The following is a 144,179-nucleotide window of genomic DNA, read 5'->3' as shown; positions in this document are numbered from 1 at the left end:
ATAAGGTCCCACAGGAAGTCTAAAAGATAAAAGCCCATGCGATCCGAAGCTCGTTGGCAACCTGTATCCAAAATTGGCTTACAAGGAGGCAAAGGGTAGTGGTGGAGAGTTATTTTTGTAATTGAAAGCCTGTGACCAGAGGTGAACCACAGGGGTCAGTGCTGAGACCCTTACTGTTTGTTAAGCACATGTTTGACATGGAGGTGAATGTACAAGTTTATAATTAGTACGTTTGCAGCTGAGATGAAAATTGGTTTTGTTGATCGTGAGGAGAATGGTCTCAGACTAGAGTCTAATATTAGCAGAAAGTGAGGGGCCCCTGGTCCTCACCTTCCACCCCACCAACCGCCGCATACATCACATTATTCTTCGCCACTGCAACAACCTACAAGTGGACCCCCCCACCACAGATATATTTCCCTCCCCACCCCTATCAGCATTCTAATAAGACCATTCCCTTCACAACTCCCCCGACAGGTTCACATACCCCCCACCAGCCCACACCCACACCCCATTCCCTTCTCCAGGAAGTGCAAAGCCTGCTCTCACACCACTCCCCTCACCTCTGTCAAAGGCCCCAAAGGATTCTTCCACATCCATCAGAAATGTACCTGTATCTCCACCAATGTCATGTACTATATCTTTTGCAACCGATGTGGTCTCCTCTACATCGGGAAGACAGGACCCCCCTCCAAGCGGACCTTTTCAGAGCATATCTCTGGGACACCCACACCAACCAACCCCCCCCCCCCCCCCCCCCCCCCCCACCCCGTCCCATGGTCGAACAGTTCAACTCCCCCTCCCACTCTGTCAAGGACATTAAGGTCCTGGGCCTCCTTCACTGCCAAACCGTTACCACCCAAGACCTGGAGGAAGAATGCTTCATATTCCGCCTTGGGACCCTGAGCCACATGAGATCCATGTGGATTTCAACAGTTTCCTCATTTCCCCTCCCCCCACAGCATCCCAGTCCCAAGCCTCCAACTCAGCACTGGCCTCCTGACCTGTCCATCACCTTTCCCGTCTATCCGCTCCACCCTCCCCTCTGGCCTACCACCTCCGCCCTCACCTTCATCCACCTATTGCATTCTCAGCTACCTTTCCCCCAGCCCCACGACCCTCCCATTTATCTCTCAGTTCCCTGGCCCACAAGCTTCATTTCTGATGAAGGGCTTATGCCTGAAATGTTGATTCTCCTGTTCCTCGGATGCTGTCTGACTGGCTATGCTTTTCCAGCACCACACTCTAGAGTCTAATATTGACCAGATGGTACATTGGGAAAATGGTAAAAGAGATAGATGGCAGATGAAAGTAATCTCAATAAGTGTGAGGTGATGCATTTTAACAGGTCTAATGAGGGAAGGATATACACAATAAATAGGAGGTCCCGAGGGAACACTGAGGAACAAAGGGACCTCGATGCCCAAATCCATAGATCGCTGACGGTGTCAGCACAAGTACACAAGACAGTGAAGATGCCATTCGCTATGCTGGGCTTCATTAATTGAGGCATTGAACACAGGAGTAAGGAAGCCTTTTTCCAAATTAAAAAATAAATTGGTTAGACCACAGATGGAACACTGTGTGCAGTTCTGGTTAATATATTATAAGAAGGCATGTTCGCACTGAAAAGAGTGCAGAGGAGATTCACCAGTACGTTAGCTGGGATGAAACTTCTCAATTATGAGGAGAGACTGTTTAGAATGGATTTGTTTTCCTTGGAGCAGAGGAGGGTGAGGGGGAATCAGATCGAGGTATACAAAATTACAAGAGGCATAAACAGGATAGATTGTGAGAATCTCTTCCCCAGTGCAGACATGCCTAAGACCAGACGGCATAAGTTTAACGTGAGAGCAATTAGTTTGGAGGAGCTGTGAGAAATTGTTTTTTCACCCAGAAGGTGGTAGATATATGGAATGTACTGTGTGAGAGGGTTATGGAGACTCTTGCACGACTTAGGAAGTAAACCACACAAAATGGGGGAGATACTAAATGAATATTTTGCATCAATATTTACTGTGGAAAAGGATATGGAAGATAAAGACTGGAAGGAAATAGATGGTGACATCTTACAGATTACAAAGGAGGAAGTGCTGGATGTCTTGAAATGGTTTAAGGCAGATAAATCCCCAGGACCTGATCAGATGTACCCAAGAACTCTGTGGGAAGCTAGAGAAGTGATTGCTGGGCCTCTTGCTGAGATATTTGAATCATTGATAGTCACAGGTGAGGTGCCGGAAGACTGGAGGCTGGCAAATGTGGTGCCACTGTTTAAGAAGGGCAGTAAAGACAAGCCAGGGAACTATAGACCAGTGAGCCTGACCTCGGTGGTGGGGAAGTTGGAGGGAATCCTGAGGGACAGGATGTACATGTATTTGGAAAGGCAAGGACTGATTAGGGATAGTCAACAATGGTTTGTGCGTGGGAAATCATATCTCACAAATTTGATTGAGTTTTTTGAAGAAGTAACAAAGAAGATTGATGAGGGCAGAGCAGTAGATGTGATCTATATGGCCTTCAGTAAGGCGTTTGACAAGGTTCCCCATGGGAGACTGATTAGCAAGGTTGGATCTCACGGAATACAGGGAGAACTAGCCATTTGGATACAGAACTGGCTCAAAGATAGAAGACAGAGGGTGGTGATGGAGGGTTGTTTTTCAGACTGGAGACCTATGACCAGTGGAGTACCACAAGGATCGGTGCTGGGCACTCTACTTTTTGTCATTTACATAAATGATTTGTATACGAGCATAAGAGGTACAGTTAGTAAGTTTGCAGATGACACCAAAATTGGAGGTGTAGTGGACAGCGAAGAGGGTTACCTCAGATTACAACAGGATCTGGACCAGATGGGCCAATGGGCTGAGAAGTGGCAGATGGAGTTTAATTCAGATAAATGTGAGGTGCTGCATTTTAGGAAAGCAAATCTTAGCAGGACTTATACACTTAATGGTAAGGTCCTAGGGAGTGTTGCTGAACAAAGAGACTTTGGAGTGCAGGTTCATAGCTCCTTCAAAGTGGAGTCGCAGGTAGATAGGATAGTGAAGAAGGCGTTTGGTATGCTTTCATTTATTGGTCAGAGTATTGATTACAGGAGTTGGGAGGTCATGTTGCGGCTGTACAGGACATTGGTTAGGCCACTTGTGGAATATTGCGTACAATTCTGGTCTCCTTCCTATCGGAAAGATGTTGTGAAACTTGAAATGATTCAGAAAAGATTTACAAGGATGTTGCCAGGGTTGGAGGATTTGTGCTATAGGGAGAGGCTGAACAGGCTGGGGCTGTTTTCCCTGGAGCGTCGGAGGCTGAGGGGTGACCTTATAGAGGTTTACAAAATTATAAGGGACATGGATAGGATAAATAGACAAAGTCTTTTCCCTGAGGTCGCGGAGTCCAGAACTAGAGGGCATAGGTTTAGGGTGAGAGGGGAAAAATATAAAAGAAACCTAAGGAGCAACTTTTTCATGCAGAGGGTGGTACATGTATGGAATGAGCTGCCAGAGGAAGTGGTGGAGGCTGGTACAATTGCAACATTTAAGAGGCATTTGGATGGGTATATGAATAGGAAGGGTTTGGAGGGGTATGGGCCGGGTGCTGGCAGGTTGGACTAGATTGGGTTGGGATATCTAGTTGGCGTGGATGGGTTGGACCGAAGGGTCTGTTTCCATGCTGTACATCTCTATGATTCTAAGTATCTGGATGAGTTCTCAAAAGGCATCTTAGGCTATGGACAAAGTGCATGTAAATAGAATGAGCATAGTTTTGTGTTTTTTGGACGGTGTAGACATGATAGGCCGAAAGGACTTTTTTCTGCTGGATGACTGTATGAGATAGTTAAGAAATTAATTAAAGGTAACTTAATCATTGGTAACTTAAATCTTCATGAAGATTGGGAAAATTAAATTAGCTAAGGTCGCCATGAGCAAGCATTCATTGAATTCGGGGGAAAGAACAGTATGTTGTGGATCTCACCATGGATCATAGTTTTTTTGGGTCTGGTAGGGTGAAATGAGGCAGGTTTAATAAATAATCGCTGGGTAAAAGAACCTTTGGGGAACAGTGATGATTACATGATGGAACATGGCATTCAGTTTGAGAGTGTGAGATTTGGACCAGAAAACAACTATCCTTAACTTAAATAAGACTAATTACTTTAAGGTGAGGGCAGCGTTAGCTGGAGTGGACTGGAAAGGTGTTTAGCAGAAAAATGTAGTTGAGGAACACTGGCGGGTGCTTAAGAAAATTGTTCATGACTCAAAGTAAATATATATCCTAGTGAGTCATAAAGATTCTAGAAAGGGTATAAACCAACCAATGTTTACCTAATAAGTTCAAATTGGATGAAAAAGCACACAAAGATTATTGGTAAACCAGAGAATTGGGAAAGTTTTAAAGGCCAAGAAATGATGGTCAAAAAAAGAGGAGGGAGTAAATAACCTGTGAGGGCAAACTGGTGAGTAGTATAAAAACACACACAGAGCTTCTTTAAATGTACAAAAAAGAGCCAAAGTTTAAATAGGCCCCTTAGAGAATGAGGCTGGTAAAATCATCATAGAGAACCAGGAAATGGAAGAGGTGTTGAATACAGGTCGTTCTTCTCTAGTGCGATGGGTGCAATTATGGAAAAATTGTGGTTTAGAAAGAGTGTTCAAAGTGTTGGTGATGTAATCGCACTGCAGCCAATGCACATTTTAAAATTTTACCTTTTAGAAACAGTGTCCCCAACTTGTCAATCGTGTTAAAGTGAATTTCCATTAACGTAATTCAGGCTACAGCAGAACGACCCGTAAATACTTTGCATCTGGCTTCACAGTGAACAACATTCATCACATTCCAAAATTATTAAATATTTGAGTCGTTTATGTGGGAAGAAAATAAACACAGTCAATATCACAAGAGAATGAAGCATGTGAGAAACTAATGGGGTTAAAACTGATAGGTTCCCAGCATCAAATAGGATTTTAATAGAAGTAGCTTCGAAATAATAGATGTACTGGTAATCTTCGAAGAATTTAAAGAGGGCTGGAAAACACCTTATTCAAAAGGTGAGGGAGCCGTGGGCGGCACAGTGGCACAGTGGTTAGCACTGCTGCCTCACAGCGCCTGAGACCCGGGTTCATTTCCCGCCTCAGGCGACTGACTGTGTGGAGTTTGCACGTTCTCCCCGTGTCTGCGTGGGTTTCCTCCGGGTGCTCCGGTTTCCTCCCACAGTCCAAAGATGTGCGGGTCAGGTGAATTGGCCATGCTAAATTCCTGTAGTGTTAGGTAAGGGGTAATTGTAGGGGTACGGGTGGGTTGCGCTTCAGTGGGTCGGTGTGGACTTGTTGGGCCGAAGGGCCTGTTTCCACACTGTAAGTAATCTAATCTAATAACTTTAGGCCAGTGAGCTTATCTCCTGACATGCGGAATATGTTTGAATCTGTTATAAAAAATGTAATGGTGGATCATTTGGAAACACATAGTATAAAGGATGTACTGGCACTGGAGGGGTGCAGAGGAGGTTTGTTAGGTTGATTCCAAAGTTGAGGGGGTGGGTTTATGAGGAGTGGCTGAGTAGATTAGGGCGGCACGGTGGCACAGTGTGAGACACAGTCTCTGCCTCACAGCCCACAGTCCAAACATGTGCAGGTTAGGCGAATTGACCAAGCTAAGTTGCCTGTAGTGTAGGTGTAGGGATAAATGTAGGGGAATGGGTCTGGGTGGGTTCGGCGGGTCGGTGTGGACTTGTTGGGCCGAAGGGCCTGCTTCCACATTGTAAGTAATCTAATCAATATTAATTGGAATTCAGAAGAATGAGGGGGGATTTTATAGAAACATATAAAATTATGAAGGGAATTGATAAAACAGAAGTAGAAAGGATGCTTCCACTGATAAGTAATGGTAGGATAAATGGGCATAGCCTCAAGATTAGAGGAAGCAGGTTTAGGGCTGAATTAAGAAGGGTTGTTAATCGATGGAGTTCCTTGCCCAGGAAAATAGTTGATGCTGCTTCAGTTAACACTTTTAAAGCTAAGGTAGATATATTTTTGAAAAATAAAGGCATTAAGGGATATGGTGAGAGTGTGGGTAAGTGGAGTTGAGTCCATTAAAGCATTAACCATGATCTTATTGAATGGTGGAGCAGGTTCAAAGGTCCGGACGGGCTACTCCTGCTCCTAGTTTCTATGTCCTTATGAACTACAGGCCCTACTGCTGTAACTCTTCATCAGAATGAAAGGTTCTGCCCACTGCCCCTTTATCTAAACCATTCATTGTACGTACCTCTGCCAGCTCTACCCTATATGCCCTCACATTTCAGGTAAAAAGAAACCCAGTCTATCAATGTTCTTATTGATGTGTATACCCTGATCTTTCTGGTATTGCTCTTATAAGTCTTGTCTGCATCCTCTTCACTGTGTACTTATCATTTCTTATAATATAGAAACCAGAATCACACTAAGTAGTGCTCTATCCAATTAAGTTCAATACAGAAACAAAAACAGAAATTGCTGGAAAAGCTCAGCAGGTCTGGCAGCATCTGTGGAGAGAAATCAAAGTTTACATTTCAGGTTGAGTGACCCTTTCTCAGAACTGTTCAATACAGATTTAGCTTTAATTCCATAATTCTCAATTTTATCGCTCCAAGAAGTAAGCTTAATGTATCTTTTTATGGCCTTGGTAATCGTTAACATAGCTTTTTGAAATGGATGCATTTGCATTCAGAGATTCCTTTGTTGTTCTAACTCACCTCGACTTGTGTCTTGTGTATAGTATGCAATCTCCTTGTTTTTCCTCCCAATATGTACTGCCTCATATTCATCCATTTTGAATTTTGAAAATATTTGCTCACTTTGCTTATGTCTCCTACTAAGTTGCTGCACTGTTTCTCAATCTTGATTATCACCCAGCCATTCCAACTTCCGGCTTTGCTGTTTTCAGTGAATTTACAAACTGCTCCTTTTATTCCAAAGTCCAAATCATTCATGTAAGTTGGGACCAGCAGTGACCCATGTGGAATGCCACTTTCCAGCTTCTGCAGTGCTCTCTCCTTGCTGTTTTCAACTCATCTCTTCAGAGCTTTAACCTGAAGCTCTACATTAATTTGTTGACATTACCATTAAACTATTAGTGCTTTGTTACAGATTGTAAATGGACTACCCAACCTGGTTCAACAACAAGTCAATCTCGGAGTACAGTGTCAATCACATACTCGTATATCATTATCCCTGTTGTTGGCTGTTTCCTCATTGTTCTTATCTTTTTCATCTTGGTAACAAAGAAATACAAAGGTATGTTGCTATTCTTGATGATCAGAGTTTACACCAGTGAATGAGCAATTGCAATAGGGAAGGTGAAAAAGCCTGATAATGACTCTAACTAATGTGATGGACTATCATTTTATCTACTAGTGATGGGCTAAGATGTGGAAATTCAAATTGTCTAGCTGCCCAATCTTTACTCCTGTTGAGTTGAACATCAAGGAAAATTGGGGGAGACATATACTGTGTAGCTTAAGTTGATATCACTAGTTTTATACAAGTTACCACAATTAAAAGTGCAGTCTACAGTCAAGTGACAGTCAAGTCACGCTGCTACTGTTGGAAATTTACTCCACCCCTGGATTGGGCAATGAAGGGCACTCTATTCTTATACTGCCCTCAATCTCCTGACTTTCATTTCCAACTGAATTATCTACCACATATCATTCTGCATACTCCCCCCCATTTAGCTCACTGAGAGTCTTGGGGCTGAATCAAAGTCTCCTTTTCTGAAAGGGGCACAGGTTGGGATGATGATCTGAAAGCAGATTAATGTTGAATCATAAATAACCAGACATAATACACATATTCATCACCGTGACACTTTAACTGCCATTACAGTTTGTAGTTTGTTTCATTTTACTGGGTAATACAGTTCAGTATGAGCTGGGCCTTGGGGAGTCCAGAACTAGAGGGCATATGTTTAGGGTGAAAGGGGAAAGATAGGGGCAACTTTTTCACACAGTGGGTGGTACGTTCATGGAATGAGCTGCCAGAGGAAGTGGTGGAGGCTGGTACAATTGCAACATTTAAGAGGCATTTGGATGGGTATGTGAATAGGAAGGGTTTGGAGGGATATGGGCCGGGTGCTGGCAGGTGGGACTAGATTGGGTTGGGATATCTGGTTGGCATGGATGGGTTGGACCGAAGGGTCTGTTTCCATTCTGTACAGCTTTAAGACTCTATGGCTCTATGGTGATCAAATGAAGATTTTGCTATGGGTAATCAGAATCTCACTATTTTCAAAATGTTTAAATAATTCATGCACAATGGATAAGGAAAATGGTTAAGAGTTTATTCTAAATTTATTTCTTGACCTTGTCAAAAATCTGATCATTTGGCTGGACCTTGCATTGTCTTTACATTGGACAGATTTTTAATCATTAACTATGTGCATTTGGTGAGAGATTTTGATTAATATTTCAGGCAATGGTCCCCATAAGTGAAAAAAATAAAATAGGTCAAGTGACCAAACACAAAATCGGAGCTTGCGTTGACCAACTGAAAAGCAGTGGCAAGCTTCCTTCTTTATACAGTGGTGATTTTATCAAAGTTTAAGTTGTTTTGCATCTTATCATTCACACACAACGCAAGTGATTTTGTACATCTGAATATTTTAATTCAGGTTCTTGTCCGCAACATGATTCAGTTGCCATGGAAACACATGATCAGCCAATTGAAGGAATGAGGCAAGACTTTGCTGAGGTAAGAGTGAAGTTGGTTATTATGAGCCTGACTCCTTCTCAATGACAGACAGACCATTGGGAAAATGATGGGGATTAGGAGCAACATTACTTTTACAGACCAGTGATTTTAATTTCTATTGGTTTGATTTGATTTATTATTGTCACACGTACTGAGATAATGTGAAAAGTTTGCTTTGCATGTTAGTACCATGTAAAGTGCATTAGGGTAGCACAACAGAGTGCAGAATACAGCTGCAGAGAAGGTGCAGAGAGAGAGAGAGATTGGAGTTAACTTTGAGCGATCCATTCAGAAGTCTGATAACAGTAGGAAGAAGCTGTTTTTGAATCTATTCATAAAAGTATTCAAACTTTTATGTCTTCTGCCCAATGGAAGCTGATGGTAGAGAGAGTATAACTGGGGTGGGATGGGGCTTTGATTATGTGGGTAGCTTTTCCAAGCCATCAGGAAGTATAGATGGAGTCAGAGTCATAGAGATACACAGCATGGAAACAGACCGTTGGTCCATCTCGTCCATGCCGAACAGATATCCCAACTTAATCTAGTCCCACCTGCCAGCACCCGGCCCATATCCATCCAAACCCTTCCTATTCATATACCCATCCAAATGCTTTTTAAATGTTGAATTGTACCAGCCTCCACCACTTCCTTTGGCAGCTCATTCCATACACATACCACTCTCTGTGTGAAAATGTTACCCCTTAGGTCCCTTTTATATCTTTCCCCTCTCACCCTAAACCTATGTTCTCAAGTTTTGGATTCCCCCACCCTGGGGAAAAGACTTTGTCTACTTATCCTATTCATGCCCCTCATGATTTTATAAACCTCTATAAGGTCACCCCTCAGCCTCCGATGCTCCAGGGAAAACAGCCCCAGCCTGTTCAGCCTCTCCCTGTAGCTCAAATCCTCCAACCCTGGCAACATCCTTGTAACTCTTTCTGAATCCTTTCAAGTTTCACAACATCTTTCCAATAGGAAGGAGACCAGGATTGCACGCAATATTCCAACAGCGGCCTAACCAATGTCCTGTACAGCCGCAACATGACCTCCCAACTCCTGTACTCAATACTCTGACCAATAAATGAAAGCATGCCAAACACCTTCTTCACTATCCTATCTACCTGCAACTCCACTTTCAAGGAGCTATGAACCTGCACTCCAAGGTCTCTTTGTTCAGCAACACTCCCTAGGACCTTACCATTAAGTGTATAAGTCTTCAGGATATATTACACAGGGCCTTGGTGAGACCACACCTGCAGTATTGCGTGCCATTTTAGTTTCCCAACCTTACTGAAGATAGACTTGCGAAAGAGAGGTGCAACAAAGGTTTGCAAGGCTAATACCGGGGATGGCAATACTGTCATATAAGGAGATTTGTTCAAATGTATTCACTTGGGATCAGAACTGTGAGAGCAGATCTAATTGAAATGTATAAAACTGTAAGGGTTTGAAAGACTAGATGCAGGGAGGATGTTTTCTCTGGTTGTGGTGCTGAGAATCAGTGGGTCACCCCCATCTCAGGATTCTGAGCGGTGATTAAGATGAGGAATCTTTTACTCTCCCAGACGATGGCCAACATGAGGAATGCTCTCCCACAGAAGGCCGTGAAGGCCGGAGCACTGAGCGTACTCAAGAAAGAGCCTGATATATTTTCAGTTATTATCAGTGTCAAGGTGTTTGGAGAGAGAGTGGGAATAAGGCATTGTGGTAGATGATCAGTTGTGACCATATTGGATGGTGGAGCAGTCTCAATGGGCTGAATGGCCTACTCCTGCTCTTCATTTCAATGTTTCCACCTCGAACATGGGTGGATGAACAGAGTGGAACTGCAGATCAATCATGGTCTTATTGAATGGTGAATCAGGACAAGGGGGTGAGTGGCCTGTTCAAATGTTCCTCCCAGGTAGGAAATCGAAAGGTGACTTATCCTGCACCTACTAGTTGGATAGATTTCCATGTCAGGAAAGCTTGGGCAGTGGGTCCTCTCCTCCTGTTGCTGACAGAACTGTCCGTGCCATTTCATCTATTTTCCTCCCCAGCTTTTACTGTTTCGCACATCTTGTAGGCTGTGTCTTTTTCTGTTGTGTGCAGGGCCAGGATTCGGTACTGAACAGTGACCTCACCTACTCCCTTCTCCAGTGGCACAGGATCCCAGCGGCTTCAGGAGGTGACCCACAAGATAGCGGTCTGGAGACGATATATGCTTTTCCACAGAAAGTGAACCGCAGGTGAAGTGCCTGGGCTCGAGGCAGGGAGATATGGATAATGGGCTGTGGGGAAATGTGACAATCAGGTCGAGACAGTTTCACAGGTCTTCGTGTAGATGCAGTGAGAAGCTTTCCTTGGGACTCATCGATGTGCGATCAAGTACCAATCAGGTCCAGTGTCTAGGGTTCCTGCTATGCATGGAAAGTGTTGATGTGTTAACAGCACTGAGTGAAATCTGGGGCTCAGAGTCTCCTCAGAATGTGCTGTCAGTGCTGTTTGGATAGAAGCTCCTGCCCTCAACCTTCTAAAACATGGGAAGGAAGGGAGCTCTCTACTCTGTGCAGTGACCTGCTCATAGCAAGTCAGCAGGTCACATTCCCTATTCATAGGTCAGACCCTATTAATTCCAATGGAAACAAAAATCAGTGAGAACTGCAGTTAGGACTGTCAACTCGGTTATGTCCCCTTTACATTATCTTGGGAAATGATTGCAGTGCAGTGACAGAGGGAGCAGGGGTTCTGACATTCTCTGTTCCTAAGCTCGAGTGCGATGATGCTGAGGACAAATATGCAAAAATACATGAGCTGTTTCTTCTCTGCACTTCTGAAGCAGCTATCGATAACTGGTAAACAGTCTTCAAATGTGCTCTTATTTATTCAAATGATGTATACTCATTAAAGCAAAACGAAAGGTGGTTTTCATTTGTCTTTTGTATTAAACTGTCTGGATGCGTGTCTCATTTTCTGTCTGTCTGTCTGTCTGTATCTGTGGCTGATGCAGGCCATTTCTTGTTTTTGGTTCATCAGTTTAATTAGCAGACACAGTCAATTTTACACAAAGTTTCCAGTCACAGCAGGCCTGTTCTTTTGTTCAGCCTTTCTGTTGCCTGGAATTGTAACAAATCTTGTTAGAACTCTACTCCATCTTGTTGGAGGAAATTGTAAAACAGGGTGGTTATGTTTGGTAGCAGTAGGTCGGTTAGCTTAGATGGCTGGCTTGCAATGCAGACTGATGCCCAGAGTGTGGGGTTCAATTCCTGCACTTGCTGAGGTTACCTTCTTTTCTTGATGTTTTCTACGAGGAGAATGCGGGTAAGTGGAGTTGAAATGCCCATCAGCCATGATTGAATGGCGGAGTGGACTCGATGGGCCGAATGGCCTTACTTCCACTCCTATGTCTTATGGTCTTATGGTCTTACTGGGAAGGATTCTCTTTCCTAATTTCTCCCTTTGACTGAGTTGTGTTGCCCGTCAGATTGAACCACCAGTCCTGGAGTGTGTGCCGAACAAAGAGACCTAGGGGTGCAGGTTCATTGTTTCTTTAAGGTGGAGCTGCAAGTACACAGGATATTGAAGAAGGCATTCGGTATATTTGCTTTTATTGGTCAGAACATTGAGTGTAGGAGTTGGGGCTCTCATGTTGTGGTTGTACAGGACATTGGTGAGACCACCTTTGGAATACTGCCCTCAATTCTGGACATCCCTGCTAAAGGAAATATGTTGTGAAACTTGAAATAGTGCAAAAAAAAAATTACCTGTACATGGATTGGAGGGTTTAAGCTATAGGGAGAGACTGAATAGGCTGGGGCTATTTTCCCTGATGCATTAGAGGTTGAGGGGTGATCTTATCGAGGTTTATAAAATTATGAGGGTGATTAGACAAGGGCTTTTTTCCAGTGTAGGGGAGTTCAAAACCAGATGGCATAAGTTTAAGGTGAGAGGGAAATGGCCCGAAGGGGCAACGTTTTCACACAGAGGGTGGTGCGTGTATGGAATGAGCTGCCAGAGGAAGTGGTGGAGGCTGGTACAACATTTAAAAAACATCTGGATGGGTACATGAATAGGAGGGGTTTAGAGAGATATGGGCCAAGGGCTGGCAAACGGGACTAGATTAATTTATGATACTTGGTTAGCATGGACAAGTTGGACCAAAGGATCTGATTCTGTACTGTACATCTCTATGACTCCATGATACTCATTCTCTAGTGAGCAAGCAAGATGATGGTGACAATGCCATTCCCTTCAACATGGGACCTTTGTGGGTGACAATGCCAATTGGGAAATATTGCATCTACTGCTGTTCATAGTCTGCATGATTTTCTATTCAACGGTGACATGACATGTGTATAATGGGAAATTTGTCCAACATCAGTGGAATTAAAGCCTCCCCAATGGATCCTGGAGCAACAGTTGATCCTCTGAGCAACTGATATGGAGCAAATGGCCTTTTATTTGTTTCACTATTATGCAAATACAAAGTCATGCCTGTCAGTATTAACTACGTAGATATTAAATCTGAAAACAGTTGGATCAACCTTAGTGCAATCAGGATTATTTAACAAATACTATAACACAATTAGGCTGACCACCAATTTAAGGTTGTTAGTTGGGCTCTTACATGTCCTGAAAACTACCCATATTAATACCTAGAGTTCTATTCCTTGCAGACTGAAAATGTACACTCTGTACCTGTTTTCACTAAAAGCAAAAGAAGTGAAATGTGACTAGATTAGGTGAGGATATCTGGTCGGCATGGATGAGTTAGACCGAAGGGTCTGTTTCCATGTTGTATATCTCTATGACTCTCTGACAGACACTCTCTCTGGTCGATTCCTCAAGGCAATGTGTAAACCAAACAGAGTCAACCTGCCTAGTTTAAAATTTAAGCAAAGCCTGGCACTTAACTGTCAGTCGTTATCTAACCAGTGCATTCTCCATGACAACATCTCTAACAATCAGCAACCAATCAGCACAAGCAGGATGCAAGTATGTTTTCTTTTATTTGTGCATTGTCCAATTGGATACTAGTTTGAATGAACTATGTATTTTTTTTCCCAGCAATAATCGAATTCTGTATTCACAATATGTAAAATCCAGCAAGGGATTCAAAGATACGTGCCTTTATCAGACAGTGGTGGATGAGAAACCAGAACGTGCTGTCACGTGGACTGGCTAAGACAGGTAGCGGAGATGTATCTCTGAAAACGTTGGGTAAACAGGCATGATTGAAGAGAAAAGAAGGAGGAAGATGGAGTTGAGGTTGGAGGAAACTCAACTGCGGCAAAAAGAACAGCATAGGTCGCTCTGGTGCAGTGACCTACCATGAAAGATAGCTCAGCCAGCTCCATGAAGATCTTTCCACCCTGTTTCCTCTCTCTCTCGTCCTCCCACACTGCACCATCTAGGTAACATTCAGAGAGAGAAATTGATAGAAGGTTTCAAGATGACTACACGACGTGGAGCCTGCTGATTCATTTTTTGAAAATGAGAGACGGCAAGCACTACCAGTCATGCATGGCTGGGGGCATACTTTTCAAATTTGAGAACAAGCACTTCTGTTGAAAAGTAATCTGCAGGGGAGGCAGGATGGGTGGAAGGACAGAGCTAACAGAGTGGTGTCTGCAGAGAGCTAGGACAGAGACAATAGGCTGATTGACCTCCTGTAACCATCCCATGGATCCCTACACCCAGCCCTTCCCCATCCCGGCATGTCTTGATCACTTTGTTCATCACGGACCCGTTTTTCCTCAGTACATCCATATGTCCTGCCACCCGAAATTGCCATTTACCATCTTTCATGTCACGACCGTGGACTTGCCAGATTGGAAGAAACACCTCAGTTCAGTGCAATTCCAAAGGACTAAATCTGTTTTATGAATCTGCCCGAAGAAACAATGGATCCAAAGTCAAAGGGACTGATTTTTCAGGGACAGCGCCCCCTCCCTGTGGGTCAGAATCTCTGCAGGTCCAACAGCACCACCAGGAGCAATGGTCATGACTGGACCTGCACCCAATCCCACCAGTGTAAGAGCAGGTACTTCAGGGTCTCAAGGTGCAGGAAAGAGGGGAGTCCAGGGGGCAAGAGACATTGCAAAAGAATTGGGGAGAAGAAAAGGGGACAAGTATTGAGGCTCACCATCAGACAAAACAATTCTTGAGGGAGACTGCCCCTATTTCTCAGCTAAGACTTATTCAGAATAATCAGCCTTGCAGACCCCACTCCTGAGATCTTTCTGCTGGTCTCAAATCAGGAATCAGGACTCAGCAACACAGTTGATGCATGGATTCTAAGCCTTGTCAGCACTCTCTAACCAGAATATTCCACACCAACCCCCCCAGCCCCCCCCAACCACCCCCCACCCCTGCTGCAAAAGCTCAGACATGTTGGGAATGGGTGTGGCTAGACCAGGAACCTAGGGAATTTTACAGACTCCCCTGGCTGTAGAATGGGGCCTAGGAAGTGTGATACCTTTCCCTGTGTGTCATCTGCAAGGTTCCATGCTGGTCATTCATTATGGCAAATACTCCTCCATTTCAAGCTGGTCATACATTTTACACAGTAGATGGCAGAACCCTTGCAAGCATGAACATACACTGGGCTCGAGGTACGCAGGTCCACAGTTCCTTGAAAGTTGAAACACAACAAGTGGATAAGATGGTCAAGAAAGCATATGTTGTGCTTCCATCATCAGTTGGGGCACAGATAAATATGGATTAGGGTGGTGCTGGAAAAGCACAGCAGTTCAGGCAGCATCTGAGGAGCAGGAAAATCGATGTTTCGGGCAAAAGGACACTGTCCTATCCCCCCTAGTCTAGAACTTCCCACATACATTCAAGACACTACCCATGCCCTCCACCTCCTCCAAGATGTCCGTTTCCCTGGCCCCTAATGCCTCATCTTCACCATGGATATCCTATCCCTCTACACCTCCATCCGCCATGACCAGGGCCTCCAAGCCCTCCTTTTTGTCCTCTCCCGACGTCCCCAACAGTACCCTTCCACCGACACTCTCATTCGTTTGGCCGAACTGGTCCTCACCCTTAACAATTTCTCCTTCGAATCCTCCCACTTCCTCCAGACCAAAATGGTAGCCATGGGCATCCATTTGGGCCCCAGCTATGCCTGTCTCTGTGTTGGCTATGTAGAACAGTCCATCTTCTGTAGTTACGCCAGCACCACTCCCACCTCTTCCTCCGCTACATTGATGACTGAATTGGTGCCACCTCGTGCTCCCACGAGGAGGTTGAGCAATTCATCAACTTCACCAACACATTCCACCCTGACCTTAAATTTACCTGGACCATCTCTGACACCTCCCTCCCCTTCCTGGACCTCTCCATCTCCATTAATGATGACCGACTTGATACCGACATTTCTTACAAACCCACCGACTCCCACAGCTACCTGGATTACACCTCTTCCTACCCTACCTCTTGCAAAAATGCCATCCCGTATTTCCAAATCCTCTGCCTCCACCGTATCTGCTCCCAGGAGGACCAGTTCCACCACAGAACACACTAGATGGCCTCCTTCTTTAAAGACCGCAATTTCCCTTCCCACATGGTTAAAGATGCCCTCCAACGCATCTCGTCCACAATCCACACCTCCACCCCTCCAACTGTAACAAGGACAGAATCCGCTGGTGCTCACCTTCCACCCTACAAACCTTCGCATAAACCAAATCATCCACCGACATTTCCGCCACCTCCAAAAAAGACCCGACCACCAGGGATATATTTACCTCCCCACCCCTTTCTGCCTTCCGTAAAGACCGTTCCCTCCGTGACTACCTGGTCAGGTCCACGCCCCCCTACAACCCACCCTCCCATCCTGGCAATTTGCCCTGCCACCGCAGGAACTGTAAAACCTGCGCCCACACCTCCTCCCTCACCTCCATCCAAGGCCCCAAAGGAGCCTTCCACATCCATCAAAGTTTTATCTGCACATCCACCAACATCATTTATTGTATCCTTTGCTCCCGATGTGGTCTCCTCTACATTGGGGAGACCGGATGCCTCTTAGCAGAGCGCTTTAGGGAACATCTCTGGGATACCCGCACCAATTAACCACACTGCCCTGTGGCCCAACATTTCAACTCCCCCTCCCACTCAGCCGAGGACATGGAGGTCCTGGGCCTCCTTCACCACTGCTCCCTCACCACCCGACGCTTGGAGGAAGAACACCTCATCTTCCACCCTGGAGTACTTCAACCCCAGGGCATCAATGTGGACTTCACCTGTTTCCTCATTTCCCCTTCCCCCACCTCACCCCAGTTGCAAACTTCCAGCTCAGCACTGTCCCCATGCCTATCTTCCTTTCCACCTATCCACTCCATCCTCCCCTCTGACCTACCACCTTCATCCCCACCTCCACTCACCCATTGTACTCTTTACAAACTTCCCCCACTCTCCTCCCTGACCTATCACCTTCATCCCACCTGTGAGAAACAAAGCTCACTCACTGCAATAATTTCCGTCCGAGACAAGATCTGAATCAGCAGAGCTCTTTATTTCACATTTGCAAGTGGGTGTGATGTCCACAAGGCAGGGACAAAACACACACCGAATTCAACAAATACTCGATATTTATATAATTTGGTTACCACATATTTTTTCCTTATTTCATTGTTTCCCCCCTCCTGTTTCCATCCTCCACTTCCCTGAGACCCTCCTGCTTATCTCGTGTCTTATCCGGTCTTGTCTGTGAAAAACATGCTCATTCCTATTCTCAGGGCTGTTTGCCCTTTGCCTGCTTCCCTAACCATGATTTACTCCTTCCATCGGTGCTGCTCCTCTCAGCATCTTATTATTAAGACTCATTTAATTGTGGTTTTGTTCCTCTTTCTGTAAAAGTGGGAAACAGATGTTTATACAGGCATATTGAGTTTAACTGTCTGTTTTCAAAACATCTTATCACGAAGCCCTACTAAATGGCTTTACCATTTGTTACATCCTTAGCAAACCAATTAGCATTTCCTCCACAGAGTTCACATTCTTGTTGACTCAGCTCCTGGCTGAAACAATTGCACACTGATGGAGTTCAGTTATTTTTTATATAATGAATTTTAGAATTGCAGAAGAAACATAAATTTCCTATATCCCACCCCCCCCCCCCCCCACCCCCCACTCACCTATTGTATTCTATGCTACTTTCTCCCTACCCCCACCCTCCTCTCATTTATCTCTCCACCCTTCAGGCACTCTGCCTGTATTCCTGATGAAGGATGTGGAGGTTTTGGAATAGTTTGGGGCAGAAATAGTTTATCAGGACGTTGCCTGCTTAGGAGAGTACTAGCTATGTGGAGAAATTGGACACATTTAGCTTGTTTTTGGTTGGATGTTGGAAGCTGAGGGGAACTTGATGGAAGTTTACAAAATTATGAGAGACGTGGCTACAGTGGATAGTTGGACTCTTTTTCCCAGGGTAGAATTGCCTGTTGCTAGGGGGCATATGTTTAAAATCAACGAGGTAAAAACAATGACTGCGGATGCTGGAAACCAGATTCCGGAACAGAGTGGTGCTGGAAAAGCACAGCAGTTCAGGCAGCATCTGAGGAGCATTCCAGCACATGTTTAAGTTGAAAAGGCGAAAGTATGAAGGTGATGTGAGAGGCAGTGTTTTTATACAGAGGGTGGTAAGTACCTGGAGTGAGTTGCCAGAGGAAATGAGGAGGTGGATATGATTGCAACATTTAAGGGGATCTTGACAGATACATGAATAGGCAGGGAATAGAGGGATACAGACTACATAGAGATAAGGGATTTTTACTTTAGAAAGACATCATGTGTCAGCACAGGTGGGCCGAAGGGCCTGTTCCTGTGCTGTACTGCTTGTTGTGCTTTATAAGCATTTACTGGCACTGAAAATACACTGTGAAGCAACAGGATTGTTAGCAACAGGAAGAAAATGCTGGAACAGGAAACGCTGTAGTTAATGATTCGGAAAATGTTGGGGAAAATAAACGTGAATGCCCATTTTGCATGCCATTATTAAGGCGATAATCAAATCGAGAAACTGGTGACAAAAAAGCAGGGCAACTTAATCGGGCAGGAGGCAAAACGTTTAGTTTCCCAACAAAGGGTTACAATTCTTCACTGAGCTCCCAGAAACTTTCAGATGGATCAGATTTCCTGACTTCCATGGTGTGCATTCATTGGCCTGTTACAAATCGTCAGCTGCACCCTAGCCCACTGGAATGTGACCTTGTCAGCAACGTCCACACCCTAACACTTGAGCTAAAAATAAACCTAATGACTCTGAGGATTGACCTTTCTCAGTCAACACTGAAGAATGGTGGTCACTGTTAATTGCATCCAGGCCCAGAAATGTTTTTTTAAATAAGGTTTCACAATACCATTTGCAGCAGACCAGAATCTATTTTATGCTGTTCTTTATCACAGGGCCAAGCCAACTCCTTAAGTATTCAGCTTGACAAAGCCACATTGTACCAACAGAGGCTGAACAAAGAAGTGCCTGTAAGAGGACTGAGTTCAGCAGATCACATGAGATAGGCCATTCAGTCCATCGATCTCGCACTGCTATCCAATGGGAATATTGCTGTGGCCTTAATTACCACTTTCCTGCCTGCACCCCATGGACCCTGGAATATCTTGTAAGTCTAAATCTGCAAAACTTAGCCTTGAAAACATTCAATGAGCCAATTCCCTCTAGTATCAAAAGGGTGGGAGAAGTCCAAATGACCCTCTGTGAGAAAAGGAATCCCTCTTATCTCCATTGCAAATGGGAGACCCTTTACTGGAGTTGTTGGGGGGCATGGTGGCTCAGTGGTTAGCACTACTGCCTCACAGCACCAAGGTCGCAGGTTCGATTCTATCCTTGGGCTACTGTCTGTGTGGAGTTTGCACATTCTCCCTGTGTCTGTGTGGGTTTGCTCTGATTTCCTCCCACAGTCCAAAGATGTGTAGGCCAGGTGAAGTGTAAGGTGCATCAGTCAGAGGGAAATGGGTCTGGGTGGGTTACTGGTCGGTGTGAACTGGTTGGGCCGAAGGGCTTCTTCCCATGCTGTAGGGAATCAAATCTACTTTTCAACTGTGCACCTTGTTTCTAGAGTCCCTTAACAGGGGGAGTATGTTCTCAGCATCTAACCTGTCAAGTGCGCCCTCAGAATCTTTTATGTTTCATTAAGATTGCCCCCCCCCTCCCTTATTCTTGTAAAGTCCAGTGAGTGTAGACCCAACCTGCAGAATCGTTGGTCAAAAGGCAACCCCTTCATCCCAGCATCTGCTGAGTGAACCTTCCCTGACCTCCTTCCAAAACAAATACATCACTTTGTAACCAGGGTGACAAGAAATGTACATAGTACGCCAGGTGTCATCATATCAATGTCCCATATAGATTTAGCAAGTCTACACCTTTCTATCTACTATATCACCCTCGCAATAAAGCTTAAATTCTACTAATCTTCCTAACTATTTGCTGGCATTGTATGGTAATCTGTTGTGATTCAGGTACAAAGCCACCCAGATCTCTCAAAAGCTTTCTGCAGTTTCACTGGATATCTATTCTTCCAAGGTGGAGAACTTTACATTTTCCCACACTATTCCATTGCTGAATCTAAGTAGTAGCAGTGCTGGCTATCTACAAGGTGCACTGCAGAAATACACCAAGACTCCTTAGACAGTACCTTTCAAACCCACTTCCATCCAGAAGGACAAGGGCAGAAGATACATAGGTTCACAACCATCTTCAATTCCCCCTCCAAACCATTCACAATCCTGGCTTGGAAGGTTGTTGTGTTTCTTCACTACTGCTGCGTCAAAATCCTGTAGATCCCCTCGTCAGGGCGTGGCACATCTACCTGCACCAAATAGACAGCAGCAGTTCAAGAAGGCAGATCACCATCAGCTTCTCAAGGGCAATAAAGGACTTTCAGTAAATGCTGATCCGGCAAGCTACACCCACAGCTCATGAGTGAACTTTTAAAAAAAGCCATATGCCTAATTTTGAAATACATTACATAAAACAAAAAGTGGAAATGGGAGATGGTATTAGAAAAAGAGAAAGAAGCAAAAAAAAAGTACTTTAATTTAAACAAATAAACGCTGGCATTGCAGAAGTTCATTTCCAGTGCTACAGGATTGTTTTGCAGTAATTAAGACTTAGCACGCAAGTGAAACCGATTTACACTTGAATAGACCTTACTTGAAAGAAGATAGAGAACTGTAGGTGCTGGAGATATGAAACTAAAAACAGAAAGTGCTGGAGAAACTCAGCAGCTCTTTCAGCCTCTATGCAGAAAAAAAAGTTAACATTTCAAGTTTAGTTATCATTCTGGACTTGAAACTTTAACTCCGTTTTCCTCTCCACTGTTGTCAAGTTTCTCCGGCTTTTCCTGTTTTGGTTTCAGACTGTGCCTGCTTTGTTTTTGGTTTGTTGTTGGCGAGACCAAGCAGAGGCCACGGTAACAATCAGATGAATGGGCACCGCTCAACAATCAACAGACAGGAGTGTTCCCTCCCAGTTGGGGGAACACTTCCGCGGTCCAGGACATTTGACCTCAGACCTTCGGGTGACCATCCTCCAAGGCAGACTTCAGGACAGGCAACAATGAAAAGTGGCCAAGCAGAGGCTGATAATCAAGTTTGGTACCCAGAGGGATGGCCTTAACTGGGACCTGGGTTCATGTCATAGTACAGGTGACCCATTGCACTATGCAATACACACACACACACACACACACACACACACACACACACACACACACACACACACACACACACACACACACACACACACCCTTTCTCATATGCTCACACGTGCACTCCCTCACACCTTAAATGCATTACCTGGGCCGGCATGACACCAATTGTTAATGGTCACTTGAGAATGTAACTTTTAAAAAAAGTTCTGGGATTTACATATGAAAGAACTGAAACCAAAATGGTCATTCTAAAAGATGAGGGACTTAACAAACAATCCAGGTCTTTTTCAATATATAATTTCAGTTACATCACATCGTAAACTTTTGCTATAAATTCTGCATCTTACATCTTATACTCCACAACCACCTGATGAAGGAGCAGCACTCCGAAAGCTAGTGCTTCCAAATAAACCTGTTGGACTGTTGTGGTTCTGTTCGCCGAGCTGGGAAATTGTGTTGCAGACGTTTCGTCCCCTGTCTCAGTGACATCCTCAGTGCTTGGGAGCCTCCTGTGAAGCGCTTCTGTGATGTTTCCTCCGGCATTTATAGTGATTTGTACTTGCCGCTTTCGGTTGTCAGTTCCAGCGGTCTGTTGCAGTGGCCGATATATTGGGTTCAGGTTGATGTGTTAATTGATTGAATCTGTGGATGAATGCCATTCCTCTAGGAATTCCCTGGCTGTTCTCTGTTTGGCTTGTCCTATAAACTTCTCCCAACCTTTGAACACCTGTTGGATTATAACCTGGTGTGTGATTTTTAACTTTGTACACCCTAGGCATCTCCAAATCATGGGTTTGTTTTGTGAAACACACTTGGGTAGGAACTGTCGTGTCACAGCAATGCTGTAATTCTGAGCTACTACACAAGGTGGCAGTGTAGCAAAGCTTGGAAAAGAACTGGCAAATTCTGGATCAGTGGTGCTGGAAGAGCACAGCAGTTCAGGCAGCATCCAACAAGCAGCGAAATCGATGTTTCGGGCAAAAGCCCTTCATCAGGAATAAAGGCAGTGAGCCTGAAGCGTGGAGAGATAAGCTAGAGGAGGGTGGGGGTGGGGAGAAAGTAGCATAGTGTACAATACGTGAGTGTGGGAGGGGATGAAGGTGATAGGTCAGGGAGGAGAGGGTGGAGTGAATAGGTGGAAAAGGAGATAGTCCGGACAAGTCATGGGGACAGTGCTGAGCTGGAAGTTTGGGACTGGGGTGAGGTGGAGGAAGGGGAAATGAGGAAACTGTTGAAGTCCACATTGATGCCCTGGGGTTGAAGTGTTCCGAGGCGGAAGATGAGGCGTTCTTCCTCCAGGCATCTGGTGGTGAGGGAGCAGCGGTGAAGGAGGCCCAGGACCTCCATGTCCTCGGCAGAGTGGGAGAGGGAGTTGAAATGTTGGGCCACAGGGCGGTATGGTTGATTGGTGCGGGTGTCCCGGAGATGTTCCCAAAAGCGCTCTGCTAGGAGGCGCCCAGTCTCCCCAATGTAGAGGAGACCGCATCGGGAGCAACGGATACAATAAATGATATTAGTAACTCCAGTGGGTGACCACTTTGCAAAATACCTCCAGTCTGTGTCAAGTGTAACCCTGACCCTTCCTAGCCTGTTATTTTAACATAGCATCCTGCTTGCATGCCCACTTGTCTGTCCTCGGCATGCTGCAGTGTTCCAGTGAATCATAGCTCAAACTGGAGGACCAACATTTCATCTTCAGCCAAGGCACTTCACAGTCTTCTGGACTTAATACTGAGTTCAACACCTTCAGGTCGTGAATCAACTCCCATTCCTTCCCTTTTCCTCAAGCTTAATCGTTACATTCTCTGTCCCTTCTTCCCTACCTCCAACCCCAACTCCAGTGGGTCCATCTGTTCATTCAGGTCTGGCAGGAGACACGCTATTCTCACATTCCCATCACATAATCTCTCTGAGCTACTAACATTTGTGGGTGGCACAGTGGCTAGCATTGCTTCCTCACAAGGCCTGGGTTTGATTCCTGTCTCGGGTGACTGTGTACCTGGAGTTTGCGCATTCTCCTCGTGTCTGCGCGGGTTTCCTCTGGGTGCTGTGGTTTCCTCCAGGTGCTCTGGTTTCCTCCCACTGTCCAAATATGTGCAGGTTCGATGAATTGATCATGCTAAGTTGCCCCATAGTGTTAGGTGCATTAGTCAGGGGCAATTGTAGGAGAATGGGTCTGGGTAGGTTCATCTTTGGAGGGTCAGTGCGGAGTTTTTGGGCCAAATGGCCTGTTTCCACACTGGAGAGAATCTAATCTAATCTTTTCTCTACATCCTCCAAACCACCCCCACCCACCCTTCCCACCCTCCCCGCGCAACCATAGCATAAGTGTCCCCTCTGCACTTCAATTCAGCTCTGATGAAGAGTCATCCAGACTTGAAATGTTGCGAGGAGCTCTCTCCATGGATGCTGCCTGACCTGTTGTGATCTCCAGCATTTGAGGTTCTCAATACAGACTCCAGTATCTGCAGTAATTTACTCCTTCAGTTGCAATCTTTTGTTTTCCGCATTGTTGTCCAATTTGCTCTGGATGCCAGTTGAAGGACAGCACTATTCTCAGTATGAAATCTGCTCCCACCACATTATTTATTGAGCATCCATCTGAATTTCAGATGAGAGAACTACTGAATCATTAAAGGAACATTTTTTGGATGAAATCTGATAAGGATCTGAGGACTGTTTTATTCATTGAGAGGATGAGGACATCACTAATTAAGCCAGCATTCATTGCCCATTCCTAATTGCCCAGAGGGCAGTTGAGTGACAAAGCACGTTGTAGTAGGTCTGGAGTCACATGCAGGCCAGGCCACGCAAGGAGGGCAGTATCCTTCCCGAAAGAACATTAATGAACCAGATGAGATTTTTTGATAACAATCGACTCAGGTTCATCATTAGACTCTTAATTCCAGGTTTTATAAAAATCAAATTCAGACTCTACTATCAGTCATGGTGGGCTCTGGACCCAGTTCTGCAGAATCTTACCCGGGTCTTTGGGGAAATAGGGCTGAAAATGTGTTGCTGGAAAAGCGCAGCAGGTCAGGCAGCATCCAAGGAACAGGAGATTCAACGTTTCGGGCATAAGCAAGGGGCTTGTTGATTTCCTCATTCCGTCACACGTCGAACCATTGTCCACATCCACCCAAAGTAGAAGTGATGGCCCAGTGGATACATTCAGTAGACTATTTCCCCAAAGAAGAGTAAGTGAGGACTGCAGATGCTGGAGATCAGAGCTGAAAATGTGTTGCTGGAAAAGCACAGCAGGTCAGGCAGCATCCAAGGAGCAGGAGAGTCGACGTTTCGGGCATAAGCCCTTCATCAGAAATGTGGGGGGAAGAGGATTGAAAGATAAATGGGATGGGGGCCGGGCTGGGGGAAGGTAGCTGGGAAAATGATAGATGCAGGTGGGGGGTGATGGTGATGGCGAGGGTGGACGGATAGATGGGAAGGAAGACAGGTAGGTAGGACAGATCAAGAGGGTGGTGCTGAGTTGGAGAGTTGGATCTGGGATGAGGTGGGGGGGAAGGGGAGATTTGGAAACTAGTGAAGTCAGTGGCGATGCCATGTGGTTGAAGAGGCCCAAGGCAAAAGATGAGGTGTTCTTCCTCCAGTCGTTGGGTGGCTTGGATTTGGCGGTGGAGGAGGACCAGGACTTGCATGTCCTCGGCGGAGTGGGAGGGGGAGTTGAAGTGGTTGGCCACAGGGCGGTGGGGTTTTTCGGTCCATGTGTCCCAGAGATGTGTGCCCCAGGGCAGCCTCCCATACCAATCCAGGGGCTTTGAGCACTCTCAGGCATCAGGGCGGGGCACCATCGTAGGGGGGTTCTCATGTCTCTATGCTGCAGGGAGCTGGTCAAGGTCAGCCTTTGAGGAGCCTGCCACCTCAAGCCTGCCACCTGTGTGAACAGCTCTGAGTGGCCTCTGGCAGGTCAGCTCAGTCAAGGGAGAAGACCAGAGGCAACAAGGCCTCTCTGCCCTTAGAAATTGCAGGGGATTTGGGAGTTATGGGGGAGCAGGACAGGGAGGACGTGTCGTTGTCCTGGGTGATGAGTTGTGGAATCCTGTGGGGCTCACAAAGCAGGCAGCTAGGAAGGAGTGGACAGTGTTGTCCAGGGTTATGGGGGAGTGGTTTCTCAAAGGCACGTGAAGGCTGAGACTGAAAGCCAGTGGGCAGCTGACCACCCAGTCTAATTCCAGTCATGAAGCACATGGATAGCGAGCAATGTTCAGTGGGGAGTGGTGGAGGGGGGCACACTTATAGAATCATAGAGACGAACAGCACAGAAACAGACCCTTCATTCCAACTCGTCCATGCCGACCAGATATCCCAAATTAATCTTGTCCCATTTGCCAGCACTTGGCCCACATCCCTCTGAACCCTCCCTATTCATGTCTTTCAAATGTTTAGAATTGCAATCCAATGGGCGCAGGGATGAGAAGGGGGAGCCAAAGTGTGAGGGTGGTGGCAACATCCACAGCCTCTCACTGGGCATTCACGATGGGGGAAGAACATAGTGAAACATGATATGTTGGCACATGACCCGCAGGATATCTTGGCCATCCTGCACCACTGACCTTCTCTGTGGGTTACAGTCGCTGGCACCATCACTGTCCAGAAACACCCACTCCTGCCCATACAGACCCAACAGTAGGTAGTGTTGAAAGGAGTGGAAAGGCAAGTCTAATATGTCAGAGTAAGTATGTTGCTAACCCTGCTCCTATATACAATACTTGGAGCTCACCATAAATCCCTTATGATTGCGACCAGACAAGGAGTGATACCACAGGGCGCAATGAAGCATTTACACCCGACACAGAGACATGGACAAGGTAAACAAACAATTTATTGAAAGTTTCACACAATGATTAGCTGTGGGCGCCACATGATCTCAGTATGATTTCCATCGCCTCTCCCTCCCCTGCTGAGCTTGACAGCTTTACTCTCGCTTTCTCTTGCTGTTACGATCACAAGATTTCCAGCTTTGCCACTTCTATTTCCTAAAAACCCATTACATTTTCAACCTCACCCAGTCCTGCTGAATGAACTGTTCTCTGTTCCTCTCTCCACACATGCTACCTCATTTGCTATTTCCAGAATTTGTTTTAGTTTACTCCAGAAGAGGCATCAATGTATTTAACTCTTTATTTCTAGGCAATATTAAACACACAGTGGTAATTTTGATTTATTGTGAGAATGTAAATTGAATAATGATGACTCGAGAGCCCATTTTACATCACTTTCCATTGGCATCAATCAGATGACACAGAAAAAGTCTGGTATTGCACTAACTGTTGTCAAATGATGCCCAATTCTCATTACATTAGAGTATTTTTCAGTTTGTGAGAAGCAATTTAGTATTAATTGTTCATAACTCACATTCAAGATTTCAAAAGTTTCTGATGACGCAAAAATTAGAAGTAATGTGAAATGTGAGGTGGATAAGGATAGACATTAAGAAACCATAGACAGTCTGGTGGAATGGGTGAACAAGTGAGAGACAAAACTTAATCTAGAGGAGTCGGAAGTGGTCTACATTGGTAGGAAGAATGAGGAGAGGCATTATCATATGAAGGATACATTTGTAAACGGGCAAAGTTAAAAATCACACAGTGCCAGGTTATTGTCCAACAGGTTTATTTGGAGGAACTAGCTTTCAAAATGCTGCTTCTTCATCATGTGATTGTGGTGTAGAATCACATGATACAGAATTTATAGCAACAGGATTGCAGTGTCATTGGAATATAATATTAAACAAATTTAGCTTGAGTCTTTAATCTTTCAGAGTGATCCTTTTAGTTTCGGCTCCTTCATTTGTAAATCTCAGAACTTTTTTAAAGTTACATTCTCAAGACAGCTTTCAACTCAGCTCAGATAATGCATTGTAGGTACGAAGATAAAGTCTGTCTGTGTCCCTATATTCAGTCAAACTGATTCTATTTCTAAAGTGGCTTTCCAGAATCTTACATGGATTTATGCAGTTTTTGAGCAAAATAAAATATAATTCTGCAAGTATAAATTCACCCAACAAACTTATATGTGTGTTTCCAAGGGGGACGGAGTGAATATGTGTATGTGGGTGTGTATGTGGGGGTGTGAGTATGTGTAAGAGAGTATGTGTATGTGTGTGAGTGTAATAGGGTATACGCCTGTGAGAGTGTGTGTGTGTGTGTGTGTGTGTGTGTGTGTGTGTGTGTGTGTGTGTGTGTGGTGCAGTGGGGTCACCTGTAGTGCAGTATGAACACCAAGGTCCCAGTTGAGGCCAACTCCATTGGTACCAAACTTGGCTATTAGCCTCTGCTCGGCCACTCTGTTGTTGCCTGTCCCGATGTCCACCTTGGAGGATGATCACCTGAAGGTCCGAAGTCGAATGTTGCTGACCGCTGAAGTATTCTCCGACCTGGCAGGGAACGTTCCTAGCTGGTGATTGTTGTGCACTGTCCATTCATCCATTGCCGCAGCCACTGCTTGGTCTCACCAAAGTACCGTGCCTCCAAATAAACCTGTTGAACTATAACCATAAGTTGTGATCGTGGAAGAAGGAGGACATCTGAGGTGGAATTGATCATCCAAAGAATAGATATGGGGAGGCCGGGGAATTGGGACAAAGGGATGGCATTTTTACAGTAGGTAGGGTGGGAGGAGGTGTAATCCAGGTAACTGTGAAAGTTGGTGGGCTTGTATCCACCTATCGCTTTCTCAGCTACCTTCCCTCCAACCCAACCCCCCTCCCATTTATACCTCAGCCCCGGCCCACAGCCTCATGCCTGATGATGGGCTTATGCCTGAAACATCGATTCTCCTGCTCTTTGGTTGCTGCCTGACCTGCTGTGCTTTCCCAGCAATCACCCTCAACTCTGATCTCCAGCATCTTCAGTCCTCACGTTTCCCACAACCTGGTGTTGAGTGATTTTTAACTTTGTCCACCCCAGTCCAACACTGACACCTCCACATCATTCGTAAAGGGGATGCATTAACTGAGGGACCTCCATACAAATAGAGTCCCCTAGTGGTGAAGTTTTAGTCTTCTTACTCCTGGACCAGGAGGCCTGGCTTCAAGTTCCATTTGCTCCAGGGGGTTATAATAGCATCTCTGAACAGGTTGATAAGAAAAGTAGGTATAAATTCAATTGAAAGGGCCCTTGTGGTTCAATGGTAGTGTCCCTACATCAGGGTTGGGAGGTCTAGGTTCAAGAGGTCCACCTGCTGAGCAGACTGATTAGAAAAAATAAATTAAAGAAAAGAAATGCACAGATGGACAAATTGTTGAGGACTGGATACATGAGTAATTGATTAACCAGCCAGAGAGTGGTGTGCCTGTGGAATTCATTGCCACAGAGTGCAGTGGAGGCCGGGACGCTAAATGTCTTCAAGGCAGAGATTGATAAATTCTTGATGTCACAAGGAATTAAGGGCTACGGGGAGAATGCTGGTAAGTTGAGTTGAAATGCCCATCAGCCATGATTGAATGGCGGAGTGGACTCGATGGTCTAAATGGCCTTACTTCCACTCCTATGTCTTAGGGTCTTAGGGTCAAACGGCAACTGAATTTCTAGGAGAAAGTGAGGACTACGGATGCTGGAGATCAGAATCAAGAGTGTAGCACTGGAAAAGCACAGCAGGTCAGGCAGCATCTGAGGAACAGGAGAGTCGACGTTTCAAGTAACATTTCATTCCTTATGAAGGGCTCTTGCCCTGAAACGTCGATTCTCCTGCTCCTCGGATGCTGCCTGACCTGCTGTGTTTTTCTAGCAACAGACTCACGATCAACTGAATTATTGCTCACCATGTTGCAACAGTAACTGGTTCTGAGCGTTTATTGTAAACTGATCACTCCAAAGTTCCTCCAGTTTCTCTTTTCTTGCATTTCCTATGGTTTCAGAGTCAGGCAGCTGCTGTGATGTATTCTGCGCTGACTTGGCCTCAGATCACTCACAATGCTTCCAGCAGAGCATCGGATCTTAAAACAGTAACAGTAGAGAAAGAGATTATTCAGTCCATTGTGTCTATACTGGCCCTTTGCAAGAGCATTTGCTGCTCCCTCTCTTTCTGCAATTCTTGTCCAATTTCCTTTTGAAAAACACATTGAGTCTCTCTCTCTCTCTGTGTTCTTCACCTGTTTCGATAAGCTCATTGCAAATCCTAACCACTCACAGTCAAAAAAAAAGGTTTGCATCTTGCACTTAAAGGAGGTGATGGCCTTACGGAATTATCACTGGACAGTTAATCCAGAGACCCAGGTAATGTTCTGAGGTCCCAGGTTTGAATGACACCACGGCAGGCGGTGGAATTCAAATTCAATAAAAGTCTGGAATTAAGAGGCCAAAATCATGAGGGGGTCAACGCTTTCTCCTAGAAATTCAATTGGTGTTTGGGTGGGCAATAAAATCACACTTAACTGAATGAACTGTCAAGTTTGTTGACATCTGCCACATCCACCTACTTCGGACGGCCCGCTGTATTTTATTCAGCGAAGCACTTTTTTAATGAAGTGGATTTGCTGCTCCATTGCCAGGGGTGTGGTCACAAATTCGTGCACAGCGGGTTTCGCCAAAGACGAAAGCAAAATCGACCAGATAATCAATTTTATTTTCTGATGATGTTGAGAAACAAAAGTTGCACACAAAGGGCAACCACCCTGCTCTTCCTCAAATGGTGCAGTTGGAACTTGTACTTTGGTTTGTGTCTCAATGAAAGACTGTACATCTGCCAGCATAGACCTCCCTCAGTGCTACACTGAGGGATTCAGCCTGAAGGAGCCCACACCTTACTAACCCAGAGTAGAGGCGTTGCCTATATTTCCATGACTGATATAATGTTAGCACACAGTGGAAAAAGAGTCATAGAGTCATAGAGGTATACAGCACAGAAACAGACCCTTCAGTCCAACTCATCTGTGCCGACCAGATATCCCAACTAAATCTAGTCCCACTTGTCAGCACCCGGCCCATATCCCTCTAAACCTATTCATATACCCATCCAGATGCTTTTTAAATGTTGCAATTGTACCAGCCTCCACCATTTTCTCTGGCAGCTCATGCCATACATGTACCACCCTCTGCGTGAAAAGTTGCCCTTAGGTCCCTTTTATATCTTTCCTCTCTTACCCTAAACCTATGTCTTTTAGTTCTGGACTCTCCCACCACAGGGAAAACACTTTGTCTATGTATCCTATCCATGCCCCTCATGATTACATAAACCTCTGTAAGGTCATTCCTCAGCCTCTGATCTCCAGGGAAAACAGCCCCAGCCTATTCAGCCTCTCTCTGTAGCTCAAATCCTTGTGTGGCTAAAAATCACACAAAACCAGGTTATAGTCCAACAGGTTTAATTGGAAGCACACTAGCTTTCAGAGCGACGTTCCTTCATCAGGTGGTAGTGGAGGGCTCGATCCTAACACACAGAATTTATAGCAAAAATTTACAGTGTGATGTAACTAAAATTATACATTGAAAAATTGATTGTCTGTTAAGCCTTTCATCTGTTAGAATACAGTGTTAGTTTCACTTCTTTCATGTGTAAAATTCAAACCTGGCAACATCATTGTAAATCATTTCTGAACCCTTTCAAATTTCACAACATCCTTCCGATAGGAAGGTAACCAGAACTGCTCGCAATATTCCAAAAGCGACCTAACCAATGTCCTGTACAGCTGCAACATGACCCTCCAACTCCTCTACTCCTTTCAGTGATCACAACCTCTTCTCAATTCTCCTGTTATGGAGCCAGAACCAAGTGTCTACCCTTCACAGAAGCTACTGGGGATTGGACAGTGATGCTGATCATGTGCAATATTTAAGAGCATCACTTTCTTGGACAACTCTCCCAGCCACTCCATTTTGTTCCTTTAGTGACATGTGGGCAGTCCCATCTATGTTAACTGCCCCTGAGTTTTAGAGGCAGCCACATTGTCATAGGTCGGGAGGCACGTGTAGGCCTGACCAGGTAAGGATGACAGATTTCCTTCCCTGAAGGATAGGAAGGATATTATCAAGTTGGAGAGGGTTCAGAAGAGATTTACCAGGATGATGCTGGGTATGAAAGGTTTGAATTATACAGAAAGACTAGATAGGCTCGGACCTCCTTCCACTGGAGGATAGGAGTTTAAGAGGCGACCTGGTAGAAGTTTGTAAAATAACGAGAGATTATAGATAAGAATTAATGGGAGTTGCCTTTTCCCTAGGATAGGAAATTTCAAGACTGGGGGGCACATCTTTAAGGTGCGAGAGAGTTAAAAAAAGCCAAGAGAGGTAATTTTATCACACAGAGGGTGGTTCAAGTGTGAAATGAACTTCCTGAACAAGTGGTGGGTGTGGGTACAATTACAACATTTAAAAGACATTTGGATAGATACATAATAGGAGAGGTTTGCAGGTGGGTGGGGCTAGTTCAGTTTGGGATTATGTTCGGCATGGACTGGTTGGACTGAAGGATCTGTTTCCATGCTGCATGACTCTATGCCATGAGTGATCCACATGGGATCTTGACAGCAATCCGAGATAGTGGTCATGTTCACCATCACTGAGGTTGGCTTTATTTTTCAGGTTTACTCAATGAATTTAAATTTCACAGGCTGCTGTGGTGAACCTTAAACCGGTGCTCCCTGTAATATTCACGTGCGCATCTGGTTTATACATCAAGCCAGCATTTCTAAAACCGTGGTTGATGACACCTTCTCGAAACATAGATAATCAGAGCAGCACTCGGCCATTTGGCTTTTGGAGTGTTCGAGTCATAGGGCAACCCCCCAGTGAAACCTTCAATTTCTCGGGAAATTCCTTCAGGATCTGCTACAATGGGGATTTTGCAGGATCCTCACGTGCCTCTACGCTTCAGAATCGATGATGTGGCCATCACAAAATCCTGACTGAGACTTTTGCAAAGCATCTGAAAGGTTCTTGTTTAAATGACGTGTTGCTGTATGTTGTTCTATAACATGCAAACAGGAATAATTATGTCTTGAATGTTGCCAAGCTGTTTTATTGCTGTTTTGGTTTTGCTGGCATCTGGGCTCCGAGTTAATTTTCGAGCGATAAAATGGGGTCACATTGGAAAAACGACCTGTGAAGATTGTTTCTCTTAGATGATTTGGAGAAGCCAGTGTTGGATTGGGGTGTACACATGAGAATGTAACTTTTAAAAACAGTTTTGCAATTTACATATGAAAGAACTGAAACCAACATGGTCATTCTAAAAGATGTTAGACTTAACAAAAAATCCAGTTTTTTTCAATATATAATTTCAGTTACATCACCTTTGGTATAAATTCTGTGTCTTACAATCTTACACTCCACAACCACCTGATGAAGGAGCAGCGCTCCAAATGCTAGTGCTTCCAATTAAACCTGTTGGACTATAACCTGGTGTTGTGTGACTTTCAGATTCTCATAAAATTTGTCTGTTTGCCTCTGCTTTGACTGCAGCCCAGATGGGACCTTTGTTGTTTCAGTCATAGTGATCTCATGAAAGGCAGAACTCACTGGCTGAGACCATTGTGTACTGCAGCTGACAAGCCAACTGTCATTAAATATTTGTGCGTTTGTGGTTGCCAGCTCTAACAGGTGGATGCAAATGAAGGGACAATGCTGGTGCTCTACCTTATGTATATAATACACAATGTGGTGTGATCAGTCATACAGCCATTGTCTCTTTGTCCATGCAGTGTGGAATAATCATCGAATTAATTGTGCTGCTTTTCCCTGTGGCTATGTGATGATAGACCAGGAAGCGCGTTTCAGGATGTGACATTAGACACTCGTACACTGCCTAACTTGGGCAGATGCTCTGTTTCTCTGTAAAGTTCAAAGTAATTATCCACCCTTTTGATAATTTCTAGTCTTTGAAGAGGAAACGCGTTTTAAAATAATAATTTCCCAAGCTTTCTGTCAGCTCACTGACAAATGTTGGCTGATTGAATCAGCTTTTCCCAGAAATCAGCAGCTTTCCATAAACATCACATGCTGGGGAAATTCCAGGAAACTCAACAGTTTGATTTTGATTAGTTTTTGCAGCATCTCTATTGAACACAATTGAAATGCGTCTCCCAACCCCAAGTACTGTACCAGCAGAGCCACAGGCACAGAGGCCTACTGAGAATAGTGTACCCACTTGTTGACCCATCAATCCCAAACACATCAGAGCTGCATGCAACCACTTCGTAACCACAAGCATACCCACTAATCATGCCTCCACTGAGACAGCAGGAAATGAAAGTCATGGGATGGCCACAATCCAAGCAGGCTTCTGGGAGTGGTCAGCAGAAGGGATGTGGAAGTGATACCCATGTTACAAACAATCGATATTCATTTCCATTACAGAGAACATAATGGTCGACTGGGTGAGCTGAATGTAATGTGGTGTGATGTGACAGGGAATGTGGAATTCTGTGCAGAGCATGAGAAACGCCTGCAGAGTGCTGCCGGGCCGAATGGCCTGTTTCAGTGCTGTCAGTTTTATCTGTAACAGTAATAACCTGAAACAATTCTGCGCAATTTGTGTCCCTGATCAAATGATGACTCTGAAATAGATCTGAGGAAGTGTAACTTCCAGAAAGGATAACTGTTTTTCCGTATAATCACAGATGTTTGCTCTGAACAGCTGAGTACTTACTTTCAGATTTCCAGTATCCCCTGGATAATCGAGATACATTGTTTTTTTCAGGGGTGAGGCTGTTTCTTAAGGTTTGTTTTAAAATGATGTACTTTGAATAAGCAGACAACTGCTTGGTCTTCCCACTTCCCATTTAACCCAGTGAAGAGCACTCCCCCTGAATCACGTACATGGGATGTGATCTCAAACGTTGGAAATACAATGGAGGAGGCAGGCTCAGTTGAGGTAAAAACAATGACTGCAGATGCTGGAAACCAGATTCTGGATCAGTGGTGCTGGAAGAGCACAGCAGTTCAGGCAGCAAGTTGAGGCATTCCAGAGAGCACAGAGTGACTATTGAAATAGAAGTGGCACACAGGGAAATAGAGAAAAGTAACAGAAGCAAAACAGCCCACTATTGGCCAAATGGCCTACTGTGCCTGCATGATTCTGCGATTCTCCGAAACATACAGTCAGGTAATTTCAGACTGAGATCAAGGGGCACTTCTTTATCTAGAGCTGTTGTGCGATAATTGGGGGTCAAACAAAGTTCACAAAACTGAAATAAATAGATTTGTGCTTGGGGTATAGTTAGGTGGTATGGAGTTACAGAGGATGGCATGACCTAACTGAATGGGAGATCAACTAGAAAGGGGCTGAATGGCCCTATCCTGTTTCCATGCACTGATAATATCAATTCAATCCCCATTAATGTTGCTGGGTTTTTCAGGCGCCAGCAATGATCACAAAGTACACTGAGCACCATGTCCTGGTCCTTGACATTAAATGGAAGCAAATAATTGATTTTTTTCAGTGAATATAGCACTGGGTTTTGACTTGCCCTTCATTCTTCGCTTCTGCTGTCCATTTCCCTTGTCCACCCCCTGCCCTCTCCTCCATTCCCCTCCATTCCTCTCGCCTCCCTTAAATTCCCTATTCTCTCCTCCTTTCCCTCTCAACATCCCCCCTTTCCTCAATTTTATCTCATCCTCATGTCACTCCCATGCTCCTTTCCTCTACCAATCCATGCCGACTCCCCACTCTTTTCCACCATTACATCTCTCCTCCAGGTCCACCTGTCCTCCCCTCGCATTACCCCTCTCCTCCCCTCACCTCTCTATGGCCCAACCCCCACTCATCCATCTCTCCTCCTCAGTGTCCCTCTTTGTGGCCTACTCCTGAACTCCCTCCGACCTCCATCACGTTCTAAGGAAGGGTCACTCAATCTGAATTGTTAACTCTGATTCTTCTTCACAGATACTGCCAGACCTGCTGAGCTTCTCCAACAATTTCTGTTCTACCATTCCTCCACTGACCTGCCCACTAAGTACCCGCAAATGCTCCAAGACCATTTCCATCTCCTCAAGGCCTTCTACTCACCTGCTCCCGCCCACTTGCCCACTCTCCTCACACTCGGCTGCTCCCCTCTGCATCAGCATGTTTAATCCTGCCTACAGACAAAAATTCAAATAACCAGGCCACATGACTGGTGATATGAGAGTATATTTTCGTACCGTGCACAGCTCGGGGTTGTGAAATGCAGTGCCTGGAAATGTGGTGGAGGCAGTTTCAAGTGAGACTTTCAACAGCGCACTGGGTGCTTTTTATTTTGGATCGCAATGTTATGGAAGGCCAAGAGGAAAAGACAGGAGATTGGCAATAGAGGATAGAGCAGATGGAAGCACAATAGGCTGAATATTCTCCTTCAGCTCTGTAACAATTCTCCGAGTCTAAGATATTGGCCAGCAGCCTCTATTTTGTTTAACTAATTTGCATTTATTGAGTTTTTACCTTCTGATGTACACCTCGACATAGCAGCTGGTGGAACTTTAAAATCCATGTTTGAAAGTTAGTCTAAGTAATGGAGAACCATGAAAAACTACTTGTGTAAAATTCTCTCCAGCAGACTAATATCCTGTAGCAAGAAGCCTATAAAGTTTAATTTGCTTTTGACCACGTGTAACTGCAGACCTATAGTAGATAGCCACAGTTATTAATGCTCTGGCCCTTGGTTCAGGTCCCACTCCAAGGCTGTGACACTCCCATTCACAGTACAGGAAGCCACAGTCAAACATAGTGCTGAACCGAAGCCAGCTTTGCGAAAGTGAGGACTGCAGATGCTGGAGATTAGAGTCAAGGGTGTGGTGCTGGAAAAGCACAGCGAGTCAGGCAGCATCCAAGGAGCAGGAAAATCGATGATTCGGGCAAAAGCCCTTGTTCGAAGCCACCATTTGAGTTGGGTATGGTTCTTCTTCGGTGAGGAGGATTTGGACATCTTCTTGATTGAACAAGTTTTACCTTGCAGCCTCTTGGAACTTGGAAGGTTAAAGTGCATTACATAACACATACACTTTACAAATTGTAAGCCAAGCCTTTAAGAGTGAGGGGATTTATGATTTTAATTAAACAGTTGCTGAAGGCTTAGCATTCTGTTTAGTTGCTTTTGGATTGGAGTTGCTGTTTTCTCCTGTGCGCTGATCTGAGTAAACAGAAGGGAAACAGCTTGCTCTGTCTCTCCCAAACAAGTTAACGAGAAAACACAGAGGCAGAACTGGCTGCAAGGATCTGCCATTGCCCCTTAGCTGAAATGTTTTGGGAATGTTGGAAAGTCAAATATCAGCATTCCCAACTGACTCTAATCTAAACTCAAGATTGATTTGAAAATCTCATCAATTGTACAGATGGCAGTATTATAAAAATGTTGAAAGAACATTGACTGGACTGTCAGCAGACTTCCCATTTTATCGCTGAGGTTAAGCGATTGGTCCATTTTTCTGTTACATTTCTTTAAGTAAACATGAACGCTCTACAGAGCTGTATCATCTTGTCTGTTGCATGAAACGTGTGTTTGGGATTAAAGAGATATACTTGAATTTCACATAACAATACTTTATTGTCCAAAATACGCTTGTTCCTAATGAAGAAGTTATTTTTATAAGCTTGAAGAAACATGGTGAAAGTTTCTGGACAGTAACAGAAGACAGAAATAAACTGACTATTTCTCATGATTGAACATTTCCTTTTATTGCGTGGCTTATGAAAGTCCAGTGCATGCTTGTGTTTAGCCATAACACTTACAAGATACTCAATTCAAAGTTAGTTAGGAAAAAGCAACAAAGGTTGGAAGCACTAATGTTCCACTGAAAAAATAAATTAAAAATAAGTTCAAGGAGCATTGGATTGACAGGCAAAGAGATCGAGGATGAGGAGATTTCAAAACACACGATTTAGATGTCTGAACACAAAGCTATCATTCAGTTACTTCAAGATATTGGAAGGGCAAGAGACATCAATCACAGGTACAGTTTGAGACAGAGAAGAGTGAGGTGGATACATTCCAAAGCAAGGATGAGAATTTCAAAAACTGGCATCACCAGATTAAGAGTTAAAATAACTAGTTAAATTCATAACACAAATAATAATGTAAAAATATAATAAATACTTTAAAGTTATGTACAGGTTATATTAATCCCGTATGAAATTGGTATCTTACTGAATTCACCAGAATGCTCTTGCAACTTGGGACTGTTTGATCTTCGCTGAAAATGTGTTGCTGGTCAAAGCACAGCAGGCCAGGCAGCATCTCAGGAATAGAGAATTCGACGTTTCGAGCATAAGCCCTTACTGTTTGATCTTCCTTCTATTTTCCCATTTTACAGTGGCTGGCACAATACTATTTGACTACTTTCCATATCAACCTTCATTATTGGATTTACAGTCAACTACCCCTTCATGCCACTAAACCGCGATCATTTTTCCAGGTTGGGGAGCAGTACCAATCAGCATTTGGTGCATCTGCACCAATAGCTGGGTTCCTCTGGTGGGCCCACAAGCCCTGGCAGTGGGACTTGCTACTCGGAGCTGCACACTGAGCCACACCTGCTCCAGGCTGTGAGCACTAGTGCCATATGTTACTAGAATTGGGGAGTGCTAAGCCTGTGTGGTGTCTGAGCACAGAGGCAATTCTGAGGCACTGACTTGAATTTCAGTATGAATTTTGATGCATCGGGAAATGTATGCGGACGTGTTCAATTAGAGCTTCCACTATAAGTACTTTCCTTCAGTACGTGTTAAAACTGGCGTAATTAGATGCCATGTTAAAAAGGATTCCACAGAGTAAATGCAGAGAACCTACTTCTTGTTGCAGGGAAATCATAAAGAAGGAGGCAATATCTTAAAATTATAGCCACATGAATTAGAAAAGCAATCGCGATGTCTTTTCATATGGATAGATCAGTGAAAAATCATGAATTATCCTCCCCCTAGAAAGGATATGGATGCTGGGTTTTGGGGGGGGTTTGATTACACTGTTGAAGTTTTTAAGAATAGTACATACAAGATTCTGAATGAATGGGCTTGATTGCATAAATATATCTGTTTCTACTGGTTGGCAAGTCAGGAAAAAAAACAACATAGGCCTAAGTCTATGATATGGCAAAGGGGGTTGGGCTTACTTTATCACTGCATCCATTTAAGACTGGGTTTACACAAACCTTTTGTCCTTCAGGGAATTGAGGAATGTGGGGGTAGTGTCCTCACCTCTGAGCCCGGAGTGCCAGAGTTCAAGACCCACCTACGGCCAAGATTTAGAATAACATCCCTGAACAGGTTGACAAGAAAATATATCTTAGATGCTGTTCTATCCTTTTAAGGAGATTTTTGGTAGGGAAATGGAACCAAGGAGTTAAACTACAGATCAGCTGTGATGCAGCTGAATGATGGAACAGATCTCATGGTTTGAATAGGTTCCTCCTTTTCCACATGTCACGATCTTAAATTTCAAAATAAGGAATGTTGGACATTTCAAATGAAAGAAAGTAGATAATGCTGCAAGTGTTCAGTCAGTCAGATAGCATCTGTGAACAGAAACAGAGGTAAAATGTCTGACCTGGTAACAACTTGTTGAGACGGAAACCGAATGGTCTCGTCTCCACGTGTTCGTTGGAAGGAGAGATCAAACCGGCTAGAGTTTGGAGCAAAAACACCGTTTATTACAGAATCAAGACTGGCAAACTATACAACAAATTCAAAAGCATGCAAATTCATTGGAGAAGGCGTTCTGTCTTTCCCTTCGGATCTGGTGCAGTTATACTTCGCGCTTCCTCAAGTTCCCGGTCAGTTTTCCCTCGTTCGGTTCTCTCATTGGTTGGTTCACCTGTCTGTGAAGGGATTAGTGTCTCTATTGGCTGCCCCGAGATACCTGTCCAGCTCCTGCTGCGCTGAACAATGGGCAGACATCCTGGGTTCAGCAGTTTCCGATCTTGTAAATTAAAAGTTTATTGTTTGGAAGGGTTTCCTCATTGCCATGAGTCTGGCTGTCTGGGCGCTCACAATAGTTCTCCATAGCTGAATATACAGGTATTATCATTTAACACAGGACCCGAATGAGTTTGACGTCAGCGGAGGCATTAGCAAGTACTTTATCAATCAAGTGTAGTATCGGTGCGATTTACACTATCCGATAGTTACCGGTTTCCTTTATTAACAATGAGAGTGTAACAGGATGATCTGAAACTGACGGACATGTTCTAATCCCCCAGGAATGTGGCCCCAGGCAGACAGTCCTGCAGTGGCTGGGTTTACTTTACATGGCTGTGTTTTAGCTGGTATCTGATAGTGTCTGCTTTAATAATGGTGCTCCCCTCCCTAGCCCCAATGTAGGTACCCCGATAGCAGATTATCCCCAACAAACTTGAATGAAATAACCAGCAAATGAAACCCCAACATTATTTCTCTCTTTGCACTGAAGCTGTACAACATGTTGACTGCATTGAGATATAGTTCCATTGTGGAAACTTTAGAATGATTGATGTAATATCACGAGCTCCTCAGGCAAGTCTAAAACAAAGTTGTAAGAAACCTCTGCATTCTCTGCTGTAAAAGGCGCGGATTCTTCTGTTCCTCTTACGCTGAAGAGAATCGTATTTCAGCTTTCTCAGCGCACCCAGTAGTGATGGTTCACTTCTCAAGAAACTTCTGTAATCTGTTGGTGAGAAACCAGCATTCTGAGAGTTACTGTTGTATCCCATTTCACATGAAGAGCCTAGCTCCCAAGGCTTTGTCAGCTTAACAATTATTTATACACTGGACAGAAGGGAGAATAAAATGAGAGAAGAATTCAGCTCCCCTGTGAGGTCCCACTCTGCGGTAAGGGTGTCTCTTACTTCTCTGATAGACCGTCTGATGCAGAAGGAAACATTGTCAGTTGCCAATAAACAAAGCCTCCCAGCATGTCAGCTCAAGTTCACCAACATAAATCAACTTGGTTTCAGTTCAGAGTCGAGAGTGTGGTGCTGGAAAAGCCCAGCAGGTTCGGCAGCATTTGAGGAGCAGGAGAGTTGACATTTCAGGCATGAGGAACCTGATGAAGGACTGCTCCTGCTCCTCGAATGCTGCCTGAACTGCTGTGCTTTTCCAGCACCACACTCTCCACTCTAATCTCCAGCATCTGCACTCCTCACTTTCTTTTATTTGGATTCAGTTCAGCTCACTTTAGGAACTAAACGTCTTAGTTCCACTCTCGCAGTGGAAACATTTGCATCCCCTGTTCTCTGATCTCAATAGTTCTTCCTCAGGACTGAGATAAGGAGGAACTTTTTCAGCCAGAGGGTGGTTAATCGGTGGAACTCATTGGCACAGAGGGCTGTGGAGACCGAGTCACTGAGTGTCTTTGAGACAGCAATTTAGATAGGTCCCTGATTCATAAGGGGATCAAGGGTTATGGGGACAGAAGGCAAGAGAATGGGGTCAAGAAATACATTAGCCATGATCAAATGGTGCAGCAGACCCGACGGGCTGAATGGCCTAATTCTGCTCTGTTATCTGCTGGGTCAGATAATATTCTGATTGTTGTTAATGTAGCATCACAGAAACACTCCAGCCCAGAAAAAGGAACATTTAAGCCATTCAGATTTAGTCCTGCAATTAATTGTTCATAACTTCAAATTGAAAAGTTTACATCCCTTTGCATATTTTAAAAAAAATTATCTTCAGGGCTCTTTTTTCCATCAGCCCATTTTTATCCCCTTCTCTTCATGTCTCTTTCCATGCCTGGTTTGAGTCAAATTAATCCCTCTCCAACATTCCTCTGGACCTCTTACGCTTTTTGACAAAGTCCGAGCTTATCACCGTGAGGTCGAGCGAATTTTCTGACTGATCTTACCCAAATTTTGCTCATGAAATACCCAGCCTGCTCCTTTGCTGTTCCTGACATCCAATTTCTGCCCCATCTTACTGTGCGCCAATTCCAGATTAACGTGCTGTTCTACTCAAAGACAGGCACCACTTGCGTCAGTGCAGTCTCTCAACAGGCCAACAAAGAGGAGGACTAGCAGAGGAGCTCTTGCCAGCACTCTCTGCTGCCTGGTCTGAGATCATCATCAAGTCAGTGCCATCTCCAGGGTGCAGACGTCACCATCCACTAAAGTCCTTGCTGTCTCTCAGCACTGTTACCAGCTCACATTTCTGTCAAATTACGGTGCAAATAACATTCAAACTGAAAGGTTCAACAAAGAGCCTAATTATTCTCACATGCAGCAAGATGCAGCCTTTCAGGAAGATGTTGGCTAATAATATAATTGACGTCAATTCATAAAGAGCATTAACCAGTTGTTTTGACGTAAAGGACAAATGACAACGTCTTATAATCTCCTCAGTTATGGGGAAGAAAATGGCTTACATATGTATATGCAACAATCGTTCCAACTTAGAGACAAATATATAAAACTGCCCTCGTAAAACCACCATTCTGAGCCTTGACTTTTGTCTTTTTCAAGTAGATTAAAAACCAGGCCTTGAGAAGATTACAGGGCATTGTAACTCACCACATCACCCATATCTCAGCCTATTACCCTCATGGGCGGCAAGGTGGCACAGTGGTTAGCACTGCTACCTCACAGCACCAGATACCCGGGTTCTGTGTGGAGTCTCCCCGTGTCTGCATGGGTTTTCTCCAGGTGCTCTGGTTTCCTCCCACAGTCCAAAAATGTGCAGGTTAGGTGAATTGGCCATGCTAAATTGCCTGTAGTGTTAGGTGTAGGGGAATGGGTCTGGGTGGGAGGGTCGTTGTGGATATATTAGGCCAAAGGGCCTGTTTCTACTCTGTAAGTAATCTAATCTAATATTATTCCACTGATGTAACCACATTGAACAGAGTTGGATTTAGTTGAGCCAGCACTGACAGACTTAACAGTTACTTGCCATTCTTTATGTGTGTCAGATAAGAGGTTCTTGTGGGAATGAAAGAGATTCACAGTTGGTGTGTTGCCTCCCAGGTACCAGGGTTTGTGATGTCTCTGAGCATGTTTTTGGGATTCTTGAGGGGGAGCAGCCCCAAGTCATGGTCCACGCAGGCACTAACAACATAGGTAGGAAGAAAAGTGGGGATCTAAGGCAGAAATTCAGGGAGCTAGAGTGGAAGCTTACAGCTAGAACAAAGAGAGTCGTTATCTCTGGTTTGTTGCATGTACCACGTGCTAGTGAAGCGAGGAACAGGGTGAGAGCGGAGCTGAACACGTGGCTGCAGGGTTGGTGCAAGAGGGAGGGTTTTGGATTCTTGGATAATTGGGGCTCTTTCTGGGGAAGGTGGTACCTCAACCAACAACATGGTCTTCATCTGAACCAGAGGGGTACCAATATCCTGGGGGGAAAATTTGCCAATGCTTTTGGTGGGGGGGGGGTGTTTAAACTAATGCAGCAGGGGGATGGGAACCTGAATTGTAGTTCCAGTGTACAGGAGGTTTAGGGTGGTGAGGTCAGGGATAGGTTTACAAGGTCGCAAGAAGGCACCAGCAGTCAGGATGTTGGTTTGAAATGTGTGTACGTCAATACCAGGAGCATCCGGAATAAGGTAGGTGAAGTGGCAGCATTGGTTGGAACCTGGGATTTCGATGTTGTAGCCTTTTCAGAGGCATGGCTAGAGGAAGGACAGGAATGGCTGTTGCAGATTCTGGGATTTAGATGTTTCAGTAAGAACAAGAGAAGGGGGTGTGGCATTGTTAATCCAGGGTAGTATTACAGCAGCTGAGAGAACACTTGAGGACTCATCCACTGAGGTAGTTTGGGTTGAGGTTAGAAACAGAAAAGAAGAGGTCATCCTGTTGGGAGGTTTCTATAGGCCTCCAAATTGTTCCAGGGATGCAGAGGAAAGGACAGCAAAGATGATTCTCGATAGGAGTGAGAGTAACAGAGTAATTGTTATGGGGAACTTTAACTTCCTCAATATTGACTGGGAATACTATAGTTCAAGTACGCAACACCAGGTTATAGTCCAACAGGTTTAATTGGAAGCACTAGCTTTCGGAGCGATGCTCCTTCATCAGGTGATAGTGGAGGGCTCGATCGTAACATAGAATTTATAGCAAAAATTTGCAGTGTGATGTAACTGAAATTATACGTTGAAAAATTGATTGTTTGTTAATCCTTTCATCTGTTAGAATACAGTGATAGTTTCACTTCTTTCATGTGTAAATCACAAAACCTTTTTTTAATAAAAAAAGTTTTAATAAAAAATAAAATAAACCTGTTGGACTATAACCTGGTGTTGTGTGATTTTTAACTTTGTACACCCCAGTCTAACACCAGCATCTCCAAATCATAGTTCAAGCAGTTTAGATGGGTCAGTTTTTGTTTAATGTGCACAGGAGGGTTTTCTGACATAATATGAAGACAGGCCAACAAAGGGCGATGCCATATTAGATTTGATACTGGGGAATGAACCCAGCCAGGTGTTACATTTGGAGGTAGGTGAGCACTTTGGCGATAGTGACCACAATTTGGTTATGGGCAGGGATAGGTGTATACCGCAGAGAAAGAGAAAGAACTGGAGGAAAGGCAATTATAATGTGATTAGACAAGATTTAGGATGCATAGATGGGGATGGAAATTGCAGGAAATGGGTACAATTGAAATGTGGAGCTTATTCAAGGAACAGCTACTGTGGGTATATGCCGATCAGGCAGGGATGTAGTTGTCAAGAGAGGGAGCCATGGTTTACTGAAGAAGTTAAAGCTCTTGTCAGGAAGAAGAAGAAGGCTTATGTAAGGATGAAGCATGAAGGCTCAGTTAGGGGGCTTGAGAGTTATAAGTTAGCCAGAAAAGAGAGGGCTAAGATGAGCCTGGAGGGGACATGAAAAGTTAGTGGAGTGGGAAGTGATATGTGAAATTTGAGGACATAGGTGAAGTGTTTAATAAATAGTTTTCGTTAGTATTCACATCGGAAAAGGGCAATGTTAGTGAGAATACAGAGATACAGGCTCCTAGATTACATGGGATTGTGGTCGACAAAGAGGATACCAAACGCCTTCTTCACTATCCTATCTACCTGCGACTCCACTTTCAAGGAGCTATGAACCTGCACACCAAGGTCTCTTTGTTCAGCAACACTCCCTAGGACTTTACCATTAAGTGTATAAGTAAAAAGTGAGGTCTGCAGATGCTGGAGATCACAGCTGAAAATGTGTTGCTGGTTAAAGCACAGCAGGTCAGGCAGTATCCAAGGAACAGGAATTTCGACGTTTTGGGCCAGAGCATTTCCTGATGAAGGGCTCTGGCCCGAAATGTCGAATTTCCTGTTCCTTGGATGCTGCCTGACCTGCTGTGCTTTAACCAGCAACACATTTTCAGCATTAAGTGTATAAGTCCTGCTAAAATTTGCTTTCCCAAAATGCAGCACCTCACATTTATCTGAATTAAACTCCATCTGCCACTTCTCAGCCCATTGGCCCATCTGGTCCACATCCTGTTGTAATCTGAGGTAACCCTCTTCGCTGTCCACTACACCTCCAATTTTGGTGTCATCTGCAAACTTACTCACTGTACCTCTTATGCTCACATCCAAATCATTTATGTGAATGACAAAAAGTAGAGGTCCCAGCACCGATCCTTGTGGCACTCCACTGGTTACAGGCCTCCAGTCTGAAAAACAACCCTCCATCATCACCCTCTGTCTTCTACCTTTGAGCCAGTTCTGTATCTAAATGGCTAGAAAACCCTGTATTCCATGAGATCTAACCTTGCTAATCAGTCTCCCATGGGGAACCTTGTTGAACGCCTTACTGAAGTCCATATAGATCACATTTACTGCTCTGCCCTTGTCAATCTTCTTTGTTACTTCTTCAAAAAACTCAATCAAGTTTGTGAGACATGATTTCCCACGCACAAAACCATGTTGACTATCCCGAATCAGTCCTTTCCTTTCCAAATCATTTACATTCTGTCCCTCAGGATTCCCTCCAACAACTTGCCCACCACCGAGGTCAGGCTCACCAGTCTATAGTTCCCTGGCTAGTCTTTACCAGTGGCACCACGTTTGCCAACCTCCAGTTTTCTGGCACCTCACCTGTGAATATCAATGATACAAGTATCTCAGCAAGAGGCCCAGCAATCACTGCTCTAGCTTCATACAGAGTTCTCGGGTACACCTGATCAGGTCCCTGGGGATTTATCCACATTTAATTGTTTCAAGACATCCAGCACTTCCTCCTCTGTAATCTGGACATTTTGCAAGATGTCACCATCTATTTCTCTACAGTCTTTATCTTCTATATCCTTTTCCACAGTAAATACTGATGCAAAATATTCATTTAGTATCTCCCCCATTTTCTGTGGCTCCACACAAAGGCCACCTTGCTGATCTTTGAGGGGCCCAATTCTCTCCCTAGTTATCCTTTTGTCCTTAATATATTTGTAAAAACCCTTTGGATTCTCCTTAATTCTATTTGCCAAAGCTATCTCATGTCCCCGTTTTGCCCTCCTGATTTCCCTCTTAAGTATACTCCCACTTCCTTTATACTCTTCTAAGGATTCACTCGATCTATCCTATCTACACCTGACATATGCTTCCTTCTTTTTCCTAACCAAACCCTCAATTTCTTTAGTAATCCAGCATTCCCTGTACCTACTAGCCTTCCCTTTCACCCCGACAGGAATATACTTTCTCTGGATTCTTGTTATCTCATTTCTGAAGGTTTCCCATTTTCCAGCCGCCCCTTTACCTGCAAACATCTTCCTCCAATCAGTTTTCAAAAGTTCTTGCCTAATACTGCCAAAATTGGCCTTTCCCCAATTTAGAACTTCATCTTTTAGATCTGGTCTATCCTTTTCCATCACTATTTTAAAACGAATAGAATTATGGTCGCTGGCCCCGAAGTGCTCCCCCACTGACACCTCAGTCACCTTCCCTGCCTTATTTCCCAAGAGTAGGTCAAGTTTTGCACCTTCTCTAGGTACATCCACATAGTGAATCAGAAAATGCTGGGCTGAGAAGTGGCAAATGAAGTTTAATGTGGAAAAGTGTGAGGTCGTTCACTTTGGAAGAAGTAACAGGAATGCAGAATACTGGGCTAATGGTAAAATTCTTGGCAGTGTAGATGAACAGAGAGATCTCAGTGTCCAGGTACATAAATTCCTAAATGTTGCCAACCTGCTTGACAGGGTTATTAAGAAGCCATATGGTGTGTAGGTGTTTCTTGATAGATGGGTTGAGTTTCAGAGGCACGAGGCCATGCTTCAGCTGTACAAGACCGCACCTGGAGTATTGCGTACAGTTCTGGTCACCGCATTATAGGAAGTGGAAGCTTTGGAATGGGTTCAGACAAGATTTACTAGGATGTTACCTGGTATGGAGGGAAGGTCTTATGAGGAAAGCTGAGGGACTGAGGCTGTTTTCTTTGGAGAGAAGAAGATTGAGAGGTGACTTAATCGAGTTGAATAAGATAATTAGAGGGTTAGATCGAGTGGACAGAGTGGACAGTGAGAGCCTTTTTCCTCGGATGGTGAAGGCTACACAAGGGAACATAGCTTTAAATTGAGGGGTGATAGATTTAGGACAGATATCAGGTAGTTTTTTTAGTCAGAGAGAAGCAGAGGTGTAGAACAGCTTGCCTGCAACACTAGTAAACTCGCCGATGTTAAGGGCATTTAAATGGGCATTGGATATACATATGGATAATAATGGAACGGTGTAGGTTAGATGGGCATCGGATTAATTTTACAGGTCAGAGCAACATCAAAGGCCGAAGGGCCTCTATGTTCTCTGTTCTGTTCAATGACAACTACTCTCTGGTCTTCTTTCTGAAGGACAATGAAAGATTAAATACAGACTTCCTCTCTGTTTCTACTTTTCCTTAAATGTCATTTGACTAATTCAAAACTGATTTACGAAAGCTGATCTTCTCCCTCCGATAGACATGATGTCAAAGAAAGAATCAAAGAGGTTTCAGACATCTCAAGGCATCTCAAAAGGGTTTTTACAAACAACATTGAGCCTTTGAAATGCTCTCTTATGTGAGAGTCAATTATCTCACAGTCTCATCCTTGAAAGACCATTCTGTTCCAATGCTTGTTCCATGATAACTGTGTTCCTGGACATGGAGCAGAACCCCTTAGCTGCTCTTCAAAATGATGCTCCATGTTGGTCAATTGCTAGCATAGATAGAAACCAACAGTCTAGTCTCATCCAATAGTCAGACAGTGCAGCCTTCCCTCAGTACTGCAAAAAAGTGTCAGCCTAGGTAAAGCTCAGCTCTTTGGAGTGTAATTTGAACAGAGGAGTTTCTGTCTCAAAGGCCAAAGTATCACCCAATGAAGAACATGGTGCAGTAGTGAACCACGGAGTTTCGTGAAAACTCAGATGGCTATCCTGTGAGCATTTGGGCCCACAACAGAATGAGCCTCTAAGTCTGAGAGTCAACTATTAAATTGCAATCCAGCAATTCCCAACAAATAAGAAAGGGATGATCACCTTATTGGGATTGTATTATAGACCCCCTAATAGTCAGAGGGAAATTGAGAAACAGATTTGTAAGGAAATCTCAGCTATCAGTAAGAATAATAGGGTGGTAATAATATGGTAGGTAATTTTAACTTTCCAAACATAGACTGGGACTGCCATAGTGTTAAGGGTTTAGATGGAGAAGAATTTGTTAAGTGTGTACAAAATGATTTTCTGATTCAGTATGTGGATGTACCGACTAGAGAAGGTGCAAAACTTGGCCTACTCTTGGGAAATAAGGCAGGGCAGGTGACTGAGGTGTCAGTGGGGGAGCACTTTGGGGCCAGCAACCATAATTCTATTTGTTTTAAAATAGTGATGGAAAAGGATAGACCAGATTTAAAAGTTGAAAGTCTAAATTAGGGGAAGGCTGCTTTTGATGGTATTAGGCAAGAATTTTCAAAAGCTGATTGGGGGCAGATGTTCGCAGGTAGAAGGACGGCTGGAAAATGGGAAGTCTTCAGTAATGAGATTACGAGAGTCCAAAGACAGTATATTCCTGTTAGGGTGAAAGGAAAGGCTGGTAGGTGTAGGAATGCTGGATGACTAAAGAAATTGAGGGTTTGGTTAAGAAAAAGAAGGAAGCATATGTTAGGTATAGACAAAATAGATCAAATGAAGTATAAAGGAAGTACTTAAGGGGGAAATCAGGACGGCAAAAAGGGGCCATGACATAGCTTTGGCAAATAGAGTTAAAGAGAATCCAAAGGGTTTTTATAAATACATTAAGGACAAAAAGGTAATTAGGGAGAGAATAGGGCCCCTCAAAGATCAGCAAGGCAGCATTTGTGTGGAACTGCAGGAGATGGCGGAGATACTAAATGAGTATTTTGCATCAGTGTATACTGTGGAAAAGGACATGAAACGCATAGAATGTAGGGAAATAGATGGTGATATCTTGAAAATATCCAAAAATCCAGAGGAGGAAGTTCTGGATGTCTTGAATCTGATAAAAGTGGATAAATCCCCAGGACCTAGAACTCTGTGGGAAGCGATTGCGGGGCCCCTTGCTGAGACATTTGTAAGATTGATAGTTACAGGTGAGTTGCCAGAAGGTTGGCTAACATGGTGACAGGAGAACATGCAAACTCCACACAGACAATTGCCAGAGGCTGGACTTGAACCTGGGCCCTTGGTGCTGTGAGGTAGCAGTGCTAACTGCAGTGCCACTGTGCCACAGATTAGCCATGGAAAATGCAGGGGACATGGCTGGAATGCTGCATGGAGGGCTGGTGCAAGATTGATGGGCCAAATGGCATCTTCCAGCGCTGTAGGGATTATATGACACTAAGGTGACTCAATCAAGACAGTCAGATCCTGAGAACAAAGACAAGTATTTGGTAATAGAAGACTTTTTGAATGGATTGGTTTCATTTTACTGGAAGATAGAAATTGGATCACAGGGTGGGTGTAGTCATCAGTTTGATATGTTCAATTAGTCTCATACATCACAAGGTACAGCACACATAAAGTCCTTTCGGAGCATTTTCAGATTAAATTTAGTATACTCAGCAAGTTTGGAAACAAAGTAAAGTCTCGATGAGACTTCTGACATGAAATCTTACTCCAAATGTTTGATGGCTGTGTTGTTTCACGAGTGAGGTCTGGGACTGTCTGCTATGAATATGAAAAGCTTTACAGACAGCAGGCAAGGGATCTCAACATGTCAGTTGAATAAGCTGGGCAGTCAGTTCCTTGAGGACAATGACTAGGACTCAGGACATAGTTCGGCTTTAATCTGGCTGTTGCCATTTCATTAGAAGAGAGGAGTGGGTCACAGAGGGAAGGATATGTTGGTAAATTGATTTAATGCTCATCTTTATCGAAGTTCTTCAACACAGAAAAACTCACAGCAGCATTTCAGATCAAATTTCACCCAAAGGCACCGGCAGCTTTGTAGCTTTGGCCAATCTCATGTCTCTTTTGACAGCATGCTTGAAATACGAGCTCTGGCTGTCTCGCTGGTGTCTTGGCACATGCTTCCTCCTCGTATGGAATAGTCATCTTTCATTCTTTGCTCTTGCCCAAGCCAGCCGAGCAATTCTTGCTTAATTAATTAGCAATACACCGAAATCACTGTTTCATTGGTTACTTCATTTGGACCAGCACTACTTAAAGGAATAGGGCTTAGTCTTTGTAACCTCTTGTAACTGATGGCTCTGGCATCACTTGGTGAATCGTGTTGCACCACTTCCAAGACCATAACCTCTTGCAACACCTCTTCCTAAGTTCCCCAGCTGGGACCAAACCAGAGCCCTACACAGCTGTAGCTTAACATTCAGTCCTTTGTACTTCTCCCCTCTTTAAATGAAGAACAATGTTTTGGTAATAAATGCTGGTCTAGCTAATGATGCCTGCAGACTCTATGATTGAATAGCTTTAAAATATTTGGTAGTCTTTTAAGTTCAGCTTTGTCATCACACAGTAACCTTGAATGCTTTTTTTGCTGTACTTAGAAACCTAAGTCTCTCAGCTCACTTTCACAATCTAGCATTTTGACATTTTGAAACAATTTTGAAGTAACTTCACAGAGGCCAGTATCCCGTCACCAAATTACTCTTTATTCACACACGCAAACGACTTGACACTGGTCTGGCTTCCTCGCAGCCAGCTCTCAGAGTGAACAGAATCTCTGTCACTCATCTTTATATGTATCAGCAAGGGCTCCCTGATTGGACCAGAGTAACAGCCCCAAGCAGAGAACACATATTCAGTGAGGCCCATCTGGCTGACCTCGCTCTAATCACTGCAACTTTGACTGCACTTCCTCAGTTTCAATGTGAGTGATCTCACACCACCCATTTTGGTCCCCATCTATTAAACATCAGCTCTCTCATTTAATCAACCGATGACTTTGTGAAAATCTTTGCTTGCATCTACACTATTTCCTGTGTAACCTCTCCTTGTGCCATCAACAAACTTGGATCTAGATCATAAAATCCCCCTACAGTGTGGAAACGGGCCCTTTGGCCCAAGTTCACACTGACCCTCCTAAGAGTAACCCACTCATCTGCATTTAACCCCTGACCAATGCCCCCTGAACACTGTGGACAATTTAGCATGGCTAATTCACCTAACCTGACACAGCTTTGGATTGTGGGAGAAAACCCACACAGATACAGGGAGAATGTGCAAACTCCACACAGGCAGTTACCTGACGCTGGAATCGAACCACGGTCACTGGCACTGTGAGGCAGCAGTGCTAACCACTGAGACACAGTGCCACTCTAAATCACTCTTCTTGTAGATAGGTCATGTCAAGATAAAGTGAAAAGTGGAGTGTACCAACAGATCCCATGGGTATTGCCAGTGGCCTGCCAACTTGAGTACCCATTATTATTAGTTTCTGAATCCTGCTTCCTATCTAATTCTTGACCCAGTGGACTGCCTCTTTTGTGAGAACACATGTCTACTTCTCTTCCAGGCAACTTCTTTGCTCTCTGGAATGAACGCTGGACTTTAAGGTGTTCCCTATGGTTACCAGACCAGTTGTAACTAGAAACAGGTTAACCTGTCTCCTGCTTTCATAGTTAGTATTCACACCAACATCAAAACCAACACCCTTGTTATAAGTCCTGGGGTTTGTAATATGTTTGGCAAAGAGCAGGGCTATTTGTCCAGCAGCAGAGTGCAACAATGTTATTGAATCTAATGGACGGGCAAGCAATGAAATGTAAAAAGTCTAATCAAACCAATTATCATGTACTGGCAAGCACCACAAACTGACTTTAAAAAACTACCACCGCAAATACAGAGACTAGCGTACAGAACTGCTATTTGTAGTCTCACATCCTCAGAATGTTGCAATGCACATCATGAACTATATCAGTACTTCCGAACTTCATCACACTATAGGGAAATATGTCAACCAACTTTCACAGTGACAACTTCCCTGTTTGTCTTTTGACTAAGCTCCATGTGATCTTGACACAGGAGAACACAGAGCCTCAGCTAAACTTCCCATTCAATGAAAATTACTTGTGAAAATGCTGCACTTTCTCAGTATTCAGGGTTGAAATTTACCAAATGTCCTTATGCAACATCTTCCAAACTTACAAGCACTTCCATCTAGAAGGTCAATGGCAGCAGATACATAGGAACACCATCACCTCCAAGTTCCCATTCAAGACACACACCATCCTGACTTGGAAATGTATTACTGTTTCTTCAATGTCACTGGGTCAAAATCCTGGAACTGCCCAGAATGGCATTGTGGGTCTACTTATAGCTTATGGACTGTGGTGGTTCAAGAAGGCAGCTCACCACCACCTTCTCAAGAGCAACTGGGCACGGACAATAAATGCTGGCCCAGCCAGTGATGCCAATATCCCATGAGTGGAAAAGAATGTACAGCCTGGATTACATGTCAAATCCTTGGAGGTGGTGCCTGAACTGGGCATTTTATTTGTTTCTTTACAGCTGGGTGTAAAATGTATTCTATTTGGGAAATGAGAAGCAACTTGTGCCTGGTTTTATGACTTAGCCTTCGTGTTTCCCCAGAACAAACCAAATTGGGTCAGTTAAAAAAATTCCTGTTGAAGTTAATACGACAAAATCTAGCTATGCAGGTAGGTTTACTGTAAACAGACTCTCTACATGTTTGTGTACATGTAAACCTGTGTGCCCCCATTGGAAACAGAATGTCTAAGGGTAGCACTAAAGAGGGTGGTTCATTTAGTACCAGTAGTCACATGGCAGTTTAGTGAATAGATATATAATCCTCTTTGTTGTGAGTTGTTTAGAGTGATATCTCTCCATATTTCACATGAGAGAGCTAGACAATGCAGCAGATGTGATAAGATAAAAGGAAAGCACTGAGTGGGTTCAGTATCTGAAAGAATTACAGGGTAACCTTGATTATCCGAATTTCAGATTATCCGAATTTCAGATTATCTGAACAAGATCTCAAGGTCCCGAAGCTTGGGTAAACTGTATTAAACGAACATTCGATTATCCGAACAAAATACTCCCCCACCCGTGTCATTTGGATAGTCGAGGTTCCTCTGTACATGAAGACAAACACATTTTCCATGTATGGGTTGTGATCATGAGAATTATGCTGCAAATAGTGACTCTGGTCCAGTTGTTGTTGAATGGAGAAAACATGGCCGACGGCTCACAGCTGTTGAAGAAAGACATATTTGACAACACTTTTCTCCTCTCACACACTCATTCTTGGACGAATCACAAGAATGCCAAATGCCAAACCAATATTTATACAGCATCTGATGCTGGGTCTGTAGGCTGTAAGTTCCAACGACAAAGATCACGACAAACAACATACCGTTTTGATTGTTCACAACAAGCAAGGTACATACTGTACCAAACCAGGCTGCACTTGCAAGATGCACAACAAAAGTGTTCAAAATGAGATGTGATTCTGAAAATTGGGCAATTGCGAGATGTCCCCGAGAGGATGAAGAATTACACCAAATTAGGATTGACAGCCAGGCTCTCAATGTGGCTTAGACTGGAAGCTATATATTAAAACACAGGACCCCGTTCTGTGCAGACAGAAAGAACATATCCAGACACCACAGCTGTTTCAACTTTAAACAGGTGGTAGCTATTTGCTGGTGTGTTTCTCAGAGCAATACCCTGACCAGAGACAGCCTGCCCGGCTTACAATGGAAACAAAGCTTGGCGGTTAACATTCGATCAGCATCAGCGCGTGTATTTTCCATGTGTCAGAATCCACTTTCCAACCAATCAGCATTCTTCTTCTCTCATTCTGTCTAAATGATTAGATTACTTACAATATGAAAACAGGCCCTTCGGCCCAACAAGTCCACACCGACCCTCCAAACAGCAACCCACCCAGACCCATTCCCCTTCACCTCACACTACGAGCAATTTAGCTTGGCCAATTCACCTAACCTGAACATTTTTGGACTGTGGGAGGAAACCGGAGCACCCAGAGAAAACCCCCACAGACACGGGGAGAATGTGCAGACTCCACACAGACAGTTGCCTGAGGCAAGAATTGAACCCGGGTCTCTGGTGCTATGAAGCGACAGTGCTAACCACTGTGCCACCGTGCCACCCAATGTTGGTTTTCTCTTTGAATTGGTGTTTCGTGATTGATGCTAATGAGTGAAAGACGTAAGACTTGACAAAATATCTCTTATTCAGCAATATTCAATTTCTATATTGCCTGACATCCATTATTGATTCTTTAGGTCAGACTGGGTCCTGTCAGAAACTTCTCCAGCATACTGAGGCTGCTTCACTTCAGAACAGCAATTTGCATCTGAGTTAAATGGGGATTTGTTCAGTTATAGGATCCTCCTGGTACCTCATTGTATGCAAATATAATCTTGCACAAGTGGTTTGTTTGCTTAGATAGCATCAAGCTCCAATGTTTGCTTGGTTCCTTGATATGCTACTGTACTGTGTTTGTGACGATACATAAAGATGGTTTTATGAATAACGTATACTTTTGAAATTAAAAAATAGCCCTGTAACTGGCTCCCACAGGCACAGACTTTGAGGCAAAAGGAGGAATATGACAGTCACTGTCCCAAGCACTGTCCATATCTGTGTCTCTCAGTGATTAGTACAGCATAATTATAGAGTCATAGAGTCATAGAGATGTACAGCATGGAAACAGACCCTTCAGTCCAACACTCCATGCCGACCAGATATCCCAATCCAACCTAGTCCCACCTGCCAGCACCCGGCCCATATCCCTCCAAACCCATCCTATTCATATACCTATCCAAATGACTCTGAAATGTTGCAGTTGTACCAGCCTCCATCATTTCTTCTGGCAGCTCATTCCATATATGTACCACCCTCTGTGTGAAAAAGTTGCCCCTTAGGTCTCTTTTATATCTTTTCCATGTCACCCCAAAGCTATACCCTTGAGTTCTGGACTCCCCACCCCAGGGAAAAGACATTGTCTATTTACCCTAAACATGCCCCTCATGATTTTATAAACCTCTATAAGGTCACCCCTCAGCCTCTGATGCTCCAGGGAAAACAGCCCCAGCTTGTTCAGCCTCTCACTGTAGCTCAGATCCTCCAACCCTGGCAGCATCCTTGTAAATCTTTTCTAAACACTTTCAAGTTTCACAACATCTTTCCGATAGGGAGGAGACCAGAATTGTACGCAATATTCCAACATTGGCCTAACCAATGCCCTGTACAGCTGCAACATGACTTCCCAACTCCTGTATTCAATACTCTGACCAATAAAGGAAAGCATACCAAACGCTTTCTTCACTATCCTAGATACCTGCGATTCCACTTTCAAGGAGCTATGAACCTGCACTCCAGGGTCTCTTTATTCAGCAACACTCCCTAGGACCTTACCCTTAAGTGTATAAGTCCTGCTAAAATTTGCTTTCCCAAAATGCAGCACCTCACATTTATCTGAATTAAACTCCATCTGCCACTTCTCAACCCATTGGCCCATCTGGTCCAGATCCTGTTGTAATCTGAGGTAACCCTCTTCGCTGTCTACTACACCTCCAATTTTGGTGCCATCTGTAAACTTAATAACTGTACCTCTTATGTTCACATCCAAACCATTTATGTAAATGACAAAAAGTAGAGGACCCAACACTGATCCTTGTGGCACTCCACTGGTCACAGGCCTCCAATCTGAAAAACAACCCTCCACCACCACCCCCTGACTTCTACCTTTGAGCCAGTTCTGTATCCAAATGGCTAGTTCTCTCTGTATTCCATGAGATCTAACCTTGCTAATCATGTCTCCCATGGGGAACCTTGTTGAACGCCTTACTGAAGTCCATATAGATCACATCTACTGCTCTGCCCTCATCAATTTTCTTTGTTACTTCTTCAAAAAACTCAATCAGGTTTGTGAGACATGACTTCCCATGCACAAAGCCATGTTGACTATCCCAAATCAGTCCTAGCCTTTCCAAATACTGTCCCTCAGGATTCCCTCCAACAACTTCCCCACCACCGAGGTCAGGCACACCGGTCTATAGTTCCCTGGCTTGTCTTTACTGCCCTTCTTAAACAGTGGCACCACGTTTGCCAACCTCCAGTCTTCCGGCACCTCACCTGTGACTATCAATGATACAAATATCTCAGCAAGAGGCCTAGCAATCACTTCTCTAGCTTCCCACAGAGCTCTCGGGTACACCTGATCAGGTCCTGGGGATTTATCCGCCTTTAACCATTTCAAGACATCCAGCACTTCCTCCTCTGTAATCTGGACATTTTGCAAGATGTCACCATCTAGTTCCCTACAGTCTTTATCTTCCATATCCTTTTCCACAGTAAATACTGATGCAAAATATTCATTTAGTATCTCCCCCATTTTCTGTGGCTCCACACAAAGGCCGCCTTGCTGATCTTTGAGGGGCCCTATTCTCTCCCTAGTTACCCTTTTGTCCTTAATATATTTGTAAAAACCCTTTGGATTCTCCTTAATTCTATTAGCCAAAGCTATTTCATGTCCCCGTTTTGCTCTCCTGATTTCCCTCTTAAGTATACTCCCACTTCCTTTATACTCTTCTAAGGATTCACTCGATCTATCCTGTCTATACCTGACATATGCTTTTTCTTAACAAAACTCTCAATTTCTTTAGTCATCCAGCATTCCCTATACCTACCAACCTTCCCTTTCACCCTGACAGGAATATACTTTCTCTGGATTCTTGTTATCTCATTTCTGAAGGTTTCCCATTTTCCAGCCGCCCCTTTACCTGCGAACATCTTCCTCCAATCAGCTTTCAAAAGTTCTTGCCTAATACTGCCAAAATTGGCCTTTCTCCAATTTAGAATTTCAACTTTTGGATCTGGTCTATCCTTTTCCATCACTATTTTAAAACAAATAGAATTATGGTCGCTGGCCCCAAAGTGCTCCCCCACTGACACCTCAGTCACCTTCCCTGCCTTATTTTCCAAGAGTAGGTCAAGTTTTGCACCTTCTCTAGTAGGTACATCCACATACTGAATCAGAAAATTGTCTTGTACGCATTTAAGAAATTCCTCTCCATCTAAACCTTTAACACTATGGCAGTCCCAGTCGATGTTTGGAAAGTTAAAATCCCCTATCATAACTACCCTATTATTCTTACAGATAGCTGAGATCTCCTTACAAATATATTTCTCAATTTCCTTCTGACTACTGGGGGGTCTATAATACAATCCCAATAAGGTGATCATCCCTTTCTTATTTCTCAGATCCACCTAAACAACTTCCCTAGATGTATTTCCAGGAATATCCTCCCTCAGCACAGCTGTGATGCTACCCCTTATCAAAAATGTCACTCCCCCTCCTCTCTTGCCTCCCTTTCTATCCTTCCTCTAGCATTTGTATCCTGGAACATTAAGCTGCCAGTCCCCCATCCCAGAGCCATGTTTCCTTAATTGCTATGTTATCCCAGTCCCATGCTCCTAACCATGCCCTGGAGTTCATCTGCCTTCCCTGTTAGGCCCCTTGCAGTGAAATAAATGCAGTTTAGTTTATTAGTCCTACCTTGTCTCTGCCTGCCCTGACTGTTTGACTCTCTTCTGTTCTCAGCTGTACCCATCTCAGATCGATCTCTTTCCTCACTAACTCCCTGGGTCCCACACCCACCTCCACCTTACTAGTTTAAATCCTCCCAAGCAGTTCTAGCAAATTTCCTGCCAGAATATTAGTCCCCTTCCAATTTAGGTGCAATCTGTCCCTCTTGTACAGGTCACTTCTACCCCAAAAGAGATTCCAATGATCCAAATATGTGAAACCTTCTCCCATACATCAGCTCCTCAGCCATGCATTCATCTGCTCTATCCTCCTATTCCTGCCCTCACTAGCTCGTAGCACTGGGAGTAATCCAGATATTACTACCCTTGAGGACCTCCTTTTTAAATTTCTGCCTAATTCTCTGTAATCTCCCTTCAGAGTCTCAACCTTTTCCCTTCCAATGTCATTGGTTTCAATGTGGACAATGACCTCTTGCTGGCCCCTCTCCCCCGTGAGAATATTCTGCACCCTCGCTGAGACATCCTTGATCCTGTCACCAGGGAAACAGCACACCATTCTGCTTTTTCTCTGCTGGCCTCAGAAACGTCTGTCTGTACCTCTGACAACAAAATCCTCTATCACAATTGATCGCTTGGAAGCCGACGTACCCCTCGTTGCATTAGAGCCAGTCTCAATACCAGAAACTTGGTTGTTCGTGCTATGTTCCCCTGAGAATCTATCACCCCCTACATTTTCCAAAACAGCATACCTGTTTGAAATGGGTATATCCACAAAAGACTCCTGCACTAGCTGCCTACCTCTCTTATCCTTCCTGGAGTTCACCCATCTATGTGACTGTATCTGAGACTTTCCCCCCTTCCTATAATTGCCATCCATCACATAATGTTGCTGTTGCAAATTCCTCATCATTTCTATCTGTCTCTCCAACCGATCCACTCGATCTGATAAGATTCCCATCCAACAGCATTTATGGCAGATATAATCCGCAGTAACCCTTAAGCCCTCTTTAAACTCCTACATCTGACAAGACCCCAGAATTCATTAAATCAGAGGAGGCTGAGACATAACCTTGTCGAGCTTTATAAAATCATGAGGGACATGAATAGGGTGAATAGCCAAGGTCCTTTTCCCCAGGGTAAGGGAGTCTAAAACTAGAGGGCACAGGTTTAAGGTGAGTAGGTGAAATTTAAAAGTGACCTAAGCGGCAACATTTTCCCACAGACGGTGTATGGAACCAGCTGCCAGATGAAGGGGTACCATTACAACTTTTGAAAGGAATTTGGATGGGTACACGGATAGGAAAGATTTAAAAGGACGTGTGCCAAACACAGGCAAACGAGACTAGTTCAGTTTCGGAAAGGGATTCTATGAAACCTCGTTGATATGGACGAGTTGGGCCGAAGGGCTGTTTCCATGTTGTATGATTCTACGGCTTTTCTGCAAAACAAAATTCAGTGACTGCGAATGCTATAATGTCAGTTCATAGAAGTGTTACGGTGCAGAACGAGACCATTTGGCCCATCTTGATTGCTCTAGCTCTTGAATTGAGCACATTACCTTCTGCCAGTTTCCAGCTTTCTCCCCATACCCTTGCACATTATCTCCATTTAAATAACCATTCAATGCCCCTTTAACAGAAACATAGAAGTGGGCAGTAGACCATTTAGCTCTCTCAGCCTATTCTGCCATCCAGCATATCAGAGCTGATTACCCAATTCAGTAGCTTGTTCCTGCTTTCTCCCTGTAACCTTTGATCCTTTTTAGCCCTAAGAAGCACAGAATCATAAAATCATGCTGCTATTCAGCCCATCACATTTGTACCAACAAAAAAAAACTACTCCAAAGTTACACTATATCTCAATCTTTTCTCAAAATATTTAATGTTGTGCTCTCGACCACTTTCTGTGGCAGAGAATTCCATAAGCTCACCACTCTCTGGGTGAACATATTTTTCCTCATTTCTATCCTAAATGGCCTACTCCAAATCCTCAGATGGTGATCCCTGGTTTTAAACTCCCATCATGAAAATCCTTCCTGTATCTACCCTGCCTGATCAATCCCACCTAGATGTTTCCCAATAACTTAACTTCAAGTTAAATGTAAATAGATTCTTATGACTTAGAACTTCCCAGAGTTTGTGTCTATGAGAATGTTTCATTGTGATCGGTTGTTACAGATGACATTTTTAATTCTTGCACAGGAATGATGTGGGTATTGCTGGTAATTATTCCCTCTGCCTTTAATTGTCCTGGAATTGAGTGGCTGTTTCACCAGGCAGTTAAGAGTCAACCACATTGCAGTGGGTCTAGACTCTGGCGAAGGCCAGGCTGAGTATGATGGCAATAAAGGAACACCATGAACAAGACAGGATTTTCTGTCAACGAAATTCTGGTCTCCCTCCTATCAGCAGGATGTTGTGAAACTTGAAAAGGTTCAGAAAAGATTTACAAGAATGTTGCCAGGGTTGGAGGATTTGTGCATCTAGGGAGAGGCTAAATAGGCTCGGGTTGTTTTCCCTGGAGCGTTGGAAACTGAGGGGTGACCTTATAGAGGTGTATAAAATCATGAGGGGGGCATGGATAGTGTAAATAGAAAAAGTCTTTTCCCTGGGATTGGGGAGTCCAGAACTACAGGGCATAGGTTTAGGGTGAGAGGGGAAAGATAGAAAAGAGACCTAAGGGGCAACATTTTCACGCAGAGGATGATGCGTGTACGGAATGAACTGCTAGAGGAATTGGTGGAGGCTGGTACAATTACAACATTTAAAAGGCATCTGGATGGGTACGTGAATAGGAAGAGTTTGGAGGGATATAGGGCAAGTGCTGGCAAATGGGACTAGATTAGGTTAGGCTATCTGGTCAGCATGGACGAGTTGGACTGAGCGGTCTGTTTCCGTGCTGTACTTCTCTTTGACTCTATGACTCTATGGTCATGTTAGAATTCTATAGGTTTCTATGAGATCCCCTAATTCATATAAACTCCAAAGCATTTGATTTGATTTATTATCATCACACATGCTGAGGTGCAAAAGATTAGTTAGAAACATGTCAGTATATGTTACGGAAAATAAGCCCTTAAGGAAGGCATAATTACAGAGTGTAATGTACATTTCATTGCTCTGCATTATAATTTTACTGATATCATAAACTTCAAAAAGATATTATTTTATACTTCACATATTTGCCTAAATTTACCACTCAGGCCAGAAACAATTGCATCATCAGCCAAACTGAGCCACCAGACACTAGATTTGACCCAGTATAATTCTTAAGTTTTAACCAATCCAGTCTCTCTTCATACTGAGAATGTGTATCGGGTATGAGCTGGTAGGGAAAGAGTGAAGTTTTGAGTTTTGTGAAACTAGAAGTTCAGGTGACCATGACCCAGATCAAATAAGAACTTAAAGTTAATAATGGGGTGCTGGAGGCAAGGGTAATGGGTTAACACGGTGGAAGAGCATTCAATATGTACAAACCAATTAACAATATTGGAAGCATTTAGTATGTAAGATCAGTTAACAAGGTGAAAAGTATTCATTAAGTGAAGGCAGTTAAGATTAGAATGGATTACCGACAGTGTGCAAACAGGCCTTTCAGCCCTGGATCAGTGGTGCTGGAAGAGCACAGCAGTTCAGGCAGCATCCAACAAGCAGCGAAATCGACGTTTCGGGCAAAAGCCCTTCATCAGGAATAAAGGCAGAGAGACTGAAGCGTGGAGAGATAAGCTTGGGAGGGTTGGGGGTGGGGAGAGAGTAGCATAGAATACAATGGGTGAGTGGGGGAGGGGATGAAGGTGATAGGTCAGGGAGGAGAGGGTGGAGTGGATAGGTGGAAAAGGAGCTAGGCAGGTCGGACAAGTCTGGACAAGTCATGGTGACAGTGCTGAGCTGGAAGTTTGAAACTAGGATGAGGTGGGGGGAAGCGGAAATGAGGAAGCTGTTGAAGTCCACATTGATACCCTGGGGTTCAAGTGTTCCGAGGCGGAAGATGAGGCATTCTTCCTCCAGGCGTCTGGTGGTGAGGAAGCGGCGGTGAAGGAGGCCCAAGACCTCCATGTCCTTGGCAGAGTGGGAGGGGGAGTTGAAATGTTGGGCCACAGGGCGGTGTGGTTGATTGGTGCGGGTGTCTCGGAGATGTTCCCTAAAGCACTCTGCTAGGAGGCGTCCAGTCTCCCCAATGTAGAGGAGACCACATTGGGAGCAACGGATACAATAAATGATATTAGTGGATGTGCAGTTAAAACTTTGATGGATGTGGAAGGCTCCTAAAGGGCCTTGGATAGAGGTGAGGGAGGAGGTGTGGCACAGGTTTTACAGTTCCTGCGGTGGCAGGGAAAAGTGCCAGGATGGGAGGGTGGGTCATAGGGGGGCGTGGACCTGACCAGGTAGTCACGGAGGGAACAGTCTTTGCGGAAGGCGGAAAGGGTGGGGAGGGAAATATATCCCTGGTGGTGGGGTCTTTTTGGAGGTGGCGGAAATGTCGGCAGATGATTTGGTTTATGTGAAGATTTGTAGGGTGGAAGGTGAGCACCAGGGGCATTCTATCCTTGTTACAGTTGGAGGGGTGGGGTCTGAGGGTGGAGGTGCGGGATGTGGACGAGATGCGTTGGAGGACATCTTTAACCACGTGGGAAGGGAAATTGCGGTCTCTAAAGAAGGAGGCCATCTGGTGTGTTCTATGGTGGAACTGGTCCTCCTGGGAGCAGATACGGCGGAGGTGGAGGAATTGGGAATACGAGATGGCATTTTTGCAAGAGATAGGGTGGGAAGAGGTGTAATCCAGGGAGCTGTGGGAGTCGGTGGGTTTGTAAAAAATGTCAGTGTCAAGTCGGTTGTCATTAATGGAGATGGAGAGGTCCAGGAAGGGGAGGGAGGTGTCAGAGATGGTCCACGTAAATTTAAGGTCAGGGTGGAATGTGTTGGTGAAGTTGATGAATTGCTCAACCTCCTCGCGGGAGCACGAGGTGGCACCAATGCAGTCATCAATGTAGTGGAGGAAGAGGTGGGGAGTGGTGCCGGTGTAATTACGGAAGATCAACTGTTCTACGTAGCCCATACGGGTGCCCATGGCTACCCCTTTGATCTGGAGGAAGTGGGAGGATTCAAAGGAGAAATTGTTAAGGGTGAGGACCAGTTCGGCCAAACGAATGAGAGTGTCGGTGGAAGGGTACTGTTGGGGACGTCTGGAGAGGAAAAAACAGAGGGCTTGGAGGCCCTGGTCATGGCAGATGGAGGTGTAGAGGGCCTTTCGGCCCATCCAGTCTACACAGTCCCTCATTCCCCCCCTGACTAATGCAGCTAACACTATGGGCAATTTAGCATAGCCAATTCACCTGGCTTGCTCAGCTTTGGACTGGGGGAGGAAATTCACACAGACACAGATAGAACATACAAGCTCCACACAGAGTCTCCTGAGGCTGGAATCAAACCTGGGACCCTGGTGCTGTGAAGCAGCAGTGCTAACCACTGAGCCACCATTAAGGTTAAGAACATTCATTGTGTAACAGCACTTGGCTTAATCTTTACTATTGATACTCGCTGATTGTCACAGTCACTCAATCAATATATATGTTGCCTTATCTGGATGCTCCTCTCTGTAAAATTATTATATAATTCATTAAGGCACTGCTGTTCGAGAGAGAAGACTGCGAACTCATGTCCCTGTGCACATGGGTGATTGTTCTCTCTCCCTCCAAGAATAAAGATGAAGAAGGCAAAACTACACTGTGTCTCTGAGCACTTTGCTTCGACTGAGGGTGGAACGGGACGACAATATGTCCGTCCTATTAACCCAGGAATCCATCTGGTAAAGTTTTGCTGCATTCGCTCCATATCTTTCCTCAGAGAAGGAGACCAAAACAGCACACTAGCGTGGTGTCATCAGTGCACTATACAATTGCAGCAAGACAGCCCTGCTCTTGTACTGAATCCTTTTGCCATGAAGGCCAAAATGCCATTTTCCTTCTTCACCACCAACTATATAATGCACACTGACTTTCAGTGACTGAGTGCCAAGGACACCAGGCCTCATTCCACCTCGCCTTTCTTAAACTGTCAACATTCAGATAATAATCTGCCTTCCTGATTTTCTACCAAAGTGGTAACCTGTCATTTGGGCACATGAAACATCATCTGCATAGACTTGCCCACTCACTCTCACTCGACTTGTTCAAATCACACTGCGGCATCTCTGCGGCCCCCTCACAGCACGTCCTTCCACCCGTCTTTGTGTTGCCTGGAGATATCACACTTAGTTTTCGCATCTAAATCATTAATAATGAGTTTAAGGTAATGAGCTTTCAGAAGCAGCAGGAAGCACTTATCGGGAATGTGATAGGGAGACAGACAGATTGATAAAATCCCTGGTGCAGGCTGAGTCATTGGGATTTAAATGGAGAGGACAGCTGGTATGGGGGAGGGGTAACTGGTTGCTATGATCCACTTCTGACTTCCACTTCCACAAAGGTCAGTATGGAGAGAGAATTGAGGAACAAATACACACAGCCATCTGCAAACTGAGATGGAATATTGGTTGTGCATTATCAATGTACAGGAGTTCCTGATTTATAAACACCACATCACACGGGGGAGTAATTTTAAATATCCAACATATGAACATTTTGAGTACTCACAAACAGCTACTTCATTTGGTCCCACATTGACTTCTGAACAGAAGCCGTTTCCAAGCCACAGATTGTCTGTACCTAAATTAAACCGATACTGAATAACGTGTCAGCTAATATTCATGTCCATCTAATGGATAGGAGCATCAAGAAATGTCATCACCTTTTATTCTACTCCTCTTATGGATCCAAACGATGTGAGTTTCGTGAAGAAATAAATAAAGCTAACTCTAGCACTTAGTTTTTCTCATTTTCTTTTCTCGTGATCTGTAACTTATCACAGATAGAGTCATAGAGATGTACAGTATGGAAACAGACCCTTCAGTCCAACTTGTCCATACTGACTGGATAGTTTAAATTAATCTAACCCCATTTACCAGCATTCTGTCCATATCTCTTGAAACCCTTCCTATTCATGTACCATCCAGATGTGTTTTTATTGAGAAATGTGATAGAAAGCAAAGAAAAAAAACAATCATTTTGCACCATCTGGCTGGGTCCAGGTTTATGCCCCACATTATTTTTGTTCTACAGAAGCTTTACATTTTTGTGAGCCATATTTGATTTCACTTGAATAATTATTGTCACATGGACTGAGATACAAAAGCTTAATTAGAAACATGTTGGTACATGTTACAGATAATAAGCCCTTTCAAAGATCTGGGAAAGCTTTAATTACAGAGTGTAATGTGTATTCCATTGCTCCACATTTAACTTTACTAACATCTTTACAGTCAACAAGATGATATAGTTTGGGCTGATTAAAGGAGGGCAGGGCAACTGCCTATCTTCAGTGTTGAATTATTATTCCATAGGATGGTAAAACACCCTCCCCAATCCCTGGCTTAACCATTCTACAAATATTCTCTCTGCCGGCACTGTGTGACCCCAATTCATCATTTTATATATTCCCAGAAGATCAAATATCTCTCTTCTAGACACCATTCCCAGCTACAGCAAACTCTCCTAATGCTTGTTTTTTTTAGTTCTTGACTATTACTTCTAAACTCTTATTTATCATTCGTGTAAAACTGACCAGTCTGTACTTAGTTGGAATATCCTCACATACTTTCTTGAATGGGTGTGTCACTTTTCAAAACTCTTCGCAAACGGTACCAGATTTGCTGAGATACATCATCAATTTCTGCTTTTGCTAGTTTTAGATTTGTAGCGTATGCAGTTCTTTTTTTAGTACAGTCATGGAGTCACAGTGATGTACAGCACGGAACCAGTACCTTCAGTACAATTCATCCACACTGACCAGATATCCTAAATACTGCTGCTTCACAGTGCTAGAGACCCGGGTTCAATTCCATCTCAGGCAACTGTCTGTGTGGAGTTTGCACATTCTCCCTGTGTCTGCGTGGGTTTCCTCCGGGTGCTCCGGTTTCCTCCCACAGCCCAAAGATGTGCAGTTGAGATGAATTGGCCATGATAAATTGCCGTAGTGTTAGGTGAAGGGGTAAATGTAGGGGAATGGGTCTGGGTGGTTTGCTCTTCAGAAGGTCGGTTGGGCCGCAGGGCCTGTTTCTACACTGTAGGGAATCTAATCTAAAAAAACCTGTTGTAATTGTAGCGGACTCTACCATATTCTCTGGCTCATTCCACATACACACAATCTTCTGCATGAAAATGTTACCCCTTAGGTCCCTTTTAAATCTTTCCTCTCTCACCTTAAAACTATGCCCTCTAATTCTGGACTCCCTCACCCTGGGGAAAAGACTTTGTCTATTTATCCTATCCATGCTCGTCATGGTTTTATAAACCTCTGTAAGGTCACCCCTCAGCCTCCGGCTCTCCAGGGAAAACGCCCCAGCTTATTCAGCCTCTCCCTATACCTCAAACCTTCCAACCTTGTTAATAACCTTGTAAATCTTTTCTGAACCCTTTCAGGTTTCAGTTTACACCTCACACTCTGTTCAATACGCCCAGGCACCTGCATTCCTGGTCACATGTGGTATGACAGTGTCTACACTATTAAAACCCAGCTTTCAACATCACTGCGTGCACGGAATTATTTTTGCATATTTGATGGTAAACCCATTTTGCACTCTGACTTGATCCGAAACCTCGACATGACATCAAAGACTGAACAGAGCATTCTTTTGTAGGCATGGTGAGAGCCTACTCCTGTTGATGAGAGCTCCTTGCCAACAGCAATTTTGTGACACACTGAGTAACTAGGCAAGCCACCATAACAGCTCCCACCTCGATAAAACTCTCAATGCCCAACTCCATTACCAATAGTGTTGATCTCACTATCTTGCAGGCAATGTCTGACACCTTCAAGTCACAGTTGCCTGGCACCAACAGGGGGAGCCTGTGCTGACTCTCACTCTTTGGGCTCAGCATGCCTCTGTCTAATTGGGCTGACGACAAGGTGTCAAACCCCACCCTCATGGTGTTCCCTGATCTCCAGTTGCTTGTGCTCCCTTGATCATGGATCCCCATAAAATTCTAAAAGGACAAGATAAGGCAAATGCAGGAAGGATGCTCCCAATGACCGGGGAGTCCAGAGCCAGGGGTCACAATCCACAGATGTGGGGTAGGCCATTTCGGACTGAGATGAGGAGACATTTCTTCACCCAGAGAGTGGAGCCTGTGGAGTTCTCCACCACAGAAAGCAGCTGAGGCCAAAACATTGAATGTTTTCAAAAAAGAGTTCGATATAGTTCTTAGAGCAAGAGTGATTATGGAGATAAAGTGGGAATGTGGCTCTAAATGCTCAGCCATGATCAGAGTGAATAACTGAACAGTCTCGAACAGAATGATCTATTCTGTTCCTATTTTCTATGTTCCTACAGACTCGCTCAACTGGGGGACATTATTTGGCAAAAGTTACCCAAGAGAAAATCTGAACTGTGGCTGGTATCAGGCTGAAAAGCAGATACATCGACTCCAGCATAAATCCTATGAACTGGGCACCGATACAGTAGGCACCTCCCCCGATGGGCCTTGGGCACCCACCCAGATAGATTCTACCTATGGCCTCTTGCCAGTTCTCGGCCTATGTTTTCCTGACGTAGGTACTTAAGATGTCACCATGTGTGGCGACATTACAAACTTTCCATTGCATTCCTGTATTTGAGTACATGTGACAATAAAATCTAAATATAAGTCTAAATCAAGATACTAACATTCCAAACCTCCCCTGTTTAAAAATAAATGTCCTCACTAAAGCCAAGCTACGACCTGTCTGAGGTGTTCTGTAGATGGGAATTGCCATTCCAGGTTGACAGTGACCAGGGCTCCCACTTCACCAGAAATGTCTTCTTTGAAATGCCAAATGAAAATTGGTTATAGGTTGCATGTGACACACCAACCCCACTCATCGGGGCGGTGGAAAGGGGCAACTGAACGTCCGAATTGAAAAATTTCCAAGAGAATTTTCCCACTCGATGGGTCAACATTCTACCCACGTGGCTAATAGCCAACAGAGATAACCCACATAACACCACCTGCTTAGTAAGCTATGATGGAGCTGGCAGATGAGAATCCTTACTTACTTCCTCATTCACCTGTGACCCTGCTACTGCAGGGCATGGTCAACCAAAGATAGTTAAAATCATAGGAGACTCTATCCAAGGAAGGTCATGGCCTATTGGTATTATTGCGGGACTGCTAATTCAGATGTCCAGTTATTGATCCTGAGTCTTGGGTTTGAACACTGTCAAAGCACAATTTGAATTTAACTTTTGTAAATACATTTATTAGCAAAAAAAATTTTTTTGACTTGATAAAAGTATAAAGTTATAAAAGAAAATACCAGTATAATAAAAAAAATCGCAAATTACAATACAACTACTGTCTACTAAGTATTAACCTACCCTATAAAACAAAACAAAACCAAACACTGTGCAAAACAACACCAATAAATAAGTAAGTGACTTAAAAAAACAAAAGAACACACAAGAATACAAAATAACAGTGCTCGGTGCTAAGCTCCTGAACAAAACACAGGAGCGTTGTATATATACCCATATTCACTCAGGAGTTCCCCCTTCCAGGGTCCAGTTCTCAGCAAACCTAACATCCTGGTTAAATGAATGCCCTAGTTACATTAGCAGACAAATCTGTATCCAAATAACTCAAAAATGTCTTAAATTCACCTGGACCATCTCTGACACCTCTCTCCCCTTCCTGGCCTTTCCATTTCCATCAACGACATTTTCTGCAAACCCACTGACTCCCACAGCTACCTAGACTCTACCTCCTCCCACCCTGCCTCTTGCAAAATTGCTACCCCTTATTCCCCATTCCTCCGCCTCCGCCGCTTCTGCTCCCAGGAGGACCATATGGCCTCCTTCTTTAAAGACCATAATTTCTTCTCCCAAGTGGTAGAAGTCCTCCTGTGCATCTCATCCACTTCCCACACCTCCACCCTCAAACCCCACCCCTCTAACCGCAACAAGGACAGAATCCCCTTGGTCCTCACCTTCCACCCCACCAACTCCCGTATACATTGCATCATCCTCCACCACTTCTGCCACTTACAAACGGACTCCACCACCAAAGATATATTTCCCTCCCCACCCCTATCCGCTTTCTGTAAAGACCATTCCCTTCACGATTATCTCTTCAGGTCTATGCCCCCCAACATACCACCCTCCCCTCCCAGCACCTTCCCCTGCCACTGCAGGAATTGCAAAACTTGCACCTACACCGCCTCCCTCACGTCCGTCCAAGGCCCCAAAGGAACCTTCAACATCCACCTAAGTTTCACCTGCACTTCCACGCATGCCATTTACTGTATCCGTTGCTCCCGATGTGATCTCTTCAACATTGGGGAGACAGGACGCCTACTTGCAGAGCGTTTCAGAGAACATCTCCAGGACAACCACACCAATCAACTCCCCCTCCCACTCTGCCAAGGACATGCAGGTCCTGGGCCACCCCCATTGCTACTCCCTTACCACCTGACGCCTGGAGGAAGTACGCCTCATCTTCCACCTCAGGATCCTCCAACCCCATGACATCAATGCGGATTTCAACAGTTTCTTCATTTCCCGCTCTCCACCTTACCCCAGTTTTAATCTTCCAGCTCAGCAATGTCCTCATGACCTGTCCAATCTGTCAATCTTCCTTCCCACCTGTCTGTACCATCCTCCCTTCTGACCTATCACCTTTACACCACCTCCATCCAACTATGGTGGCACAGTGGTTAGCACTGCTGCCTCATAGCACCAGGGTCCCATGTTCGATTCTAGCCTTGGGCGACTGTCTGTGTGGAGTTTGCACATTCTCCCTGTGCCTGCATTGGTTTCCTCCCACAGTCCAAAGGCGTTCAGGCCAGGTGAATTGGCCATGCTAAATTGCCCAAAATGTTAGGTGCATTAGTCAGAGGGGGATGGGTTACTCTTCAGAGGGTCAGCGTGGACTGGTCAGGCCGAAGGCCCTGCTTCGTCGCTGTAGGGAATCTAATCTATTGCACTCTCAGCTACCTTCTCCCCTGCCCCACCCCCCTCCCATTTATCTCTCCAATCCTGAGGCTCCCAGCCTCAATCCTGATGAAGGGCTTTTGCCCGAAACGTCGATTTTCCTGCCCCTCGGATACTGTCTGATCTGCTGAGCTATTCCAGTACCACACTCTTGTCTCAAATCTCCACCATCTGCAGTATTGACTTTCGCTTTATAAAAAAGGTCTGTTGTGTGGTGCATCATATTTGTGAGAAAATCCAAGGGAGTGTGCTCCATCATTAATTTTCGCCATCCCAGCAATCCCGGCAGGTTCTCAGACACCCAATTCACCACAATACTCTTCCGTGCACAGTAAATAAGAATATTGAATTGTTTCTTTCCACACCCATCTAAAGATAATAAATTTGGTAGACCTAGAAGGAGAGATGTCAGGTCTACTTTAACTTCAGTCCTCCCTATCTCTCCCACCATAGCGCTCCAATAAACACAGAGCCTGTGGCATGTTCAGAAACAATGGGTAAGAGTACCTACACTTACTTTACATTTGGGGTACATTGGAGATGCCCCTTTTTTAAACTTTGCCAGACGGTCTGATGCCAAATGAACTCTGTGCAGAACTTTTAACTGCATAGCATGTGTACTATTACAGGTTGAGATCTTATGTGCATTCTCCCATATGTCCTCCCATGTTTCAGAAGAGATCTCCACTCCTGCTCTTGCTCCCGGACTTCACATAACTGGTTAATATCCTGCCAGGCCCTGCCATCCAGGAAGCGATAGAGGGCACTAATCGAAAGGATATTGTGGCATGTAGCAACAACCTCTCTGTATCAGGCCAATAGGACTAGTGAGAAGTGTAGTCTTCTTCTGAATGAAATCCCTAACCTGAAAAAAATGGAAAGGATCTCTACTGGGCAGTCCGTATTTGTAGCTCAAAGGACATCATAACCTCCCCCCTCAAACAAGTCTCCCAAACTAGAAACTCCTCTCCATGCCCATTGTTTGAACCCTGAGTCCATCATCCCTGATCGGAATCCCGGCATACCAACTATGGAGTTGAGTGGCGAAGTCTTGGATAAGCAACCCTCACCATACTAATGACAATGGGGTTCCGGCAGTGGTCCAGAACTGTCCTCATCTTATCCATGAACAACAGGTTAATAAGAGGGCACTTTGCCTGGGAGGCCTTGATATCTAACCATATTGAGCCTGCAGCGCTACCTGCTCATTCGCAGACAAAGGACAGCAGGAAACTCAATTGATACCTCCTGATGTCTGGTAAATCAACTCCTCCCCATCCTGGAGGCAACTGCAATTTAGTAAGTTTGATGAGGGGTCACCCATGACGCCAGACAAAGGAACTAAACCAACCCATAAGTTTCCGCAACGTTGACCTGGGAAACATTACAGGGAGCATACGCATGGGATAAAGCAAACGAGGAAGGATCTTATGAAGGAAGCCCTCATCTTAATAAGGGCTAGATTAGATTAGATTACTTACAGTGTGGAAACAGGCCCTTTGGCCCAACAAGTCCACACCGACCCGCCGAAGCGCAACCCACCCATACCCCTTACCTAACACTAGAGGCAATTTAGCATGGCTAACTCACCTGACCCGCACATCTTTGGACTGTGGGAGGAAACCGGAGCACCTGGAGGAAACCCACGCAGACACGGGGAGAACGTGCAAACTCCACACAGTCGCCTGAGTCGGGAATTGAACCCGGGTCTCAGGCGCTGTGAGGCAGCAGTGCTAACCACTGTGCCACCGTGCTACTTGGCCCGAAACCAAAATTGGAAGAGCCTCCCATCTCTGGAGAGATCCTGCCTAATATTGTCGAGCAGGTGAACAAAGTTAAGTCCAAAATAACCGATCAAACATGGGGGTAATAAAAAATACCCAGAAATCAGAAACCCGCCCATGACCACTTAAAGGAAAAACTAGGGCCACCTTCAACCTCTGGCACTTCCTTAAGGTCCCCCAAAGGCACAGCCTCCAACTTTGCAAAGTTGATATTATATCCTGAAATAGCTCCTAATGAATTGATACATTGTATCAGATGGGGTGCAGAGGTCATCGGGTTTGATAAAAACAACCACATTGGGAGCATTCCGTTCCTCTGGAACTGTGGCCATCCAAATATCTGAAACATTACGGCCAACTGGAAAGTGTGAGTGAATTCCTGGCCAGCAGTCTAGTGTAGGACAGCTGGGGACGCTGGAATGAAAATGAAAACTAAGTATAGCAGACCTGGCAAAAGGAAAGGAGAGAAAGGAAAGGCAGCCCGGGAGGTTGAATTGGAGCAGCAGAAAATGCTGACAGAAATTGGGTGGATATAGAAAGTCCCCAACAGCACAATAAAATCTGAGGATTTCTGTACTGTTCACCTCTATGACTGTATAACTCTATAGCTGGGATCATTCCATCAGATTGAGGGAGCATCAGTGTTCAGGATAAAGGAGGGGCAGAAAGAAAACATATCGAAAACTATTGCCGGCTCCATTTATTGCAGCTACACATTTGTCCAAATCTTGGCTGGATGTAGGGACACAAAGGACAATCAGATTTCATCCTTTATAAATTACAATATAATTTATGAATGGCTCACTAGTTATACAAAACTAAACACAGTTACACAGCACAGACTGCCCTATCTAGCAGAAGGAATGCATGATCTTGCGCTTTCTACAGCCCCGGTGGCCTGATGGTAACCCTCGTCCAAGATGACAACAAATGGGAAGTATCCACATTGGAATCCATTGGGATTACAATCCAGGAAGTCCAATCATCATATGCAATGCCTTCTCCAATCCTGACAAACCGGAATCAGACATGGCACCGCCCAAGTACAGAATGTTGTTCGGAAAGTCGAGGGGTTTATCTATGCTGTTAGAAATCCAAACAGCCCAGCCTGAGGGTTTACCCTTGACTGCCAAAATGAATGTTCAGAAATTGGGGAGAATAAAATGCAATGTAAATATAACTCCAGATACGAACATAGTGCAATACAACTAATGCCAGGACAATTAAATACAGGGAGGATATTTGTCCCATTGGGAAACGTACTTAGGCTCCTAAAGCAGTGAGGCAACTATATCAAGAAGTCACTTCCTGGTTCCTGCGTCCTTATGAAACATCACAAAACTGAAAATAACTGTCTCCATGCAGAATGAGGCATTTTATTGCATTCCTCAAACTGGCCATTCAATTAACCCATGTCGCTAAACCTCAAGTCAATCCGAAATAGGAGCAGTGCCTCAGGAAAAAAAAGCTGCTTAAAATGATCTGGTTGTACAAAGAAAAATTAAGAAGGAACCCCCAAAGCTAAGAATATACACTTGGTATTACATGGTATTTAACGTAGTCAGACCCTTTTGGATTGAGAATGATGGTTTTATGTGTCATAGCCACTCTGATTTTGATGTAATCCATTCTCGTAGCTTTAATGCATTATAAAGAAAACAGGGAACTGAACTTGGATCTTAGGAATAAATAAGTTAGGAAGAGTCAGGATGTGAGGAGCCAACAGCAGGGGCTGTTGAATTGCAATGCTCTTTAAAACTGAATTCTTTTAATATTCCATATTTCGGAACATTCCATATTCCGCACAACTTCCTGTGTAGCATGAGTATTGCAACAACAAATAGCCTTATAGAAATATAAATTATTTCTATCAGATGAAAACAAAGGAAAAATCATAGGAATCACCAAAAACACAAAATTCTGTTAGGCTGATGCCAAAGATTTATCAGGCATCATGTTATCCCCTTAACAATAAATCTTTAGGAAAATAGGACATCTAGTCTTTGAAAGAATAACAACTAAAGGTAAAGTGGCAAAAGTTTTACCAGATCATACAGAGAGACAATTGGTGGCATTTTAAGCTGAAGGTACCATGTCCTAAGAAAGAGGGGATGTGAAGATGGAGAACCTTTCATGGTAACCTCAGCCAGCATGAGAATTGAACCCACACTGTTAGCATCACTCTGTGTGGCAAATCAGCCATCCAGGAGAAAGTGAGGATTGCAGATGCTGGAGAGTCAGAACGTGGCGCTGGAAAATCACAGCAGTTCAGGCAGCATCCGAGGAGCAGGAGAGTTGGGTGTAAGTCCTTCACTGGCCATTCAAACATTTGAGCTAATTGATCCTGACCAGTTGACTGATAACTTAATCTTCAAATGGAGATGGATAAGGGGACAATGGTGATCCTGCGTCAGAAGTAAATCCCCGCGGTCATTGGCTGAAAGGATTTGGACAGATGATTGACACAGTATACATGCCAGCCCCCAAAATAAGGGCTACCACCAGAGGTAGGTGGGGAGAGGGACAGTGAGGATCCAGACACGAGGCACCATCATCTTGGGAGAGGACCAGGAGGTTCCAACAACAGCGCAAGGAAGACTGTTAGTACCAAAAACAGCCAAAGACTGTGAATCATCAGGGATAAGCATTCCACCATTCCAATAGCACTGTCTCCACTTCTATGTTGAGTAAATAGTTCCCATCTGTCAAGAATCACATTTCTCTGTCTCACTCACTGTACCTAATCTGCTACTTAACAAACAAAACTTTCTAAATTGATAACAAATGATGGAGTTCACATGCTAGTTAGTTGTGTTCATGAACCTGTGATGGGAAACAATGCAACAGTAACAATCAAAGGGAATTGAATAAATACCTGAAGAATTAAATAAATGACGGGCTTTATGGAAAGGACAAAGGACTGCACCTAGTTGAATAGCTGTAAAAAACTGCCAGGGTGATCTCATGGTGCAGTAGTAAATGACCGTATTTCTAAACTAAACGCTAGGGGTTTTATTGTGTACCATCCCAAGGGAAGTGTATTCATAATGCAGCCGAGTATAAACCTGTAAAATCTTCTAATATATGGGAATGGCTGGTAGTGGGAAAGGGAGAGATTCCTGGTGATAGAAATAATGTTAGACCTTCTATCATCATTATGTTGTAGTTTGGAGTTAGAGGTAATCTAACAGTGCATGTAGGTACGGTAACTTGGACTTCATGAGTAAACAGTAATATACCACCACACCAAAAAAAACAGTGTACACCTTTTTTTTTAGAGTATCATATTATATAACTGTGATGGCAGAATAGATTCTTCACTAATATGCTGATTAACAGGTAGGACTTTGAAACAGACTTTTCCAAATCTGCTTTCAGATGCAGTAATACCATTACAAAGTGACCTTATCTGTGGAGATTAAATAAATCAATAATGTTTATAATTGTTAAACTTCACTGGTTTACACTAAATCCTCATGATTTTTATGCTAAACCTCTTGGTTTGTAAAGGTTTGTCACTTCCTCTACAAGTTGGTATTGTTGGCAAATCTATATTCTGAATACTCACCGCACAAGAACAGTGATCAGCACAACTACTGTCAAACACAGAATACCAGCCAGAATTAACCCAAATCGAGTTCTGGATTGCTGACCTAAAAGGAAAGGAAACGATTGGTCTTTAACTAACTCTTGCCAGAGGAAAACATATTTAGTCCTTTATAATTTAACTCAATTTAGTGGATAAATAACCAATGGCAAACATTTGAAGATGATGAAGGAGCTCCTTCTATCTGACTATACAATCTCCAAGCTCACTGAAATGTCAGCTGAGGCTCCAAGGGTAACTCTCTCACCCTAAATCAGAATGTTGTCAGTTCATGTTCCACTCTTCAACACAAAATACAGATCAATACATCATGATGAAAATAGTGTAATTTATATATATTTATCATTTTGGGGTTTGATTTCAAAATAATGGCATATAAGTGTTGGTTGTTTTCACAAAGGGCTTTTTTCAAAGAAGACAAGGTCAGAGAGTCCTTCTGGAACAGTCACTTAATACAATATGTATCAGAAAACAGGTGATGGAAAGCATCCATTGCATCAATAGAAGAATATTTATGCACAGTGGTATTTAACGTGCAATAGGTAAACATGCAGGACCATTAGATTTTTTTAACTTAAAAGTAAGCTAAGATGAGTGAATGTTCCTTAATTTTCAGTCCAAAGTAGGAATTTTTCCAGCTCTGTTCATCAGAGACCAGTTGTCACTTTAGAATATATTTTAGTTTCTCCAAACCAGAAAGATACAAGACAGTTCAGAGAATAGTTACCTCAGTGGAAGGATAGTGAATCTTCCAAATCAGGAGTGTTGAGAAATATGCAGATTTGTAGAATTCAGAGAGCAAATACCTGTAAATATTCATGTTGGCAGACTTGTCAAATTGGCTCCACAGTCCAAGGGGTATGAGCAGTATTATTTTTATTTCTGTCCCTTTAAAACATGTGGACTGTAAGGAGAAAGAACTGTTTTGAAAAATGGAAATTTATCAGGATAGCTGCACAAAAGCACAGCAAGAATTTCTATGCCGATTGTGAACTCTGTTTTTTGTGTCTATGAGTTAATGAAATATGCCAATGATCAGAGCTGAGGAGTTGTCTACAAGGAAAGCCGAATGGTTCTCAGCTAAAAAGGCAGGTGGGAATTGGAAAGAAGTGACAGAGACACCGGCAGAGAGTGGGGAAGAGAGAGGAGAATATAGAGAAGAGTGTGCTACTGTTTTCCCCAGTAGAAGCTGCCTGTGCTTTGTAGTGAAAACACTCAATTTTAACTTGAAGGAAACCAGTTACATTTCCTGTAGTAGTGAGCTGTGAATTTTGAACTGATAAGCGAATCAGTACTTAAAAAACACCATGGAATATTCCAAGAAAGAATACCAAAGGCTGAGCGAGGTGAAGTTGGATCATCTCAACATGAGAATTGGGGAGTGAAGTTTACTGAACTGACTCTCCAGTTTTTTGTACCTCCCCAGATAATATATTCTTCCTATTCTGTGTGTGTATAAAGACAGGGATTTATAAGATGGTGAAAGTTTTAGTTATTAGGTCATATGAGGTAAAATGAACCATCTTCTATGAATTATAACTGAGACTGTGGGCATGGTTTGGAATAAAAGAAAGCATCCTTGGTGAAAGATGTGTCAGTGTTTATCCACTATGTTCCCCTTGGAATCTTATGCTGGGGACCTTTACCCAAAAAGTGCTTGCAACACTACCGAGACAGAGGTTCGATTATGAAACTACAATCCAATTGGATGACTAGGTGAATAGTACAGGTGCATTAAAGTGAGCATGCGTAACACTCAGGGTAGATGAAGAGGTGGAACTGAAACACCAACACAGTCATACTTGGCCAAATAGCCTCTTCTACCTAAGTTCTGCAAATTCAACGTAATGCTGACAAACTTACTCTCGAAGAACAACCAGCAGGTATTCTTGCTTTGACTGACGGGGTTTTCAACAGTGCAGGTATAATTGCCAGAATCTGATTCCTGAACGCTCTGAATGATTAAGGTTCTGTTGTCTTCTGATAGCCGATAACGCTCGTTGTGTGGGAGCATGAACTCTCCTCTGCTCCAGTGAACAGTGTAGGCTCTCCCTCTCTCCACTGCACAGACCAACATAAGTGGGGGCTTCTCCAAGCTGCCATTACAGAAGACGGTGGGCTGAGACAGAGGATCTGGAAAAAAAGCACCAACAGAAGACATCTCACTTAATGACCAAATGCAACAAAGTCAGGATGTGCCAAAATGTTTTAAACACATTGGAGGAGACCTGAGCCAAGTCATTTGCCATCACATCATTACACAAGCATTCTAAAGGCCCAGCCTACTGCTCTGGCAATCAAACTTGGAATTTCACCATGGTTTAGTCGTGTTATTTCTGGCCTATTACTCCAGAAACTCAGCTAAGCCTCTGGAGACCTTGATTCAAATCCTACCACAGTAGATGCGGGAATCTGAATTTAATTTAAAAAAGAGAAATCTGGAATTAAGAATCCACTGAAACCATTACTGATTGACACAATGGCTCAGTAGTTAGCACTACTGCCTCACAACAGTAGGGCCCCAGGTTCAATTCTATCCTCAGGTGACTGTCTGTGTGGAGTTTGTGCGTTCTCCCTGTGTCTGCATGGGTTTCCTCCCACGGTCTAAAGATGTGTGGGCCAGGTGAATTGCCCATAGTGTTAGGTACATTGGTTGGGGTGGGGTACTCTTCGGAGGGTAGGGGTGGACTGTTTCCACACTGCAGGGAATCTAATCTAAATCGTTACACCCATTCTCTCCCTGTTGCTAGATCAAAATCACAGAACCCTCCTTCTAACAATTAGTTACGATTTATAAATGGACTGCAGCAGTTCAAATTGGTAGCCCATCGTTACCTTCTCAGTGGTAATGAGGTGTAGACAACAAAGTGTCTTTGTCAGCAACAATTGCTTCCCACGAAAGAACATGAAAAATGACCTTGGTTCAATAGGAACTGTTTGAATATTAATTTGCAAACTTGTACAAACTAGATAATCTGGTTTTGGCATTTGTTGAGGGATAAATATTACCTCTTCTCTTTTTACAGGCCTTGGATTTTCAAAGCTGACAGAAAAAGCAGGTCAGCTTGGGTTTAATGTTGCATTTAAACAGAAACTCCACAGTTCAGGTCACCAACAAGTCACAAATAACACACCATTGTCAATGCAACTGTAACAGACATCACTTCTACTTAGCATTGAGTCTCAGCGCACTTGGTTTTTATGAAGAATTAAAGAACTATAAAAGCCACGTCTAGAAAAAAACAAGATGCCTCTGCATCAAAACTAAAGTTCTACTTCTGTTTGTTCTGCAGATTGGTCAATTTGATTTTTGAATGCTTTCGAATCCTGAACCCACTTCAACAGGGAAGGCAATGGCCCAGCAGTTCAGGCAGCATCCAAGGAGCAGGAAAATCCGAAGTTTCGGGCAAAAGCCCTTCATCAGGAATACAGGCAGAGTGCCTGAAGGGTGGAGAGATAAATGAGAGGAGGGTGGGGGCAGGGAGAAAGTAGCATAGAGTACAATAGGTAAGTGGGGGTGGGGATGAAGGTGATAGGTCAGGGAGAAAGGTGGAGTGAATAGATGGAAAAGAAGATAGGCCGGTAGGACAAGTCATGGGAGTTTGGAACTGGAGTGAGGTGGGGGAAGGGGAAATGAGAAAACTGCTGAAGTCCACATTGATGCCCTGGGGTTGAAGTGTTCCGAGGCGGAAGATGAGGCGTACTTCCTCCAGGCGTCGGGTGGTGAGGGATCGGTGGTGAAGGAGGCCCAGGACCTCTGTGTCCTCCATTTCCCCTTCCCCCACCTCACCCCAGTTCCAAACTTCCAGCTCAGCACTGTCCCCATGACCTGTCCTACTGGCCTATCTTCTTTTCCACCTATTCCTTCCACCTTCCTCTCTGACCTATCACCTTCACCCCACCCCCATCCACCCATTAAACCCTTTGTACCTTCCCCCACCCTCCTCCCTGACCTATCACCTTTATGCCCACTCCCACTCACCTATTGTACACTATGCTACTTTCTCCCCACCCCCACCCTCCTCTCATTTATCTCTCCACCCTTCAGGCACTCTGCCTGTATTCCTGAAGAAGGGCTTTTGCCCGAAATGTCGGATTTTCCTGCTCCTCGGATGTTGCCTGAACTGTTGTGCTTTTCCAGCACCACTCTACTCCAGAATTTCCAGTTTCCAGCATCTGCAGTCATTGTTTTCCCCAAGGCAATGGCCCAGTTGTATTATCACTAGATGATTAATCCAGAAACTCAGCTAATGGTCTGGGGACTCAGGCTCGAAGTTTATTAAAACTAATCAAATTAAATTTGATAAAAATATCTGGAATTAAGATCTGACTGATGATTGTGAAATCATTGTTAATTGTTGGAAAAACCCATCCCATCTGGTTTACTTATGTACTTCAGAGAAGGAAATCTGTCACCCTCAGCAGGTCTGGCCTGCATGTGACTCCAGACACACAGCAATGTGGGCGACTCTGAACTGCCCTCTGAAATGGCTGAGCAAGCCACTCAGTTCATATGAATGGCTCGAGTTGAAGAGTATGGTGCTGGAAAAGCACAGTCGGTCAGGCAGCATCCGAGGAGCATAAGCTCTTTATCATTCCTGATGAAGGTTTGTGTCCAAAATGTCAACTCCTCGGACTGAATTGAATTGAATTGAATCGATTGTCACGTGTAACAAGGCATAGTGTTGCAAGCATTACAGGCAGGTCACAGAGTTAAATAGCATAGATAAGTAGATAATGGGAAAACAGTGGCAAAAACCAAAACAGTGGTACAGGCGAATGTTAAGAGTTTGTGAGTCCATTCAGTATTCTAACAACAGTAGGGTAGAAACTGTTTCGAAATCGGCTGGTGCGTGTGTTCAGGCTTCTGGACCTTCTCCCCGATGGTAGAGGTTGTTGCCAGGATGGGATGGATCTTTGAGAATGCTGGCAGCCTTTCCTTGACAGCAGCCTGGAAGATGGATTCGAGAGATGGGAGGTTGGCCTTTGTGATTGTCCAAGCCGAGTTCATCATTCTCTGTAACCGTCTCCAATCTTGAATGGTACAGTTGCCATACCAGGTAGTGATACAACCAGACAGAATGCTCTCGATGGCACACTTATAAATGTTGGCAAGGATATTCGCCATCAGACCAAATTTTCTTAACTGTCTGCGGAAGGAGAGACATGAAGAATCCAAGAAAGCTTGTTGTTGATGACCATTCCCAGGAGCTTGACACTTTCCACTCGTTCCACCTCTGTGCTGCTAATGTATAGGAGGACATGAGTAATATCCTGTCGAAAGTTAATAATAAGATCCTTGGTTTTGCCAGCAATGAGAGCTAGGTTGTTCTCAGTGCACCATTTTTCCAGGTCTTCCACCTCCTGTCTGTGGTTGGATGCTGCCTGATCGGTTGTGCTTTTCCAGCAGCACTCTCTTCGACTCTGATCTCCAGCATCTGCAGTCCTCACTTTCTCCTAGTGGATTATTTCAATGGCTACCAAGTTTCAACATTGAAATGAAACCAGACAGACCACATGACGTCACTGGAAAAGACAAAGGTAGAAAACTGCTCAGTCTACTCTGCAAAATCCCCCTTACTAACATCTGGGGGGCTAGTGCCAAAATTAGGAAAGCTGTCACACAGACTGGTCAAGCAACAGCTTGACACAGCCATATCCTTGATGCGTCCTGTCCCACTGGCAAGACAGACCCAGCAGAAGTGACTGCACAGTGGGATACAGTGAGGAGGGAGTTGGCCTGCAAATTTTCCTCTTTTGACTCTGCACCCCATGCTATCTCATGGCTTCAGGTCAAACATGGGCAAGGAAACCTCCTATTTTTTACTATGTGCCATCCTCCCTCGGCTGATGAATCAGTACTCCTCTGCATTGAACAAAACTTAGCACTGAGGGTGACCAGAGCACAAAATGCACACCGGATGGGGCATTTCAATGCCCACCAAAAAGAGTGACTCAGCAGCAGTACTACTGTCGAGCTGGTCGGATCCTAAAGGACTTGGCTGTTAGACTGGGTCCGTGGCATGATTCGGTAATATTATGGTAGTGCCCAAACTCTGACCTGGAAGTCCTAGATTCAAGTCCCACCTGTCCCAGAGGTGTGCGACAACATGTCTGAACAGATGGATTAGAAAAAATAAAGTGTATAAAAAGCTAGTGGTCTAAAAGTATAAAGTAACTGAGCAGCGACAAAACTGCCAAAGTTACAGAGCCACAAACCAGGAATCTCCTTACACTCTCTCTCTTTTGTCCACACCCGTGTGATCTGCTATTCCAAAAGAAAAACAGCTATCCAACTACAGGACTGAACTGCTGTGCTCTTCCAGCACCACTGATCCAGTATCCAACTACAGGAGCCACCTGGAGCTAACCTCATCAGCAATTAAGGAAATCAAATAATGAGCCCATCAACACAGCATTGACCTTCAGTGGCCTAAAGGATAAGGCACTGGCTTTTAGGGCCAGAGGTCGTGGGTTCAAATCCCACCTGGGGCTAGAGCTAAAACAGTTTTTACAATTCTCTCAGTCTGAGAAGTGACAGGGCCCAAGTTATGTCATAGTGTGCCTTTACTTTGCAATTAACTTGAATAGATTCAAACAAAAACAGCAGGTGCTGGGAATCCCAAGTAAACAAGCAGGAACCTGGAAAAGCGCAGCAACAGGAGGTGGAGAATTCCAACATGTTAGGTGTAAGCCGTCTTCAGGAATGGAGGTGGGGATAGGGGAGAGCTGCAGACAAAGGGCAGGGTTATGGGTGGGGACAGGGGCAGAGTGGGGATAGATGAATACCGGTGAGATGAAAGGAGGAATGAATCCAGTTGGTAGCTAGAAGGAGAGGTGAGGAGGCAGGGCTGGAAAATGGGGAGGGGGGGATTATTTGAAATTGGAGAACTCAATGTTGAGTCCTCTGGGCTGTACCCTGTAAACCCAACATTTAGATCTCCAATTTTTAAAAATCCTACCCACTTAGGTCCTCCCCACCACCCCCCCAATCACTTTCGAGCCCGACCTCCTGTGTTCCCTCCTTCCTACTGACCCTTCCTTCCAGCTACCAACCGGATTCAATCCTCCTATAGAGCCACTGGTGCTCACCTATCACCACCTCACCACTCTACCCCTCTCCTTCCCCACAACCCTTGCACAACCCTTTATCTGCAGCTCCCCCATCCCAACCTCCATTCCTGAAGAAGGGTTATACCCAAAACGTCAGACTTCTCCGCTTCCTGATAAATGCATGGTTTGCAGTGTTCTTTCAGCCTCCAGCTTGATGACATTAACCAGAATAGCCAATGTTGTCCCATTGTTTAAGAAGGGTAGCAGGGATAATCCAGGGAACAACAGGCCTGTGAGCCTCATGTCAGTGGTAGGGAAATTACTGGAAAAGATTCTCAGGGATAAGCTCTGTACACAGTTTGAAGACAATGGACTTATGCATGATAGCATGGTTTTGTGTGAGGGAGGTAGTTGAGTTGACAACAAAGATGATTGATGAGCATCTTTCCTATAGCAGGGAGAACAGAATTGGACGCAGTATTCTAAAAGTATTTTGAAAATGCTCTGTGCGGTTGTAATATGACATCCCAATTCATATACTCAGAGCACCGACCACTAAAGGCAAGTGGACCAGAGAGACATTATCATCTCATCACGAGGGGACATAGCTTTAAATTGAGGGGTGATAGATATAGGACAGATGTCAGAGGTAGGTTCTTTACTCAGAGAGTAGTAAGGGCATGAAATGCCCTGCCTGCAACAGGAGTGGACTCGTCAACATTAAAGGCACTTAAATGGTCATTGGATAAATGTACCGATGATATTGGAATAGTGGTGGTTAGATGGGCTTTATATTGGTTTAATAGCTCGACACAACATTAAGGGCTGAAGGGCCTGTACTGTGCTGTAATGTTCTATGTTCTATGATGAGGGAAAAGCATTTGATGTGGTCTACATAGATTTCAGCTGAAAATGTATTGCTGGAAAAGCGCAGCAGGTCAGGCAGCATCCAAGGAACAGGAAATTCGACGTTCGGGCATAAGCCCTTCTTCAGGAAAGAAGTTGCTTTTCCAGCAACACATTTTCAGCTCTGATCTCCAGCATCTGCAGACCTCACTTTCTCCTCATAGATTTGTCAAGCCCTCCGCAAGGTAGTTCATAGCAGACTGCTTCAGAAGTCACATAGTATCAGAAGTGAGCTGGCAAGATAGAAATGGAACTGGCTTCATAGGAGGACAATATTAAAAATTACACAATATCAAGTTATAGTCCAACAGGGTTATTTGCAAGTATTAGCTTTTGGAGCCTGCTTCCTTTGCCAGGTGACTATCTGGTGAAGAAGCAGCGCTCTGAAAGCTTGTTGCACCATAACCTGGTGCTGTGTGACTTTTAACTTTGCCCACCCCAGTCCAACACTGGTACCTCCACATCTTAGTCATATGTGAAGAAGGACGCTTTTCGGAATGGAGGGTTGTGACTTGTAGTGTTCCACAGTAATCAGTGCTGGGACCTCTGCTGCTCATGGTCTACATAAATGATTTGGAGCAAAACATAGCTGGTCTAATTAGCAAGTTGGTGGAATTGCGGCTAGTGGGGAGGATTGTCAGCAGGATATAGATCAGTTGGAGGGATGGGCAGAAAAATACCAGATGGAATTTAATCTGGACAAATGTGAGGTGATGCATTTTCGAAGGTCAAGTAGAGGTGGAAATTATACAATGAATAGCAGAACGCTTAGGAGTATTGAAATGCAGAGGAAACTGGGTATATAGGTCCACAGATCTCTAAAGGTGGCAGTGCAGTTGGATAAGGTGGTAAAAAAGGCATTTGGTATGCTTGCCTTCTTTGATAGGAGCACTGAGTATAAGGATAGGCAAATTTATCTAATTTTACTTCATCTAGGTTTGGAATATTGTGTACTGTTCTGGTCACAACACTACCAGATGGATGTGGATGCTTTGGAGAGGGTAAAGAAAAGGTTTACCAGGATGTTGCCTAGTATGGGAAATTTTAGCTATGAAGGAAGTTTGGTAGACTTGGCTTGTTTTCACTCCAGAAGTTGAAGGGGGTGGTGGTGTTGTGACCTGATAGAAGTTTATAAGATTCTGAATGGTATGGATAGAGTGGAAAGTATGAGGCTTTTTCCCAGGGTGGAGGGAATCTATTATTAGGGAACACAGGTTCAAAGTGTGGGGTTGCGGCGGGGAGAGGAATGTTTAAAAGAGAAGTGGTGGTGAGTGCTACCAGAAGCAGACACAATAGCACCATTCCAATTGGACAAAGTCATGAATAGGAAGGGAACAGAGGGATCGGATCCTGTAAGTGAAGACAGTTTTAGTATGGAGAGGCAAAATGTGTCGGTGCTGGCTAGGAGGGCTAAAGGGCCTGTTCCTGTGCTGTATTTTGCTTTATTCACTGGGACTTTCTCCCCATCGATATTTCTTTGCCTTATCTGCAAGACGTTAGTAAGATCATATTTGGAGTACTGCATATAATTCTGGTCACCTGCTACCAGAAGGGTGCTATTAAATCAGAGAGGGCGCATAACTGATTTCCAAGTGTGTGACTGAGACTGGAGGATTTGAGTTTGCTGGGACTTTTCTACTTTGGAGTGTAACACGCTGAGGGGTGACCTTATAGATGTTTACATAATCATTTCACTGCCCAAGTGATGCAAGATGTGATGAACTTGTTTGGCATTGACAATGGTACCATATCGAATGCCATCGCCAGTCCAGTGGGATAGTGAAAAGAATGAAACACATCCTCAAAGGGATGCTTGGGAAGGCCCAAATGGCAACTGCTGGTAAGAACAGTCAAATAAAAGGTCCAAAGTAAGGCGTACTTTGACAGCAAAGTCAACCGCACTGAGTTCAAAATAGGGCGACAGGTCATGCTCCAGATCTTCCAGCCAGGAACCTTCCTGATCCTCAGGATCTCACTCGGTGGTGGGCAAGACAAGATCCTCAGGTGACAAAGTGCTGGTAGACTGCAGGTATACAGCTCCTAAAATGTAAACCACCATTTTCACATGTGTCCTTGAAAGGTTTTGAGACACCCCCGAACAGCTCACCAAATCCCTATAATAGGCTGAGGGATTGGCTGCCAACAGCCAACTGGTAGTGCCCCAGAAAAGGAAATGAGTAGTGATCCATCCACATATTAATACAATTTATTGCAGCAAAATCCATAGAGGCACGTGGGCTGGTAGAATCAGTGCCTGACAGCCTCCCACTTCGAGTTATGACTCCACCATCCATGATTGGTTTTGAGGAACCGAAGCTACCCTGTTCCTCACGCAGCTTAGCTTTAATTCCAGATAGTTCCTTTTAACAAATAAATGTTTCTACATGATTGGAAGATGTTTGATAGGGTGAATGGCCAAGGTCTTTTCCCAGAGTAGGGGATTCCAAAACAGGAGGGCAGTTTTGGTGAGAAGGGAAAGATTGAAAAGGGAGCAATGACGCAATTTTTTCACAGAGGATGGTGCGTATTTGGAATGAGCTGTCAGAGGAAGTGGCAGATTACAATATGTACAATTATAACCTTTTAAAGACGTTTAGATAAGTACATGCTTAGGAAAGTTTTAGAAAAAAGGCACTAGTTTAGTTTAGGAAATCTGGTCACCATGGAGAGTTCAGCCGAAGGGCCTGTTTCTGTGCCACATGACTCTAAAGTGTTTTAATCCTGTGTTTTAATTTGTAATTTCTTGTTAAAAGCTTTATCTTTGTAGCCCTAAGAAACTGGCATGAATAACTTCTCACAAATTACCCTTGAACCTGCTTAAGAAGGTAGCCTGACTTCTAGTCTGCGTTAACTTTAATAATTACGAATCATACGTGGAGCTGAAATGAGCTATATCAATCACTATTCATGTTGTAGACATGCCTGATGGTTGTAACACAACCTCAAAAACATATGAAGAGGAGCTGACAGCCATACTTAGAACATGAATGCAGAACTAGAGTCTGCTGACTCAAGATACCCTTATGTGCTTGTTTAATATTCGTCTTGTTTCCATTCCACTGTTTAACATTCCCACAATGAAGGAAATTAATTTCCATGCTTTTCTATTTGATACCCCTGCAGCTTCTGTTAGTAGGAGGGGTAAACCACTGCAGATTCCCCCATTTAACACTGCATTAACAGTTTCCCTTACCTTGCCCATTTCTTTGTAGTCACAAACATTCATAGCACATGATTCTATTCAGGGATACAGTCATAAATTCTTTTAATGGAAACACAGGAAGCAGATGTCAGATCAAGTAAACTGCAGAAGAGGCCTTTTTAACTGTGACTTGGAAATCATAAGCTTGGTCATTTCCTGAAGTTGCAGGTCGGGTTTCAGATGGAGCACACACACCAGGATGTGAGCTGTCACCATGCCAGTGGATCAGCAATACAGCCAGCTTACCCACTGTCAACCTGGCATAGATACACCAAACAGTGCACTAGCATCCCTTTATTGACAATACATCCTGCAATGCTCCTGATGGAACACACGTGGGTGAATCTCTCTCTACGAACCTCTTCCATCTCCAACACCAGGAATAGCTGACGCTGAGCACTGTGGATGATGAAATGATTGCCAGGAGGGATGTCCCTTTCTTACTGGTATGACCAAGGGTCCAGTGATGCAACAGTGTGAGAGGATGTGTAAAAGGAGGACATGCCACCACAGAGCAAGTGGAGGACACTTCATTGCAATTCAATATATGACCTTAAGATATAGGGGGAGAATTAGGCCACTCAGCCCATCGAATCTGCTCTGCCATTCGATCACAACTGAAATGTTTCTCAACCCTACTCCCCTTACCCATCAAGAGCTTGTCTATTTTTCTTTTAAATACACTCAGTGAGTTGAGCTCCACAGCCCTCTGCAGCAATGAGTTCCAAAGATTCACCAGCCTCTGGTTGGAGAAATTCCCGAAGAAAAAACATACAGGAATGGTTGAAAAGTGGGTTGGACACTGTCGCTGTCAGGTATTCATGGAGTTCTCAGAATGTCTCCACCCTGCCCTGAGATTCAGCCTTTCCAGTCAGAGACTCCCTCGAACCGTCCTCTCCAGCGCCCTCCTCCTCTTGCGAGGAAATGAGGCTTTTCTTGCCCTTTTCATCCTTGAACCATAAACCCCAGTGTGGCGCCAGGCTGAGAGACATGCAGCATACCACTGCCATCCAGGAAGCCGCAGTTGGTGAGGGCTAAGGAGCATCTGAAGCTACTGATTCAGTGATTGTCCTTCTCTGGAAGTGGCTACTAGGCCAAAGGAGAGCACCAAGCACAAGGCCCCAGTGTGCAGGTAGCCCGCAGATCTTACAGCACTGCTCTGGAAGGGCCCAAGAGCAAAGACGTTGGCAGCCGTAGTGACCTTCAATGCAACAGGACAGGAACATTGAAACTCAAGCAGAAAATGCTGCAGGAACTCAGTAGAATTTGCGTACAGAGAGAGAAAAAGACAGAGAGAGACACACACAGACAGACAATCAACATTTCGAATTCAGTGACTCTTCTTTGGAACTGATCGTAGTCAGGAAAAGGTGGTTATATGCACTGAAGATTGAGAGGGAGGAAAAGGAATGAGCGAATATGTTGAGATGGGGCCAAGTGAGATATAGAATGACAGTCAGGCAGACAGCAGGACGGATAATGGTGAGCTGGAGGAAAGGAAAACTGATAATTGGGATCATGAGGAGGAAACAAGGAGGTGAAAATGGATTGGCTCTGCTGAAAACAGTCCATTGTCATGTCAGTTCTGAAGAAGGATGACTGGACTCAAAGCGTTAACTTTGATTCTCTCTCCAGATGCCACAAGACCTGCTGAGTTCCTCCAGCAATTTCTGTTATTGCTATTTCTTTTCAATGACAGGGCCTGGGTTGTGGGATAGATCAAGAACATGAAAGGTGGTGTTCCGACTCAAAAGGTTCCAGAAATCGATATTGAATGCTGAAGGCTGCAGGGCTCCTGAGTGGAAATTGAGTGAAATACTTTCTGCTCACAGATGCTGCCAGAGCTGCTGAGATCCTGAAACTAAATCTGAAACTGCTTCAGACCTTCAGTTTTTTGTTTCATTTTAGGAAAGGAATTTTGGTGCAGAGCTTTTGGGATCAAATCATAGGTACCCATGGCGATGACCTCAAACAGACCTTGGGTTCATGTCACACTACAGGTAACCCCACTGTACTACACACGCGCGCGCGCGCACACACACACACACACACACACACACACACACACACACACACACACACACACACACAACAAACCCATACACTCATGCAGACTCTCTCTCATACACTCCCATACACACCCTCTCACAGACTTTATTCAAATGCTCTTCTCTAAACAGCTCTTTCATCCAGGAAATAACCTGACGAGCCGCCTATTCTGGCTATCTGGCAATGGCATCTTGTTCTGGGTATGGCAAGTAGTAGATTGTGGCTAGAATCAGATGAGAGGAGAGGTGATAGGTAGGGAGTTAATACAGTGGGTTTGAGGGACTGGGAAGATTTGAGCTATAAGAGAGGTTGAATAGGCTGGGGCTATTTTCCCTGGAGCATCGGAGGCTGAAGGATGACCTTATAGAAGTTTGTAAAATCATGCGGGGCTCGGATAGGTTGGATAGTCAAGCTTTTTTGCCCCAGTATGGGTGAGTCCACTAGAGGGCAAAGATTTAAGGTGAGAGGGGAAAGATTTAAAAGGGACCAAATTGACAACATTTTCACGCAGAGAGTGGCGCATGTATGGAATAAAGTACCAGAAGAGATGGAGGAGACCGGTACAATTAGCACACTTAAAAGGCTGGGTACATGAATAGGAAGGATTTAGAGGGATATGGGCCACGTGTTGGCAACTGGGACTGGATTAATTTAGGATAGGTGATCGGCATGGATAAATTGGACCGAAGGGTCTATTTCCGTGCCGTATCAAGGAGGGCGATCCAAGAACTGATAACAGATAAATACATTGTCAAGCCAGCAAAATCCTCAGTAAAACTGATGAACGAGATGGGTTAGGTCTTTGTTTTGTTACTGGCAATCTGCACCAAGAAAGGGCTGTTTTCCAAAGGATAAGTTTCATTTTATTTTTGCAGTCCTCCATCTTCACTGCTGCTGAATAAGTTCAACTCATGCGACTGGATTCTTTGGGCAATTCCATTTTGAAGCATCCATACAGTCCGATTAATTCGGGGAAATCCACAAGAAATAAAGCAAGTGTCCAAATTTACAGTCCTTCATTTTAAGTGCTCCACCACGGACCTGGTAGCCAAGTACAAGGCCCCTTTGCTGCCTCTAGAACGAATGTCTCCGCTCTCTGGTGCTACCTTACCTCCACTGTCTTGCTCACCATTATGTGTCCTCGCTGGGCCTTGCCAATGCAGATACCATCAATGTCACCAGGTACCTCACCAGCCCAAACACCATTACCTCTGCCGCTGTAATGACGCCACTTTGGGCCCACCTCACTGATGCAGCCACTGCTGATGCCTCTGGGTCTTGTACTGGGTCCAACTTTGCTTCTGGTGCCACCTCCGTGAATCTGTGCTGGGCAAAAAGGCCATAGGGAGACCAAACTTGCCTGCAAAGCAACTGTCACGAGCCTGCACTGTTAGTTCCACCCAAGTCTGACCTGCTAGGACTACCCAGGTCCAAGTTGCTGGGGCCCACCAGAGTCCGAGCTGCCGGGCCTACCCAAGTCCAAGCTGCCGGGCCCACTTTGGTCTGAGCTGCCTGGCCTACTCGAGTCCAAGCTGCTGGGACTATCCGGGTCCAAGCTGCTCAACCTAACAGAGTCTGAGCTGCTGAGACTACCGGGTACGAGCTGCAGGGCCCACTTGAATCCAAGCAGCTGGGCCCACCCGAGTCCGAGCTGCCAGGCCTTCCCTAATCCGAGCTGCCGGGCCTACTTTGGTTCGAATGGCTGGGCCTTCCCCGGTCCGAGCTGCCGGGCCTTCCCCCGTCCGAGATGCCGGGCCTTCCCTGGTCCGAGATGCCGGGCCTTCCCCGGTCCGAGGTGTCGGACCCACCCGAGTCCAAGCTGCCAGGCCTTCCCCAGTCCAAGCTGCCGGGCCTACCCGAGTTCGAGATGCTGGGCCCACCCGAGGCCGATTTGCCTGGCCCACCTAAGTCCGAACTGCCAGGCCTTCCCCAGTCCAAGCTGCTGGGCCTACCCGAGTCTGAAATGCTGGGCCCACCCGAGTCCGAGATGCTGCACCTACCTGAGTCTGAGTTGCTGGGCCTACCCGAGTCCGAGATGCTGGGCCTACCCGAGTCTGAGATGCTAGGCCTACCCGAGTCTGAGATGCTGGGCCTACCCGAGTCTGAGTTGCTGGGCCTACCCGAGTCCGAGATGCTGGGCCTACCCGAGTCCGAGATGCTAGGCCTACCCGAGTCTGAGATGCTGGGCCTACCCGAGTCCAAAATTCTGTGCACCCTTTGGTCTGAGCTGCTGGGCCTACCCGAGTTCGAGCTGCAGGGACCACCTTAGTCCGAGCTGCCTGGCCTCCTCGAATCTGAACTGCTGGGCCTACACAAATCCAAACTGCTGGACTTACACGAGTCCTAGTTGCTGGGCCCACCCGAGTCTGAGTTGCTGGGCCCACACGAGTCCAAGCTGCTGGGCTTTCCCGAGTGCGAGCTGCTGGGTCTACCCGAGTCCAACCTGCTGGGCCCACCTGAGTCTGTGTTGTTGGGCCCACCAGAGTCTGAGCTGCTGGGCCTACCCAGGTTTGTGTTGCTAAATACACACAAGTCCAAGCTGCTAGACCTACCCGAATCCATGCTGCTGGCTCCACCCAAACCAGAGCTGTTGGGGCCACCCCAGTCTGCACTGCTGGCCTACTTGCCGATGCCATGACTGAACTCTTCGCCAAGAATAAGTAAAATGAAATTAAAAAAGGAAGAAAGAGAAAAAGAGATATGAAATTAAAAGCAGAATTATATCAAAATTAGGCAGGAGCTGGTGAAAGTGGATTGGACACAGCTATTTGAAGGGAAGTCCACATTTGAGATGTATAAGGCTTTCAAAGATAGGTTAACGGCAGTGCAGGATAGGCATGTTCCGTTGAAGGCAAAGGATAGGAAGGACAGGATTCGTGAACCGTGGATGACAGGAGAAATTATACGAAGAAGAAAAGGGAAGCGTACATAAGGTCTAGGCAGATAAGAACAGAATGGGCCCTGGAGGAATATCGGAAGAGTAGGACAAGTCTTAAACGAGGAATCAAGCGGGCTAAAAGGGGTCAAAAGGGTTAAAAGCTTTAGCAAGCAGAATTAAGGAAAATCCCAAAGCATTTTATTCTTATGTAAGAAGCAAGCAGGCAACTAAAGAAAGGATTGGTCCATTAAAAGATAATGAAGGAAGGCTGTGTGCCGAACCTGAGAGAATGGGTGAGATTCTGAATGATTACTTTGCATCAGTGTTCACTGAGGAGAGGAACATGATGAATCTTGAGATTAGGGATAGAAGTTTGATTAGTCTGGATCACGTTGGCATAAGTAGGGAAGATGTGTTAGGTATGCTAGAGGCTATTAAGGTGGACAAATCCCCAGGATCAGATGGGATCTATCCCAGGTTGCTGAGGGAGGCGAGAGAGGAAATAGCTGGGGCCCTGACAGATATTTTTGTGGCATGCTTAATACAGATGAGGTGCCAGAGGACTGGAAGGTTGCTTATGTTGTCCCCCTCTACATGAAGGGTAGTAGGGATATTCCAGGTAACTACAGACCAGTGAGCCTGATGTCAGTGGTGGGGAAGTTGCTGGAGAGGGTACCGAGAGATAGGATCTATTTATATTCGGAAAGGAATGAGCTTATCGGTGATGGGCAACATGGTTTTGTGCGGGGAACTCGTGCCTTTTCAATTTGATAGAGTTCTTCAAGGAAGTGACCAGGTTGTTAGATGAAGGAAGGGCTGTTGATGTCATATACATAGAATTTAGCAAAGCGTTTGATAAGGTTCCCCATGGTAGACTAACGGAGAAAGTGAAGTCACATGGTGTGCAGGGTGTTCTAGCTAGGTGGATAAAGAACTGATTGGGCAACAGGAGACAGAGAGTAGTAGTTGAAGGGAGTTTCTCAAAATGGAGAAAGGTGACCAATGGTGTTCCACAGGGGTCAGTATTGGGGCCAATGTTGTTTGTAATAAATGATCTAGAAGAGGGCACTGTTTGTTTGATCAGCAAGTTTGCAGATGACACAAGGATTGGTGGAGTAGCAGAAAGCAGAAGGGACTGTCAGAGAATACAAGAGGATACAGATAGACTGGAGAGTTGGACGGAAAAGCAGGTGGCTTTCAATCCAGACAAATGAGAGGTGATGCATTTAGGCAAGTCTAATTCTAGAGCGAATTATACAATTAATGGAAGAGCCTTGGGAAAAGTTGCTGGGCAGAGAGATCTGGGAGTGCAAGTCCATTGTACCCTGAAGGTTGCTGCACAGGTGGATATGGTGGTCAAGAAGGCATATAGTATGCTTGCCTTCATCGGACGGGGTATTGAGTATAAGAGCTGGCAAATCATGTTAACATTGTACAAGACATTGGTTTGGCCGCATTTAGAATACAGTGTACAGTTCGCCACATTACCAAAAAGATGTGGATGCTTTGGAGAGGGTGCAGAGAAGCTTTATGAGGATGTTGCCTGGTGTGGAAAGTGCTAACTACAAAGAGAGGTTGAGTAGGTTAGATTTGTTTTAACTAGAAAAAAGGAGATTGAGGGGCGACCTGATTGAGGTTTACAAAATCACGAAGGGTATAGACAGGATGGATAGAGACAAGCTTTTTCCCAGGGTGAAGGATTCAATAATGAGAGGTCATACTTTCAAGGTGAGAGATGGAAAGTTTAAGGGGGATACACGCAGCAAGTACTTCACACAGAGGGTGGTGGGCGTTTGGAACGTGTTGCCAGCAGAGGTGGTAGAGGCAGGCACGGTAGATTCATTTAAGATGTGTCTGGACAGATGCACGAGTAGGTGGGGAGCAGAGGGATACAAATGCTAAGGAATTGACCGACAGGTTTAGACAGTACATTTGGATTGGCTCAGGCTTGGAGCTGTTAAATTTCTTTGTTCTTTGTTCTAGAAAGAGGTGATGATCCCCATGCCCTGAAGACTTACTCTGCTTCCATCTTACTGGAATACGGGGCCAGGAAGCAGGAACATGGAATGATCCCATCAAGAGCAAGCACTTCCACTCTCTGGCCCCTCCAAATTCCTGAAGAGAGGTGCCTAAGCATCTGGTGAAATGATCAATGTGTTGAAATGTGGGAGCCTGAGAGTGCAAATTCTCTCTGGGCCAGTATAGATTGAGTGCCATTAATCTCACTTAGTGAAACAATGATTGATAAAGGGGAAATTCTACTTCATATCAGAGTAATGAAAGGTCAAATACAATGTAAAAACAAATCTTGTGGTTGATCTCAGCCTTGGAGAACTGTGCACTCATAGATACAAGGTTTAGTTTAATTTCTGACCCAGCACCCTACATGTGCTGAAGTCAGTTAAACAAATTAAGGATTTAACCATTGACAATGGCTTCAATGTTACCCAAAGACAGATCAGTTTATCTTTAAAACTTCGAGAGTTCACTAATTTTACTGAGAGAAATTAAATCCATGTCAGTATTTGATGTCTAATGTCAGGACTTTCCCATAGACTCAGGTAGTAACTATTCAACAAATCCAGCCCCTTCACATTAAAAAAATATATTTTTCTCATATCATTGTTTCACTTTTACTACATTAAATTTACTGAGCAATGCTGCAGCTTTAACTGGACTAATCAATTATTTGCGGAAATTTGCTGTAACCCATTTGTAATTGCTTGGAAGGACAGGAGAGAAATATTGCTAAAAGGAGACATGGAGCTGAAGCTTTCCACCTTGCACTCATTCAGAATGAGGCAAGAGAAACAGACTTGAAGAATAACACAAATACTTTTTCTCTTTACCCCCTTCTGCCAGAATGAAGAGAGAGCACTGATCCCATGCCAGTGATGGCCCAACCTGGTTCAGCAAGAACAATTAATGGGAAACCTTAACTCTCAGGTAGACATTCAGTTTAGTCAGTGCCCCAGATCAGAACGTATCAAGTGACAAAAGAGGGACTTGGACCTATGGATAGGTGTGTCACAGGCTCCTCAAAATATCCTGGGGAAGTCTGAGAATCTACATAACCTATGGCTGCACAGAACGGCTACAAGCAACATCATCCACACCAAATCCTCAACAGGTCAAGGAGAGGACTCACCCATAAAGAGCCTGCCATTGGAGAGGCCTCCAGCATCTCCAGAGAGCGGGGTGGATCACCACAACAAGTGTGGCTGCTGATGAGGAGGAAGACAGCTATGTTCTTTTTTATATAAAAAAAACAAAGCAAATTAATAATTATCTGAGAAACTAGCTCTTAAAAGGGGTGCCATAACAAAAAAGACAGGTTCTGAAGGAAAACTTAAGTTTAAGTTAAAAGACGATTCTGGGGGTTAATTCACTGCAGACTCTTGTGTACCAGTGCACACCACATGCACCCATTCTATGGAGAGCCGGCATCTGACATAACCACAGATGAGAGGCAAGTTATCAGGGCTAACAGCCCCCACCCTGACCCACTGATATCCAATTGAATGCCCACCTTGGCCAGGGTCAGACACACAAGGATGTTTTTCAAATTGACCAGTCTGCTTTGGTGGCTGCAGATTCACACACCCATCGGTGTTAATATCGAATACTGACTTTTCAAGGCCAGAGAAAAGACAAATGGCATGCAAGTCCTTGTATCGCCTCAGCCTTTTATTTGACAAGGTTTTGGTTAAGATAGCGATGTTCATCACCTTCATATTCTGGAATCGACCAGCTTGGATGACACACCTCCATGGTCTACACTTTGCCAAAGTGTGACCTTCTGACCCAGAGGTAGGAACATTACCACTTTGTTCTGATTAACGTCCAATCCTACATAGTTACAAGTCCCCAAAACCTGACTTCCAATCTAAAACATCTCTTCTATTTTGTCTGTCACACCATGCTCAAATTGTACATAAACTTCCTATCCAAATATTAACATACATCATAAACCTGCCTGCTAGTTTCTCATGGATACCAGTGGAACTTTGAGAAATACAATACTCAAAATGCATCATTCAGTCCATAAACAGAAGTGTTTAATCTCCTTGGCTTCCCTTCGGTATCACCTGCTGGTTTAAGTGGCTTCAAAACATTGTCCTCAATTTGAGGTTTCTCTGATCATGCAAGTGAACATTTATTTTAGGAGTAGGAGGTGATCATTCAGCACCTCTAGCCCGTACCCTGCATTTGATAATATCATGATTGATGTCATTGTGGTTCCTAATCCACATTCTCGTCTATCCAGATACACTTTGACCCCCTTGCTAGTCAAAAATCTGCCATCAAATATTTAATAGCACCATCGTCATCACTCTATGGGGAGTTCCAAAGACTAAATGCTCAGAAAAACAATTCCCTCAGTTCCACATTAACGGGAGATAGTTTACATTTAAAATGTATCCCCTGGTTCTAATCACCCTGAGCAGAGTAAAAAACACTGTTAAGGGAACGCATGGTTGAGGCAGTGACCTTCTGATCCAACGGCAAATGCTCAGTCATTGAGCTATGTAGTTTTCTGCTGACTCTCATCCCCAAGAATATGTGGCTAAAAGGGATCAAAAATCGACAGGATTACTTTGCCTGCTGCAGTAAGAACCTTGGATGTCTTGATCATCAAGTCTCTCTTTAAAATGCAAGCCACTAGGCTCACTTCTGCCTTATTTGCTGCCATCAAGAGGTACTGATACTGCACATACCAACCTGTCTGGTAAGGGAGGCTCTCCCTATCTGCCACACACACAAAGTCTTTACAAGTTCTTTTTGTTTCACAGCTCTTTGCACTGTTTCTCTACAGTGGTCTTAGCTGTGATCCTGATTGTAAAAGCTTTGATTTCTTGTGACATCCCCAGGTCATTCTATCCTCTTTATTCTCCAAGAATCTACTTCAAAAACAAACACAGAGGACACTGGAGAGAATCTCAGTAGCTCTAGCAGCATCTGTGGAGAGCAAAAAAGGGTTGATTTTTTGAGTCCAGTATGACACTTTTTCAGAAACGATTACAGCTGAGTTGATCAGCCAAACATTCATAAAGCATCTCAACAATTACTGCAGGATGTCTTTCATTAAGCGCACAACCAAGGGACTTTTCAATTACTATGCTCAATGCCACCACATCTATATTTATTCACCTATTCCTAAATTCATCATGGATACATTCTCTCCCATCGTCAGTCTGGAATTTAGCAGTGCCCCAATCCAGTCTCTATCCATGCTCCACAATGACTCATTTCACATTATCATGTTTTCATATAGATAGGTTAAATCTTATTGCCTTCTCTATGAAATGTCCCACATGCCAGCTAGTGATAATGGCACCGGACTAGTCATCTAGAGGAGTAGGCTAATTAATGGCAGTTGGTGGAATGTAAATAGATAATATCTGGAATGTAAAGCTCATCTTTATAATGAGGCCAACACTGAGTGTCATAAAACCCCATGAGGGTCACTCGCGTCCATAATGGAAAGGAAAACTGCCATCCTTACCTAGGCTGGCCTACATGTGACACTAGACACACAGCAATGTGGTTGACTCTGATCTGCCCTCTGATATGTACTAGAAGCCACGTAGATCAAAGACAATTAAGGATGGGCAACAGTTTTTCTTTAAGAATCCCTCCAGTGTTGAAACAAGCCCGTCGGCACAACAAGTCTACACCGACTCTCGGAAGAGCATCCCATCCAAATTCAATCCCCATTACTCTACATTTACCCCTGACTGATGCACCTAACCTGCACATCCCTGAACACTATGAAGGAGCGTCGCTCCGAAAGCTAGTGTGCTTCCAATTAAACCTGTTGGACTATAACCTGGTGTTGTGTGATTTTTAACTTTGTACACCCCAGTCCAACACCAGCATCTCCAAATCATGTATACAAAAGTAGAGCTCCTTTGGCAGTGTTGTAGAACGGAGAGACCGAGGGGTTCAGGTAAATAATCCTTTGAAGTTTGCATCATATGTAGATAGCATGGAATTTAAGGCATTTAGCAAATTTGGCTTCATTGTTTTGACCTTTTGAGTATAGGAGTCAGGATGCCATATTTAGCTTGTACAGGATGTTGGTGAGGCCTCTTCTGGAGTACTGTGCACAGTTCTGCTCTCATTGTTGTAGGAAGGATAGTATTAAGTTGGAGACAGTTCAGAAGAGATTTACCAGGATGTTATGGGGAATGGAGGGCATGAGTTATAAGGAGAGACTGGATAAGCTTGGACTTTTTTTCACTGGAGCATAGGAGATTGAGAGGAGACCTTAAAGTGGTTTATAAAATCATGGGGGCAGAGATAAGGTGAATGGGAGGTGTCTTTTACCTGGCCGGGGTGGGGGAAGGGGGTGCATTTAAAGATTTGGGCACATATTTGTAAGGTGAAACAAGAAAGATTTTAAAAAGTCATTTAAGAGCAATCATTTTACACATGGTGGTTCATGTGTTAAATAAACTTTTAGAGGAAGTGGTGGAAACGAGTTTAAAAGACATTTTGATGAGTATATGATGTTTGCAGGGATAGGCAGGTGGTACTAGTTTAGTTTGGGATTTTGGTCAGTACGGACTGGTTGGACTGAAGAGTTCGTTTTCATGCTGTCTGACTCTATGACTGGTGATTTCCTCAAATTCCAGGAGAGAGAGAAAAGAGAGAGAGAGAAAAAAGAGAGAGAGAGAAACCCACACTGCTAACTGACACAGCAATGAACCTGTGCAGTTACTACCTTTGCTTTTTGAATTCCTGTACTGCTGGACATCGGAGTGTATCTGGGAAAAATTAGCAAACAGTGAAATTCACATCTAATCTTGGAGGAACTTGTTTGGGAGAGGTCACAGTACAGAAATAGATAAGTGAATATTTTAAAGTGTGGCCTTACAGATAGCCTGTAGTAGTGAGTAGAGTGGATGTTTTCTTGATTGTATGTTTTATTGAGATATATCTTGTGATTAAACTTAAAAATATAAGCCATAAGTATTAAGTTAGCCTGGTGCAGTGTTTTGTAAGAGGAATAAGACAGTGCTATGCTCTTCTTGTCAGATGCGGGAGTTTAGGGACAGTTTACATGTTACTGAGGATTATACCTACAATAATTGCTGTTGGTTGCGAATCCTATCAGATCGAATTGGTTGGTTGGAGAGACAGTTAGAGGCAATGAGCAAGGGGATGGCAGTTATAGGAAGGGAAAAAAGTTGCAGATACAGTCACACAGATGGGTCTACTCCAGGAAAGGTAAGAGAGGTAGGCAGGTAGTGCAGGAGTCTTCTGTGGCTATCCCCGTTTCAAACAAGTATGCTATTTTGGAAAATGTAGAGGGTGATGGATTCTTAGGGGAATGTAGCAAGAACAGCCAAGTTTCTGGTATTGAGACTGGCTCTAATGCAATTAGGGGTACGTCAGTTTCCAAGAGATCAATTGCATTCGGGGACTCTATAGTCTGAGGTACAGACACACATTTCTGTGGCTAGCAGCGAAAAATCAGAATGGTGTGTTTTCTCCCTGATACCCGGATCAAGGATACCTCAGAGAGGGTGCAGAATGGGGGGGGAGGGACCAGCAGGATGTCATTGTACACATTGGAACCAATGACATAAGAAGGGAAAAGAATGAGATTCTGAAGGGAGAATATAGAAAGGTAGGCATGAATTTAAAAAGGAGATCCTCAAGACTAGTAATATCTGGATTACTCACAGTGCTGCGAGCTTGTAAGAGTGGGAGTAGGAGGATAGAGCCAATAAATGCATAACTGAGGAGCTGGTGTATGGGAGAAGGATTCACATCTTTGGATCATTAGCATTTCTTCTAGGGTAGAAGTGACCTGTACAAAAAAGATGGATTGAACCTGAATTAGAAGGGGCCTAATTGGGAGAGAGATTTGCTAGAGCGGCTCAGGAGGATTTAAACTATGAAGGTGTGGGAGGTGGGGTGGGAACTATGGAAATTGATCTCTTTCCTCACAATCTGAGACTGGTACAGTTGAGAAAAGAAGTGAGTCAAACAGTCAGGACAGGCAGGGACAAAGTAGAGAACAAGGTAGGACTGATAAATTAAACTGCATTTATTTCCATGCAAGAGGCCTAACAGGGAAGGCAAATGAACTCAGGGCATGGTTAAGAACATGGGACTGGGATATCATCGCAATTATAGAAACGTAGCTCAGCGAAGGACAGAACTGGCAGCTTAATGTTCCAGGATACAAATGCTACAGGAAGGACAGAAAGGGAGGCAAGAGAGGAGGGGGGTGGCATTTTTGATAAGAGATAGTAATACAGCTGTACAGAGGGAGGATAGTCCTGGAAATGCATCCAGGCAAGATATTTGGGAGAAACTGAGAAATAAGAAAGGCATGATCACCCTATCGAGGATTGTATTATAAATCCCCAACTGTCAGATGGAAATTGAGAAACAGATTTGTAAGGAGATTTCAGTTATTTGTAAGAATAACAGGGTGGTTATGTTAGGGGATTTTAACTTTCCAAACATAGACTGGGACTACCATAGTGTTAAAGGTTTAGAAGGAGAAGCATTTGTTAAGTGTGTACAAAAAAATGTTCTAATTTGTTGATGCGCCTACTAGAAAAGGTACGAAACTTGACCTACTTTTGGGAAATAAGGCAGGACAGGTGACTGAGGTGTCAGTGGGGAAGCACTTTGGGGCCAACGACCATAATTCTATTAGTTTTAAAATAGTGATGGAAAAGAATAGACCAGATCTAAAAGTTGAAGTTCTAAATTAGAGGAAGGCCAATTTTGACGGTATTAGGCATGATCTTTCAAAAGCTGATTGGGGGCAGATTTTCGTAGATAAAGGGATGGATGGAAAATAGGAAGCCTTCAGAAATGTGATAACGAGAGTCCAGAGACAGTATATTCTAGTTTAGATGAAAAGAAAGGCTGGTAGATATAGGGAATGCTGGATGACGAAAGAAATTGAGGGTTTGGTTGAGAAACAGACGGAAGCATATGTGAGGTATAGATAAGATAGATCGAATGAATCCATAGAAGAGTTTAAGAGTTAGTAGGAGCATACTTAAGCAAGAAATCAGGAGGGCAAAAAGGGGACATGAGATAGCTTTGGCAAATCCAGTAAAGGAGAATCTAAAGGGTTTTTACAAATATAGGAAGGACAAAAGGGTAACTCGGGAGAGAATAGGGCCCCTCAAAGATCAGCAAGGCGCCCTTTGTGTGGAACTGCAGGAGATGGGGCAAATACTAAACGAGTACTTTGCATCAGTGTTTACTGTGGAGAAGGACATGGAAGATATAGAATGCAGGGAAATAGATGATGACATCTTGAAAGATGGCCATATTGCAGAGGAGGAAGTGCTGGATGTCCTAAAACACAAAAATGGATAAATCCCCAGGACATGATCAAGTGTACCCTAGAACTATGTGGGAAGCTAGAGAAGTGATTGCTGGGCCCCTTGCTGAGATATTTGTATCATCGATAATCACAGGTGAGGTGCCGGAAGACTAGAGGTTGGAAAACGTGGTGCCACTGTTTAAGAAGGGTGGTAAGGACAAGCCAAGTAATTATAGACCAGTGAGCCTGACGTGGGTAGTGGACAAGATGTTGGAGGGAATCCTGAGGGACAGGATGCACATGTGTTTAGAAAGGCAAGGACTGATTAGGGATAGTCAACATGGCTTTGTGTGGGGAAATCATGTCTCACAAATTTAATTGAGTTTTTTGGAGAAATAACAAAGAAGATTGATAAGGGCAGAGTGGTGGACATGGTCTATATGGACTTCATTAAGGCGTTTGACAAGGTTCCCCATGGGAGACTGGTTAGCAAGGTTAGATCTCACGGAATACAGGGAGAACTAGCCATTTGGATACAGATCAGGCTCAAAGGTAGAAGACAGAGGGTGGTGGTGGAGGGTTGTTTTTCAGGTTGGAGGCCTGTGACCAGTGGAATGCCACAAGGATCGATGCTGGGCCCTCTATTTTTTGTCATTTACATAAATGATTTGGATGCGAGCATAAGAGATACAGTTAGTAAGTTTGCAAATTAAACCAAAATTGGAGGTGTAGTGGACAGCAAAGAGGGTTACCTCAGATTACAACAGGATCTGGACCAGATGGGCCAATGGGCTGAGAAGTGGCAGATGGAGTTTAATTTAGATAAATGTGAGGTGCTACATTTTGGGAAAGCAAATATTAGCAGAATTTACACACTTAATGGTTAGGTCCTAGGGAGTGTTGCTGAACAAAGAGACCTTGGAGTGCAGGTTCATAGCTCCTTGAAAGTGGAGTCTGCAGGAAGATGGGATAGTGAAGAAGGCATTTGGTATGCTTTCCTTTATTGGTTAGAGTATTGAGTACAGGAGTTGGGATCCACTTTTGGAATATTGCAAGTATTTCTGGTTTCCTTCCTGTCAGAAGGATGTTGTGAAACTTAAAACAGTTCAGGAAAGATTTACAAGGATATTTCCTGAGTTGGAGGATTTGAGCTATAGGGAGAGGTTGAATAGGCTGGGGCTGTTTTCCCAGGGGCAGTGGAGACTGAGGGGTGACATTATAGAGGTTTATAAAATCATGAAGGGCATGGATAGGATAAATAGACAAAGTCTCTTCCATGGGGTGGGGGAGTCCTGAACTAGAGGGCATAGGTTTAGGGTGAGAGGGGAAAGATATAAAAGAGACCCAAGGGGCAACTTTTTCACGCAGAGGGCGGTACATGTATGGAAGGAGCTACTAGAGGAAGTGGTGGAGGCTAGTATGATTGCAACATTTAAAAGGTATCTGGATGGGTATATGATAAGGAAAGGTTTGGAGGGATATGGGCCGGGTGCTGGCAGGTGGGACTAGATTGGGTTGGGATATCTGATCGGCATGAACAAGTTGGACCAAAGGGTCTGTTTCCATGCTGTACATCTCTATGACTATCTCCAATTCAGTGATCATCTCCAATTCATCGAAGTTGGCAATGGCAGTACACCAGCCTCGTCATATCATCATGGCTAATCTCAGAATTGCAATGCACTTCGGCATTTCACCACTGTCCATTGGAGCTCATAGACCTTACATATATTCACCTACAAGGTCACTCTGCATGTAGTGTCACGCACCCATCAAATACATTAGTACAGGTTGAGTCTCATGTCCTTTAGCTTGCACTCATAGAACTCACTCTTTTGCACTGAGTTGGATGCTTGTAACATCTCTGCCTTGAGCCAGGCAGTTTTTCATGTTTGGAGAAAGTGAGGACTGCAGATGCTAGAGACCAGATATCTGGTCAGCATGGACAAGCTGGACCGAAGGGTCTACTTCCGTGCTGTACATCTCTGACTATGTGCCTCTTTCATCCAGCCAGTGGATTGACAAAAGCTATTTTTAAAATGTAATTTAAGCAAAAGCACTGGCACATTTCAGGATTAACTGTGTTATGGTGTGGGGAAAGCAAGTCCTTGGTCACACAACTAAAAGTGGGAGCAAATGAAAAGGAAACGCTCATGCACAAACATCTTACTGTTCCACAATCACAGCCATGCAAACATATGAAAGCAATTCAGGTTGCCAAGGCAACTAATACAGCTGCTAAAATGCAATATGACCATATGCCTTATTCAAACACACAGTGCACTGCTGTTTCTATTTGTATTGGTGCAAATGAAACCATCCCCCAAGTTCTTACCATACGCTGTCAGAGTGTTCACTCTGGTCCGAGATGGGTCTAAGTCCACAGTCATTCTGTATTTACCAGTATCCCACTCGCGGACATCTTTTAGTAATAATGACCCATCTGTTTCGTTCAGTTCAACTCTATTCAGATACTGATCATATATGTGTCGATGTCCTTCACTGTAATCTAAAATGGGAAGAACCTTGAGGGGCTTTGAGAATTCCCACTGGACATTACTGAATCCTTTATCCGTTCCAGGAAATAGAATGGAGGAACCTGTAGCAACCACCATGTTGTTTGTCTCATGCTGTGCTGAAATAAAAATAAGAAAGGGCAGCTTGATAATTGTTGTAAAGATTGAATTATGAGAAATAATAGGAAGTGTTGTGAATGAGCTCAATTTCTGGGAATGGATATTCCTAATATTTACCACCAGCACCCCCCATCACTTGCTTTCACTATTAAAAAACTGAGCATCTGAATTTCTTTGAGAGGTTTCAGTTTTTCTCCACCCGTCATCCATTCAATGGAAACGTAATTTAATTTATGTTAAAATTTCCACACTTACTCAATTCCATTTAAAATTTACAATTGACTCTTTATTTTTATTCACTTGTGGGATGTGGATTTTGCTAGCTGGTCAGCATTTATTGCCTGTCCTCAGTGCCCTTGAGATGGTGGTAGTGGTGAGCTGCCAGGGCTGCAGTCCCCTCCCTGTGGGTTAATCCATAATGTCACTGGGGAGGGATTTCCAGGATTTTGACCCAGACACATTGAAGGAACTGTGATATGTTTCCAAGCCAGGATATTGAGTGGTTTGGAGGAAAGCTCGAACTTGGCGGTGTTCGCATGTTTCCGTTGCCCTAATCCTCCTAAATCGATGTGGTCTTGGGTTTGGAAGGAAATGTCTGAGGATCTTTGGTGAATATCTGCAGTGCAGCTTGTAGATAACATACACTGCCGCTACTGAATGTTGGTGGTAGAGTGCCAATCACATGGGCTGCTTTGTCCTGGATGGTGCCGAGTGTTGGAGCTACACTCATCTATCACATTCCTGACTTGTGCCTTGCAGATGGTGAACAGGCTTTGAGGAGTCAGGAGGTCAGTATTCCTAGCCTCTGACTGGCTCTTGTAGCTACTGTGTTTATGTGGTGAGTCCAGTTGAGTTTCTGGTCAATTGTCACCTCAAGGATATTGATTGTGGGGGACTCAGGGATGGTAACACCATTGAATGATAAGGGATGGTTAGATTGTCTCTTACTGGTGATGGTGATAGGTTGGCATTTGTGTAGCACAAATGTTACTTGTCACTTGCCAGTCTAAGCCTGAATATTGTAACATTCGCAGTCATAGTGTCTTAAAGGCATACAGTTCAGAAACAGGCCGTTTGGTTCAACTTGTCTAGGGTTACCAGATATCCTAAATTAATCTAGTTCTATTTGTCAGCATTTGGCCAATATCCCTCTAGACCTTCCTATTTGTGTATCCATCCAGATACCTTTTAAATACTGTAATTGTACTAGCCTCCACTACCTCCTCTGGCAGCTCATTCTATATATGTACCACCCTCTGCGTGAAAATGTTGCCCCTTAAGTCACTTTTAAGTTTTCCCCTTAAACTTATGTCCTCTAGTTTTGGATTCCCCTACCCTTGGGGTACGATGTTGACTAATCACCTTATCCATACCCCGCATGGTTTTAGAAACCTCTGGAAGGTTACCTCTCAACCTCAGACACTCCAAGCATAATAACCCCTCCCTGTCGCTCAAATCCTCCATCCCTAGCAACATTCTTGTAAATCTTTTTTGAACCTTTTCAAGTTTCACAACATCCTTCCTTTAGCAGAGAGACCAGGAATGAATGCAATATTCCTAAAGTGGTTTTGGCAATGTACTGTACAGCAGCAACATGATGACTTAACTCCTATACTCAATGCATTGATCATCAAAGGCAGGTGTACCAAACACCTTCTTCACTACCATGTATAGATGGGACTATACTTTCAAGGAACTATGAACCAGCACTCCAAAGTCTCTTCCTTTGGCAAAACTCCACAGGACCTTACCATTAAATGTATAAGTCCTGCTCTGATTTGCCTTTCCAAAATGCAGCATCTCACATTTGTCTAAATTAAACTCTATCTGCCACTCCCCGGCCCATTTGCCCAGCCGATCTGGTCCTGTTGTACTCTGAAGTAACCTTCTTTGCTGTCTACTTCACCTCCAGTTTTGATGTCATCTGCAAACCTACTAACTATACTTCTCATATTCACATTCAAATCATTTATATAAATGACAAAAAGCAGGGGACCCAGCACAGGTCCAGTCTGAAATGCAACCCTCCATCTAAACCATTGTCTCCTACCTTCTAGCCAATTTTGTATCCAAATGGCAAGTTCTATCTGTATTCCATGTGATCTAATCTTGCTAACAAACATATAGACAACATCCAATACTCTGCCTTCATCAATCCTCTTTGTAACTTCTTCAAAAAACTCAATCAAGTTAATGAGACATGATTTCCCATACACAAGGCCATGTTGACTTCCTGTAATCAGTAATGGCCTTTCCAAATGCATGTAAATCCTGTCCCTCAGAATCCCCTCCAACAACTTGCCCACTCCTGATGTCGGGCTCACTGGTCAATAGTTCCCTTGGCATTTCCTTACTACCATTCTTAAATAAGAGCACCACATTAGCCAACCTCTAGCACCTCATCTATGGCTAGTGACGATACAAATATCTCAGCAAAGGGTCCAGCAATAACTTCCCTAGCTTTCCATTGAGTTCTAGGATACACCTGATCAGGTGCTGGGGATTTATGGATTTTAAGACATCCAGCATCTCTCCCTCTGTTATACGGACACTTTTCAAGTTCTGTAGCTTCCATATCCATCTCCACTATAAACACTGATGTGAAATACCCATCTCACCCATCTCTGCAGTTCCCACATAGACAGCCTTGCTGATCTTTATGGGGCCCAATTCTCTCCTGGTTACTCTTTTGTTACTATCTGTAGAAGCCTTTCAGATTCTCCTTAACCCTATTTATCAAAGCTATTACATAGCCCCTTTTTGCCTTGCTGATTTCCCTCTTGAGTATACTCCTACTACCTTTATACTCTTCTTGAGATTCACTCTGTCCCTACAGTCTATTCCTGAACTCCTACAGAGTTGTCCTGGAGCTAAGGTGACTCACCTCCAACAACTACAACCGTTTTCCTTTATGCCAGGTTACCTTTTGAAAAGTACAAAGACAATGACTTGAAAGAACTCCTTTGAAGTAACATGAACCACAACTCCATCAAAGTAGAACACATAGGAGCAACAATTAGGCCATTCAGCCTATCGAATCTACTCCACCATTCAATTATGGCTAATATGTTTCTCAACCCCATTCTCCCACTTTCTTTCCACAACCCTTGATCCCCTTTATACTCAAGAACCCGTGACGATGCTGCTCCTTAACAAGGTTATAGTATCCTTGGCTTTTCTTTTCAGGAGGTCATAAGAGACAGAGACTCCGAAAAGTCTGGACTTGGGAGGGTTCTGTGGCCAGTTTGTTTATAGGTAACAGATACTGTGTTCGGCAAAACTGTTTAAAAAAAATCACTTGTACAATGAAACAATTTATCTGGGCTTGCTTTCACCCATGTCACTGCGCTTGCATCTATGGGCATGGACATCTGCACTGTATGCAAACCTGCAGCTGCACTTCTGGCATTGTTTCCTGTATATGTGCCTATGATTGCTTGTGTCTGTCTCTGTGTATGGGGTTGTGTATGTGTCTCTATCGTTGCGTGTGATTGTGTCAATATATGTGTCCGTGTTATTGTGTGTTTCTTTGTGTTTCCGTATATGTATATGTCTCCCTGTGTTTGTTGGGAAGAGTGAATGATTTGGAGTGTGCTGCCTGGAAATGTGATGGAGGTAGTTTCACTTGAGAGGGCATTAGACAATTATTTCAACAGGAGAAATGTGAAAGGGTATGGGAGAAATGGAAGGCAATGGCACAAAACTGGAATGCTCATTCCAAGGTCTAGTGCAAACACCATGAACTGAATGGTCTCCTTCTGCACCTAACACACTCTGTCAACTGTCACTTTTATAAGACCCCAGCTTCTCCAATTTATCCATGCATCTGGCTTCCCTCATGCCTGGAACCATTCTGCTGAAGCCATTTTTTTGCATCTCTTTGGAGGGTCGGTGTGGATTTGTTGGGCCGAAAGGCCTGTTTACACACTGTAGGGAATCTAAACTAATGTAATCTAATGAAAGAGCATGTGGCCAGTTCTACCACCTCAGCTTTTTCAGCTTTTGTTTGGCTTACTTAGCAAGCAGTAGTTGTGAGGCTGCTGGACACAAGAAAAGGAGATCTATGCTAACCTCCCTCTCTGACTTCTCTCCTGTACTTGACTTTACCTTTTGTACAAAGGGGTGTTTATTGGAATTGTTACAAGTATCTGGAACAGCATCATTCAGATGGGATGATCTGTTGGGTTTTTGGATAAGTTGAGTTATTCAGTATTCTGTTCTCTTTTGTGTTTCATTCAGTAATTTTGTAAATAAATTCTGTTTTGTTTAAAATTATGTGGTTCGATCAACTGCATCCCTCCTGGAATATACACGTTACACCTACTTAAAGCAAGTAGCAAAGCTGGGTCTGGGCTACTTTCTTGAAATGTTTTGAGGAGGTCTGGCATGGTCCATAACAGTCTTATATAGCCTCAGAAGTACATCCCTGTTTTTATATCCAAGTCCTCTCAAAACAAATGCCATCACCCATCACACCCAAAACCTCGACTTCTCAACCTCCTGATGCTGCCTGGCTTGTTGTGTTCTTCCAGCTTCCTGCCAGTCTATCAAGAATCACGGCAGGAACACTGAAATCGGGATCTGCCCACCTATTTTACATGACTCTGGTGGGCTTACAACTCCATTAAAAATCCACCTTGAAACTGTTGTTTCTTCGCCATCACTTAGGTTAAAACCCTGGGAACTCCCTCCCAAACCAAACTGTGGATATCTCTGCCCCAAATGGAGGCAACCAACCACTGTGGCAACTGGAAACACAGAAAATCAGACCTGGGTTGGGCTGTTCAGTCCACTTCACCATCCAATATGATTATGGCTGATCATCCAACTGCGAACCCTGTTCTTGCTTTCTCTAGAATCCCTACAGCGTGCTAAGATACCCTTCAGCCCAAAAGCCCACACCAACCTCCTAAGAGTAACCCATCCAGACCCATTCCCTTACATTCTCCCAACTAATGCGCCTAACCTACACATCCCTGAATACTAAGGGACAACTTAGCACAGCCAATCCACCCTAACCTGCACATCTTTGGACTGTGGGAGGCAACTGGAACACGTGGAGGAAACTACACAGACAAAGGGAGACTATGCAAACTCCACACAGTTAAAAATTGCACAACACCAGATTATAATCCAACAGGTTTAATTGGGAGCACACGAGCTTTTGGAGCGTCGCTCCTTCGTCAGGTTATTTTTAACTTTGTAAACTGCACACAGTCGCTGAGGCTGGAATCAAACCCAGGTCCTGAGTGCTGACCACTGTGCCACCATTTGCCACCCAAATCTTTCCAAATCCTTTGATCCCTTTAGCCCTAAGGGAACTGTATCTACCTCCTTTTCAACATTCAATGTTTGCGTCTTAATTGCTTTTCCGCAGCAGAGAATTCACAACTCTTCAATGAACAATGGTGAGGCCAGCTGCATCCCAACAAAAAAATAATAACTGAAAATTCCCTCTCTTGCTTCCCAGCTTTCTTCCTGTCAGACAATTTTTGTAAACTTTGCTTTGAAGGCAGAAGCCTTACATAGCCGCTGAAACAAAACCTAAATGTCGGCCCCAGTTTTTTTTGTAACGAGTCTGTTTCTTTGTTCCATTCCTCTTCCCCTCTCAGTCAGTCCTGATTCCCACCCAGTGTCTGGGACTGAGCTGTAGGCGCTGGGATATTGAGGGGCACTCTTAACTCATGCCTCAGCAACACGGTGTGAGTCACGGAGCGGGGGTAGGGATCTGCCCCGGAGATCGTGTAAACGAGACGGGAATGGATCGGAAAACGTCAGGCAGCTCGAACGGAATCTCAAACTGAGTGGAAATATCATCTTGTTTAAACCCACTCCCAACCCAGTGAACATTCCCACATACTGGGCGGCTACATCACAGACTACAAGATCAAAACATCGAGTTTTTGGCGTTACCGATTCCCAGATCTCTCCGAGAGCATTTCTTTGTGTCATCGTTTCAGTTTGTTTTCATCCGAGTCAGTCACTGTCGGTTTAAAGAGACTGTTAGAGATGGTTTTACCTGAAGCCGAGTGAGAGAGAACTTGTAAAGCGCAAAGGAGAGAAAAGGCAAACATCTTCATCTGTCTGCAGAGTTGGTTCTGACCGTGACAGGAAATAACGGGAAGCCCGAGAAGGATGGGCCAAATCCTCAAATTACAGGAATAGAGGGCTGGCAAGGGAGATGGAGGGAGGTTGGGATGGAAGATCAATCAGGATCTGTACTAAAGCGAGCCAAATCCCTGCCCACACTGCAGCTCTGAAACAAACAAGAACGGAAAACCCTGGGAATTACAGACCATTCAGCCTTGTGTCTGAGGTAAGCAACGTAGTGGAAAGGATTCTCAGAGATAGGATTTGAGACTATTTGGAAAAACATAGTTTGATTAAAGATAGTGTGGCTTTCTGAGGGGCTGGTTGTGGCTCACAAGCCTTCTTGAGTTCTTTGAGGACTTGATGAGGCAAGTTGATGAAGGTCGAGCAGTGGATGTGGTGTATATGGATTTCAGTAAAGCATTTGATAAGGTGATAGAGTCGTAGAGCCATAGAGATGTACAGCGTGGAAACAGACCCTTCGGTCCAACCTGTCCATGCCTACCAGATATCCCAACTCAATCTAGTCCCACCTGCCAGTACCCGACTCATATCCCTCCAAACCCTTCCTATTCATATACCCACCCAAATACCTCTTAAATATTGCAATTGTACCAGCCTCCACCACATCCTCTGGCAGCTCATTCCATACACGTACCACCCTCTGTGTGGAAGAGTTGCCCCTTATGTCTCTTTTATATCTTTCCCCTCTCACCCTAAACCTATGCCCTCTAGTTCTGGACTCCCTGACCCCAGGGAAAAGACTTTGTCTATTTATCCTATCTATGACCCTCATCATTTTGTAAACCTCTATAAGGTCACTCCTCAGCCTCTGACACTCCAGGGAAAACAACCCCAGCCTGTTCAGCCTCTCCCTGTAGCTCAAATCCTCCAACCCTGGCAACATCCTTGTAAATCTTTTCTGAACCCTTTCAAGTTTCACAACACCTTTCCGACAGGAAGGAGATCAGAATTGCATGCAATATTTCAACAGTGGCCTAACCAATATCCTGTACAGTCGCAACATGACCTCCCAATTCCTGTACTCAATACTCTGACCAGTAAAGGAAAGCATACCAAAAGCCTTCTTCACTATCCTATCTACCTATGACTCCACTTTCAAGGAGCTATGAACCTGCACTCCAAGGTCTCTTTGTTCAGCAACATTCCCTAGGACCTGATCATTAAGTGTATACGTCCTGCTAAGAGTTGCTTTCCCAAAATGCAGCACCTCACATTTATTTGAATTAAACTCCATTTGCCAATTCTTAGCCCATTGTCCCATCTGGTCCAGATCCTGTTGTAATCTGAGGTAACCCTCTTCGCTGTCCACTACACCTCCAATTTTGGTGTCATCTGCAAACTTACTAACTGTACCTCTTATGCTCGCAACCAAAGAATTTATGTGAATGACAAAAAGTAGAGGACCCAGCACCGATCCTTGTGGCACTCCACTGATCACAAGCCTCCAGTCTGAAAAACTACCCTCCACCACCACCCTCTATCTTCTACCTTTGAGCTAGTTCTGTATCCAAATGGCTAGTTCTTCCTGTGTTTCATGAGATCTAACCTTGCTAATCAGTCTCCCATGAGGAACCTTGCTGAACGGCTTACTGAAGTCCATATAGATCACATCTACTGCTCTACCTTCATCAACCTTCTTTGTTACTTCCTCAAAAAACTCAATCAAGTTTGTGAGACATGATTTCCCATGCACTAAGCCATGTTGACTATCGCTAATCAAGCTTTACCTTTCCAAATACATGTACATCCTGTCCCCCAAGATTCCCTCCAACAACTTGCTCACCACTGAGGTCAGGCTCACCAGTCTATAGTTCCCTGGCTTGTCTTTACCACCCTTCATAAACAGTGGCACCACGTTTGCCAACCTCCAGTCTTCCGGCATCTCACCTGTGAATATCGATGATACAAATATCTCAGCAAGAGGCCCAGCAATCACTTCTCTAGCTTCACACAGAGTTCTCAGGTACACCTGATCAGGTCCTGGGGATTTATCCACCTTTAACTGTTTCAAGACATCCAGCACTTCCGCCTCTGTTATCTGAATAGGGGTTAGCAAGAATGCTGAATGGATTAATTACATTTATTACAACCAGCAGAGATTTATCAATTATACAGATGATGCTCTTGTTGCCTTGGGAGAACAATTGGATGCTACGACCAAAATGAAATGGCAAAACAGACAGGCCTTAGATTGGCAGAAAAAGGCGGGGTTTATGAGATGTTTGGGGAACATTGTTGTCCCAGGAACCCGGGTTTAATTCCAACCTCAGGCAACTGTGTGTGTGGATTCTGGATTAGTGGTGCTGGAAGAGCACAGCAGTTCAGGCAGCATCCAAGGATCAGCGAAATCGATGTTTCGGGCAAAAGCCCTTCATCAGGAATAAAAGCAGTGAGCCTGAAGTGTGGAGAGATAAGCTGGGTGGGGGTGGGGAGAAAGTAGCATAGAGTACAATGGGTGAGTGGGGGAGGGGATGAAGGTGATAGGTCAGGGAGGAGAGGGTGGAGTGGATAGGTGGAAAAGGAGATCGGCAGGTAGGACAAGTCCGGACAAGTCATGGGGACAGTGCTGAGCTGAAAGTTTGAAACTAGGTTAGGTGGGGGAAGGGGAAATCAGGAAACTGTTGAAGTCCACATTGATGCCCTGGGGTTGAAGTGTTCCGAGGCGGAAGATGAGGCATTATTCCTCCAGACGTCTGGTGGGGAGGGAGTGGCAGTGAAAGAGGCCCAGGACCTCCATGTCCTCGACAGAATGGGAGGGGGAGTTGAAATGTTGGGTCACGAGGTGGTGTGGATGATTGGTGCGGGTGTCCTGGAGATGTTCCCTAAAGCACTCTGCTAGGAAGCGCCCAGGTCTCCCCAATGTAGAGAAGACCACATTGGAAGCAACAGATACAATAAATGATAACCGCATCGGGAACTGTCTGTGTGGAATTCGTTCAGAGGAGCCTGTAACTGGGGATGATACACACACCCAGACCTCTGTTTGATTCTCAAAAAGTGCAGCACCAACTTAACTAGTTTCTGAATGAAGGCAGACCCATTGTCTGAACTAAGTTCCGATGGTATACCAAACGTTAGGATAACTTTATTCGTCAGAAATTTCACTACTGTCCCAGCTCCTGGTTTCAACCTTATTTCTAGTGGGCTAGCTGATTTCACTCTCCCCAGATCTGTATAATGCTGTTACCACAAAGTAGTCAGTAATGCATCAAATTGCTCATTACCATATTGATCACCTTCCTCCACTGTCCCTGGCATGCTCTGCTGAGACGTTACCTTGCCGTCCTTCGGATTCCCTGTCAAGTTGCAGCAAACTAGGATTTTAATATAGCTGCCATCCCCAGATTCCCAAACCCCTGTCCTAAGCATATGTAATTCCCTGACTGTTTCTACGTGCCTGGTCATAGGACTTAAGTCTTTAGATTGATATCCTTTGTTTACCAGTGAGGTTACATGTGGTGCGGCACCTGGTACTCCATACCACTTTTCCAGGAACACATTTCTCTCTATTTGCAGGATCACTCCCTGCGCCCCCTAATACTATTGCTTCACTTCACAAATGTTGTGGAGCAGTGACTTCCTGCTGCCACTGCCTCTCTAACACCTCACCCTGAGACTCATCAAATATCACTGTACAGTGCAACTCAGACTTGGGTCGTCTTGCTTTCGTCAATATTGGTAACACTTCTGCTTCCCACATCCCCCAAAAGTCTTGAATATCATTTATATCCTCAATAAACAAGATAGAAGAGACATTTAACATCATCAACAACACCCTCACAGGCGTCAAGTTCACCAAGGAGGAAGAAACCGACAACAAACTCGCATTCCTGGACGTCACAGTCGAAAGAAAGGACAACGGAGAACTATAAACCTGTATACAGAAAACCGACAAACACTGACCAAATACTGAACTACACCAGCAACCATCTCAACACACACAAACAAAGCTGTATCAGAACACTATTCCAATGAGCCACCACACACTGCAGCACAGACGAACTTCGGAAAACAGAGGAGAACCACCTATACAACGTATTCAAGAAGAACAGATACTCATAAAATACAATGCACAGATTCCTCAAGAAGAAACAAGACAAGCAGACCAAACACAGCCAGAAACCCTAACCACCTTACCATACATCAAAGAAGTTTCAGAAATGACAGCCAAACTACTAAGATCCCTCGGAATCCTAGTAGCACACAAACCCACCAACACTCTCAAACAAAAACTCACAAACTTAAAAGACCCAGTACAACCCATGGACAAAATCAACGTCATCTATAAAATTCCATGCAAGGACTGCCACAAACACTACGTAGGATGAACAGGAAGAAAGTTAGCCACCAGGATACACGAACACCAGCTAGCCACAAAAAGACAAAACCCTCTCTCCCTCGTAGCCCTACACACGGATGAAAAAAAACCATTTCAACTGGGACAACACATCTATCCTGGGACAGGCTAAGCAAAGACATGCCAGAGAATTCCTAGAAGCCTGGCACTCAATCACAACGCCATAAACAAACACATAGATCTAGATGCCATCTATCAACCCCTCAGAAAACAAACAGGATATGACATCACCACAAACCCCAGGAACCGCATTCAGGAGAAAGATATACATAGAAAGCAGGAGACAACTGCTTCGCTTCACTTGGAGGTCGCAACTGATGATTTTACCTAGCCAGGTAATGAACGTCTGGATATCAAACCTATAGCTCAGCGAGCAAACCTACATCCTAAACCTCAACCTGAGTACAAACCTTCACAAATCTTGCAAAAATCACTTGCTATATCCTCTATCCAATAATCATTAACATCTTTAACTTCTTGCATCACTAATTGTATATTGGCCTTTTCTATGACCAAGCCCTATTGTGTGCACTCCAATCTTACCTCTAACTGTAGTAAAGCATCTCTACCTAACAAGTTAAATGGAGTCTCTTTAGACACTAATATTGGTAGAACTATCTCCCTACCTTTCATTTCTAATCTTACTGGAGCTGTAAATCGGTTAACAGTGATTTTCCTGAGAACCTACAGTTTTAACAAATTTACTTGATATGGGAAGGTGAGAGACATACTGCAGCTGTACACAAATGTATGTAGCTCCAATATCTATCATCACCGATGTCTACCTCCCTTCTATACCAACTTATATTACTGGTTCTTGACCAGCCTCCCATGCTACTATAGGGTAGTGCCCCTTCCCACCCAGGTTCTCAGGGCATCCCTAACACATCCCATACGGGCCTGCAGGTGTCTGGGAAGTGACCACTGGGGATTCCTGCTATCTAGGCCTGCTAAAGGGCAGAGAGGGCCTGCTCCAGTAAGGGCTCTTCCTCCTAAAGTGGCCTGGTTGTTGGCATCCCCTGCACATCATTTCTGGCCACCCCTTGAGCCTGATTATTTATCATGTATCTTAGTCCCCCATACCTGGGTCCCTGTCCTTGGGGACCCCAGTTCTGTTTAGGCTGTTGTTTAAATCTGCCCTGCCCTGGATACGTCACCTGCGGGAAAGCTTCTCTAAAAACCTCCATTGCTGGCAAGGGATTTTCTGGCCCCTGTCTGGCTCCCTGATAGGACACCCCTTGCGCTGGCACTTGGTCCATGCCAGTGTTGATTACTGTGTCGATTCTTACTGGCAATACCTTTTTAGCCTTCCCTTTTTCTTTCTTTTTAAGCTCCTCGAGCTGCATTTGCGCCGGCTTCCTTTGCACCTCCTCCTGCTTCTCCAGTTTCTCTTTGTCTTTTCGAAACCTTTCAACTGCATGAGCTACATGATCTCTAAAATCCTGTTAAAAATCTCACAACACCAGGTTATAGTCCAACAGGTTTAATTGGAACCACACTAGCTTTCGGAGCGACGCTCCTCCATCAGGTGATTGTGGAGGGCTCGATCATAACACAGAATTTATAGCAAAAATTTGCAGTGTGATGTAACTGAAATTATACATTGAAAAATTGATTGTCTGTTAAGTCTTTCATCTAAATTCCTGGTGGCTCATTGATGATGTCAGACCCACCACCTTCTCCAGCCTTGACCTGACTTGGGAGGGCATTGCCTCAATGATGGAATTTCAGGGCATTGTGGTCAGCAACTGATTTTCTATGTCTTGCTCTGTTTCCAGCCTCCACTTCTTTAACAGTTTCTCCAAGTAGGCAGCCGGGTTTTCACTTTCTCCCAGTGGATCCCCTCTCAGAGTTTGTGGGTCCATTTTGGGTGCATAATAGTCTCTTAAGGCCTGCCATACATTCTGTCTCACTTGATCAAATCTGATCCCTTCAATCATTGGATTGTCTGCCGCATTTTTCAGATGGGCTCAGACCATTATTTCCTTTAACTTCGGGAGTCCTACCAACCTCACCAACAGGGCCTTCGAGTCTCCTCTAGTCAGCAGTTGCCCTGTGGTTTCATCTTCAAAAAGTCCTGATCCACTTTCCTGCTCCCTCATGTAAACTGGGCAGTGCATTCTTCAGCCTTTCCAGATCCTACATTCCCCAAGGAATATATTGTGGATTTCTCCCCTCTTTTATCAGGAATGGTAGCATCCTTCCCTCTTGGCCCTTTTTCCCTACTTCTCAACACTACTTCTCAATAAATCCCCCTCGGGCTCTGAGTCCGATGCTATTTTTAATTCCTCCCATTTTTTAGACACTCGGGCCTTTTTCTTTCCTTGTCTCTTATCCTTTTGTTTGCTCTCCGTCACTTTCACTGCTTTTCTCTTCAGCCCTTTTTTCATTTCCTAATGAGTATTCCTCAATTGCTTTTTGTTCCCTTTGCCCACGCAGAACACTAACCTCATGTTTCAGCTTTTCCTGCTTTCATTGTATGGCTTCCATTTGCTCCTGCCTGTCCCTTTTCTCTTCTTTCCCTCAGTTCATTTTTGTCTTCCGCACTTTCATCCCGTTCTAACTGTCCCTCTACTTCGACTGTTCCCTTTATTACTGGACACTGCTTCACTGCCTCTTCATTCAAATAGGGAGGAGATCTATTCAACTCCTCCACATCTGGGGATAGAGGGGGTACTGATTCCTGCTTTCCTGTTTCCCGTAACTGCTCAGCTTTTCTTTGCAGCTTTTCTAGTCACCACAGGTGAAAATGTGTTGCTGGAAAAGCAAGCAGGTCAGGCAGCATCCAAGGAGCAGAAGAAGGGTTCATGCCCGAAACGTCGATTCTCCTGCTCCTTGGATGCTGCCTGACCTGCTGCGCTTTTCCAACAACACATTTTTCAGCTCCAACCTGTCCATGCCGACCAGATATCCCAACCCAATCTAGTCCCACCTGCCATCTCCATCTAAACCCTTCCTATTCGTATACCTATCCAAATGCCTTTTAAATGTTGCAACTGTACCAGCCTCCACCACTTCTTCTGGCAGCTCATTCCATACATGTACCACCCTTTGTGAGAAAAAGTTGCCCCTTAGGTCTCTTTTATATCTTTCCCCTCTCAATCTAAACCTATGCCCTCTTGTACTGGACTCCCTAACCTCCAGGGAAAAGACTTTGTCTATTTATTCTATCCATGCCCCTTTTGATTTTGTAAACTGCTATAAGGTCACCCCTCAGCCTCCGACGCTCCAGGGAAAATAGCCCCAACCTGTTCAGCCTCTCTCTCTATAGCTCAAATCCTCCAACCCTGGCAACATCCTTGTAAATCTTTTCTGAAATCTTACAAGTTTCACAACATCTTTGCGATAGGAAGGAGACCAGAATTGCATGCAATATTCCAATGTTGGCCTAACCAATGTCCTGTACAGCTACAACATGACCTCCCAACTCCTGTACTCAATACTCTGACCAATAAAAGAAAGCATATCAAACACTTTCTTCACTATCCTATCTACCTGCGATTCCACTTTCAAGAAGCTATGAATCTGCACTCTTTGTTCAGCAACACTCCCTAGGACCTTACCATTAAGTCTATAAGTCCTGCTAAGATTTGCTTTCCCAAAATGCAGCACCTCGCATTTATCTGAATTAAATTCCATCATGTCTCCTCATTTTCGTTTTAAATTGACCCCCTCTAATTCTAAGGCTGTGCTGACGAGTCCCAGTATCCTCGCCTGACGGAAACAATTTCCCAGCGTACACCTTTTCTAAGCCATACATTATCTTGTAAGTTTCTATTAGATCTCCCCTCAACTTACTGAACTCTAACAAATACAATCCCAGGATCCTCAGCCGTTCATCACATGTTAGGCCTACCATTTCAGCGGTCATCTGTGTGAATCTCCGCTGGATATGCTCTAGTGCCAGTATGTCATTCCTCAGGTGTGGGGCCCAAAACTGGACACAGTTTTCTAAATGGGGCCTAACCAGAGCTTTATAAAGTCTCAAAAGCACATTGCTTCTTTTACATTCCGATACTCTTGAAATAAATGACATTACATTAGCGTTCTTAACCACGGACTTGTTGGGGTGAGTGAGTAAAATAGGTCAAGGGAGGGTAAAACTATAATTATAACAATTGCTTCTAAAATCGGGGAGCTGCAGCAGGAATGTTGCCTGATCTGCTGGCGCAGCCGAATTATCATTTAAATGGCTGGCCTTGCTGAACCGCTGATAGACTGTTGATTACGTGATCGGAACTGATGGCCCCATAGAACTGATAATGGACTGTTGATTACGTGATCGGAACTGCTGGCCCCATAGAACTGGTAATGGACTGTTGATTATGTGATCGGAACTGCTGGCCCCATGATGTCTACGTGATTGAAACAGCCAGCGCAGCGGCTAACGGTCAAACAGCTCAAAACAGGAAACGCTTTGCGCGTGAATGAACAGCCAATGGGAGAGCCAGACTTGGAGATTTGCCTGGCAACACGAGCCAGCGAGGGGTATATCTAGAACGGGTTTGTAAGGGGGAGGCAGAACGCGCCTTCTCCAACGAATGCTCATTGGTTCGTTGTATCAGTTACGATTCTGCGTAATAAACGTCTGCCTGAGCTGAACATTCAAGCCTCAGTGGTCTCTCCTTCTAAAAGAACATGCTAAAACGGGACCCCCCCCGTTCCGTCTAACAGACTCAACCTGCAAATCAACCTTTAGAGATACCTGGACTAGCACTCTCAGGTCCCTTTGTACTTTGGCTTTTATAAAATAGTCCATACCTGTGTTCTTTTTTCCAAAGTGCAAGACCCCGCATTTGCTCACATTGAATTACATCAGCCATTTCCTGGACCGTTCTTCTAAACCATCTAAATCTTTCTGCAGCCTCCCCACCTCCTCAATACTACCCACCGGTCAACCTAACTTGGTATCATCGGCGAATTTTGCCAGAATGCCCCCAGCCTCTTAATCCAGATCATTAATATATAAAGTGAATAGCTGCGGACCCAACTCTGAACCCTGCGGGACACCACTTGTCACCAGCTGCCATTCCGAAAAAGAACCTTTTGTCCCAACTCTCTGCCTTCTGTCAGACAGCCAATCCTCAATCCATGCCAGTAGCTCACCTCGAACACCATGGGCCCTCGCCTTACTCAGCAGCCTCCCGTGGGGCAGCTTATCAAATGCCTTTTGGAAGTCTAGGTAGATACCATCCACTGGGTTTCCCTGGTCTAACCTACTTGTTACCTCTTCAAAGAAATCTACCAGGTTTGTCAGGCATGACCTCTCATTACTAACTCCATGCTGATTTGTTCTAATTTGACCCTGAACTTCCAAGAATTTAGAAATCTCATCCTTAACAATGGATTCTAGAATTTTACCTATAACCGAAGGTCGGCTAATTGGCCTATAATTTTCTAACTTTTGTTTTGATTCTTTCTTGAACAAGGGAGGTTACAACAGTGATTTTCTAATCATCTGGGACTTCGCTGACTCCAGTGATTTTTGAAAGACTATAACCAACGCCTCCGCTACTTCTTCAGCCACGTCCCTCAGAACTCTAGGATGTAGCAGGTTAGCACGTGGGCAGGGTTTAAATTCAAGACAGACCAGCAATGAATCAAAAAGGAAGGATAACTTAGGTAGAAATGATGGAAATCATGAGGATTTATCAGATCTTAAACCTTTTAGCTTATCAAGTACTTTCTTCTTTGTAATGGCCACCACAATCAACTCTGCCCCTTGACTCTGAAAGGCGTAAGCCCTTCTTCAGGAATGAGGAAGGTGTGCCAAGCAGGCTAAGATAAAAGTAAGGGAGGAGGGACTTGAGGGAGGGGCGTTGGGAATGCAATAGGTGGAAGGAGGTTAAGGTGAGGGTGATAGGCCGGAGAGGGGGTGGGAGCGAAGAGGTCAGGAAGAAGATTGCAGGTCAAGAAGGCGGTGCTGAATCCGAGGGTTGGGACTGAGATAAGGTGGGGGGAGGGAAATGAGGAAGCTGGAGAAATCTGCATTCATCCCGTGTGGTTGGAGGGTTCCTAGGTGGAAGATGAGGTGCTCTTCCTCCAGGCGTCGTATTGCCATGGTCTGGCGATGGAGGAGGCCAAGGACCTGCATGTCCTTGGCGGAGTGAGAGGGGGAGTTAAAGTTTTCGGCCACAGGGCGGTTGAGTTGGTCGGTGCGGGTGTCCCAGAGGTGTTCTCTGAAACGTTCCGCAAGTAGGCGGCCTGTCTCGCCAATACAGAGGAGGCCACATCAGGTGCAGTGGATGCAGTAAATGAAGTGTGTGGAGGTGCAGGTGAATTTGTGATGGATATGGAAGGATCCCTTGGGGTCTTGGAGGGAAGTGGGGGGGGGAGGTGTGGGCGCAAGTTTTGCATTTCTTGCGGTTGCAGGGGAAGGTGCCGGGAGTGGAGGTTGGGTTGATGGGGGGTTGTGGACCTGACGAGGGAGTTACGGAGGGAGTGGTCTTTCCGGAACGCTGATAGAGGAGGGGAGGGAAGTATATCATTGGTGGTGGGGTCTGTTTGGAGGTGGCAGAAATGATGAAGGATGATACGATGTTCTGGAGATTGGGGGGGTGATAGGTGAGGACCAGTGGGGTTCTATCGTGGTGGCAATTGGAGGGGTGGCATTCATGGGCAGAGGAACGGGAAGTGGAGGAGATGCGGTGGAGAGCATCATTAACCATGTCTGAGGGGAAATTGCGGTCTTTGAGAGAAGGAGGTCATCTGGGTTGTTCGGTGTTGGAATTGGTCCTCCTGGGAGCTGATGCAGCAGAGGCGAAGGAATTGGGAATATGGGATGGCATTTTTACAGGGGGCAGGGTGGGAGGAGGTGTAATCTAGGTAGCTGTGGGAGTCGGTCGGTTTATAGTAAATGTCCGTGTTGAGTCGGTCGCCTGAGATAGAAATGGACAAGTCTAGGAAGGGGAGGAAGGAGTCTGAGACGGTCCAGATAAATTTGAGGTCGGTGTGGAAGGTGTTAGTAAAGTGGGAGCATGAGGTACCACCGATACAGTCATCGATGTAGCGAAGGAAACGGTGGTGGGTGGTGCCAGTGTAGCTGCGGAAGATGAACTGTTCCACATATCCGACAAAGAGGCAGGCATAGCTGGGGCCCATGCGGGTGCCCATGGCTACTCCTTTGGTTTGGAGGAAGTAGGAGGATTGGAAAGAGAAGTTGTTCAGACTGAGGATCAGTTCAGTCAGTCGAAGGAAGGTGTCAGTGGAAGGTACTGGTTGGGTCGGCAGGAAAGGAAGAAGCAGTGGGCTTTGAGGCCTTCGTGATGGGGGATGGAGGTGACTAGGGACTGGGGGATGTCCATGGTGAAGATAAGGCATTGGGGGCCGGGGAAGCGAAAATCATGGAGCAGGTGGAGGGCGTGATTAGTGTCCCGAACATAGGTGGGGAGTTCTTGGACGAAGAGGGACAGGACCGTGTTGAGGTATGCAGAGATGAGTTTAGTGGGGCAGGAGCTGGCTGAGACAATGGGTCAGCCGGTGCAGTCAGGTTTGTGGATTTTGGGCAGGAGGTAGAAACAGGTGGTGCGGGGTTGTGGGACTATGAGGTTGGAGGTGGTGGATGGGAGATCCCCTGAGGTGATGAGGTTATGGATGGTCTGGGAGATGATGGTTTGGTGATGGGAGGTGGGGTCATGGTCAAGGGGGCGTAGGAGGAGGTCTGTGAGCTGGCGTTTAGCCTTAGCAATGTAAAGATCGGTGCGCCAAACTACCACTGCGCCTCCCTTGTCTGCCGGTTTGATAGTGAGGTTGGGGTTGGAGCAGAGGGAGTGGAGGGCTGCACAATGCGAGGGTGAGAGGTTGGAGTGGGTGAGAGGGGTGGACAGGTTGATGCAGTCAATGTCATGGCAGCAGTTGGCTATGAAGAGATCGAGGGCGGGTAAGAGACCAGCACGCGGTGTCCAGATGGATGGGGTTTGTTGGAGGCGGGAGAAGGGGTCGTCAGAGGGTGGGACGGAATGCTGGTTGAAGAAGTAGGTGTGGAGGCGAAGGTAGCGGAAGAACTGTTCGATGTCTTGCCACGTGTTGAACTCGTTAATCCGACAGCATAGGGGGATGAAGGTGAGGCCTCTGCTGAGGACTGATCTTTCATCCTTAGAGAGGGGGAAGTCTGGAGGGATGGTGAAAATACGGCAGGGCTGGGAGCTAGGACCTGGAAGCTAGGACCTGGGACCTGGTGTGGGGCTGGAGCTGGGAGTGGGGGTGGGGTTAGGCGTGGGGGCAGTTAGGCATGGGGATGGGTTAAGCGTGGGGGCGAGATCGGCATGGGGGTCGCCCCCACGCCTTTTGCCGCCCCCACACCCAATTCTGGCCCCACATCTAACCACGCCCCCCCACTCCCAGCTCAGCCCCACACCAGGTCCCAGGTCCTAGCTCCCAGCCCTGCCATATTTTCACCATCCCTCCAGGCCCCCAACGCCTTATCTTCACCATGGAAATCCAGTCCCTATTCACCTCCATCCCCCATCACAAAGGCCTTAAAGCCCACCGCTTCTTCCTTTCCCGCCGACCCAACCAGTACCCTTCCACTGACACCCTCCTTCGACTGACTGAACTGGTCCTCACTTTGAACAACTTCTCTTTCCAATCCTCCTACTTCCTCCAAACCAAAGGAGTAGCCATGGGCACCCACATGGACCCAGCTATGCCTGCCTCTTCGTCGAATATGTGGAACAGTTCATCTTCCGCAGCTACACTGGCACCACCCCCCTTTTCCTCCACTACACCAATGACTGTATTGGCGCTTCCTCGTGTTCCCACTTTACTAACACCTTCCACCCCGACCTCAAATCTACCTGGACCATCTCAGACTCCTCCCTCCCCTTCCTAGACCTCTCCATTTCTATCTCGGGTGACTGACTCAACATGGACGTTTATTATAAACTACCGACTCCCACAGCTACCTAGATTACACCTCCTCCCACCCTGCCCCCTGTAAAAACGCCATCCCATATTCCCAATTCCTTTGCCTCTGCCGCATCTGCTCCCAGGAGGACCAATTCCAATTCCAAACAACCCAGATGGCCTCCTTCTTCAAAGATCGCAATTTCCCCTCAGACGTTGTTGACGATGCTCTCCACCGCATCTCCTCCACTTCCTGCTCCTCCGTCCTTGAACCCCACCCCTCTAAATGCCACCAGTACAGAACCCCACTGGTCCTCACCTATCACCCCACCAACCTCCTGATACATCGTATCATCCTTCGTCATTTCCGCCACCTCCAAACAGACCCCACCACCAAGGATATATTTCTTCCCCTCCCCTAGCAGCATTCCGGAAAGACCACTCCCTCCACGACTCCCTTGTCAGGTCCACAACCCCCACCAACCCAATCTCCACTCTTGGCACCTTCCCCTGCAACTGCAAGAAATGCAAAACCTGCGTCCACACCTCCCCCCTCACTTCCCTCCAAGGCCCCAAGGGATCCTTCCATATCTGTCACAAATTCACCTGCGCCTCCACACACATCATTGACTGCATCCGCTGAACCCGATGTGGCCTCCTGTACATTGGGGAGACAGGCCGCCTACTTGCGGAACGTTTCAGAGAACACCTCTGGGACATCCGCACCAACCAACCCAACCGCCCTGTGACTGAACACTTTAACTCCCCCTCCCACTCCACCAAGGACATGCAGGTCCTTGGCCTCCTCCATCGCCAGACCATGGCAATACGACGCCTGGAGGAAGAGGGCCTCATCTTCCGCCTAGGAACCCTCCAATCACAAGGGATGAATGCAGATTTCTCCAGCTTCCTCATTTCCCTCCCCCCACCTTATCTCAGTCCCAACCCTCGCACTTAGCACCACCTTCTTGAACTGCAATCCTCTTCCCGACCTCGCCGTCCCCCCCACACCCTCTCTGGCCTATCACCCTCACCTTAACCTCGTTCTACCTATCGCATTCCCTCCCACTCTGATCTCCAGCGTCTGCAGTCCTCACTTTCTCCTATGGACAGGATGGACCAAAGGCTCTGTTTCCATGCTGTACACCTCTTTGACTATGACTCTAAATGCCATCAGAGCTGAAAATGTGTTGCTGGAAAAGCGCAACAGGTCAGGCAGCAACCAAGGAGCAGGAAAGTCAACGTTTCGGACATGAGCCTTTCTTCAGGAATGAGGAAAGTGTGTCCAGCAGGCTAAGATAAAAGGTAGGGCGGAGAGTCTTGGGGATGGGTTGGAAATGCGGTAGGTTGTAGAAGGTCAAGGTGAGGGTGATAGGCCGGAGTGGGCGTGGGGGCGGAGAGGTCAGGAAGAAGATTGCAGGTTAGGAAGGCGGTGCTGAGTTCAAGGGATTTGACTGAGACAAGGTGGGGGGAGGGGAAATGAGGAAACTGGAGAAATCTGAGTTCATCCCTTGTGGTTGGAGGGTTCCTAAATGCCATCAGCCATGATTGAATGGTGGAGTGGACTCGATGGGCCGAATGATTAGATTAGATTTGATTACTTACAGTGTGGAAACAGGCCTTCGGCCCAACAAGTCCACACCAACCCTCTGTAGAGCAACCCACCCAAATCATTCCCCGATATTTACCCCTGCACCTCACACTACAGGTACTTTAGCATGGCCAATTCACCTAAACTGCACATTTTTGGACTGTGGGAGGAAACCGGAGCACCCGGAGGAAACCCACACAGACATGGGGAGAATGTGCAAACTCCACACAGAGTGGAGAAAAAAAGTTAATTTCATTGACTGAGGGGAAGTCGTAGATGATTGAAGAGAGATGACTGGTGTGGTTTAACCTAAGGCTCACCACACCTCATGCAAAGGGGACATGTGGGCCTGCCTGCCATCCCGAAATGGAGCCCTTTATCACTACCCTCTGTTTCCTATTTTTCAATCCAAGTTAGTACCTCCTGATTACAATCAGTCACTATGAGCCTCTTAACAAATGCTGTAGTTGTACAGATAATCGGACCAGTATGATCAATAACGATAGATTTGTAAACTAAAAACATGCAAATTGTCTCTGTGAATGAAAGTAAATGCACCTACTGTCCTTTTCCAAATGAGCTTCCTTGGTCTAAGGTGAGTATATTCTTTACAGGGAGGCAGTGACAGACTGATTCAAAGGGTAGATTCAAAGCAAAACTTTGGTTCCCGAAATAAAGAGAAGAGTACCAGTGGGGTACCGCAGGGATCAGTACTGGGAATGCAGCTTTTTATAATATATTTTAATGATATAGAAGATGGTATTAGCAATAACATTAGCAAATTTACTGATGATACTAAGCTGGGTGGCAGGGTGAAATGTGAGGAGGATGTTAGGAGATTACAGGGTGACCTGGACAGGTTAGGTGAGTGGTCAGATGCATGGCAGATGCAGTTTAATGTGGATAAATGAATGAATATCCACTTTAGTGGCAAGAACAGGAAGGCAGATTACTACCTAAATGGAATCAATTTAGGTAAAGGAGCAGTACAGAGAGATCTGGGGGTTCTTGTACACCAGTCAATGAAGGTAAGCATGCAGGTACAGCAGGTAGTGAAGAAGGCTAATAGCATGCTGGCCTTCATAACAAGAGGGATTGAGTATAGAAGCAAAGAGGTTCTTCTGCAGCTGTACAGGGCCCTGGTGAGACCACACCTGGAGTACTGTGTGCAGTTCTGGTCTCCAAATGTGAGGAAAGACATTCTGGCTATTGAGGGAGTGTAGCGTAGGTTCACGAGGTCAATTCCTGGAATGGCGGGATTACCTTACACTGAAAGACTGGAGCGACTGGGCTTGTATATCCTTGAGTATAGAAGACTGAGAGGGGATCTGATTGAGACGTATAAGATTATGAAAGGATTGGACACTCTGGAGGCGGGAAACATGTTTCTGCTGATGGGTGAGTGCCGAACCAGAGGACACTGCTTAAAAATACGGGGTAGACCATTTAGGACAGAGATGAGGAGAAACGTCTTCACTCAGAGAGTGGTGGCTGTGTGGAATGCTCTGGATTCATTTAAGAAAGAGTTGGATAGAGCTCTCAAGGATAGTGGAATCAAGGGTTATGGAGATAAGGCAGGAACAGGATACTGATTAAGGATGATCAGCCATGATCATATTGAATGGTGGTGCAGGCTCGAAGGGCAGAATGGCCAACTCCTGCACCCATTGTGTATTGTCTATCTCCACAGAAACGTGTACCAGATGGGTCTCAGTGCAGGGAAATGGGAGGCGACTGGCTTTGAACTTGAACAGGGTTAGAGGGCTCCCTCCCACAGTCCCACAAAGATGTGCAGGCTGGGGCGAATTGGCCATAGGAAATGCAGGGTTGGGCAGTGTGGCGTGGGTAGGTCTTGGGTGAGATGCTCTTCAGGAGGATGGTGTGAGCTCGATGGGCTGAATGGCCTGCAGTCCACACTGTAAGGAGTCCATCACGGGGTACAATAGTGAAGGAGCACCATAGAAAAGTTCCAGATAAAGTTGGCAAGGTGTGGTTGTTAGAGGGTGGGGGAGAACGAGAGAGGTTCCAGGAAGGTGGGGAGCCGAGTGGGGTCGGGAGGTGTGTGCGGTGGAGGAGTAGGTGAATTGGATAAAGGGGGTGTCGAAAGGTCAGCATGGGTGTGGGCACAGGAAATCACAAATGGGGGGGGAGGGCCACAGTATAATAGGAGATTGAAGCCTAACAGAGGAAAGAAGGACCACTTCCGGTGATGGGAAGAAGGGGTCAGGATTGAGGGTGAAGGAGTGCTCAGTTATAGAGTTTTCCACTCCCCCCACCCCGAACCAAACCTCCAGTAGGAATGGGAGGGTGTGTACGAGTTCTTGATAAGTTCAAACATCTGTGTGAGAAACGCAAACAGAAACCAAAGGCTATAAGTTTACACCTGCGTTAAAGGACCTTGCACTGGAGTGAGGAAAGAGTGAGGACTGCTGGTGCTGGAGAGTCAGAGGCAAAAAAGGTGTGATGCTGGAAAAGCACAGCAGGTCAGGCAGCATCCGAGGAGCAGGGGGACTCGGCGTTTCGGGTGTAATCTCTTCATCAGGCATGAAGAAGGGCTTGACCCCGAAACGTTGATTCCCCTGCTCCTCGGATGCTGCCTGACCTGCTGCGCTTTTCCAGCAACACACCTTTTTTGCCTTTGCCCTGGAGTGAACCAATTATAAAGTAAAGGTTATGGAGCTCTCCAGTCCCAGTGCCTCCTGACCTTTAGGACACTGTGACCTCATTCCGAGGCTGGAAGGTTGTCCGAATCCTCAGTGAGAGTGAGGGGCAGTGGGGCAGACGGTGGCGTCTGTTGGGTCAAGCTTCTGTTATCACGTACCCAGCCGACAGAACCCCTTCCAACCCCGAAATCTCAACGGGGTGGGGGTGGGGGTCCCAGCCACCACTTTGAGAAGCTCCGCACAGCCCACATCCAAGACTCACACAGACCAGGTAACTGACCCAACGCTGGGCTGGAGGACAGCACGCACTCTGATAAACTGGCAGCGGGGGGATTCGTTTCTGTGAAACTGTGCAAAGACCCTTTGGGGGGGGGGCGGGTAATCTAAGTCTTTGGGTCACGAGGACGTAGCTGCTCTCGCTTCCAAGTTGCGTCGTCGAGGGCAACGAGGGAGCACTGCAATGCTCCTTGCATGGGGCTGATGAGGTAGCGGGCTAGCAGTCGTGACTAAGTCGGGTGGGCCCCCCAGGGTAGGATATGTTCCTCTTGGTAGACCCAAGAGACTGGGGCAAGTTCTCCAAGGGAAACCGAACATCCCTTCCCTGCTAGTTGTTCACGGCTCCTTACTATAATGTTAGCTCAAAATAGAATTAGACTCCCTCGCCATTGGCTGCTTTTAAAACTCATCTCCCACAAGCTGAATGCATACCAGCAAGTGCATTTGCAATAATTTCCTCTTCAGAATCTGTTGTACACCATGGCACCCCCTTAGAAACTAAACTGCTCCAGCCATTGGATTGACTCCATCACTGGGTGCCCGCTGTTGCTTTCGGAAGTGCATTCTGTCCTGGTTTCTTTTACAGTGAGACTGGGGACAGGTGACGGCAGTCTTCACAAAACTGAGGGATTAGGGACCCTGAATGTTATGCCAAAGACCTAGAGTGGGTGAAACAGAACTAAAGCATTAGTTGGTGTGCCGTGACTCAGCAGCAGGAGATATCTTCTGATGGGGGGGTGGGTGGCAGTCTTGCAAAGTAGTGTTGTCAGTTCATCGCACCGGCAGAACGACAAATCCAATCTCCGATCAAAGACACCTTTTGTGATTGTGCAGTCGTCCCATGCGAGGTTACAATGAAAATCCAGCAAATGTGTCGTGCCCTCGTTGAGATGAAAGGTCAGCGAGCCGATGTTGTCCGAGTTGCTGTGTGCTGTAGCTCCTCTACGTTATAATGGTGAGCCCTGGCAGGCGTGAAGGAGCCAGTACAGCAATGGTGCAAGTGCTGTGGTATTGGCAGCATCAGCTACCGTAGACAGGGTGGCAGAGTGGTTAGCACTGCTGCCTCACAGCGCCAGGGAGCCGGGTTCAATTCCCGCCTCGGGCGACTGTGTCTGTGTGGAGTTTGCACATTCTCCCCGTGTCTGCGTGGGTTTCCTCCGGGTGCTCCGGTTTCCTCCCACAGTCCAAAGGCCTGCAGGTCGGGTTAACTAGCCCATGCTAAATTGCCCATAGTGTTAGGTGTAGGGGAATGAGTCTGGGTTGCTCTTTGGACGGTCGGTGTGGACTTGTCGGGCCGAAGGGCCTGTTTCCACACTGTCGGGAATCTAATCTAAAAAATCCGGCGCACGTGAACCATCTCAGGGGAGGTCTGGCTCCCAAACTGACGGCTTCTCTGCAGCAACCAACATACAATGCTGACTCTCACTCTCAGAGACGGAGTAAACTCTAGAATAGAATAGCAACTTATGGTCACGAGTACCTTTACCAAAAATGTACAGTGAAAAGCGCCCATAACATGGGCCCCCATGTCAACGACAGATTTCAGACATAAGATGAAAAAAGGTGAAAATTAAGGCAGATCAATTTCAGTTCGGGAAAAGTCGATTCGGTCGGGAAAACTTAGAAGCTGCTGCCGACGAAGACCTCCGTGTCGCGGGACAAGGCAACCAAACCTGGAGGTGGCTACACACCCAGCCTTGGCCCAGGCTACCTTTGTCATTGGGTCACCATTCAGTGTAAACAGTACATCCCTTTTCTCTCGGGGGTCGGCCGATGTCGCGGGGAAATGTCGCGGAAGTGTGGGCCCACTACCCTCTTGGTCTCCACGGGCAGTGACAGTGGACGGCAGAAGTCGGTTTGTGCAGAGGATGGGGTTGGTCTCCAGCTCCCTCTGAAATACAGTGGGGAGCTGCAGACTCTGGCTATCCTCAGAACTTGGTGCCCGTTGGATTTGTCATTCTAATCATTCGATGGGCTGAGAACCTTACTTGGCGAGGCAACCCCATCCACCCCCAATCAGAAAATATCTACTGCTGTTGAGCCCAAAGACCCAAGGTTTCACTCCAATATTCTAACCTGTCCTTATAGTCCCACAAAAGCAAAAGTCCTTGAGGATTGAATTTGAGAACTGATCCTTATCAATAATTGTCAAGCAACTAAAATGCTTAATTACCTTTAAATATTAACACAGAAATCCAGCCGAAGTAAAAGCAACAATGAATGAAGACGGTGAAGGTGAACCAATCAAAAGCTGGGGGACTGCAGGTGAAAATGCCGACGATGCAAAACCAGAGGATGGTAAGAATAAAGTTAAGACAGAATGACAATAACAGATGGCATCCTCCTCATTCCTGATGAAGGGCTTTTGCCCGAAATGTCGTTTTTTCCCTGCTCCTCAGATGCTGCCTGACCTGCTGTGCTTTTCCAGCACCGCTCTAATCTCGACTCTGATCTCCAGCATCTGCGGCACCCACTTCTGCCATTCCATCCACCTGTCAACTTACATCATTTGACCCAGGGGTATCACGCCCATTTGATGTGTCCATGCCAATGAGCTTTGAATACCGGTTGTTTGTCACAAGTTCCACCTTCCCACCGTGCTCTGGTTAAGTGATATCTTCAGAATTCTTTTCTTTTGTGCCTAACACAGGTGGAAAATCTCCTCAATGCTTCCCCCATCTAATGTCTTGATCACTTTAAGGACTGCTCTTAGATCACCCTTCTCTGCCATTATTAGAATCATGGAGTTGTACTCAGAGTCATAGAGATTTCCGAAATTAATCCCGTCCCATTTGCCAGCACTTGGCCCATATCCCTCCAAACCCTTCCTATTTATATACCCAGCCAGACGCTTTTTAAATGCTGTCATTGGACCAGCCTCCGCCACTTCCTCATACACGCACCACCCTCTGCGTGAAAACGTTGCCCCTCAAGTCCCTTCTAAATCTTTCCCCTCTCACCCTAAACCTATGCCTTCCCATTTTGTACTCCCTTACCCTTGGAAAAGACCTTGCTTGTTCATCCTATCCACGTCCTCGAGATGCTGAGAGCAGAACCCAAGCCATTCCATTTTCCATGATTGTTAACGTCATCAGTTCGAGATTCATCCATTCAAAACTTTCTAGTGTCTTCTCCTGTACATATTCAGTGTATTAGACTATTACACTGTGGCCTGACCCCGGTGCTTATCGGTTCTGTTCCTTGAGAAATTAACTGAGCTTACATTTTTAAGGTCTTGCAATCTGTGCTAAGTAGAAGATAAGAGCGGGAGTTGGGCATTCAACATGATCGTGGCTGCTCACTGAACTCAGTACTCTAATCCTACCCACACCCTCAACATCGCTTGACCCCTTTAGCAACAAAAGCTGTATAGAATCAGAGAATCATCAGTCTCTCCAGTGTGGAAATAGGCCATTCGACCCATTACATCCACACTGCCCCTCCAAAGAGCATCCCACCCAGCCCCCAGCCTCACCTTCCTCCCCTATTCCCCTAATCCTGTATTTCCCATTGCTAACCCAATTAGCTGCACACAATGGGCCTACCTACCTCCTGCTGGCAACTACACAATACTTTGGCCTCAACCATTTTCTGTGCCAGTGGTTCACCACTCACTGGGAGAAGTTTCTCTGCATCTCAGTGCTAAAAGGTTAACCCCTTTTCCTTAGACTAGGACTTCTCCCACCATCAGGAATGACACCTGCATCTAACCTATTGGTTGGAGGGTTTGAGCTATAGGGAGAGGCTGAACAGGCTGGGGCTGTTTTCCCTGGAGCATCAGAGGGGTGACCTTATTGAGGTTTATAAAATCATGAGGGGCATGGATAGGATAAATAGGCAAAGTATTTTCCCGAAGATGAGGGAGTCCAAAACTAGAGGGCATAGGTTTGGGGTGAGAGGGGAAAGATATAAAAGAGACCAAAGGGGCAACTTTTTCACACAGAGGGTGGTACATGTATGGAATGAGCTGCCAGAGGAAGTGGTGGAGGCTGGTACAATTGCAACATTTAAGAGGCACCTGGATGGGTATATGAATAGGAAGGGTTTGGACGGATATGGGCCGGGTGCTGGCAGATGGGACTAGATTGGGTTGGAATATCTGGTCGGCATGGACGGGTTGGACTGAAGGGTCTGTTTCCGTGCTGTACATCTCTATGACTCTACGACTTAATCTCTATACATTTTACATCCCTTCGTGTCCTTACTCAGTTTAGACTCTTAATTTCCATTGAATGTTGTTCCAATTGCTCAATTTAAGATGCACCAACTCACACTTTTCTACACTGGCAGCAACCATTTATAATCATGTTCTATAATGTTTTCTTATGTTTCGTCGATTTTTCTCAGTATTAATCACTGTAACCCCAAAACTAGTGTCAGACACAAGCTTTGAAATTTGACTTCAGTTTCCTGAGTCAAAATTGTATCTCTACAGATGATTGACTTTTGAAATATGTCAGAAAGAGCAGAGTTACCCTATGGGTCAGATAGCACAGAACCAGACCCGTTGGTCCAACCAATCCACACCGAAAATAATCCCAAAATAAACTAGTCCCACCTGCCTATGCTTGGCTCATATCCCTCCAAACCTTTCCTGTTCATGTAGAGTCATGGAGTCATAAAGACGTACAGCACAGAAACAGACCCTTCGGTCCAACTCGACCATGATGAGGGAGTAGAGGGTTAGACCAGATTTCCCAACCCAATTTGCACTCGGCCCAGACTTATCTGGGGCAACACGGTGGCACAGTGGTTAGCTCTGCTGCCTCACAGCGCCAGAGACCCGGGTTCAATTCCCGCCTCAGGCAACTGTCTGTGCGGAGTTTGCACATTCTCCCAGTGTCTGCGTGGCTTTCCTCCGGGTGCTCCAGTTTCCTCCCACAGTCCAAAGATGTGCAGGTTAGGGTGGATTGGTCATGCTAAATTGCCCGTAGTGTTAGGTGAAGGGGTAAATGTAGGGGAATGGGTCTGGGTGGGCTGCTCTTTGGAGGGTCGGTGTGGACTTGTTGGGCCGAAGGGCCTGTAAGCAGGGCCTGTAAGCAATCTAATCTAAATGTCTTTTAAATGTACCCACATCCACCACCCCCTCAGGAAGTTCATTCCACATATGAACTGATGCTGTTCTTATTGCAGAGTTCATGGGGTGGGATGTCACTGGCGATCAAACATACAGGCTCCAAATTCGGTGATTGCTTGATAAGGCAGAGATTGGTGTTACCATGGAGTGGCCATTATTATACTTCCAACAGACATCCAGTGAAGGAGAAGATCAGAAGTCATTCTCAGTTTAAACTTTTCTACAAAATAAAATATTGCAAGTGTGCAGCTCTTAATCTTATCCATGTGTCGATGCACACTTTTTATAATGTTTCTGTCTACTTTGCCATTTGACGTCAACGTATTAGCCAGTTTGGCACAGACTTGTGATGTGAAAATGAATCTCTCCGCCTGTTTATCCTCACTCTTAACTCCTCACTCTTAAAATGACCTCATGAAGAGGGTTCCTTCCTCTTCCTAAGTCCAATGAGAGGCCACCAGGTTTCACCAGTCAGTCACCTCATATAAAATCTAAACAAAACATTGTGGATACTGCAAGGCTGAAACAAACAGAGAACGCTGAAAAACTCAGCTAGAAATGTGAATGGCACTGTGGTTAGCATTATTGCCTCATAGCATCAGGGATGTGGGTTCGGTTCTAGCCTTGGGTGACTAACTGTGGAGTTCATATGTTCTTCTGGTATCTTAGTGAATTCCTGCTACATGTTTGGGCGGCATGGTGACTCAGTGGTTAGTACTGCTGCTCCACAGCACTAGGATCCCAGGTTTGATTCCAACCTCTGGAGACTGTGTGGAGTTTGCACATTCTCCCCCATGTCTGCATGGGTTTCCTCCGGGTTCTCTGGTTTTCTCCCACAGTCCAAAGATGTGCAGGATAGGTGAATTGGCTATGCTAAATTGCCCATAAGTGTTTGGTGCATTAGTTAGAGGGTAAAAGGGATTTGGGTGGGTTACTCTTCAGTGGTTCGGTGTGGACCTGCTGGGCCGAAGGGCCTGTTTCCACACTATAGGGGATCTAATAAAAAAAAGTCTGGCAGCATCTGTGGGGAAAGAAACATGTAACTTTTGAAATCTAGTACGACTCTTCTTCAGAACGGAAAGGTGTTGGAAAGCAGATTTGTTCATACTCTTTGAGATAGGAGGAACAAGAAGCAGATGGTGTAGAGACCCAGTACAAAAGACAAAGAGGTTGTTAATTGTAAAGAAAGAAAAGATGTGAAATGGATGGAAATTGATGTATGATATGGAGAGAATTGCTCCAATTTACAAAATGCAAAGTAAATAAGGCACAAACAAGAATGAATTTTTGAAAAATATGGAACAATTATATACATCAGGTTCTGATGTTATTGAATTCAAGTTGACATCTCAAGGCTGTAATGTGCTTAAATGGAAAACGCAATGTTATTTCTTGAGCTGGTGTTGTGCTTCATTGGAACAGTGCAGCAGACCGAAGACTGAAATGTTGATGTTAGTGTGAAGTGGTTTCGTGAAAGAACAAAAAACTGGGATAGTGGGGCCATTCTTTTTAAGGTGTTTCACAAAGCATTCACCCAGTCTGTGTTTGGTCTTGTTAATGAAACAGAGACCGAGTACAATAGACAGCATTGAAAGGTGTACAAGTAAAATGGTGTTTCACTTTGGAGGTGTATTTTAGTCGCTGGACAATAAGGAGGGAGGACGTGAATTAGCATAAGAGTTCCACCATCTGTGATTGCATTGGAAGGTACCATGAAGGAATGACAAAGTGTTAGAAGTGAGCCAGGATTTCATGGAGGAATGGTCGCTGCAGAATGCTGACAGGGGAAGGGAAAAAAGGTGTGTTTGCTGATGGAATCCTGCTGGAGATGGCAGAAATGACAGAGGATGATTCCTTGAACGTGCAGACTAATGGAGTGGAAAATGAGGCCAAGGGGAACCCCACCATTGTTCTGGGAAGGAAGGGAAAGAGTGAGGGCAAAAGTGCAGGAGGTGTGTCAGACACTGCTGAAGGCCCTGCCAACCACAATGCGGTGAGGGGATTCTTCAGTCAAGGAGAAAGGAGGTAATGTCAGAGGTGGATGGTGGCATCAGCAAACAGGTGTGGCAGACAGAGAAACTGTGGGAATGGAATGGAATCCTTGCATGAGGCAGGTTGTGAGATGGTGGAGTCAAGGTAACTATCGGAGTTGGTGGACTTGTAATGAATGTCCCACAGCTGAATGCAAACAGTCATCTGACACTAATGAATGAAAGAGCAAAATGGAAAACCCATCTGTCAAACAACATTATTAACACAAGTGTTCTGGTGTTTGTCTCAATGACGTCTGTGGGATCTTGCTGTGACATGTGTTGTGGCTGGAATCAACAGAAATTAAGATTAGGTGATTTCTGTAATGAACAGCCACACTATAGCATCATTTCTAACCGGATTGGAAAGTTTAAAATCTAATTCACAACAACTGCATAGAAAGTACTGATTCAGTACAGAAATAATCATAGTTGAATGTGAGAATAAATTTGCAGAGGTTACAAAAGCAGCTCAGTAATGCAGTGTATATTGTTTTTTGATTATAACATTACAATTGGCTGTCTGAAATTTATATCTACAAGTGTGTGGAAAGATGAATGTATGATCAAGCGCTATGTGTGGTACGCCCTGGTGTGGTAGAGTGGGAATGTTTCTAACCCCAAGCCAGACGTCTGGGTTCAAATCCCACCTATCCCACTGATGTCATAAATGTGCCTGAACAGGTTGGTTAAAATGATTAAGGAGCTGTATTACAGAAACATAGAAGATAAGAATAGGCTATTAACCTGACCTCTCCGCCCCCACCCCACTCCAGCCTATCACCCTCACTTTGACCGCCTTCCACCTATCACATCTCCATCGCCCCTCCCCCAAGTCCCTCCTCCCTACCTTTTATCTTAGCTTGCTAGACACACTTTCCTCATTCCTGAAGAAGGGCTTATGCCTGAAACGTCGAATTTCCTGTTCCTTGGATGCTGCCTGACCTGCTGCGCTTTTCCAGCAACATATTTTCAGCTCTGATCTCCAGCATCTGCAGACCTCACATTCTCCTCGAAGATATTAACCTCCTGTGCTTGCTCCATCAATATGATCATGACTGATCATGGATCTCAATATCCTCCTTCATCCCTTTAAGTCATCGGAGCTAAATCTATCACCTTCTTGAAAACACAATGTTTTGGCGTATTGAATTCCAGATTTCCCAGCCTCTGGGTGAAGAATTTTTTCTCATCTCAGTCCCTTAAAGGTTTAGCTCTTATCCTTAAACGATGAACCCTGGTTCTGGACTCCCCACCATTCTTCCAGTGAATGCAATCATAACCAACTCAATCTCTCTTCATACATCAATCCTGCCATCCCAGAAACCCATCTTCTCTGTGCTCCCTCTACAGGAAGAACATTCTTCCTCAGATAATAAGACCAAAACTGAGCATAATATTCCAGCTGCGACCTCACAAATACCCTGTATAATCAAAGCAAGACATTTTCAAATGCTCTTGTTATGAAGGCCAATGAACAGTTTGCCTTCTTTATTGCCTACAACACTGTGTCCTTCCTTTCAGCGACTGGTACATGAGGAGACACAGGTCGTGTTGGACATTCCCCTCTCTCAATTTACAGCCATTCAAATAAGAATCTGCCTTCTGATTTGAATTGGTTGATGAAAGATATGTAGACTTAGAGTTGTAGAGATCTACAGCATAGAAACAGACTCTTTGGTCCAACTCATCCATGCCAACCAGATATCCTAGGTTAACCTAGTCCCAGTTGCCAGCATTTAGACCACATAGCTCTAAACCCTTTCCATTCATATACCCATCCAGATGCCTTTTAAATGACGTAATTGCACCAGACTCCACCATTTCCTTCATTCCATACACTCACCATCCTCTGCACATAAGAGTTCTTGAGTAGTTGACAAGCAAACAGCATTTTATTGATTTAGAATAATTGCATTTTGCTATTTGCAGAGGAGTTGTGTTCCTCACTGATCCCTTGCTATTGGTGCAATCCATTTTCTGCACTGGTAGTTACATTTGGAGCAACTTTATTAAACCTCACTTCCTTTGATCCCAAGGACTTTTGTTGAACTGATATATTTAATCTGGCCTGGCACTGTCATAATATCTTTCACTTAGAGTCATAGAGATGTACAGCACGGAAACAGCCCCTTCAGTCCAACCTGTCCATGCCGACCAGATATCCCAACCCAATCTAGTCCCATCCACCTGCACCTGGCCCATATCCCTCCAAACCCTTCCTTATCATATATCCATCCAAATGCCTCATAAATGTTGCAATTGTACTAGCCTCCATCAGTTTCTATGCTATCTCCCTGTGACTCCACTTTACAAATACTGCTGTACTTTGTTTTGTTTTCTTGAGAAGAATTTTGGATCATTCAATCTTTCCTAATACAGTAGTTATGACCTGTACTTCAAATACATTTTGTACTTACCACTCAGTTTTCCAGTGGGCGGCACAGTGGTTAGCACTGCTGCCTCACAGCACCAGAGTCCTGGGTTCAATTCCCGCCTCAGACGACTGACTGTGTGGAGTTTGCACATTCTCCCCGTGTCTGTGTGGGTTTCCTCCGGGTGCTCCGGTTTCCTCCCACAGTCCAAAGATGTGTAGGTCAGGGTGGATTGGCCATGGTCAATTGCCTATAGGGTTAGGTGCATTAGTCAGGGGTAAATATGGGGTGGGTTGCTCTTTGGAGGGTCGGTGTGGACATGTGGGGCTGAAGGGCCTGTTTCCATAGTGTGGGGAATCTAATCTAATCTAAGAACACCTATGAATCCTGTGGCAATTAACTCACCTCTCCCCAAAACTCCTCTGCCTTCCGCGAAGCACAAGGCAGGAGTGCGATGGAATATTTCCAACTCACCAGGCCAAGTGCAGCTCAAACAACACCCAGGAAACTCAAAGCACCCAGGACAAAGCTGCTCACCCTCGACCTCCTAAATTCACCTCCCTTCACTTACTAAACAACATATCTGGTCTGGAATATGAAGATTGTTACAATGGAACATGCTGAATTTTCTTAAAGGTTCTGGAATAGCCAAGTCAAAATGTTTCTGGCTTACACAGCAAATATTTGTGACTCAGAACCTGAGGTGGCTTAATTGAAGTGGAATTAGGACAAGATTTTAGGCAGTTTCACAACCAGGATTTTTTTTTAAACAATCTTTCTCTTGTGGGGTTTCCTGTTTCTCCCACACCAGGGTGAACAGACTTGTGACCCAAAAACAGTAACCCTTGCTTTCTCTCTACGGATACTGCCAGACTGGCTGAGTTTCTCCAGAAATTTGTTCTTGTTTCAGATTTCCAGCATCCGCAGTTGCAAATTTTATGTTATTATGAAAGCATTTGCGTTGGATTTCAAAACCAGACGACTTGAACTGTTCAAAGAATTCTCCAGCTAAACCCGATCTCTTGTTTTGTATTTTTCAGGCTGACAATTCACTGGAAGGTGGGAGTGGAGAATACATTTGATTTAAGAGGGCTCGCTTCCACCCCCACCCCCCCCCACCCTCGCTTCCACCCCCCCCCCACCCTCAGGCAACTCTGGGGAGTTGCACATTCTCCAAGTGTCTTTGTTTCTTCCGGGTGCACCGGTTTCCTTCCACAGTCCAGGGATATGCAGGTTAGGGTGGATTGGCAGTGCTAAATTGTCCCATAGTGACCAGGGATGTGCAGGTTAGGGTGGATTGGCCGTGCTAAATTGTCCCATAGTGACCAGGGATATGCAGGTTAGGGTGGATTGGCCATGCTAAATTGTCCCATAGTGACCAGGGATATGCAGGTTCGAGTGGATTGGCAGTGCTAAATTGTCCCATAGTGACCAGGGATGTGCAGGTTAGGGTGGATTGGCCGTGCTAAATTGTCCCATAGTGTTCAGGGATGTGCAGGTTAGGGTGGATTAGTCATGGGAAATATAGGATTACAGGGATAGGGTGGGAGGGGGGGCTCTGGGTGGGATGCTCAGAGTGTTGGTGGGCTTACTTCTGGACTGTTGGGATACTAGGATTATAAAAGACAAAGCAAGAACATGTACAAACATAGATGTCAGAATTCACTCTCAGTTACACAATCACTCAGAAACGTGCAAACACAACAGATCAATACAGAGGCAACAAAAATGGAGGCTGAGGCACTCAAACCTTCTCAGAGGTAGGGACACCAACTCTGCTCCACAAGAGCCCTTATCCAACCCAATCACTATCCTGGGAGGAGTTTGCTGACTGTATCTTACTTTCCATTCACGTGTTTCTCAATCATCTCCCTAGAAAGCCCGCTCATTTGAAATGTTCTGCCCAGCGACAATTTGAAATCGCAGGTCACAACTCAGTCGGTTTTGGTTAATTTCTAACTTCATTTCCGCCCCCCCCCCCCAACTGCGACAATAACAAAGAAAAAAAAATCAGGAATATCGCCAGAGTTTGAAAATATTAAACACTAAACCCCTAAACACAAGACAGAGCATCGTCACTGACTTTCCAGCCCATGAACTTGAGCGGTAGCGATTGCACCTGACTCTTACTGCATATCCCTGGCCCTATAAATGCAACGGGAGAAAGTGATCACTGCAGACGCTGGAGATGAGAGTTGAAAAAAGTGTGGCGCTGGAAAAGCACAGCAGGTCAGGCAGCAGGAGAATCGATGTTTCGGACAAATCTCTGATGAAGGGCTTATGCCTGAAAGATCGATTCTCCTGCTCCTCAGCTGCTGACAGTCCATAATATAACGCAAGGGATTCTTCTAAGTCGCTCTGCATGCCCCTGCTTCTAAATCTCTGGTGTCCTGACACTTTGCAACATTCCAAAAAGTTACATTCACTTAATTACCCGCTGAGAATGATAGTAACCCTACGACTTGGAAGCAGGTCTTTCAGCCCATCAAGTTCACACCCAGCCTCCAAACAGCATCCCACCCCTTATCCCATACTGTAACCCTGAATTTCCCATGGCTGATCCACCTGGCCTACATACCCTTGGACATTATGGGGCAATTTATTGTGGCCAATCCATCTAACATGCGCATCTTTGGATCGTGGGAGGAAATCCGTGCAGACACACGACAGAACTCTAATCAGAAAGTTATGAATGGATTTTTACAGGTCTCCCACAATACAGAAGTGATCAAATATGAGAATATGAGACAGCATCCAAGCAAAACGCTCCAAATTTTATTTGGAAACAGGTTACAATAAACTTTAATACTAAACATGCTATCTCTAATCCTATTCAGGGGACGGGGACACTGCTTTTCCCTACTTTTACACTCACTCTCTCTCTCTTTCAACTCTGCAAGTCAACCCTAATGTTATACCATTTAGATGGTTAGGTGGAAATGTGTATGGTTCTCCCAAATCAGCGAGACTCACTTAATCATTTGAAAGAATGTTAATCATTTGAAAGAATGATAATCATTTTAAAGAATGTTAATCATTTGGGTGGCGTCCCATTGCTGGTTTCTTTGCTGGTGCAGCAAGATCTGGCGTGTTTCTGGGCCCTCTTTTGTTTCGTGGATAATTCATTGGGAGAATCTCTATCTTCAATAGCTGCTGCCTTTTATATTATGCTAATACTATTAGCACCTGGGTGTTGTGTTTAGGTGTCTGGAGTGTGGGTTTTGTGATTTCAGAGTTTTACTTACCCAGTTTACCTAACATCCCTTGCTGTTTGGCCAAGTTAGCAATCTAGCCGTGTTTTTGCAGCCAGGAGGTTGATATGTGACCTTCCTTTTGATACATTTCTTAGGTGGTCAGTCTGTGAATCCACAGATTTTAAGTTTTGAAAAACCCTTAAAGAACAGGATGTATGAATAGCTTTGTTGTGATCAGCCCAATCAAAGGAAATCGGCCGTACCTGTGGCTATTCAATTAGTTACTTTATGGAAACTCATGATTGCACAGATATTGTAGGTCACCTGATAAGCAGCAAAACAAACAGCCTTTCAGTGTCTGTTTTTAAAAAAATAATCTATTTTAGAAGACTCTACTTTCATCACATTTTATTTTTAATAGTTAATGACATGTTGGCCGAAGGGCCTGTTTCCACACTGTTGTGATTCTATAATTAACTGGGCAAGATTGTCACTAAGTACCAATTAATGTCAATCAGCATTGTTTCATCTTGCATTTCCCTGCAATGTTATTGGTAAGATCTATCCAATGCAAGATTGGCTGATAAAATGCAAATAGAAGAAATGTAAATCAAGTATAACTAAATTAACAGCAGAGAAGGAATGCCATTTTTTATTCATGATACGGAGGTGCAGAGTTGCACTGGGGTGAACAAAGTTAAAAATCATACATCACCAGGTTATAGTCCAGTGGGCTTATTTGGAAGTACTAGCTTTTGGAGCACTGCTCCTTCTTCAGGTAGCTGTGGAGCAGAGTCAAAGAACACAGAATTTATAGCAAAAGATTAAAGTGCCATGCAACTTAAATAATATATTGAACAAACCTAGATTGCTGTTAAGTCTTTCATCTTTTAAAATTGGTTACAGATTTTGTTTCATTAATATGTAAATCCCAGAACTTTTTTTTAAATCACATTCTCAAGATAACTTAAGGTGTTGTAAAAAAAGTGATATCTCAGCTCAGACAATGCATTTAAGGTATGAAATTAGAGTCTGTCTGTATCTCAATCTTAAGTCAGACTGGTTCCAAAGTATTAATTGATAAAATGTTACATAGATTGACTGCCTGCAGGTTGTATGCTTTTTGAGCAAAATAGAATGTGTCTGCAAATGCAATTCTGCAAATTCAAATTGAACTATAACCTGGTGTTGTGTGATTTGTAATTTTTTTTATTCAGTAAGATCAAACCGTAAACACCTTTTAAGTTGTGGAGGTGCTGGTATTGGACTGGAATGGACAAAGTCAAAAGTCACACAACACCAGGTTTATTTGAAATCACAACCTTTCGGAGTGTTGCTCCAAAATCTTGTAATTCCAAGTAAACCTGTGGGACTATAACGTGGTGTCATATGACTTTTAACTTTGTCCACCTTTTAAGAGTTGCCAGTCAGTTGCTTACCAGTTGCATGCAGCTCCAACATGAACTATGAGTACAGAAACAGAGTTAACTGTGTCTGCAATGGCTACAGCATGAGATATTCACCTTGTATCATTACCCTGCCTTCTCCTCTAACCCTGCAAATTCTTTCTTTCCTGATAACTAGCTTCTTTTGAACGCTTAAGTGAACCTACTACTATGACATTAATCTTAAGATAAGGGGGTCACTCATTTATGACAGTGATGAGAAAAGTTTCCTTTTCTGAGGGTTGTGAATCAATGGAATTCTGAACTAGAGAGGGCTTGGAGACTGGGGCATTAAATATATTCAAGGCTGTGACAGTTTTTTTGTATTAGTAAGGGAATCAAAGGGTATCGTGGAAAAGGCAAGAAAGTCAAATTGAGGTTTATCAGATCAGGTGTGATCTAACTGAATGGTGGAACAATTCAATAGGCTGAATAGCTACTTCTACTGTATGTCTTGTGATCTAAAATTCTTAGTGCATTCTAAATGCTAACCATTCACAGTGTGAAAATGTTTACCCTCCTGTTGCCATTTCAGCTTTCAATTACTTTAAATGTGTGCCCTCTCATTCTCCACATTTAAAACAGGGAAGGGTAGCTTCCTGTCCCTTCTGCTCAGGACTTTGAATACTTCTCTCGAAACTCTTCTTGGTCTTTTCTTTAAGGAAATCAGCCCTAACATCTCCAATCTCTCCGCATAACCAACGTTCTTCATCCCTGGAACTATTCTCATGAATGGTTTCTCCATCCTCCTCCAATATCTTTGTTTTCTTCCGAAAGATCAGTGCCAAGAACTGAATGCAGTATTCCAGCTGAGACTGAACTAGTGTCTTTTACATGTTCAGAGTGATCTCCTTGCTTTTGTACTCTAAGCCTATTAGTGAAAATCTGGATAGTGTTTTAAACACTCCTTCAAACTGTCCTTCTGCCTTCAGGCATATACACTGAGATCCTTCTGCTCCAATATATTGTCTTGCTATTCCTTCTGACCAAAATGAATCACATTGCATTGAAATTCACCTGATGCCACCTGTCCGCCCATTCCATCAATGTTGATATCTTTTTGAAGTTTTACACTATCCTCCTGACAATGCATCCAGGATTTATATCATCAAACTTTGAAACTAGCCCAGTACACCAAGGTCTGGGTTGTTAATATGTGGAGAAGAAAGCATCCAAACAGTGAGCCCTGGGGAATTTCCTTACAAACGTTATGTCAACAAGAAAAAATACATTCACCATCACTCCTTGTTTATTGTCACTGCCAATTCCATTTTCATATTGCTGAGCTTCCTTTTCTATCACAAGCTCAAACTTTACTCTGTTTATCTGTCTGCACCCGACTAACAGCAATGCCTTCATTGACCCCCTCTGTTACATACTCCTGGAACTGCATCTACATGTGGATTTTATTGATGGATGCTGTTCTTATTGCAGAGTTCATGGGGTGGGATGTCACTGGCGATCAAACATACAGGCTCCAAATTCGGTGATTGCTTGATAAGGCAGAGATTGGTGTTACCATGGAGTGGCCATTATTATACTTCCAACAGACATCCAGTGAAGGAGAAGATCAGAAGTCATTCTCAGTTTAAACTTTTCTACAAAATAAAATATTGCAAGTGTGCAGCTCTTAATCTTATCCATGTGTCGATGCACACTTTTTATAATGTTTCTGTCTACTTTGCCATTTGACGTCAACGTATTAGCCAGTTTGGCACAGACTTGTGATGTGAAAATGAATCTCTCCGCCTGTTTATCCTCACTCTTAACTCCTCACTCTTAAAATGACCTCATGAAGAGGGTTCCTTCCTCTTCCTAAGTCCAATGAGAGGCCACCAGGTTTCACCAGTCAGTCACCTCATATAAAATCTAAACAAAACATTGTGGATACTGCAAGGCTGAAACAAACAGAGAACGCTGAAAAACTCAGCTAGAAATGTGAATGGCACTGTGGTTAGCATTATTGCCTCATAGCATCAGGGATGTGGGTTCGGTTCTAGCCTTGGGTGACTAACTGTGGAGTTCATATGTTCTTCTGGTATCTTAGTGAATTCCTGCTACATGTTTGGGCGGCATGGTGACTCAGTGGTTAGTACTGCTGTTCCACAGCACTAGGATCCCAGGTTTGATTCCAACCTCTGGAGACTGTGTGGAGTTTGCACATTCTCCCCCATGTCTGCATGGGTTTCCTCCGGGTTCTCTGGTTTTCTCCCACAGTCCAAAGATGTGCAGGATAGGTGAATTGGCTATGCTAAATTGCCCATAAGTGCTTGGTGCATTAGTTAGAGGGTAAAAGGGATTTGGGTGGGTTACTCTTCAGTGGTTCGGTGTGGACTTGCTGGGCCGAAGGGCCTGTTTCCACACTATAGGGGATCTGATAAAAAAAAGTCTGGCAGCATCTGTGGGGAAAGAAACATGTAACTTTTGAAATCTAGTACGACTCTTCTTCAGAACGGAAAGGTGTTGGAAAGCAGATTTGTTCATACTCTTTGAGATAGGAGGAACAAGAAGCAGATGGTGTAATTGTAAAGAAAGAAAAGATGTGAAATGGATGGAAATTGATGTATGATATGGAGAGAATTGCTCCAATTTACAAAATGCAAAGTAAATAAGGCACAAACAAGAATGAATTTTTGAAAAATATGGAACAATTATATACATCAGGTTCTGATGTTATTGAATTCAAGTTGACATCTCAAGGCTGTAATGTGCTTAAATGGAAAACGCAATGTTATTTCTTGAGCTGGTGTTGTGCTTCATTGGAACAGTGCAGCAGACCGAAGACTGAAATGTTGATGTTAGTGTGAAGTGGTTTCGTGAAAGAACAAAAAACTGGGATAGTGGGGCCATTCTTTTTAAGGTGTTTCACAAAGCATTCACCCAGTCTGTATTTGGTCTTGTTAATGAAACAGAGACCGAGTACAATAGACAGCATTGAAAGGTGTACAAGTAAAATGTTGTTTCACTTTGGAGGTGTATTTTAGTCGCTGGACAATAAGGAGGGAGGACGTGAATTAGCATAAGAGTTCCACCATCTGTGATTGCATTGGAAGGTACCATGAAGGAATGACAAAGTGTTAGAAGTGAGCCAGGATTTCATGGAGGAATGGTCGCTGCAGAATGCTGACAGGGGAAGGGAAAAAAGGTGTGTTTGCTGATGGAATCCTGCTGGAGGTGGCAGAAATGACAGAGGATGATTCCTTGAACGTGCAGACTAATGGAGTGGAAAATGAGGCCAAGGGGAACCCCACCATTGTTCTGGGAAGGAAGGGAAAGAGTGAGGGCAAAAGTGCAGGAGGTGTGTCAGACACTGCTGAAGGCCCTGCCAACCACAATGCGGTGAGGGGATTCTTCAGTCAAGGAGAAAGGAAGTAATGTCAGAGGTGGATGGTGGCATCAGCAAACAGGTGTGGCAGACAGAGAAACTGTGGGAATGGAATGGAATCCTTGCATGAGGCAGGTTGTGAGATGGTGGAGTCAAGGTAACTATCGGAGTTGGTGGACTTGTAATGAATGTCCCACAGCTGAATGCAAACAGTCATCTGACACTAATGAATGAAA

At 44.7% G+C, this 144,179-nt stretch overlaps 2 protein-coding genes across 3 annotated transcripts in view; one reads left to right on the top strand and one right to left on the bottom strand.

The window, feature by feature from the left end:
- Positions 1-11,621, top strand: part of LOC132832807 (uncharacterized) — a 26,140-nt gene extending 14,519 nt beyond the window's left edge. The window contains exons 4-6 of the mRNA XM_060850958.1: positions 7,122-7,268; positions 8,644-8,723; positions 10,815-11,621. Coding sequence (XP_060706941.1) covers positions 7,122-7,268; positions 8,644-8,723; positions 10,815-10,955 — 368 coding nt within the window. The 3' untranslated portion in view covers positions 10,956-11,621. The remainder of the gene's footprint in view (positions 1-7,121; positions 7,269-8,643; positions 8,724-10,814) is intronic.
- Positions 11,622-38,924: 27,303 nt separating this feature from the next.
- Positions 38,925-108,810, bottom strand: LOC132832882 (carcinoembryonic antigen-related cell adhesion molecule 1-like). Of its 2 annotated transcripts, none has more exons than XM_060851084.1 (5): positions 108,672-108,810; positions 102,352-102,651; positions 76,488-76,757; positions 74,586-74,670; positions 38,925-39,938 (listed from the first exon to the last, which is right to left on the bottom strand). In XM_060851084.1, the coding sequence occupies exons 1-5, from the start codon at positions 108,730-108,732 to the stop codon at positions 39,914-39,916; spliced, it is 741 nt and encodes a 246-aa protein (XP_060707067.1). In that variant the 5' UTR covers positions 108,733-108,810; the 3' UTR covers positions 38,925-39,913. The 2 variants fall into 2 exon arrangements, with proteins under 2 accessions (XP_060707067.1, XP_060707068.1); XM_060851085.1 differs by having other exon boundaries at positions 102,352-102,646; positions 108,672-108,809.
- Between the last annotated feature and the right edge of the window lie 35,369 nt (positions 108,811-144,179).

This window comes from Hemiscyllium ocellatum, chromosome 35 (genome assembly GCF_020745735.1).
Source record: "Hemiscyllium ocellatum isolate sHemOce1 chromosome 35, sHemOce1.pat.X.cur, whole genome shotgun sequence".
Classification (NCBI taxonomy): Eukaryota; Metazoa; Chordata; class Chondrichthyes; order Orectolobiformes; family Hemiscylliidae; genus Hemiscyllium; species Hemiscyllium ocellatum.
Note: the sequence above shows the minus strand (reverse complement) of the source record. Positions and strands in the feature narration are given on the sequence as shown.

Bases quoted from the DNA above. Each gene is read 5' to 3' on its own strand.
- LOC132832882 (XM_060851084.1), bottom strand. From the start codon at position 108,732: ATGAAGATGTTTGCCTTTTCTCTCCTTTGCGCTTTACAAGTTCTCTCT. The intron at 102,652-108,671 runs GTAAAACCATCT...TTTTTATTTCAG, and splicing joins TCTCTCTCACTCGGCTTCAG to CACAGCATGAGACAAACAAC. The intron at 39,939-74,585 runs GTGAGTATTCAG...TCTCACCAACAG, and splicing joins CTGATCACTGTTCTTGTGCG to ATTACAGAAGTTTCTTGAGA.